Source organism: Sinohyriopsis cumingii, chromosome 18 (genome assembly GCF_028554795.1).
Source record: "Sinohyriopsis cumingii isolate HCF-2022 chromosome 18, ASM2855479v2, whole genome shotgun sequence".
Classification (NCBI taxonomy): domain Eukaryota; kingdom Metazoa; phylum Mollusca; class Bivalvia; order Unionida; family Unionidae; genus Sinohyriopsis; species Sinohyriopsis cumingii.
This window is the reverse complement of record NC_142978.1, coordinates 41,425,704-41,539,016: the sequence shown is the minus strand read 5'-3', so window position 1 is coordinate 41,539,016 and position 113,313 is coordinate 41,425,704. Positions and strand designations below refer to the sequence as shown.

General features: G+C 35.4%; 2 protein-coding genes across 4 annotated transcripts; one reads left to right on the top strand and one right to left on the bottom strand.

Moving 5' to 3' along the window:
• Nucleotides 1–12,361: 12,361 nt before the first annotated feature.
• Nucleotides 12,362–25,587, bottom strand: LOC149776480 (ORM1-like protein 2). 3 transcript variants are annotated; one of them, XM_089940910.1, is made up of 5 exons: nt 25,390–25,587; nt 22,824–22,963; nt 22,008–22,195; nt 17,718–17,869; nt 12,362–13,299 (listed from the first exon to the last, which is right to left on the bottom strand). In XM_089940910.1, the coding sequence occupies exons 2-5, from the start codon at nt 22,918–22,920 to the stop codon at nt 13,158–13,160; spliced, it is 579 nt and encodes a 192-aa protein (XP_089797036.1). In that variant the 5' UTR covers nt 22,921–22,963; nt 25,390–25,587; the 3' UTR covers nt 12,362–13,157. The 3 variants fall into 3 exon arrangements, with proteins under 3 accessions (XP_089797036.1, XP_089797037.1, XP_089797038.1); XM_089940911.1 differs by lacking the exon at nt 22,824–22,963; XM_089940912.1 differs by lacking the exons at nt 22,824–22,963; nt 25,390–25,587 and adding an exon at nt 24,715–24,854.
• A 6,444-nt stretch (nt 25,588–32,031) lies between these two features.
• LOC149776479 (PMS1 protein homolog 1-like) lies at nt 32,032–111,890 on the top strand. The gene is made up of 13 exons (XM_089940909.1): nt 32,032–32,283; nt 35,398–35,557; nt 40,071–40,196; nt 51,126–51,403; nt 56,282–56,404; nt 63,291–63,431; nt 68,780–69,928; nt 72,540–72,636; nt 83,837–84,018; nt 90,539–90,696; nt 92,896–93,090; nt 97,539–97,827; nt 105,152–111,890. The coding sequence occupies exons 1-13, from the start codon at nt 32,134–32,136 to the stop codon at nt 105,329–105,331; spliced, it is 3,228 nt and encodes a 1,075-aa protein (XP_089797035.1). The 5' UTR covers nt 32,032–32,133; the 3' UTR covers nt 105,332–111,890.
• The last annotated feature ends 1,423 nt before the right edge of the window (nt 111,891–113,313 follow it).

The following is a 113,313-nucleotide window of genomic DNA, read 5'->3' as shown; positions in this document are numbered from 1 at the left end:
CCCATGATTGTTAGAATTGATTCCTCCGAGTTTTTAATTTTACTGGTTTTAATAAATACCACTAACTTATCTTCGGTCGCCCCAGGAACTCGTAGAATAATATGTCAACGATATTGCTCGTCAAAAAGAACAACTTCATTTGTGTCAGCATCGATGAGACGCAAAAGATCAGTAAGTTCATATCGTGTTGCGGCTAGCAGATCTTCCGTTAATATCTACCCTTATAAACTATTAACTTATTTAAAACGATGTCGTTTATCTGGTGGTATAAACATGCACCACATTAAGAGGCGGCGCTGATGACCTTGGCACATCATTAAGTACAGCAAGTACTTCTTGACCACATATAAGTGGATCTGTTAATGTCTGTGTTGCCTCTGATGCTTCTTTCCTCTTTTCCTTCTTTTTGTTTTAGAATTAACACTTTTCTTTTTTTTCCTCCCAATTCTTTAAGTTGATGATCAATCTTTTCTTGTCTTAGTCTCCTTTCTTGATTTTTCTTGTTCAATTTGCTCATCTACCATCTGGCTAAAAAGTCTAAAACTGTCATCACCTTTGACCTGGCGAGCACCGGGAAAAATAATGCGATATGTGCATCTACGCCAATCATCGAGATTTTTCACGCCATTAATATCTGATTTCATATATTTTTCTCTTTCCATCCACACAAACGCATCAATACGAAGTATTTTGGTTTTATCCATGATAGCGGCAATATCTTCCTCTGTAAATTTTTGCATCAAGCTAGTTTTAACTTTTGGTGGTGGTGGCTGAACTTGGGGGTGGGTGGGCTGAAGACGGTCAGCAATATCAGCATGTACTGTCTCAAGAATTTTTAGTGTTGCCTCAGTTGGAGAAGCAATTTTTTTTTTGTTCTGCATTTGGTTTAAATAACTGCTCTGTACCCTCTGTAAATTCCACATGAGAAGACTGGCCTTGTTGAAGCTGCTGTTTTACAGAATTGTGGACTGGAATATACTTCGTAATTGCCTTGTTGAGCTGTTTTAGCTTCCATAGTAAGTGCAGAATTAACCATTATTATACTACTACAACAATTTAATTACAAATCACAAGTCAGATGACATAAAAGATTTCAGTCTATCAGTAACATATTTTTTCAGCTACAGCAAATTGCCAGAATCTCAATTCTACTCAGTTTATACATGTGCTATTAATGATAACACACAGGATTTCCCCACGAGGTCATATGTCTATGCACTGTTAATAACTCGCTGGGATTTACATGTCAGCCTAAAATCGATAATTGTACACTCGTTAGAGAAATCTTTACCTGTTACATTAAACATAAATTCTGAAATACTACAATACTTGCCAAATAAATTATACGATCTAATGCGTATGTTTAATGTCTGTTTGATATAGTTATATATTTAATTTCAGCTGTATGTATGTAAGAGTCCGGTGGCCAAGTGGTTAAGGCATACAAACTTTCGATCGATCAGTGGAAACTATTTCATGGGTTTGAGTCCAAAAAACGCAATAGACATATTGTCAGCATCAGCAATAACTGCTACTATAGTGGGTGGGGTACCCATGATGCAATGAAAAAAGATGAAATATCGTTGGATTGGTAATTGTACACTTATAAAAATAAAACTAACCTAGTGCACTTACCTGGGCCCCACTCAGAACACAAATAAGGGTGTTATTTCTAAAACACCCAGGGTTTACTTAAGGGGCGTGTGTGCTTGATTACAAATTAACAAACATAAAACCCTCTGAATCTCTAAACATTTGCACTTAGCAATCCAACAATTGCAATGGAAAAAGAAAAATACAACAATTAACCAAGATTCAACAGATATCCAACATCATTCAACCTGGTTGCAGGCACTTCATTTTGCTACTTTTTTTTAATAGGTCAGATTACTATATGATGTCTTCAGTTCATAAAAGTGTATGATTCCAGACTGACTTTATTTGTTAGGTAACAAAAATTGGTCAGCACCCCACCCCCAATCGGTAGCATATTTTTTTTTTTTGCCTCTCATACAAGCCAAAAATTGTCCTTTGTAGAGTTTAATGAGTCAACACTGCTTGGCTAAAACAGCATTTTTAAAGTCCCCATTCTGTAAAAACGGGGCTCAGATAAAACCTCCCCCCCAAAATCGGTTGCCACTTTTTTCAGTTGGCCCCACCCCCTCTTGCTTGTACAGTACATGAAAGTAACATGGAGGTATACCAACAGTTTCTAAATTGTGCATGTTGCAAATGAAAAAACAACTTCACCTTACACCTGCCACTCACTCAGAATTCTGTAATATCTGTAGAGTGCCCCCACCCAATGTGCCACAATCAGAGATCCCATGATACTAAATGTGCCATGATCACAGATTGCATGCACATGATACTGAATGTGTCACAGTTGGAGATCTCATGCTCATGCTACCAAATGTGCCAGTCAGAGATTCAAAGCACCACACTGAATATTCCACTGTCAAAGATCCCATGAACATGATTCTGAATGTGCCATAGAGATCCCATTCACATGATACTGAATGTGCCATGGTCCAAGAACCCATGCACATGATTCTGAATGTGTCACAGTCAGAGATCCCAGAGATACACGACACTGAATATGCCATGGTTAGAGATACCATGCACATAATACTAAATGTTCCAGTCAAAGATGATTCAGAATGTGGCACAAACTGAATGTGCCATGGTCAAATATACCATGCACATGAAAATGAATGTACCATAGTCAGAGATCCCTAGCACATGCTATCGAATGTGCCATTGTCAGAGATCCCTAACACATACTTAATGTGCCATGGTCACAGATACTATGCACATGATACTGAATGTACCACAATCAGAAATCCAATTTCCTGAACTGATCTATTTATAATGTATGTCATGGGTGATGTAGGTTATGGTTCTTGGCTGTAAATAATTTTCCAAGTGTCACCATATAGATATCTTTGCAATTTGCAGACAGGATAAGTGTCACCTTATAGTTAACTTCGCAATTTATATGCCATAATCCCTGATAAATTTTAAGCATGATTTCTTTATGAATGCAGGTAATGTATTAACAAGAACTATGAATAAAGAACAAACTATATGCACCATAATGACAGGTATTTTTCCTTTATAAATCTGTTTGAATTTATACTTTAAAAATAGCCCTTCTGTGCATACCTGTTATACCATTTGCCTCAAGACGGGTTTTACTGTAGTACATATATTTTGTTACATTGTTCTGGGAAGTTAAGAATGATTTTAGTCATATAAAAAGGCCAAGGATATGGTACTAAGGAATTAAATGTAGAACTCTAAAGTGATTTTAATCATACAAAAAGGCCAAGGATATGGTATCAATGAATTAAATGTAGCACTCTAGAGTGATTTTAGTCATATAAAAAGGCCAAGGATATGGTACCAAGGAATTAAATGTAGCACTCAAGAGTGATTTTAGTCATACAAAAAGGCCAAGGAATTAAATGTAGCACTCTATAGTGATTTTAGTTACACAAAAAGGCCAAGGATATGGAACCAAGGAATTAAATGTAGCACTCTAGTGATTTTAATCATACAAAAAGGCCAAGTAATTAAATGTAGCACTCTAGAGTGAATTTAGTCATATAAAAAGGCCAAGGATATGGTTCCAAGGAATTAAATGTAGCACTTTAGAGTGATTTTAGTCATATCAAAAGGCCAAGGATATGGTACCAAGAAATTAAGTGTAGCACTCTAGAGTGATTTTAATCATACAGAAAGGCCAAGGATATGGTACCAAGAGATCAAATGTAGCACTCTAGAGTGATTTTAATCATACAAAAAGACCAAGGATATGGTACCAAGAAATTAAATGTAGCACTCTAGAGTGATTTTAGTCATACAAAAAGGCCAAGCATATGGTACCAAGAAATTAAATGTAGCACTCTAGAGTGATTTTAATCATACAGAAAGGCCAAGGAAATGGTACCAATGAATTAAATGTAGCACTCTAGAGTGATTTTAGTCATATAAAAAGGCCAAGAATATTGTACCAATTAATTTAATGTAGCACTCTAGAGTGATTTTAATCATATAAAAAGGCCAAGGATATGGTACCAAGGAATTTAATGTAGCACTCTAGAGTGATTTTAATCATACAAAAAGGACAAAGATAAGGTACTGAGGAATTAAATGTAACACTCTAGAGTGACTTTAATCATACAAAAAGGCCAAGGATATGGTACCAAGAAATTAAATGTAGCACTCTAGAGTGATTTTAGTCACACAAAAAAGCCAAGGATATAGTACCAAAGAATTTAATGTAGCGCTCTAGAGTGATTTTAGTCATATAAAAAGGCCAAGGATATGTTACCAATGAATTTAATGTAGCACTCTAGAGTGATTTTAATCATATAAAAAGGCCAAGGATATGGTACCAAGGAATTAAATGTAGCACTCTAGAATGATTTTAAGTTATACAAAAAGGCCAAAGATAAGGTACCAAGGAATTAAATGTAGCACTCTATAGTGATTTTAGTCATATAAAAAGGCCAAGGATATGGTACCAAGGAATTAAATGTAGCACTCTAGTGATTTAAATCATACAAAAAGACCAAGGAATTAAATGTAGCACTTTATAGTGAATTTAGTCATATAAAAAGGCCAAGGATATGGTACCAAGGAATTAAATGTAGCACTTCAGAGTGATTTTAGTCATACAAAAAGGCCAAGGATATGGTACTAAGGAATTAAATGTAGCACTCTAAAGTGATTTTAATCATATAAAAAGGCCAATGATATGGTACCAATAAATCAAATGTAGCACTCTAGCGTGATTTTAGTCATATAAAAAGGCCAAGGATATGGTACCAAGGAATTTAATGTAGCACTCTAGAGTGATTTTAATCATACAAAAAGGACAAAGATAAGGTACCAAGGAATTAAATGTAGCACTCTAGAGTGACTTTAATCATACAAAAAGGCCAAGGATATGGTACCAATGAATTAAATGTAGCACTCTAGAGTGACTTTAATCATACAAAAAGGCCAAGGATATGGTACCAATGAATTAAATGTAGTACTCTAGAGTGATTCTAGTCATATAAAAAAGCCAAGGAAAAGGTACCAAAGAATTAAATGAAGAACTCTAAAGTGATATTTTTATGTGTACAATATTTAAATAGATTTTAACAAAATGATTGCGTTTTCAAAAATTAATGCATGACAATGAGCTACTGTGGCAATGGGCAGAGAAAGTGTATATTGCCACTTATTCCCATGATAACACTGATGGTTGTCATATTCTTGACTTGACATACACCATGAAATGATATCATATAAGATGTCACATGACATCAATGACAGTATTTTAATCTTGTCATATTCATGATCTGACACACCTTATTTGGCATCACACTACATATCACATGATATCACTGACAGTGTTTTAATCTTGTCTGAATCATGATTTGAAATACCTTTTTTGAGACACCATGACATTGTAGATATCACATATCACTGAGAGTGCGTTCTAACAAAGCCAAGTCATATTCTTAATATGATGCGCATGTAACACAATGTGATCACGACAGATATCACTGGACATGTAACACAATGTGATCACGACAGATATCATTGGACATTATGGATTACATTACCAAGCATCATATTTTATGACATGACACTATATATCACATGATCTCACTGACATTGCATGTGTATTACACTACCAAGCCATCATATTTTATGACATCACACTATATATCACATGATCTCACTGACATTGCATGTGTATTACACTACCAAGCCATCATATTTTATGACATCACACTAAATATCACATGATATCACTGACATTGCATGTGTATTACACTACCAAACCATCATATTTTATGACATCACACTATATATCACATGATATCACTGACATTGCATGTGTATTACACTACCAAGCCATCATATTATTGATATGATGCATGAATTATTTCATGTCATGACATCACACTATAAATCACATGATATCACTGACATTGCATGTGTATTACACTACCAAGCCATCACATTCTTGAGATGATGCATGAATTACATCATGTCATGACATCACACTGTAAATCACATGATATCACTGACATTGCAAGTGTATTACACTACCAAGCCATCATATTATTGATATGATGCATGAATTATTTCATCACATGCCACTAGATACCACATATCACTGTCATTGCAAGTGTATTACACTACCAAGCCATCATATTCTTGATATGATGCATGAATTACATCATGTCATGACATCCCACTAGATACCACATGATATCACTGACACTGCATGTGTATTATAATATCAAGCCTTCATAATATAATACATGAATGACATCATGTAAAGATATCACACTAGATATCATGTGATATCACTGACATTGTGTATTATCCTGTCATGTTCAGGATTTGACATGCTTCATTTTGGACACCATGACATGATATCACTCTAAATATCACATAACCAAGTCAACATATTCTTGATATAATATGTGACAATTTGTCTTGATATTACACTCGACATCACATGATATGACTGACATCAAATGATGTGACTGACATCCTATTTTGTAAAGCCATGTCATATTTTTTATGACGTTTTATAATATGCCATAAAATCACAATACATAAGTATAACATCTGAAACAACTGAACTAATCAAATAGAACCAATCATTTTATTTATTTCTTAAATTCATGTATTACAAATTACCTTTTTTTTACAACATGATAAAATATATTTGCACCAAAATTAACAAATTATTGTCATTATTTCAATCATTTCATACTAAATTATCATCAATCCATAACTGACTCCTTTTATATTTTCAGTTAAGTTTTCTATGATAGAGCTCAAAACAAACTAAAAGAATTCATCCAAAAGCATTAAAGCAGATGTTGGAAACTGTGATGTGATTTCAGATGTGATATCTCACATGAAAATATATCACTATTGCATGATTTCAGATGTGATATCTCACATGAAAATATATCACTATTGCATGATTTCAGAGTAAATGTATTATTCCATTTATCTCACATGAAAATATATCCACTGCAGGAAGGTGTCAAAATTTTTTATACTGAGATTGTTGTGGTCTAAATGCCATTTTTCAGTAAAAGATAGAGTATAAATAGCAGAACTTGGTGGGGGAAAAACACCAGGAATAATCACCAACTCACATGAAGCTACCGGCAAGCTTTCTCATATACTTAAGTTGGCCAAGCCTGAGCACTGAACCCACACTAATAGAAGTGAGATGTAAGTACTCTGTAAAGGCAAGTGCCTTAAACTGCTTGGCTACCTGGGGCTCCTAGTTAAAATCACATTGCAACACTTTTATCTAAAGAACAAAGAGAACACCATTTAACATTTGTAAGGGGATACCTGTGCACATAATCATAGTTACAGAATGGTGGAAGGCAAATAATAATGCCTAACTTAAAAACAAACAAACAGCAAAAATAATCAATCCATGAAATCAATCCATGAAATTACAATTACAATCCAAATGAGAAAAATCTACACAAAGGATAAAAAGTATAAACATAAAATCTGAAGGAGAAAAAAAAACAGGACATGAAAACAACATGTGGATGTATGTTACCAGCGTTACATTTTAAAAATATTCAATATGCTTCAAAGAATATAAATTTATCTTTCATGGTATCTGCAAACATAACACACATCGATTATATATACCTAAGTATGCAGACAGTAACAATCATTTAAGTTAGGTTTGAAGTTAGGTGTTTTACTCCTTTAGTTTTTAAATTAAAAAATTATCAAGCACAAAGGTGAGGAAACGTCTAAGTTATGCTAACAAATTAACATATGGCAAGATAAAACAGATCGTACTGCAAGATTTGGGAGATTATTTCCTCCTCTCTTGTCATTGTGACACATAGTAAACATAAAAGCACCATTAAATTATGGAAACCAATATAAAGTTCCACATCTCCCAATAACGAGTCAAAACCAATTCTTTATGACCATAGTGTATTAGATTAACATTAATTGCCCAAAATTAAGGAAGGTGACTAGAGCAAGGAGATACTAGAAATGTGTTCATAGAGCAAAAACGCCCCCATCACAGTATCTGAAATTTTGTAAACTTGAACTTTAAAAAAGGTGTGACAGAATGTTGAAAAGACAGGGGTAAAACATTGTGGTAGGGCATAAAATAATACTACACAAAATATGTACTGTACAATAAAACTGTGCTGATTTTCAGGTGAGCTACCTGTTATGATTAAGCCACCTGACTGATGATATACATTGTCCTAAACAAAATAACATTAGCCATGTATAGTCTGACTCTACATCCCCCATTTGTTTGTAACCCTCCTACCGATTTCAAAAACAAAAACGTTTAATGTGATAAAAAGTGCACAACTAAGTCAACTGAATAATTGATTTATAATTTCTAACCTGACTGTGACCAGAATGGCACTAATACTGGCATCCACTGCACCTTTCATGCTTAACGAACTTTCCATACTAACACAGCGCCATATTGCGTACAGTATGGGCTAGTTTATTTCCATCAGACAACATAATGACATATTTCATCCTGGTCGGTAACTGCCAGATAATTCTGTAAATTATATCACATTGCAGACATGAACACTTTAATTAAACCGCATGTTAAAACCATGGAAAATGCAAATTTGTTGTCATTCTTTTCTTTTGCTTGATTTGACATTGTAAATATCAGAAGCAAACAACATATGTATGTACATCTGTAGTCGTGCACACACACCCCTTTGCTGAAAATGGACTTGTCCAGGAACTGGAAATGGATATCGAGCATAGTCATCTACTGTATTGAAAACTTCTGCTAAGTATGAAACTCGCACACAATGATGGTATTATTGACACCCTGGTGGCAATTAGGTTAGAAATTATATATCAATGAATGAACTGAGTAAGTTCTGTGGATTTCTGATCTTGTTCATGCTTTTCGTTAATGGAATCGGCAGGGAGGTACAAACAAATGGGCATGTATATTCTGACTATAGAAGTACACATGCAACACTGGTACTATAACAGATGATTGACTACAAGCCTGATACAATGCATTAATAAACAAAGCTAACCATTCTGATTCTGCAATATACATAGCAATAACAAGAAATCCCTTTTGTGTCAACCCCACCCTTTATTTTGCAACAAAGCATAAAACTAACATTTACCTCACTCTGACAATGGATGGACTTATAGATGCAAATGTGGTCAGTTGGACATACAGACATGCACATGGATACCCAAGTGATCGCTATGTCAAACTACTGCCAAGATGTGCTAAACAAAACATGAAATAAAGGATAGTTCCACATGTAACTATGAAGTTCTTAACATATAACAATTACAAAATTATTTAGAGACATGTAATTCAATATACTGCCTTACAATGTAAGAATCAACTTCTAATTTGAAAGCTGGGTTCCATGCCAAATAAATGGAATTCTTTTTATTAACAATACTGTTACATTGCTGTGTGCCATTTTCCAAATGAAGGGAAACTGTCTCATTAAAAAATACTGTTACAATGATGTGTGCCATTTGCCGCATAACAGGAAAATTTCTCATTGAATATACTATTACTGCAGCAAAATCAACAGATGTAAGAAAATGTTTCTTAAATCAGACAATCCCAGAAATGACAATACCCTAAGCTGCTTGAATGATGGTGCTATTTCATCATACAAGGTCAATTTTTCATCATACAATGGCACCAGAGCTCTATTCTGTCACAAGGAAATTAGTTTGCTGGGATAAACTGGCTGGAACCAAGTCTAATTTTACCAAAAATCACATTGTATAAATTTAGTGGCTCAGATGAAGCACCGTATCTGGTAAAGCCCATGGGAGATAAATCTGCAAAATCAAATGCAATAGGTCTAATCCATCTAACACGTAACAGGGAACTTACTGATTATAAACAAAATAATGAATTTCAGACAATTACCAAGAACTTTATCCCCAATGTTGAGCATTGACTGAAACAAGTGGGATGTCTCGAGTTTTACAAGTATAACAATAAAAAATTCCTGGTGTATCTGTTACTTTGAGTAAATCAACAGAACCAGCTTTCTGTAAAGCTGGAACATACCATCTTGCGTGTACAATATTTACATAAGCACATGCAGAAAGAAACCATTTTCATAAAACATATCAATCAAATTCTGAATGCCCACATGAGATCATTATCATCTACATATAACAGTTCAGGTAAACAATATTTTCTAAATAAGACTAGACTTACTCAGCATGCGATAATTCAGCTTTTACTATAAATGGGACCACCTGACAGACTTTGGTCACATTTAGTGTCAAAATACATTTCTTGATATGCAATATCAATACAATAATTACAGCAAGTTTAAACTTCACTACTTGATGACTTTACTAACATGCACATTGTATGATGAATGATGAAAGTAATTAGGGATGGATGGGTACCTGGCTCGGCCACCTACACCTGGCTGGGTTTTAAACTACCTGGAAATACACGGTCTGGAGTGGTCTTAAGATAAAAATTTGATCTTAACAGATCAGTCACACAGATTGTCTTTCTGGGTGTCAATAAAAACAAAAAAAACAAAAATTGTATGGTTGACAAAAATGAGGGTAAGAGTTGTGAAGAAACAGATTAAATGGGAGTCAAGAAAACCCGGCCCTGCTGGGTATCTGGATCTGGTAACATTCCCCTACCTGTCCATCCCTAAAAATGATATTTACTAAAGTGTAAGTTACTGCACCTTTTAATGAGCCTTTCCAGCATTCTGTAAAAAATATAAACTCATTAAAAAATGATCATTATCTACCTTAAACAAAACTCTTGTTCACAAACAAAAATATCTGAATTATTACCAATTAGATAATTAAGGAAGTGAAAATCAAATATACAAGATACCAACATGGTCATTTCTGCCTTGTCAATGTATTATAACATTTGTCTTCCTTTTGTGAGATCAATCTCAGTAAAAAGATAGAAAACATCTGATTAAAGCCAGTAACTGTTTGACTAAAATTAACTGAATACCATATACATGTGTGGCTTGGAACAAAATACAATCAGTGCTTTACAATTCTTTTATGAGTCAGAGGAGTTGAGTCATCAAAATGGGTAAAATAATGAAAACATATGTATGGAATAGATAACATTTTCCATACAATAATCAAGATGAATTTACAAACAGCTGAGCTTCTTTGATCACTTGAAACATATCAGTATGAACGGGGGGATGGGTGTTCTTTACCACACGTTCCTTGTACTTTATTCGGTCTTTAAATTCAGTTTATAGAAATCATGAATGCCACAAAATTAATATGCCATGATAAACGTCAGGACACCATTTTCAAAATTCTCAATCTGCAGAAGAAATGTTGAGATATTAACTGAAATTGGTGCCAGATAACCTACTGAAAGAATGCAGGGATCATCCTGGGCTTCGCCAATGTCGCAAATTGCGATTTTTTTTCCTTATTGGCGACAAAAATATCCCATCTGGCGATTTTTTTGGCGACATACTTTTTGGTTATTTAATTTGTACATACAATCGTGGATTTGGACTGGATAAATTAAAAGGCAGAACGAAAGGAAGCCACAAACTTGACTAAGCAATGCATTGGTATCAATCTGTTACACAAACAATCCTTTGTTCTTATTGACAACCCCATCTTTATAGTGCATTGTTACATCATAATCTGCTTATGCTGACATCTGGGCTGAGTACTGTATGCTGCAATACAGTCAATCATGCTACCGCACTATACCTACAACTGACCGACTTCTGAAGACGCGAATAGAACAGATACAATTAATTGTATGGCTAATCCTTCTGTTTTTTTTATACATATACCAATACAATAGTTTTGCTGAACCTTCATAGAAAACTGATAAGCTTTGAAGTACCCACAACTGTGTATAAATACAAAGCAAATGGAAACAATCTAAATCACAATTACATCTGTCGCCAGTGCAGCATTTTACTCATTGATCTTTTCCTTTTGCCATCAGTCCTGTGTTACGGCTGCAGAGACTTAAACTCCGCAACAAGAAATAGCTAAAAAAAAAAAAAAAAAAAAAAAAAAAACAGTTTTGCATAATTAATAATAATTATTTATTTCTCAAAATACAGGAGTGAAAGAATCCCTAAGTTGGGTGTGAATTTATGCTTATATATACGGTCCAATATTGCCAGGTGTTGACTCGTGTAAGTTTCATTCGTGGGAATGGAGATCCTATTTTTCTTGTCGAGAAAATTTATACAGCATTCAGTGATCATTCTTGGGATTTAGGAAGCAATTCGCTACAAGCTTTGTGAAGCTAGCCATAAAGGGGGGGGCTGCTGAGAGACTACTGGTGTCACCTGTCAGCACTGTACACTGTGAACGTGGATTCAGTAAGATGAACTTCATAAAAACTGACATCAGAAATAAGCTCTGCATCTCATCTCTCGAGAATTTAATGAGAATCAGCATGTACAGATGTGAAAAATTAGACTTTGAAACTGCATTCAACAAGTGGGCAGCCCTAAAATCGCGACGGATCTTCATGTAACACTTTGTAACATTTTGTTAATGCTTCTTGTAATTAAAGTATTAACTAATCCATCTTCTGTAATTTTCATTGCCTGTTACATTAATAGACTAAATTAACACTTGGAAAAATGTACACTACTTTTTTTGGCGACACTTTTTGAAAATTGGCGACAAAATACTGAGGTTGGCGATTTTTTTGGCGACAGCTTTTTAAAAGCCAGGACCATCCCTGAGAATGACAATGACATCTTATTTATTTCCATTTTTGCCTACTAATTTATCAGATCATTAATATATCAGAGGTACCATAGAGCTATTAAAATGCTGCTACATCAAAATTTGAAATTTTCCTCTGTGAATATATTCAACGGGAACTTTATTTAAGGTATGTAATGATCATTTTACTATCAGTTGATAAACTGTATAGACAATGATGGAAAGGATTAATAGTAATGCAGTGGCTTAAATTCATTCACTGATGGTATTTGATAACAACTAAGCACAGGAGAAAAATTGCAGGAACCTTGAATGTGTCCATGTTTCAATCAAAGTGTAAAGAAATCAATAATAATTATTGGATAACCAGTCCATAATGCTCCTGAAATCTATCTGCACCACTGATTGATTCCAAAGAATCGGACGCCATGAAACTGTGGTAGTTTGGGAATAATACTGAGGGCACAAAAACCAGCGTTGATCACAAAATGCACTGTGTCATACTTTGTGTAAAAACTGGCCAGGAAAAATCTGAAATACAAAGAATGAGAAAATAAGTTACAGTATGCACAAAGAATACTGATTATATTTCACTAGGTGTAAATTTCACTCAACTTCACTTCAGAAATGGATTCTATTAAGTCAGTTTATGAATTGCAGTTAAAACCCTAAAGGATTTAATACAGGTGGCAATATCATGTTTTTTTTTAAATGAATCAAATCTACAACCAAACAGAATGATGTACCTCAGACTTGACTTTGCCTAAAAAGCCTAGAGATTTAACAGTGATGTGGGTTCTATATCACTGGATACTTCACAGTGTAGTGGGGTGTACATTACTGGATACTACACTCGCTTAAGTGGAAAATGGTCAGTACACTCTGTGCATATTGTTGAGAAAAGAATTAAATATTGGCACAATTCTCCTTTTAATAAAAAAGTTATCCTTAAAGTTTAAAGGAGCATAAGCAGCAGTTTTTAATTTTACTCAAGTGATGCTTAAAAAATTATTTATTCTTTTCCATTTTTCAGGCCAAATACATCTCAATGACAGAAGGAATTCTAACCAGTAAAAAAAAAAAGGTACTTTTTGCAATCTTTTTGTTAGTATTAAGTTGCATTCAACTTGTAATTATATGCAAGTTGGAAAAACAAAGAAGTCAACCAATAATAAACTTTCAGGGGAATGTTCATAAAGAGCCTAATACACTAACATAATAATAATATTAATAATAATAATAATAATAATAATAATAATAATAATAATAATAATAATAATAATAAAAATAAATACTTTAAACAAACATAAAACAAAAAATAATAAAAGCATATTTGAATACATTTAGTATAATAGTAACAATTGTATATAAAATGCATTATGAGAATAAACTGGATTACAGGTATTTCAATATATACCTTGAAAAATGCCCTGTAATATAATAGTCTTTTGTTCTGAACCCATTTAGATTTGTTTCTAATCTAATTGGTTTTGAGAGAGTTCATTCCATATAATAGCACCGGAGTAAGCAAATGACTTTTATAAATATTTGTTTTTGGAAATGATGTTCTGCAATGATCATCAGTAGTCCAAATGAGGAAGAATGAATGTACTATAAAATAGCTTTTGATTATGGAGCAGTAGATAAGTTTTTAGCCTCAGTAAAAGATAAATTATTGAGCTTATTCCAAAAGCAAACATCTTTCACTTGCTTTCACCAGTCTAGATTCTTATCAACATGAACTCCCAAAAGTGTTTACATTGTCAGGCTATCTTCCATATACAGTTCAAGATTTGGACAATCATTGCCTAGTTCCAATAAACACTGCCTTTGTGTTTGGTTGATTGATAAATATGTTATTCATCTGACACCAGTATTCTTCAACCAATTGTTTTGTTCAAAGTTCAACATCAGAATCAGACTTATGCAAAGTAGTAACATCTGAATATAGATCTGCTTTTGAATGTGTACATACAAGGGCAAGTCATTGATAAACAACACAAATAGTATAGGCTCTAAAACAAATCCTTGTGGAACTCCTATGTTGATGGACATTGGCTCTGATTTAATGTTACCACTAAATTGTTTGGTGGCTTCTTTCCAAGAGGTATATGATATGATCCAAGAGTGGTAAGTGTGACCATTAATTTTGTAGTTTTCATGTAAGTATATTATGGTTAACCAAGTTAAAAGCCTTCTTAAAATCAAGGTATATAGTTCCAGCCAATTCTCCAATGACCACAGCAAGCAACCATTCATCAATGAGTTTTGTTAGCACATAATAACAAAGTTCTGTCTAAATCAAGAGTGGGATTAGTGAATCAAACAGTACACAGAAAAATAACCAGAAAATGTTTTGGAGTCATGTTTTTCAAACAGTTTAGATATGGTTGATACAGTATATGTTGGTCTAAGATTATCTGGAATTGATAACAAACCCATTTTATAAAAAGGCATAAACCTTGACAGATGAGATGACTGTATATGATTTAGGCTTCTAACATAGCTTTAACAACTTTAGTCATACAGCTATGATGTCTGCAGAGTTGTAGTTTATAGTCATGTCTAGCACTGGAGCATCATGATGCAGACATATAGTATCATGTCCCACACAGTCACATTATCCTGACACCAGGCCGACCAGTCCTAACACTAACCTCTTAATGCTGAGTAACAAACGAGGAAGCTGCTTGTACCATTATTATAAGTTTATAGTATGACTCAGCCAGGGTTTGAACAAGCAACCTCCTACATCCAAGGCAGTTCTCTATCCACTTAGGCCACTGGAGCAGTCCAGATTAGATTAGAAGATTCCCTTATGCTTTTTGTGTGTGTGTACATGTGTGTGTGTGTGTGATTTGGATTTTTTAACATAGATTTAACAATTTTTCATTCATATCGCTACGATGTCTGCAATGAGGCAGTTTATAGTGATGTCTAGCACTGGGGCATCATGCCACAGACATGTAGCATGATGCCCCGCCCAGTCACATTATTCTGACACCAGGATGACTTGTCCTAACACTAACCTCTTAATGCTGAGCACCAAGCGAGGCAGCTGTTAGTACCATTTTTGTAAGTCTTTGGTATGACTCGGCTGGGGATCGAACCCACAGCCTCCCACATCCCTATGCCTATTTGTTGGGTAGGCAAAGCATGTTTACCACCAATATGCCTATATGTTGGGTAGACAATGCCTAATTAATGCATACCACTATGCCTATATGTTGGGTAGACCAAGCCTAATGCTATTAGTAATGTTCACAATGCTATGAGTAGTGAATACTGTTCACAATGCTATGGTGGCGCTATACAGTTTCGCATTTTGCATAGGGTTAGGATTTTAAAGAAAAAGAATTTCCCCGGCTCTCCTCACTGGTTATACTGGCTATTTAAAAAAGATCTTGTATATCTTAGGTATAATGCAAAGAACCTTTAATTCCCTTTATTTTGGTGTATGATTGATGGGTGTACTAAGGGTTATAGAGTATACAGCTTGGCCTTACTTCAAATGTGCACCTTTCAAAAAAGTGCTAGCTCTACTTGGTCATTTTCACTTCCTGAACTTCAGAGGTTAATTGTAGAAAAAAGAGCTGATAACTTTTTTTACATTTTATATATTTGGTAATTCATTCATTGCGCTTTCAGAAGCTGGTATTGTCTAGTCTGGCAAAATTCATTTTCCCTATTTTAATAGCTGCTATGTATAGTGCACTTTAGACTAATTCAGACTGATTTTTTAACACAAGGGAGCAGTCATTTTAGTTAGCAGTGTACTTAAATCATGTAAAATTTCCAAAAGTACAATATCCAAAAGAAATATCATCCACATTACATTAATGTAGCATAGAGATATGCCAACATTCTCTCCACTGTGCATGTTTTAAATGCGAACTACTTCACCTTACATACGTCACTCTCTCAAAAGTAGATATTATCTGGTGAGCGCCACCTATGAGTAGTGAGTCATGTTTACATTGCTATGAGTAGTGAGTCATGTTTACAATGCTATGAGTAGTGAGTCATGTTTACATTGCTATGAGTAGTGAGTCATGTTTACATTGCTATGAGTAGTGAGTCATGTTTACAATGCTATGAGTAGTGAGTCATGTTTACAATGCTATGAGTAGTGAGTCATGTTTACAATGCTATGAGTAGTGAGTCATATTTACAATGCTGTGAGTGTTATCTGAACATATTTGGACCTACACATTTTCTATACATGGATTTTTAAGCTCTCAAAGATTCTCACTCAGCTGCTTTTGACGAGCCTTGATTTCCTCTACTTTATCCCTTGCACACTTTCTATATGTATTAAGCACAAAAATCCACTCTGTGTTTGTGTGTGTGTGTGTGTGTGTGTGTAAAAAACACAAAATTTGGTTTCTACACAATTAATTAAGAACAAGAACATGCATTTCCTGTATTTTAGATAGTCTTACCCATAACCAGTGTAATTGATAATAATAATGAACAATAACCTAATGCACAGGAGTGGGATGCAGCATGGAAACCTAAGAAGCCACTACCAAATTCAACATATATCCATTAATATGGCATTATTGAAAATGAGGACTGTTCTGTGCATGGGCATGGAAAGTGCACAAGTGTCTTACTGACAATTCTTCACTCTGTGGAAGCATGTATTTACATCAAAAGGACAAGTTTTTGGACACAAAAAAGTAAAAAGCGATGGATAAGTTATTGCTGCCAGGCCACAACACATTATCCATGAACAACCCCATCCCACCCCCTGACTGTGAACTTAAGGCCACAAGCCAAAATCCATCAACCACCCCATTGTGAACTAAAGACCAAAACACATAATCCATTATCCACCCATCTGACCTCAAGACTGAACTAAAGGTCACAAACAATCCATCCCACCCTATACTGTGAACTAAAGGCCACAACCCATAATCCATAATCCATCCCACTAGCCTGCTTACAGTGCCATGGGAACTATTGTTAGGAACTTCTTGGTGGGTGTGAACTGGTCTCCGTTATCAATCTGTTCCCACTGTGTCTCTGTCCTGGCTTTTCCCGCATCAAGTGTCAACCACGGAGTTCCCTTTGTCACATGCAGGATCATGAACATTGCCTAGTAACATAATAACAGCATGTTCAGTTAGCTAATTTGTGTCTAAGTACTGAGAATATGTATGATTTGGAGGATTTTGATAATACAGGATATAAGAATGAACATAAATTACAACATATTGATATATTTGTCCTTTTTTATTATCATAAGCTAATACCAATACAGCCTAGGTCACCCCACACTCTTTGGCTCTAATTGTTATGCAATGGAAAGCAAAACCAGAGCCTTGTAAAACAAAAATGATGTATCCCTAACTGTGGGATGCTAGACAATGCTGAAAGTGTCGACTAACATTAAATAAAATTAAGAACTAAGACAATGGGTCCCAATTCACACTTTTTAGGCAAGGAAAAGTAAATTTTATATCAGTCAGGAAGAATGTTGTAAGAACAATTTAGTTACGCATAGCGTAGCATCGTTTTGTTCTCATTTAAATTATTATGTCATAATATCAATGACGTAAACAAACTACATGGGGGTATAGTTCTTACCATTTTGTCCCTTGACTTATATCTGGAAATTATCAATTCAGATACTGCATCAACAGGACAAGGCTATACCCAGTATCCCTCTAAATGCATACAATCATAAATGTTTAAAATCTTTTCTCCTCTTTTTAGTAGAAATTGATTTTCAAAATTATTTTGAGCAAAAATATTTCATTAACTACTTATCATGAGCAAATCCTACTATCATGATGCACTGTCTGAAGAAATACATAGCTGTCAAATTACAGCAAGGGAACAAATCAGTTAAATTATTTCTTCTTCATAATAGAACTTAAGTTATCTCCCCTTCATAGGCTGATTGATTTTTATGGCAAAAAGAAAGTACCACCTATAGTATGAGGACTGTGAAATTACCACTACTTTGCTGCATTATCTTTATCCTGAGAGAGTCAGAGATACAAATTTTGATTTGAACAATGTTCTTCTCATGGTCTTTTAAACCAAGATATGTGTACTGCTGACTTTAATGCCACTCGAATTTCTATCAAAAAAGTTTATTTATTTCTTGACCAGGTGAAAAGAGGGAAGCCTAAAAAAAAATTATGTTTGAGAGTATTACTTTGACTAATCTGGGCAATTTTCTGTGAAAAGATCATCAAGTTCATGAATTACAAGATGTCTAACTAAAACATAAGTCTCATATATAAATCAAACATTCACATTAGACAATGTAACCAGTCTAACCAAACCATCTGTCTCATAAATAAATCAAACATTTACATTAGGCAATGTAACCAGTCTAACTAAATAATGAGTCTCTGCAAATCAAACATTCACGTAAGGCAACATAACCAGTCTAACTAAACCACGAGTCTCTGTAAATCAAACACCCATCTACATAATGTACAGATCAAGGACTGAATCCACAAAGATGAACATGACAGTCACTGATTATTACGAGTCTTATATTTCTGCCTTCAGCTAATGTGGTTATGTGAGAAAGCTTGCCAGTAGCTTCTTGTGGCTCAGTGGTTCTTCCCAGGTTTTCCAGTTCTTCCTCCACCAATAATACTGGCCGCCATGCATTGCCTATCGTGTGCTGAAAAATCGCATTAAAACCCACAGCAACAATATTTCTGCCACTGGTGCAAAACGAAGCTGTGTCTTATCTCTGCTAAACACCTAAATATGGCTACTACACAGTGTAGTGGTGTGTAGGTTAATGACACTTATGCTTGCAAAAGTGGAATGGTATGTACCCTTTGTGTTCTTTATAAAATAAAGTAGAATTTTCACCTATTGAGTTATCTCACTCAGTTTCATATGCTGATCAAAAAAAAATCTTGTAGATTTCAATTTTTGAGAAGTTGGTGGTTCACTGAACTTTAGATGGCAAACTTTTTCCACAACCACTTCCAACTACCTTCTCTCCCGTTGACCTTCCAGACATGTTTGCAAATTTCTTCCATGACAAAGTACAAACCATTAGAGATAAGCTTGACACCACAATTTCAATTGACCCGTCGTCACCATACAGTTGGGATACAAAATTTAAGCGGCAACCATTTGCAGCATTTGAACCTGTCTTGGTGGATTTCGTATGTACAATCCTAATGAAGAGTGTACCAAAATCATGTGAACTTTATCCAATTCCAACATCACTGCTGCTTGAGTGCTTAGATCCAGTATTGCCTTCACTAACTGATGTTATTAATACCTCTCTCTCATCAGGGGAATTCCCATCATTTTTCAAAACTGCCATTGTAAAGCCTCTGCTGAAGAAACCAACACTAGACCATAACGATTTAAAGAACTACCGCCCAGTTTCTAATCTCCCATTCATATAAAAAATCTTAGAAAAGGTTGTTCTATCCCAGCTTATATCTCATCTGAATTCAAAGTCTTTTTAGCAATGTACAATCTGCATATCGCCCTTGCCACAGTACTGAAACTACTCTTCTAAAAGTAGTTAATGACATTCTCCCTGCTTTGGATAGTGGAAAGATTACAGTCCTCACCCTCCTTGATTTGTCTGCAGCATTTGACACAACAGACCATGACATATTACTTCACTGTCTCCAGCATGTATTTGGCATTCATGATACAGCCTTACTGTGGTTCAAGTCCTACTTGGTCAACAGGACACAAATTGTGTCTGCAAATGGAATACACTCCAGCCCCGTTGAGCTATGTTGTGGTGTTCCACAGGGGTATGTTCTTGGACCAGTTCTCTTCATTCTGTACACTCAGCCGCTCTCAAGTGTCATAGATCATCATCCAGTGTCTCACCAATTGTACACTGATGACACCCAAATATACAAATCTAGCCACCCAACTGAAGTTGATGCTACCACCTAAGGTGTAGAGAGGTGCATTTCTGATGTGAAATCATGAATGACATGTAACAAGCTGCAGATGAATGATGACAAAACTGAGGCCATTCTGATCACAACACAAAGACTTTCTCATTCACATCCTTTACCTCAAACAATAAATATCAGCAACATCAACATTAAATTCACACAATCAGTACAAAACCTAGGTGTTACTCTGGACAGTACTCTCACATTGGACCAACATGTCATGAACATATGCAAGGCTGCATATCTTGAGCCGAGACACATCAGCTCCATTTGCAAATATCTTTCAGCTGATGCCACTAAAACACTTGTGTGTTCATTAGTACTTTCAAGACTGGACTATTGTAACTCAATTCTGTCTGGTTCATCTCAATATCTACTCCAGAAACTTCAAAAAGTTCAAAACACAGCCGCTCGGATCATACTTAGAGTACCACGATCATAGCACACCTCCCTGCTGCTCTGTACCCTACACTGGCTATCCATTCGATCCAGAATCAAACACAAAATTTGTTCTCTGTGCTATGTTTCACTGATGGACTCTAGTCCAACATACCTATCCGACCTCACCCATGTGTACACACCAGCAAGATACTTACACTCTTCTTCTGACAATCGTATACTCATTATTCCCACTATGAAAACAAAGACATATGGACAGTGTTCTTTTGAATACCAGGGCCCAGCAACGTGGAATGAATTGCCCACTGAACTTAGACAAAAAGACACAGTGATCCCATTCAAGAGTGCTCTGAAAACTCACTTATTCTGACTGCAAGAACAAACTTAAAGACCTAATAATGTTTTCTACCTTAAATATTCTCAGCATGTTTTTTATGTTTTCTAATTTCATGGTGTTTGTTTTTGTAATCATATCATTATATATGTTTTTTATCTTATAGGTGTTGTCTAATGTTGTAAAGCACTTAGAGCTCTAAAGATTAGGCGCTATACAAAGTCCTCATCATTATTATATATATATAAGTCTTTACACAACAACTGAATATGCATGTAGTAAATTTACACAACGACTGAATATGCATGTAGTAAATTTACACAACAACTGAATATGCATGTAGTAAATTTACACAACAACTGAATATGCATGTAGTAAATTTACACAACTGAATATGCATGTAGTAAATTTACACAACAACTGAATATGCATGTAGTAAATTTACACAACAACTGAATATGCATGTAGTAAATTTATACAACAACTGAATATGCATGTAGTAAATTTGCAAAAGAACTGAATATGCATGTAGCAAATTTTTACACAAATGTCCTGCTTATGAAAATTCAATAACTGCTGGTATCCATACTTACAATATCGTGGAGAACATTTGTCAGTGTCCAGGCCACAGGTGTCGAGAAGAAAGGCATGCTGAGTATCAGCAAGTGGGCCATGAAGATAATAAGAATATAGGATACCCACATACCACGCTGACTAAAGTAGTAGTGGGTTGGATTGTCATCACTTCGGGCCACGCCCACGTTCATTCTTATAGGTTCATCTGAAAATGGGGAAGAAATCTTTTCCATTTTATATATATATATATATATATATATATATATATATATATATATATATATATATATATTAATTAAGACCAATGGGAAACAAGCCAATTTTGCTAAAACTTTTGGTAAGTGTTAATTTGTATGTCTGTTCTGGAAGACTGAATGCCCTGATTGGACTCTGGATCAAAGAATGGTTGAATAGTAGAACCTAGAAACTTGTCACTGATTTTGTGGAATCTTCACACTGCAGTACTGACAAATGTAATTTGTGTTGGGTTGGGTACAGTTCTTTTCAATATTTTCATCAATGTCACTGACAATATAGCATGCAGCAGATGATAAAAAAATAGTTTCTCAAACTGAAGAGCCAGGCTTACTAAGGATGAAGATATTCAAAATTTGTGTCAACAGAGAATTAACTGGCAAACACTGTTTGTTGTGTGCGAACGTGTTTTTGGATTTTAACATAGCTATAACAATTTTAGTCACAATGCAATGATGTCTGCAGTGTTGCAGTTTATCATGATATCTTGCACTTGAGCATCATGCTGCGGACATGTGGCATTATGTCCCACCCAGTCACATTATCCAGACACCAGGCCGACCAGTCCTAACACTAACCTGTTAATGCTGAGCACCCAGTGAGGCAGCTGTTAGTATCACTTTCACAAGTTTTTGGTATGACTTGGCCAGGGTTCAAACCTGCAACCCCCTGCATCCAAGGCAGACACTCTAACCACTTAAGCCATCGGAGCAGTCTACTGTTTAGTGTAAGAAAAATTTAGTCTTCAATTGTGAAAACAAGAATTAAAATAATCTATACAGCACAACATGCATGGGGAAGAATTATGGAGGGTGGACAGTGACTTTAATATCCCTGTAATATTTGACTTGAAACTGTTCAATGTTGTTGAAAAGGTCAATCAAGTCTTTCGGATCATGAAAAGACATTTTTTTGGCAAGACACAGAAAAATCATATTACATCTTTATAAGTCTTGTCTGACCACATCTGGAATATTGCATTCATGCACGCAACCTCTATTATAAAATATTTATACAGCTCCTGTGGAGCTATATCAAGATGAGTCACAAGACTAACAGATTTCAATGTCTTCCATATTTATTGAGTCATAAGACGGACAGATTTCAATGTCTTCCGTATATTTTGCATTGAAAGACTGAAAGATAGATTTCAATGTCTATCACATCATTTTAGCCACAAGACTGATGGTATTTAATGTCTTCTTTATATCTGGAGTCACAAGACGTATAAATTTCAAAGTCTTCCACATCTTTTGAGACAAAATATTGATGGATGGATATCAATGCATTTCAATGCTTTGACTCACAAGAGTGATAGATTTCAGTGTCTTCCATATCTTTTGAGTCTCAAAACTGCTGGATGAATTTCTGGGTCTAACATACCTTGCGAGTCATGAGACTGATGGATTTCAATGTCTTTGTATTTTCTGAGTCATGAGACTGGTGGAATCCATATCATTTGAGAGATGAGACTGATATCTCTGAAGTCACATGACTAATGGATTTCAGTGTCTTCATATCTTGCGAGTAATGAGACTGATGGATTTCAGTGTCTTCCATATCTTTGAAGTCACATGACTAATGGGTTTCAATATCTTCCATATCTTGTTTGTTGTGCAGCTGATGGATTTAAAAATGTCTTCCATATCTTGTGAGTCATGAGACTGATGGATTTCAGTGTCTTCCATATCTTATGAGTCATGATGGATTTCAATGTCTTACATGTCTTATGTGACGTAAGACATGGATTTCAATGTCTTAAATGTACTTGAGTTGTGATACTGAAGGATTTCAATCTCTTCCATGTCTTTTGAGTCATGAGACTGAAGGATTTCAATGTCTTCCATAGCTTGTAAGTCATGAGACTGATGGATTTCAATGTATTCCATGTCCTGTGAGTCATCAGACTGATGGATTTCAATGTCTTACATGTCTTGTGTCATGAGACATGGATTTCAATGTCTTAAATGTACTGTGAGTTGTGATACTGAAGGATTTCAATCTCTTCCATGTCTTTTGAGTCATGAGACTGAAGGATTTCAATGTCTTCCATAGCTTGTAAGTCATGAGACTGATGGATTTCAATGTATTCCATGTCCTGTGAGTCATCAGACTGATGGATTTCAATGTCTTACATGTCTTGTGTGTCATGAGACATGGATTTCAATATCTTGTATGTCTTGTGTATCATGAGACATGGATTTCAATGTCTTACATGTCTTGTGTGTCATGAGACTGATGGATTTCAATGTCTTACATCATCATATAGTTCCTTCATCCGAACAACCTCAAGTCTGTAGTTCAACAATAAGTATGTTTCAGGAGTTAACATTGCACTGTGCAACAATGTAATCAGCAATCAGTACCAAATTTACCAAAATCAATATCTGTTTTTGCCACCAAAATTAAAATGCATCACAATGTACATTAACGATATTTACTGCAGACTCGAGGTTGTTCGGATCTTACCTTTCAGTCAATGGTGAAATCCAAGACTATCCAAATGCAAAACGGCACTTCTAGAAAATATCTGTCCCAACATCCAAATCGGCGAACAATTATTGCATTTTCTCCATTATGTCACAAACTGAACTGTGCCGAGCTGTTTTGAAAATTGAACTATTCTTGATTACAACTGGCTTAAGTTAGAAATTAGCAGACGCAGTTAGGATAAACTAGCAGTGTTGGAACTACCGGGTTGTGCGGATTGGTGTCTTCCCTTGTGTTATACTGTTACAGGTTAGAAACCCCATCCCTCGATTCAAGGACGGATACTCCAATTTTTCTTTTTAATGAGCTCCTGTGGTTCCACTGACACTTAACTCAATACAATTATTTCCTCCGTTTATGAAGTCCTAATTCTCAATTGCTAGGGTGTAAGAGTAACATATTTATAATTTTTTTTATCTTTACATCAGTCAACAACGAAAGAAATCTCTTAACATTTTGTGACATTATTATGAATTAAATGTGTTTTAAGTGCCATTAATGACTTTAAATCTACGTAGGCAGAAAAGTAATATATATATATATATATATATATATATATATATATATATATATATATATATATGAGAGAGAGAGAGAGAGAGAGAGAGAGGGGGTTTGTGTGTTACAAAGTGTAACGGTACTTTGAGCACGTACGCAATAGAGTCGGTATCAGGAGAAGTACGTTATGATTCAACCTTGCTAGATAGGTTGGAAGTTTCCAGGTATCTGACAAGTCAGCTTTCTCTGGAATACTTCAAGTAAATTTGTTAGAATATACACTTCAAAAATAAATGCTTCGTACTGACTACGTAAAACGATCTGCCAATTAACCGGAAATTACCCTGGCGCTAGCGCCACTTCCGTTCAACTTGGGTCAAACAAAATACGTGAGCGAATCCACGCTCCGGAACCATACAAGGATTTGCAGTTCTTTGTAGGATCAAATTATAATAAAGAATAAAACAAACAAACAAAAAATGACACGTACCAATAATCTTTATAAAAACATTTGGAAAATCATCTTAAGAAAGGTTCTTGAATTGTCATACTGAAAATTGAAAGACAAGAGTAAAATATGTTAGCTATTTCACGTCCTACATCCTACTCCTCACAGTGCGTTACAATCAGGACATAAAAATTGTTCGTAAGCTTCATTATTATCAAGAATGTAGTGACTAACCAACTTAAAAACGAAAATCCCAAACAATAAAGCTACCAAATTTAAAACGGTCTCTATATGAAAAGACTTCAGATGGATAGAAAGAAAAAAACTTCCGTATTCCTTTGGAATCTTTAAATCTGTCTCATAAGGAGCAAGGGAAACTTTCTACCTTTTAAGCTTTCGGTTACCAGCTATGCCTTTACGATTGAGCAGGCTCTAATTGAAACCCTAAACTAACATTTTGTTAATGTTTTTGAGCCTATTGTGACTGAGCGGTTAAGTCAATATTTTTTAGTCTATTTGGACAAGCTCATAAGTCACGTTTCTCAGTCTGTCCAGACTAAGCAGTTAAGTCATGAAGATCATATTTTAATTGCAAAACGTATACAAGATAAATAATGCAAAAATCACTTCAATGTACTGCTAATGACCATATATGATGTAAAAGATTAACCATTTAAAGAAAGTCACTTCAGTATACCACTAATAACCATATATGATGTAATAGATTAACCATTTAAAGAAAGTCACTTCCGTATACCACTAATAACCATATAAATGTAAAAGAAAGTCACTTCCTTATACCACTAATAACCATATATGATGTAATAGATTAACTATTTAAATAAAGTCCCTTTAGTATACAAATAATACCCATATATGATGTAATTGACCAACCATGTAAAGAAAGTCACTTCAGTATACCGCTAAGAACCATATATGATGTAACAGATTAACCATGTAAAGAAAGCAACTTCAGTATACCGCTAAGAACCGTACATGATGCAGTAAAGTATAAAAGGAAGAGATGGTATCGGACCAAAGACAAACTCTATAAAGTAAAGGATAAAGGAAGAGATGGTATCGGACCAAAGACAAACTCTATAAAGTAAAGGATAAAGGAAGAGATGGTGTCGGACCAAAGACAAACTCTATAAAGTAAAGGATAAAGGAAGAGATGGTGTCGGACCAAAGACAAACTCTATAAAGTAAAGGATAAAGGAAGAGATGGTGTCGGACCAAAGACAAACTCTATAAAGTAAAGGATAAAGGAAGAGATGGTGTCGGACCAAAGACAAACTCTATAAAGTAAAGGATAAAGGAAGAGATGGTGTCGGACCAAAGACAAACTCTATAAAGTAAAGGATAAAGGAAGAGATGGTGTCGGACCAAAGACAAACTCTATAAAGTAAAGGATAAAGGAAGAGATGGTGTCGGACCAAAGACAAACTCTATAAAGTAAAGGATAAAGGAAGAGATGGTGTCGGACCAAAGACAAACTCTATCAAGTAAAGGATAAAGGAAGAGATGGAATTATCTGGAAAATTCTTCAATCATGCATCAGCACAACACAACACGCCATCAAATATTAAATCTCAGGCAACTTATCACTGAAACAGCAATGTTGTCGCCACAGGGGTGACAAGGACTTTCAGAATGGGTCTCCTCTTATAAACCTATCAGAAAACGGTTTCAATGTGCTACTTTTCGTGCAGTTTCTTTCCATATCCCACACTGTAGTGTCCTGAATCCGTATTACACTCGACTGAGACGTGCACAAAGAAATATTTTCTTTTTTTTCGTGAATTACTCGTATTCTTGAGCGCAACTGATGTTACATGGTAAATTTTAAAGAACGATGAAAGCTTTTAAATTTAACTGAGTTGTTATCTTGGCGACGCTGGACATAATGCCATTTTCCCGCTGTTAAGTGATGATAAAAAATATATAATTAATCATGAATGCAGTAACTTGATCAGAACAGTACGGTTCTCGTTGACGGGGACAGCACATCAGATCAAACTCGGCTCTTCGACTTTCGTTTCAAATGGTGATCTCGTGCCCTCAGCTCGATGTTATCCAGCTCTCTAAATCAAGTTGCTGTATTAACAATCTATAGTTGACATTCAGTCACCACACGAATAACTATTAATAGATCTGCATAAAATAAATGTTACGCACATTTAGCATTTAAGTTAATACCAGACTAGTCTTTACTCACAGAATAACAGCTTACAGTGACAAAAGTAGGCCAGACTAGGTCATGATGTCTGACATTTTGTTTGAATGCGTGGTGCCAATCAGTAAGTAAATACTTATCAAGTGTAACCACTAATGATGCCTAAGTAAGAAATCTAAATAAACAAACGTTTACCAGAATTAATAAAGTGTAAAACGTAAGCGAAGTTAGGTCATTGTGTCCCTATTTTTGTTAAAATAAGTGGTGCTCATCAAAATGGGCCAATATTGTCTTAGAAATAGAGCTAACGTTAACCGGAGACAAGAGCCAAATGTCGCCAAAATGACCTAAGTATAGCAAAAGGTCAAGATAGGTCATGGTAACATAGCTGCTTAAGTGTCTACCATACTAAAGTAGGCAACACAAAAAGTTAAACAAAGGTACATTTGACGTCAGAACATTAACTTTACGTCATTATCCCATCCACACCTTCTATTTATCGTTGTTTAATGGTATGATGAAAGCAGATTCCCGCTCTAATTCTTTTCCCCTAATATGGAACTATCTCATATTTTTCATATTTTTGTGGGATCTGTAATTTACAACAAATCATACAGTTTGTTCTCCGTAAATGTCTTGCAAAAAAGACCCAATATATTCAGCCTATTTTGTTATTTCTGCAATTGCACTGACAGTTAGACTGGCTAGAAGGTTACGAATGAAAACAGTTCGACCAGCCATAACTTCTCAGTTGATAACTGCTTGGTAAATGGCCGAAGTAGTCCGAATGGGAGCACATGACACGCTTTAAGGTGGCGCTTTATAGTTTCATATTTTTCATAGGTTAGATGTTTAAAGAAAAATAATTACGTCACGTTCTATACTGGCTATATAAAAAAGACATTGTATATTTTAGGTATTGTTGCAAGATCTTTAATTCCATTTATTTTGGTATAGATTGATATGTATAACATAGGTTATAGAAAATACAGTTTCGCCTTATTTCAGTTACGCATCTTTCAAACTGTTATGTATATTTGATTTAATTTATATCTGATTTATTTGTTTCTAAGTTTTAAAATCGTTTTATTTTTTAATTTCATTATATGTCAAAATAATGTAGTTCTTTTAACTAGGAACTCGATACTTTTTCCAGAAAATAGTTTGACCTTGACTGTTCATTTCTGTAAACACATAAGGCTGACCTGGTTCCCGACCTTAATTCAATAATAGTAACAGTCACGTCAACAAGTTTTTCTAAATTCATTTTTATTGTGGGAATAATAAGAATGAGATTCAGGCTGTACTGTATACGTGACCCTAGGCTTGTAAATAGTTTTAGTGAAGTAAACAACCTTTTTTATATTATTCTTTGAGTAAAACGATTGGTTCTTGTCAGGGCCATGCTGATGTACGTGATGTCAATATGATCACCTGACCCTATCCTGGCATATGTTGAACGCAATATTTAAGTTTTAAGCCATCGTTTAGAGAAATAATCTCAGCTGGGCTTCTAAACACTGGTACTTAAAGGTCTTTTTTAGTTGTGTCATTTTGGGAATTACATTTTACTGATTATTCGAATTATTTAGATTCTTAAAGATTAATTCGTTTCTCTGAAAATATTTTGAGTGCTCATGCAGAATTCTTGAACAAAGAAATTTCATTAATTCAAACACAGGATTATTTTTTTGTGTTTCTACAAAGAACTGTAGACTTCAACACAGTACGGAATACAACATACGCCATAGCCTTCGATCTTGGATTCTTCGTCGGAACTGAAACTTGAATTCATTAGAACATTTCAATATTAGGACTTTTAAAATTGTATTCGTGGATTATTCTTGGATTATTTTTGGATTTGATTCTTAAAACCATAAGTTTTTATTTTTTCTCTCACTTTTACAGTATTTTTCCAGGGAATTAAATAATTTGTTAAAGTTTTCAAAGCTTGTTGTTTTCACTCTTTCTTGTGTTACTGTTTATTTGAGCCTAAACACGCAACATAAGAAAACAAGCTGCTAGTTCCGCTTGGTCATTTTTTCTTTCTGGACTACAGAGGCAAATTGTAAGAAAAAGAGCCGATAATTTTTTTTATGTTTTAAATATTTGGTAATTCATTCATTGCACCTTTTGGAGCCGGTATTTGTCAAATCTGGCAAAATTCCGTTTCCCTATCTTAACAACTGTTAAAAACAGCGTATTATGGACAAATTCAGGCTGATTTTTGTATAGCACAAAGGAGCAGTCATTTTAATTCATTGTGAGCTTAGATCATGTACAATTACCAAAAGTACAATATCCAAAGAAATTTGAGCCACAGTATATGAATGTTGCATAGAGGTATACCAACGTTCTATACATTGTGCATGTTGCAAATGTAAACAACTTCATCTTGCTCCCGCCACTCTCTCAGAAGTTCATAGTATCTGTGGAGCGCCTCCTATCTGTAGGATTGACTTCTAAGTCTTCCCCAGTTTATCGCACTAGAAAAAGTAAGTGCTAAATCATATGATCATTCGGAACTTCTAGTAATTATAAAAACGCAGGACGTGGAGAAGCTGTAAACAATTCTTACAATATAAAACTGATTAAATTTCTGATTTAGTTGAAAAGAATGTTGAACAAAGGTCACATTAACCTAATATATAAGCAAATCATTCCAACTTTGTGATACGAGTATATAGTCATTTCACGGCGAACCATATCCATCTGTCGTGTGCCTATTTTATTTTATTTTTACAAATTGGTTATATACACGACTGTCGCATCTATGGTTATTTTGATAAGTAAATGACTACAAATCCGACTGTCGAGTATATAGTTACTAAAATTTGAATATTCCATACTAGTCCCTTTGGATAGAACCATTTTTGTTTAACATAGAAATCCAGACTAGAAATCAATTGTACAAGCCTTAATCTGAGTACTTTCCAGAGCATTACAAATAGTAAAACAGATCGTAACCATAATTAAGATATTCCCATTTTGAAGAGCAATTTCCTATTGCACGGAATTGTCCCGGAATTGTTGACGAGGCCAAGAATAATTACAGCATACATTTTGCTTTATCGATTTGTCCTAAATGGATCAGACTCATCGTATAGTTTTACTCGCTGACTGTGGCCATGGTGTCCGAAATGGTCTAAAGCGCTCTCCTTGTCGGATCACTGCCATCTCATCTCTCTCCGCGTGGGATCGAGTCTGGCTCTCGGCTAATGTGGGTATGTAAGCTTGCCAGTATCTTCCTATAGGTCGGTAGTTCTTACTGGGGTTTTCCAGGGTTCCTCCTCAATGAGTTACACTGGCCGCCATGTATAGCCTATCTTGCCCCGAGAAATGGCGTTAATCCATAAACAACAACTCGATGACTATCGAATCTTGATGTAGTCATATGAAACCTTGCATTGTCGTACTATTTATTTTATAAAATGACTGCAGTTTTATTCAGACGTGACGTGTTTATTACCCAAAACAAATAAACAAAGAAAAAATGAAAACAAAAACAAAAGTAATTAAATAAATAAAGTAGTTTATAAATATAAATGTGGCGGAAAATCCCCACCGATTTTTGAATTATTTACCATTACTTTTACGACATTGAGAAACGAAAAAAATATTTGCTATGAATATTCTATTTCAGTTTGAACTAATTTATTCATTGAATTTAAATTGAGAATTGACTTAAGTTAGATCGATGTATTATATACATTACAGACAGCTTCGGTGGTCTAGTAGTAGAGCGTCCGCATCGGATGCTGGAGGTCGCAGGTTCGAACCCCGGCCGAGTCACACCAAAGACTTTTAAAAATGGTACTAACAGCTGCCTCGCTTGGCGCTCAGCCTTAAGAGGTTAGTGTTAGGACTGGTCAGCCTGGTGTCAGGATAATGTGACTAGGTGGGACATCATGCTACATGTCTGCGGCATGTTGCCCAGTGCTAAAAATCACTATAAACTGTCACACTGCATACATCGTAGCTATATGACTGCATTTTGTTTTAAAGCAACGTTAAAAATCTAAATCACACACACACACACACACATACACACACACACACGTAGTATAGATAACGGGTGCGTAATTATAGTCAATTGATAACGGGTGCGCAAGTAGACTTTCTAATTAACTGTTCCGATGTTGTTCCGAATGATATAAAGTAAACAAAAATGGCGGGAAGTTGATTAGATTAATTTCAAGCTGATGAAGTAGTGTCTTACATGAAATTCATATTTAACTGCCGCAATATTGATTAGTTGCTTTGATTCTTGTTAGTCATGATGGCAGAGCCGTCATTAAAAGCGCTGCCATCGGCAACTGTTCGCCTGATTGGTAGTTCCCAAGTGATCACATCAGTGTATAGTGTTGTCAAGGAACTCGTAGAGAATTCCCTGGATGCTGGGGCAACATCTTTGGAAGTTAAATTGGTAACATAACTTTGGAAAATGTGAAAACTTAAAATCAGAAGTTACAGATAATTCCACTTTTTACAATAATTGCACGACTTGCGCAGAAAACTGGAATTCTGATGGGGTGGGTTGGGGGGCAAGACATGAGCATATACGTGTCAATGGAGCAAGCCGTGCGTGATTCACACCCGGTGCTCTTTTAGCCCAATAATAACAGTTTGAACATATTCCTTGAATATAATCCAATAAATTGAGTAGTCCTCTTATTTAATACGGGAAATATGGAAAATCATTTTAGAAATAGTTTTAAAATCTCGTTTACCTTTTCTATCCGATATTTTCGTTTAAATCGTCTGCCATATTAGTTCAAATAATGATTACTTCCGTTCTCAGCCTCGTTTGTTTATGTCCCATATAAGGACATTGAGGCCTTATTTGGAAACGTAAACAAATCGTAGTAAAAAATTGTTTTCATCCTGGAACTTCTAGAACACATATATCCCCTACTCACCATGATGAGCAATACAGGATATAGCACATTCCTTGGAATGACATAGTGATGACCAGCTGCTCTTGGGTTCGGAATATTTTAGATGAGGCATTATTTATCCTCATCAACTCCAATGAGTTAGAGGTAGAAACAGCTCATTTGACTTATATCATTCCACCAACACCTCTTAGTTGTAGCAAAAAGGTCTTTTTTCTTTTGATAAGGCAGTATATAAAGTTTACCACTTTCTATATGCAGACTTATGCCCAAAATCTTCCGGTACACAATACATGAAGGTCCTTTCCATTTCTGAAAAAAATGTCCATGACTCAACCACACACAGATCTCCTGCTTCTTCCTCACTCCTCAACAGTGTTGATAGTTGTCTGTTGCTCCCTCAGCCTTAAGACCTCTGGCCCATTAAACCTGTCCATTTGGATGCAGGTGCTTCCTAAGTGGATATTACAGTTGGTGCGTTGGCACTCCTTCCCATTAAAACAACTGAAGCCATTGATCAGAAAGTCTGGCTTTTGATCAACAAAGCTTTCCATGCTTTGTTATTGATGATTGCCCTCATTCAGCCCTCTCTGATGTCAAAGTATAATGTCATCTAAGAAAAAGATGACTGTTCTGTGCCTGGCTGTGCGAGGTGCATGTAACAGTTTTGCAATCCCACCAAAAAGCCAACATATTGAAACATGTTAACATTAATTATTTGGGCATTTGACAAAACATTTATTACAGTAATGTAATTGTCCAGGGAAAAGATGACAGTATAGTACAGGTAATAAAGTTAAAGTGACAAAACAAAGCATTTAAACTTATCTCATTTTTAATGTGCATTAAGTAACATCTATTTTTATTTGCCCCTTTAAGAAGTTTTATGTCCACCAAATTTTGAGGACGGGAGACAGTGTCCTTTGCCCTTATGATTCCAGGGATACCATGGATTTTACTTAAACTATTGATGTGTCAATATACTTTATTATTATTTGTTATAAAGTGGATAAATTTAAAGTTTTGCTCAAACCCCAAGGATGGATGTCAAGTTTAGCTCAGACACCATGGAAACCAGACAGATTTTTTTGGAGACGTTTCAAATTTTGTTTGGTAATTAAAATGTGAACAGTAAATTAAATACTTATAATAGCATTTACTTAAATATGTTTGTCCTGCATTGTCAGTGTTTCAGTGGTAATTAGCAGTTTACCCAGCCACAAAGCATGTGGTCAGGATAAAACAGGTTAAGAAATGCTTAAATGAACCATCACATCTGATGGTAAACCACTCTGTAACATTATTATTGCATAAGGTTAAGCTGGTTTTTCCTATCTCGAAATTCAAAAGCAAAATCCTCTTTTTTGTTGAGTTCCATAAAAATCTTGGCATATCTTTTAGTAGTCTAAGCAACTGGACCAAACATACTGATAACATATTTCTGTTGACATTAAAAATGATAACTGCCTAGAAAATACTTAAATATAAATGTAGCCGAAAGACGAAAAAAGAGATGTATTTTCATACATCCATCCCTTACTATAATATGCTGATTTTAAATGGGATGGTTGTTGGCTGAAATCTTTCTTAAATTAGCAAAACTACGATTGGATGCAGGGAGAATTGTGCCTGGTCTTACTAGAAGTGAAACCCTGTAACATCTAACTCAGTAAACATTTTTTTTTTTTAATTTTGTTTTGATACATTTTCTGGGTCTTCTGTTGTCATAAATTCCTTGTTGTTTACTATATAATACATGTAGCTCATAGGGAAAAAAATTGAAATAAAAATGCTTTAAAATCTATTAGTGTTGATGGAAATACCATGGTAGGCTACATGAAAATTAAAATGATTTAAAATCTATTAGTGTTGATGGAAATACCATGCTAGGTTACATGAAAATTCAAATTTCTTGAGCTACTTACCTTGTTTCTACAGTATATTATATACTTTAAAAGGCTTAGAATACAAAAGTGTCTAAAGAGGGTCTAGAAAAGGCAATTTCAACTTTAGGTGAAAGATTTTTGTTTTTGATAGATTTTAAGTTTGCTTCTAGTATCCATATCATCACTGAGGATTTACATGTAATCAAGTTGTTGTTTTATTTGATTGGTGGTCATTAGGTGTAGAATGTCTCAGATCACTGTTGCAGAAATAGGATTTCTCATTGATCCCTCTGACTCAGAGATGTGTGAAAATCGGTTTAGGACTCCCCTTTCTTTAATAGGACTACATCAATAGCATTGGGACTATTCATAGTACTTCACAGAGCTGGTGTGGCTTAGTGGTTACCATGAAGGAATGGTAACCGAAAGGGTACAAGTTCAGGTCTTACCATCCAGTCAGTCCAGGTCACCATTTGTGTGAGTCCTTGGTCAAGGTCATTTATTAAAGTGCCTAAATAACTAACTTGTATTGCTTTGCCATAAAACAAGAAACAAACTTAATTCTGGTGCTTAAGTATGGAGATAAAGCCTGATGATAACATAACAGTATTCCTATTTTTATCAATATTAATATTATTATTATCTTTATTTCTAATGAAGTTTTTTCCCCTTTTATTATTAATTCTAATGCATTTTTGCCTTTTTATTATATATATATAATGACAAACGTTCACTGACTTTAAATTTTTATAATTTCAGGAGAACTTTGGTTTAAATAAGATTGAGGTGCGTGACAATGGCTGTGGAATCAATCATACTGACATGCACCTTGTGGCTAAAAGACACCATACATCAAAGATAATGGCCTTCACTGACCTGGAGAAACTGCAGACCTATGGATTTAGAGGGGAAGCCTTAGGTTGGCTTAAAATGAAACCTTTATTTTCAAAAGGACAGTTGTCTTTTGCAATTATATATGATTGGATGTTTTTCGTTCATTTGGTTTGGAGTTTTAACTATTTTTCAGTCATATCGCTACAATGTCTGCAGTGTGGCTGTTCATGGTGGTCTAGAACTGGGGCATCATGTCCCACCCAGTCATATTATCCTGACACCAGGCCGACCAGTCCTGACACTAACCTCTTGATACTGAGCACCACTGAAGGCAGCTGTTAGTGCCATTTTTATGTCTTTGGTATGACTTGGCCGGGGTTCGAACACTTCGACCTCCTGCATCTAAAGCAGATGCCCTAATCACTTTGGCCACTATTGTTACATTATGGTCTTTTGTTCTGCAGCAGAAGTAAACCTATGCAGTTAAACCTGTCTATAGCAGCCACCCATGGGAAAAAACAAATGTGGCCTTTATAGACAGGTGAGCTGTGAAGGCAGGTAACAGCTCTCAAGCTTGGTTCCAGAAAAATTTATATAAACCAAATAGCATTGGCATTATTAGTAGCAGAGTTATCATTATTTTTTTTAACAGTAGTAGTTTGGTACTAAGAGGCATGTGTTTAGTTTTGCTTTTGAGCAACAATCAAGAGAATTACAACTGTATATGCACCTCTCTCTCTCTCTCTCTCTCTCTCGTACACATGCAAACACTTTTATCTCATTATCAGTAGAAATGGCTCTAGGTAAAATTACTAGTTGACAGCTTACCTGTAGTTGTGAAACACACAACTGGCATTTTGTTAGGTATGAAAACATGTTCACACTTTATACAGTTTTGGATTAAGCTGTGGCTGAAATTCAGAGACTAAAAGACAGTATGTTTTTTTTGCGACCTTTGATGATTAATTAATGCCTTAAAAGAAACTTCCTAGGGCTATTATTTATAGCACCTAAAATGTTAATCCAAGGTTTCTCTGACCTATCTCACCCAGTTCTTGATATTTGGACATTTCTGTTGGGGTGTAGAGTCCGAATCAGTTTCCTTTCAAACAGTTGGAATTCATCACCACAAAGCCAGATTCATCAGGAAGATGTCAGCTCTTTGGTCACTTGATACAACAAAACCACCATTGACATGTGTTTCATCCTTTCTCCAAGTTGCTGTGACAGTGACAGGTTCCAGTCGTTGTTCTTGGAATAAATATGTTGAGAATTTTGTGTCCTTTTGCTCATTTACAAACAATGTGACTTTCATTTAATATTTGGTAATTTGTATATAACAATATTGGAAAGAGGTTTATTGTTGATATCATGTGACTAGATGGACATGTACATTTTAAGACTTGTGTAGTCTTGTGACAAGCAAAGCAAATGGCAAGTACCAAAATTTCATCAGTGCTGTAGTCTTGTTTTCTCTATAAGCAGATTAAAGACATAATGATTATAATACTTGCAATTTCTCAGCAATTAAATCATTTTCCTATTGATTTTATATAACTTCTTGTAATATCATTTAAGTAATCTGCTACCCCCCCACACCAACGTAAATGTCAGAATATCACAGAAGGGTTGGGAAAGGTAAGAGGAGACTCGGGTTAATAAACCATAAAAGATATCACTGGCATATTTTATCTCTTGTAAAGGATATCACTGGCATAGTTTATCTCTTGTAAAGGATATCACTGGCATAGTTTATCTCTTGTAAAGGATATCACTGGCATAGTTTATCTCTTGTAAAGTTAAAAACTGCTTTGCTTTAGAAGCTGTCATGTTGACACCTTTGAATTTAACTGGATTACAAAATACATTCGAAGATGAAACATTTAACATTGATTCACGTAATATACCTTTATATATACCATACCTTGCTCATCAAACAAAAATATTTACATTTGCATACTTGGAATGGTTACTGCTGATACTCTTCAGTGACCTGAGGGGCCCCGAGTGGCTGAGTGGTCTAAAGCACTCTCCATTATGGATCACTGCCATCTCACCATGTATAGCCTATCGTGTGCTGAAAAATGGCATTATACCCTACAACAACAACTTCAGTGACCCCTGAAGGCAGGGTGTAACCACTGCTTGGTTAAGAAACATATGGTCGCCTATAGCAGAAGACAGGTGACCACTGATTCCATGACACTTATGTAAGAAATTTGCAGGTGAGCTCAGAATGGCCATTGTAATCAGGTGACCGTTAGGACAGGTTTGAATTAGTTATATTATGGTCCTTTGTTCTGCAGCATAAGCAAACACTATAGTTACATTATCATTATGGTCTTTTGTTCTGCAGTATCAGTGTAAATGTTAACAAAATTTCCAAGACCTTTGGTACATAAGTCAGTCAGATATTATGCATGTTCCACTTTCAAGAATTTACTGATATTTGAACATTGTATTCCAAGTTAATGTTACAATGGCTGGCTTGACCATAGCAATGAATTTAAAAGGGAACACATAATGCAAATATAAACATGATACTTTGAAGAGGAACATTTAATGCAAATACAAACATTAATAATTTGAAAGGGAACACATAATGCAAATATAAACATTAATAATTTGAAAGGGAATACATTATGCAAATACAAACATTAATAATTTGAAAGGGAAAACATACTACAAATATAAATAATAATTTATCTATTTGCAATAACCAGGATATAATGTTTGAGTGACCAACATAACATGAACATTTCACAAGTCCACTAGGCACCTGGATGGTAGTGTGAACATTCCACTAGCCTGCTTGATGCCTGGATGGTAGTGTGAGCATTCCACTAGCCCGCTTGGTGCCTGGATGGTAGTGTGAACATTCCACTAGCCTGCTTGGTGCCTGGATGGTAGTGTTGACCTTTCACAGATCCATTAGGTGCCTGAATGGTAGTGTGAACATTCCACAAGCCTGCTAGGTGCCTGGATGATAGTGTAGGGATTCCACAAGTCCACTAGGTGCCTGGATGATAGTGTAAGGATTCCACAAGTCCACTAGGTGCCTGGATGATAGTGTAAGGATTCCACAAGTCCACTAGGTGCCTGGATGATAGTGTAAGGATTCCACAAGTCCACTAGGTGTCTGGATGATAGTGTAAGGATTCCACAAGTCCACTAGGTGCCTGGATGATAGTGTAAGGATTCCACATGTCCACTAGGTGCCTGGATGATAGTGTAGGGATTCCACAAGTCCACTAGGTGCCTGCATGTGAGCATGAACAGTCCATATGTCCATTAGGTGCCTGGATGGTAGTGTGAACATTCCACAAGCCTACTAGTTGCCTGGATTGTATTGTGAATATTCCAAAGCCTGTTAGTTGCCTGGATGGTAATGTGAACATTCCACAAGCCAGCTAGGTGCCTGGATTGTAGTGTGAACATTCCACAAGCCAGCTAGGTGCCTTGATGGTAGTTTAGATATTCCACAAGTCCACTAGGTGCCTAGATAGTAGTGTGAATATTCCACAAGTTCACTAGATGTCTTGATGGTAGTGTGAACATTCCACAAGTTCACTAGGTGCCTTGATGGTAGTGTGAACATTTCACAAGTTCACTAGGTGCCTGGATGGTAGTGTGAACATTCCACAAATTCACTAGGTGCCTTGATGGTAGTGTGAACATTTCACAAGTTCACTAGGTGCTTTGATGGTAGTGTGAACATTCCACAAGTTCACTAGGTGCCTTGATGGTAGTGTGAACATTCAACAAGTTCACTAGGTGTCTTGATGGTAGTGTGAACATTCCACAAGTCCACTAGGTGCCTGCATTGTAGACTTTTATACACTTGCTTTACACTGTTACAACTCTTATGGTCTTAAACATAGTGACAGAAAAGAGCAAAAACCAACCAGTTTTGTAAAAGTCAACAAATAATTTAATTCCCTAGTATACAAGAGAGAAAATTTAAAATGAACTTGTATTATTGCAAATCAAATCCCAGTCAGAATTAGTAACTTCTCATGTAAGCGTACAAACAAAAACTGATCTGAATATTTAATCCACAATCATAGAAAAGTGTTATGTGTCTAGTATGTTGTTTGCAAGATAAATGTCACTGGTCAGGTACACCATTAATATGATTTTGGACAGAGGTCAAGTACAAATACAAATATAATATAGAATCATGGAGAAAAGCCAACAAACAATATAAAATTAAATATGCTTAGTACCTCTTTGGTCCATTGTTCTTGGATCAAACTTTTGCAAGGGTCCAGGTCACTCTATTTTAATCACTTGTTTGCTCTTATTTCTTCAGTGTCTTCCAGCTTTATACCACTACTTGTGACTTGAAAAATAGTTGATATTTACATGTTTTACAGCATATTATGAGAACATTCAGTGACGAAAACATGCAAAATGTTCAAGAAAGCATCTACAACTCTTTGATCCATTTGTCACTACTGGATATTATTTAGTTGTTTATTTTAAATGGGTTTCACTATGTTCCAATAATTGTATGACTTTAATAGTTTTAAAAAGTTTCTAAACTACTTTGTATGGTTAATGATATTAATCATGTCCATATTTTTTCTGCCCTACAGGTTCTCTGTGCAGTGTATCCAGTCTCCAGATCACAACCAAAACTGTAGTTGATGATGTCAGCATAACATATTCCTTCGACAACCAGGGGAAGATAACTTCAAGCCAGCCTTCCCATCTAGGCCAGGGTTGTGTTTTTAATCCCGTTATTTTTATTAAGCTATATGTCTTGCCTGTGAGATGAAAGCTTATGGTGTATATAGACATGTGTCCAAATTTGGCAAAATGTTTTGCTGTGTTTCTCAGAACCTTGGTTTTAGCCCCAAGACCCTAAACTTTGAGAGCTTAATGGTTCAGGGAAATCTTGTATTCTGTACATCAGGGGAAAATCATATTTCTCAGAAAGTTTAACATAACAATTAGCTTAGTGTGATGCTAATGATGTTTATACCCATTGCTTATAAGAAAGGGATCCCTGTCTTTTGCTTACTCTTGTCAGACTTGACCACATACCAAGAGGTTCCAAGAACATTAGAATTTTAATACCATAAGCCTCACAGGGTCCAACATATTCACTTGACAAGGGTAGCTGATCCACTTTGTTCCACAGTGGCCCTTGGCAAATGTAATTAGTCAAAACAGTATTGACTGCTCTTCAGTTCGATTGGATGCTGTGGAAAGAAACTGAGCCAATTAAATTGCTTGTTACATTTACCTAGAGAGATATAGTCACAGCAGCCTCTGTAGACAATAACACATGTCACATTTAAATTCTAGCATTTAAACTGTTTACAAACAAGTTTGTTTTTAAGTCAATGCATGTAGATAATATGGAATTCACCTTACTGAATGTTTTACAGGTCACATAATGAGCTCCCTCATTGCTCAATTGGTATTGCTTGTTATAGGCCATGACTCCTTGATTCATGACAGAGCAATTGTTCAAATCATTGTTTTAGCTAGTTACACATGCCTAGGGTTGAAACAGAATGAAGTGAGCCATTGAAGCAATTTGAGAGAGCAGTAGTTGCTATATTCTGAGTTTTTGTTGTTGTGGTTATGTGGTTTAATGCCATTTTTTAGCACAAGATAGGCTATACATGGCAGCCAATATAACCGGTGGAGGAAGAACCAGGGAAAATCCTGGGAAGAACCACTGACCCACTGGAAGTTATTGGCAAACTTTCTCATGTACACATTGGTTGGGCCTGAGGTGACAGGTGAGATGGCAGTGATCCATAATGGTGAGCAATTGAGACCACTCAGCAACTTGGCGCCCCCTTGGAGTTTTTGCTAGCGAAGCAGTTATAGAATGGTAATTTGAATCTGAGGTTTTATACTAGTGAAGCAGTCTGAGAGTGATACTTTAAATGTTGAGGTTTTGCATTGCAGAATTTATATTAAATTTTGGTGAAAATTTCACATTCTGAATTATATTGATAAAATTCTGGAATATCAACAGTTTATATGATGAAGTTTTCAATAGGAGTTTTCCATGAGGTCACACATAGGAATAAAAGTGCTTCATAACCAATATGATAGACTGGTATATAGAATATAGTTCTCAGCATGAAAGACAGAATGAACATAACAAGAAAAGGATCAGTCTGATTCAGAATGGTGGCAGAAAGGAACAGTAAATGAAGACAGATAATTCAAATTAAAAAGGAAAATTAATGTTTCTAGTTACTGTTTTGGCTAAAAATGTATAAGGAATCCAAGGTTCTGGAATTGAAAGAATGAATTCACCATTTATTTTTACTGGACCTTAATTGTCAATGTGTACAGTTATGCATAGGCTTATAAGAAGATGCAGTATGACTGTGTAGATGTTTGTTGTTTTTAATAAACATGTTACTCATTCCTGACAGGCTGTCTAAATCCTGGTTAATGTACTTTAGGATTCCAGATGAGCATACTTGTAGGTTGGCATCTCTGAGATTGTAGACATCTATGCTAGGCCTTCAAAATCAGTTTGAACTATTATCAATGATCAAGCCATTTGTGTTTTAATACAAGATTACTTTTTATATAAGAAGTTATCAGATTAAAAAAATTACATGTGACAAATATTGCAAATACATAAGCCTTGATAGTCACAATTCAATGCCAGCATCAGCTAAAGAAAGTCACAACTTTATGTCTGCATTGACCTAGGATCAGCTTTTGGCTGCATTTTTATTCTTTTTAAATGGCTCCTTTTGGTAGTGGAAGATTTGTAGTGTTGTCTTCACATTTTTTCATTCTGATAACCATGATTAATAGTTTTAAAAGAAGTACTTGTAGTAACAAAGCATCGTTCTGACAAAGTATTAACTAAAAACATTTTGTCTTTGTATGTCTAAATTTCGAATTAATTATAAAAAAGAATTTGTAATAATGAAGTTCATTGAGACCACTGTTTACAGGGGTTGACAGTTCTGATTTTGACCTACTGGCAAGGGCCAAGATTTGGGAAAAATGGCCCCAAATTAAGATTTTTTGTTCTTTTTGTTAAACATTTGGCTGCTTGAATGATAAGTTTTCTGGCTCAACAGTGATTTTTACTTGTCCTGGCTAGTGGGATAAAAAAAATTGTCATATTCTGAATATACCATCTAAATAACATTCTTGTAATTTTTAATTCAAGTAACAAATTGAGTTCTTAAAATGTGAGAAAACAAGTTATCTAGTCGACGAGTAAATTTATTGTTGGTGTCCTACCATCATTGGGCAAGAGAGGTTAAACTCCTGTGGAAAATTTGCCTCTATCTAGTAAATGGTACAATTTTAATTAGATGTTATATTTTATTTTTGAAGGTTGATTTTATGTCCTAATTGATGGATTACACAGATATTAGGTTGAATTAATATGAAATCAATGTACAGTGGCTCATTTTAAGAAATTATAATTTTGTTTAACATGATTAAATACGCTGTCTTGAGTTTTAAGAGCTGTTCCAGTAAAACATATATCCCCCCCAGGGACGGCACTTCAAAAAAAATTCTGTAGGAGGTTGTGTTTCAAACTGTCTTGATTCTGACAGTGGAAGTTTGGTTAGGAAAATCATTTCTGTTGTGGGTTGTGTTACCAAAATGAGAAATCGCTGGTGGGGTTGTCAGAAGAAAAAAACGAATATATATTTTAAATCAGCTCTAACCCCCTCCTAGTGGTCTAACGTGAATAAAAACATTGGGTTAGAAAATGATGCCAGTACACGTAATTTGTACGAATTCACATACTTTTAAAGCAGTGATACGTGTTTCGCAAATTACGTCAATGTCGCTGATATAAAACCTGTGCTTTGCGCAGTATGCAATTTTTTATTAAACTTTTAACTTTACAAGTGCAGTTTGCAATGTAATTCGCGCTGCCAGTAGTGGTTTGGTAGCGCTTGATGCGACATCCAGATATCTGGATACTTCGGTTTGACATGAATGGCTGTTAAACTAATTTGATTAGTTCATTGGGCCCTGGAACAGGCATTTTACGGTAGTTTCAAGTTGGCTGAATCACAACAGGGTTTGTCTTCAGACAACGTTTTCAGTTGGCAAATACTGGCTGGTGATAGCTATGATGACAATGAATTTCATGTATATCGGTCTGTTGGACAGTGGGAAAATGTCACTGGAAATGCCAGTGTGATTTTGAGCCCAGAAGTGATGTTGAGTGCGAGTCCGATGTACAAGTTGTATGGACAATATGACATTTATATTTATTCAAGATACCCATGTCCACAGGGCTTCGTTACAAAGAAAATTTGGAGTGTCCATACTTGAATCAATGGATGGGGGTTCTAACCTGTTTGATGCCCAAAAAATTTATTGGGGATGCAGAAAATCACTTAGGCGAGTGTCCTCTGTACACATTTAATAGGTGGGCAGCAAAATTTAAAGACTTGCCAGTCCAGCTTCAGCCACCTGCTTAGTGGGAAAATGTGTTGATCAATTAGCTGTGCTGATATTTACAATGACAGAATTTAGTGGCTGAAAGCCCCCCTCCCATGTACATGTCACCAATATAAGAGTACATTTTAGGAACATGCTGCAATAGCTGGGTGGCAAGATCAAAGGCTTTGCCTGGCAGCTGGGTGGGAAAATCTGATATTTACAGTGCTTGAATTCAGAGGCAGAAAGACCCAGAGATGTACATGTGGTCATTTATAACAGAACATCAAATAAACAACTTTAGCTTAAATTATTATGTTCATTTCCGAGTGTAGTGGAATAAGCAGTGCTCGTGACCTCGGAATCACGACATGTTGAGACTTAGACTTGAATGAGTATTTTGGGGTTCAATGGCAAACTGATAAAGATTGTAACGAGATTCAGGAGTGTTAAAGTTGCTAGAACTGATAGTTTGGATGGGACAGTAGTCAACTATAAGAAAGTGTGTGCTGTCTAGCTTAGTGCTTTGAATAAGACCTTTTTGGATTGACAAAATTCAGACTCGCTCTGATGGACAAACAAGAGCTATGTCATTGTTATAAAGAATGTAGAATTAAACTCAATGGCAACCAGTAGTTCTTATAATTTGCATAGTTTTCTGGGAGGGGACTGCAACTTTTGCTGGTGGGAGTCCTGGATTCCTGGTTTTAAAATCCAAGCAAGACCTCTGGAAAACTTTTCTTTTTGGAACAGAGATATCCAAGAGAGAATACCCGTGGGGCCATACCTGTGAGATGTTGAAAATTGTACAACCATAGGGATCAGTAACTTGTTCAAGTTAGTTATGTGTATGTGTTTCAGACAGCAGGCAGTGAAAGAAGTTCTCAGTACAGAATACTATTCATACACAGAGGAGGAGGATCATATTAAATTCAGAAACAACAGATTAATTCTCATAGGGAACATCAGAGAATCCCCATACAACATAATTATGTGTGTATAGATCTCTAGTTGGCAGAACCACTATGGCAACAAAAGAATAAAGAGACAAATTCATAACATCTAGATGTATTACCAAATGAAGTACGTGCTGTCTTGTGCAAAAATTAAATTACATTAAGCATAAGAGACTGACTGATCCATGTAAACTCAAAGCAAGATGGATAAAATTCCTGTTTGTGTTCGGTTCCTCCTATGTATATTTTGATCATGGTGATATTTTCTACAGACCTTTTGGCACTTAGTTCCAAGCCATCATTTGGTATCTGTATTAAAATTGGATTACTGTTATCTAGTACACTACATTTTGAAGCAGTGTCACTAACTAATGATGAAATTGATGAAAAAATACTTGATGTCATTCTGATATATGGATTCTTTACTACACTACTGATTTGTTCATCCTGATTCTTTCTTGCCATCTCCTTTAGTTTTACTGGTACCAGTACTTTTTAATAAAATTGTAATTTCTTTTTTCTTGCAATCTAAATATTTGTTATCATGTATTATGTCCAAAGGTATTATGTGTTTAGTTTTGTTGTAAAATCTAAAACTATTAATTAGCAAGGGACTAAAGTAAAAAAGTGGGTCAACTTCATGTGTGCAGAAATTATTGCCATATTACATTGTTGTTAGAAACAACAGAATAGTTGTACAAGATGTATTTTGCAAAGCTGTAGAACCAGCACTCATATTGTCACCACATATAACACTTAAATAATAATATCATTATTTCTGCATATTCCTATCAGTATTTTCCCAGTGGTATTAATTTTCTGATCTGATGTTGTTCGTTTCTTGTGCAATTTTTACACATCAAGAATTCTCACAGTATCATTAAAAAACGATGTAATCTGTACCAAATTGAGTTGTTTGAGAAGAAATTCATTTTTTTAAACCCAAAAATCACTGAAGCTATGAGTTCTGGCATTAAAGTCTCACATTAAATAACATTTGAAGTAGCCACGATAGTAATTTAGGATGCAACTGTACTAATTTCATCTTTGGTATATTCAGATCTTGAATGTGATGGAGGAACATGGCTCCAAAATAAATACATCAATTTTTGAACATGTTCATTGACTATGAATCAAGCATCCAAGTCCAACTGAATTGTTAGAATTTTTTAAATTCTTTTGGCAACATCCTAATTAGCTGTCAAATATGGAGTAAGCCTATGGTCTTTCTGCCATCCCAACCAAGACCCCAGCACAACCACGTGACCATGCTCAATGAGATCACAGTAATATAATTGCTATACAACTAGAGATGACATCTCTTTGAGTATTTTGACTTAAGTATAGCCTTAACAGAGTGGAACAGTAAGAAAGAGTGACAGATATTTAAGTGTTAGGGAGATATTTAACACTGGGTATTCCTCCCACCACCACTTCCTCATTGGAGATCACACACACACAAAACTTAGAGTAAATCCTGAAATCCTGGCAGCATCCCTGAAGGGGAGATAACTTGACTATTTTATTTGATTTTATTGGTCTTTGGTTATCCCATAGTATTTCTGTTACTTGATCATTATCTTACAGTGTGTCCAGTCAGCATGGTCAGAAAAGGCTTACAACCATTGAGAGTTGTTGACGGACTCGCATTACTACAGATATAAAAGAATGAGAACCATACTATAAATCAATGAAGATAAAATAGAGTAAATATGGGTTTGACTGTCCCTGATTGGTTGATAATGAAAGTAAGATTTCAGTAAGCATAATCTTTTGAGAACTTGTCCTACTTGTAACTGAAAAAGGTGAGGGACATTGTTTTATTAACATAATTTCCATTCCTTTACAGACCTGAGTTTGGAAGACTTGTTACTGAAATCAACAGCTGACTCTTTGGTGTAGTATTGAAAGCACACATTTCAAATTTGTGTAGGTCCAGAAAATGGTGCAGCTGTTATGGTTTTCTTTTCACAAAAGCTGTTGTCATAGATGTGTCTATACTGATACAAATTTGATCATGAACACTCAAAATTTTAAGTTAATGAATTTTAATATCATGGTGTTCGTACAGGTTTACAGTGGGAACTGAATTAGTACAGCAAGTCCTGAATTCTTGAGTTTTGTGTAGAAACTTGGAATCCAAGCAGAATACATCAAGAAATATAGAGGTTTTCAATCTTGGATTTAGTCTCCCCATTGCCTTTCACAAACATTTAGTATAGTAGGAGGAAAAGTAAGTGAGAAATTTAGATACATATTATAAACAAGGCAAACAGTATGATGGGGGGACAAGATCATAAGAACAGGCTGGAATGAAGAAGTAGAATAAAAACAATAATGAGTAGAAGTGTGCCTCATTTTGATGTGTGCAATATTATTTTCTAAGCTTCAGTAAGAAATTACATCAAAGGGAAGACAATAAAGGGTGTACAGTTAACTAAACCAATGTGAATTTAGCTACTTAAAAGATGTATCAAATCAATTTTAACCTTCTGGTAATATCTGTTCTGGTCTGTTTCTGTCCGTTCTGGTGATTATGTCCACTGAATCAGTATGGTTGGAAAAACATGTGGCAGATTATGATTACCGGTATACACTGTACTTCTGCCTGAGAGATGTGAATAATTTGATTTCTTGGTTTGTTGACTCTGTTTGTTGCTCAGTTCAAATGCATCATTGAAAAACAGAGATGCATTCTCATACTTTGTTACAAATATTTATTACAGATGCGTATCTCCAGATATCGGTGAATATAGCTTGAGTAAGTTACAACAGTTCTAGTTAGAATAATGGACATTGTTAGAGAAACTTTAAGTGAGCTAAAATGTAAACTTTTTGGCAGTGCGTGATGAAGGATTGCTTAAGACTTCTCCATCTCATATGCTCACCATGAAAAATCCATTTGTACAAACTGATGAGGACTTTTTGTTAACTGTCAGAAAGGCATAATTGACAATATTCAAAGGTCTACAAAAATTACTAGTCAAAATTTATAAACTCATACAGCTGTAGCAAAAATGATGGACTAGTATCTTTGCTGCTGTTGCTACAGTTGATTAGCTGGTTGATTTAGTTAGTTTTTTGTAGGGGGGGTAACAATATATTTGTTGCATGGAAGAAACCCGAAAGACCACCAACCCAAATTGGTTGATCTGTGACAAAAACTCACTCTGTGAGATGTGCAGGTGATGTAAAAGCAAGCACCTTATTACACTTGGGAACGTGGAGGCTCTGTTGATTTGATGTTAATCTCCAACAGCCAAAGTCATTTAGACATGAGATCTTGGGTTTCGGTAGATCATTATGGCCATTACACCATTTTCAGATGAAGAGAATCTATATGGCAGCCAGTTTTACTGCTGAAGAAAATCGAAGACTTTTGATACACCAAACACCAATTATGTAGAACCACTGACCTTCCACAAGTAACTGGCAACATTCTCATTTACACATTGGAGCAAGTAATTACATAACAAGCATCTTGTACCACTCAGCCATGGAAGCCCCTCAGATCTGTATCACAAGACAAGCATCTTATACCACTCTGCCATGAAAACCCCTCAGGCTAACGGCATAAGTCTCATATGAAAGACCAGAAGTGGGAGATAGAACCTGTGACAACTGGATTGAAAGTGCAGCATATTACTGCTAGGCCATCAGTGATGATGATGATGCTGTTGACAATACAGTTAACTGCAATGACATTGATTTTACGAGCACTCTAGGAAAAATGATTCCTTGACTTTCATCCATTTTTTAAAATCTAATTAATGATATAAAAATGTTTGACTTGCTATGTTTCTTTTTTTTTTAACTTTAAATTAGTCTTGCAACAAGCATAAAAATAAGACCTCGGTAAGTGAAATATATGTTCTTACAAGAAATGATATTGTGTAAAAGTAGGCAGAAATAATGCAACATCACTTCCACAGACATTAATGTTTTTTTTTCTGACAAATTGTGTATTATAAGTTTACCAAAACATTTATTGAAAAAAAATAATAACAAGGAATCTTAGCATCTGACCACACATTTTAAGCAATACAAGATTTAACTATTATTCTGATCAAAAGCAGCTTGTCTGAGAACAAAGAAAAATAGCGAAACAGAGTGATCACTTTAGTAAACACACAGCTTAGTAAGGATACAAATTAATTATTTCTGTATTAGAATAGAAATCCCTATTATAAAATCTGTATTCATGGACGTTAAGGAACTGATCAGTAACATGTACAAATAATAAACCACCATGAAAATTTGTGATTTCACAGAATGAGAGACATACATGGCTGAAAACAAGCAAAAGGACAAAAGATTGATTATAGTGAATGAATACAAATAAAAATATGCAATAGATTATATGATCTACAGTCAAACCCACTTATCTCGACCTCGGTTATCTCGACAACCCGCTTATGTCGAGCGTTTTGGTCCGGTCCCGAAAAAATTCTTCTTTGTTATGCTATTTTTTACCCGCTTATCTCGACCTTGTTAAGTCGATAACCCGGTTATGTCGGGCATAAGTTTCGGTCCGAAGTAACATGTGGACCCGCTTAATTCGACGAAATGCAACTTTTTAACGTCAATCTCACAGAAATTGTACAAGAAATAGTCAGCAAAAGCGATCGATTTTCAGGCACAATTTTGGTCCGTTACGGCAGTAGTCACATGTTTATTTCATATTCTTTCTATTTTTGGTTCGTAAGAGTAGCTTAATCGATTAGTTTATCAAGAATATATCATGTTCACTACATAAAATATTCAAGGATTCACAAAGACAAGAGTGTGTACAAATTACAATGTAACAGAAAAGAAAATAAGAATCGGCACACTTGAAAGAATCAAAAGTCAGTTTCCAGGGTCGGTTGGCTTTGCAATAAAATAACCTTTGTATTTGATATCCTGCCGGTAAGTTCAAAGAATTAGTTTACTGCTCGCTACCGGATGTGTTTATTCACCACCCGCGCATCTATTTATTTGCCATCTGGAATCATAATTGATACAAACTCGCATTGATGCCTGCGGGGTAAGTAGTCTACTCAACATTAACTTGCTTTAATAAATACTCTTTGTAACCCATGCTAGCGAAAGGAGTGTCATTTGCACTCACAGTCAATGTACATGTACATGTATTTTCAAAAACATTTATTGATCTTTATCTGCGAGATACTGTCATATATTAACCTGGATATAATACAATCTTGGTTATTTTGCACCTAACAACGCGTTATGCGTGAATGGCGGGTGCCTGAAAGCAATCGGTGGATGTTTCTCTCTCACTCTCTCGTTTGTGATTTTCTTTGATCCATTTTTCAATCTGATAACATATTCAAACCTCTGAGTACAACCAAACATGATTTGTTTTTCAATATTCACATCAATTATAAAAATGCGTCGTGTGTTATCTGACATAAGTGATGCACACTACAGTAATGGATGCATACGCCACATGTGATATAAGGAGTTCATAGATATATTTTTTCTTTAATAAATTACTTATGATGATAAAAAAGGAATAAATGATAACAACGCCAGGTTAGTTCATTTCATTTTATTATCAATTAAGCGTTTTGTTTATTTTATTGTAACATGCAGTGGGAGGGGATTCCAGTAAACACCAGCAAGAGACAGGAGTAATGCTCAAGGACATATTTAAAATTACCGGTTTTTATGAACCCGGATATCTCGGGACCCGGTTATGTCGACGATTTTTTTACACCCCCGACGTAATCGAGATAACCGGGTTTGACTGTATAAGAATTCAGTAGATTACCTCCAGCCAGGTGTCATTTAAATCACTTCTGTCCCCAACCTAATATTAAAATCACTTCTACTGCCCACTGACCAATAGCCTGAAATTATGTTAAAAAAGTATGTTTCTGTAGGGGGCATTGTTTTTCAATTAAAACATATCTGATGGTGGATCTTAATTTTTTTAAATTGCTTCTGTTGTAGATTGGTTGAGTTTGAAAGTGCCTTCCCCGGGGGGGGGGGGTATATGTTTTACTGGAACAGCTCTAATGACAATCATATCTGTATTGACATTCCTTAATAAAAGGCTTTCTCATTTTTAACATGGGTCATTTTTGTGGCTTCCATGAACAGTGTTGTAAAGAGGGAGTACTGTTAAGGAATAAATTGTATTAATAAAAAATAGAAAAGTACTAGCATTTTAACTGCAGTGTCAAAAATATATTTTTATATTAATCAGGGAAGGTAATTGTTCAGGATATTTATTTCCCTTTGAATAATAACAAGTATATATGACAATCTGTACTTGTACTTCTCTTTTAGGAACTACAGTTTGTGCTACAAATCTGTTCAAAAACTTGCCCGTCAGACGACAGTTTTACAATACCTCCAAAAAGAAAAAAGAAGAATTGAAGAAAGTAGAAGATTTATTGATGTCATTTGGGGCCATTTGTCCAAATATTCGTTTGTATTTTCGCCATGACAAGGATATTGTCTGGCAGAAAACTGTGATGGCAGACACCAAGACTGTGTTGCAGAGTATTCTGGGAAGGAATGTAGTTGAACAGATGGAACATCTTAAGACTCCCGTTGATTCTGAGGTTAGCTAAAGCTCATTTCATTTAACATAACTCATACACACCTTGAAATGGGTAGTGTTACAAGTGAAATGAAAAGTTAATGCAGAACACAAAGGAAATGTACAATGTTTCATATTATTCCAAATGAGTGAAAAGAAAGAAAAAAGATAAATGGAACAGATATACAAAAAGTCAAATTCAAAGTATATTCTGAATTTTTTATGAAAACTGACAATATGAAATGCAGACTTGAATGGAATGCAGATGAAATGTAAATAAAATGAATTACAAATACATATCAGAGAAATTCATATTTGATAAACTTACCCATTTCAGCTTATATCATGTGATATCACCTTTTGGTCAAATACAGCTCAGCACTCAAAGTTTCAACTAAAATAGTTGCATGCAGCTAGACATTTAGAATTAACAGTTGAAAATTATCAGCTGGTCAGTCACGACTATCAGGATCATGTTTCTAGGAAATAATATCATCACATTTTGGTTTCAAGTACATGTATGTACCATTTTTTACACTAAAAAATACAAACATGCAGTAGATGCAATTTGAGTGACAGTCTTTTTTTATTACGATACTGCCATTCCTTCATTAGGTCACCTTCTTTACATGTGAGTCGTACAGTCTATAAGTGACCGTCATAATACATGACTCACACAGTCAAACTCAGCTTATTATGGGGGTCATGAGGACATGGAAACAAATAAAATTTACTTGGGGATAAAATTGCTGTCAGTTGAACTACCATCAACAAAGGTACGGCTAACTTGGCTTTTTTAATACAAATTATCATTAAAATAATTTGAAGGTTGAGACCCTTTGTCTGTGAATTTGTGTTTATAACTGTAGTCTGAATTTTAATGGACACAAACATGAATATACCAAACATTTGTCGTGCATTCAGCCATCAAATACTGATATACATCATGCTTTTTGCACAGTGTGCTACAAATTTTAGCATTGGGCATGGTGGCAGGGATGATGTGAAGAAGCACATTGGTAGCAAAAAGCACATAGAGGTTGGAAAACTACATAAGGACAACTTTTTTGAGTCTTAGAATTTTTGAGATTGAAAGATTAGCAAATATCGTAATTAGCTTGAGTTCAGTTTTCTGTGCATGCACCTACACCACTCATCGTTCACCATTCGACGTTTCATCTTTGGATTAATACCATTTTGTAATTAAGCTACACTGCAGTTAAAATGTTTTCACCTCCAAGGAAAAAGATATGTATTCAACAAAAAGTGAAGTATAGATTGGAGTACACCAAAATTTGGCCTTGCATTCAGCCATCAAACATCGATGTACATTATGCTTTTTGCACAGTTTTACAGTTGGGAATGTGTCATACATGTACCATGTAGTACTATTATTATATAGTACGTGTATGACAGATAAATTGTAAGCAACAATACGAGCCCCTGTGGGCATGTGGAAGAATGATGTGATAAAGCACACTGCTATAGCGCCCCCGACAGATTTCAGTTTTGGAGTACTTTAAACCACCTACTCAAGTCCTGAATGCTACTAAGGCTGAAGCATTGTTTGTGAGTTTTCTTGTTGAACATAACCTGTCTTTCTCAGTTGGAGATTAGCAGCATTGACAGGGAAAGATTATTTCCTATTGTGAGAAAAACAAGAGAAACTTTCGTGCCTCCTAAGGTGCTGAAAATTTGCAACAAGTTTAGTCACCAAAATTAACCAGCAGGCAAGAAGCCTGAACTGTTTTGAAAACAAATTTATCATTGCCTGATTGAGGAAGTCCAAGTTCATATTGAGGAAGTTCAAGACTGCCACAGCATCATGTTGTAACAAATAGTGTGAAGTTTGTGTATATCAGTAAATTTGGCTGCAAATATAGTAGTTTATGTTTCATTTTTATTTTGGGATTTTCATATAATGCAGAACTGACCATTGAAGTGGATGGAGTTAGTCATGATATAATTTTTCACCATTTGTATTCAAAATTCACTCATTTTTATCCCACTTTTCACTAATTGTGAGTCTGGAGGGTTGGCAGCTCTGCATCCCACATATTACATTACAAACTTGATAAAATCTAAAAGCATGTAACCGGATTGGTTAAATTCGGTTATGACTGAACACCAGGATGTTGGACCTTGGTATTAGATAAATCCTAATGACAGTAAAAATACCAGAATTGATTGGAAAACAGATTAATAATGTTTTACAGAGGATTAAAACACTGCAAAAATCCCCTGTGACAATTTGACCTAATCAAATAGAACTAGTTGAAAATAACATGAATAGACCAACAACTGAACATACTCATTGCTTGAACAGATAGTTATAATTTAGTTCTGACTCTAGGACTATCCGAACTGGATTTTTGTACCTAAATGTTTTAATGACAGCCGTTAAATCTTCATAAAATCAAACTATTGCATTTTCAGATTAATACAGTCAGAGAATTTTTTTAACTTTTAGTTACTTTTTGTAGGAGAGCGATTATCAGGGGAGCACATGAAGCAGTAAGCCAGATTAATATAGTCTTGCCATTTCATATTTAGGGGATGGTTAGGATAATATGTGATACAAATATCAGACTTCCAATGGAAAATACTAGAAGAGCCATCATGAGAGGAGATATGGTAAAAGATTTTACCTAAATGAAGATAATATCAGAGAAATATATCCATATTTGAGAATAAAATGTATGCCGCAAAATAGATATCCATCTTTCCCTTGAAAATATATCAGTTGTGACCTAATTAACTGTATATCATTGATATAAGTTGTGAACTAGTTAACTGTACATCATCCATATAAGTTGTGACCTACTTAACTGTACATTATGGTATACAGTGTGACCTACTACTGTACATTATTGTTAGGTACATTTATGGCTATGGTATTTAAGGCTACATGACTACAGCCCATGGTAAAGGAATTGGTGCCAAAATAAACAGTTTTACATTTTGGAATTATGTGTGTGTATGGTTTTTTTTGTTGTTCTTTAAGTAGTTTCACTGTGTATAACTTGAAAGTTTAGCACCCTCAAAATGATGAAAGAGTTTGAAATCTCAACTCGCATATTTAACAAATTTACTTGCATTTTCAAGTGTATACAATGAATTTTAACTAGACATTGCATCCCAGTTAACAAGTTGATAATCAGTCTTCTGATATCAGGGTAAATGTTCCTGTCTCCAGTTTTTAGCTGTACTGGCTTTTGAACTATATCAGGCCACATGAGTCTCCTGTTTTTATACCTTACCATGACAGTTTTGGGGATTGTATTGTTAACTTTGTCTTTTCATCACACTATTAGTACGTTTTGTGCCTTTATACCCTATCATGAAAATTTTGGGGAATGTATTGTTAACTTTGTCTTTTCATCACACTATTAGTACGTTTTGTGCCTTTATATCCCACCATGACAGTTTTGGGGAATGTAGTGTTAACTTTATCTTTTCATCACACTATTAGTACTTTTTGTGCCTTTATACCCTACCATGTCAGTTTTGGGGAATGTAGTGTTAACTATGTTTATTCATCTCATTATTAGTAAGTTATGTGTTTAGGTTAGCTTCGGTCAGTGTGGTGGGGCATACATGTTATTTTAATACATTTTTAGTTTTTATGTCCACTGGCTGCATCAGAAAATTGTAGTGAGACTTTGCATAAAGATCAAAGAAGACATGATTTTGTTTAAAAAGTAGCAACTCAGTCATTGAATGGCAGATTCATTTAAAAAGTAGCAACTCAGTCATTGAATGGCAGATTCATTTAAAAAGTTGAAACTTGGTCATTGAATGGCAGATTTTGTTTAACAAGTAGCAAGTCAGTCATTGAATGACAGATTCATTTAAAAAGTAGCAACTCGGTCATTGAATGGCAGATTTTGTTTAAAAAGTAGCAAGTCAGTCATTGAATGACAGATTCATTTAAAAAGTAGCAACTCGGTCATTGAATGGCAGATTTTGTTTAACAAGTAGCATCTCAGTCATTGAATGGCAGATTTGTTTAACAAGTAGCAAGTCAGTCATTGAATGGCCGATTTGTTTAACAAGTAGCATCTCAGTCATTGAATGGCAGATTTGTTTAACAAGTAGCAAGTCAGTCATTGAATGGCAGATTTGTTTAAAAAGTAGCAAGTCAGTCATTGAATGGCAGATTTGTTTAACAAGCAGCAAGTCAGTCATTGAATGGCAGATTTGTTTAACAAGTAGCAAGTCAGTCATTGAATGGCAGATTTGTTTAACAAGTAGCAAGTCAGTCATTGAATGGCAGATTCACTTAAAAAGTAGCAACTCGGTCATTTAATGGCAGATTTGTTTAACAAGTAGCATCTCAGTCATTGAATGGCAGATTTGTTTAACAAGTAGCAAGTCAGTCATTGAATGGCAGATTTGTTTAACAAGTAGCAAGTCAGTCATTGAATGGCAGATTTGTTTAACAAGTAGCAAGTCAGTCATTGAATGGCAGATTTGTTTAACAAGTAGCAAGTCAGTCATTGAATGGCAGATTTGTTTAACAAGTAGCAAGTCAGTCATTGAATGGCAGATTTGTTTAAAAAGTAGCAGGTCAGTCATTGAATGGCAGATTTATTTAACAAGTAGCATCTCAGTCATTGAATGGCAGATTTGTTTAACAAATAGCATCTCAGAGCCATTGACAATGAGAGGCATTAAGTTTTTATCATGAAAACGATCGGTATGTATTTATTTGTTCCTGTGTCTATGCATGTATGTCTGTGCTCTAACAACTAAGTGCTTGATTTTCTACTGTGAATCAAAATTACAGTGTTGACAGCAAAATAAATGAACTGAAGTCATAAAATTCCTTCTGCATGCATCCATAAGGTTTATATTGGTTTTTGCATGATTACACCTGAGCATTTCTTTTTCTTGACAGATAATTTTGAGTGCTTTTCTACCCAAACCAAACTCAGATGTCCAGATAACCAGTCGTTCAACCAATGATAGAGGATTCATCTTTGTAAACAGAAGACCAGTACAACTAAAAGAGGTGGAAAAGGTATGGACATGTAAGAAATATAAGTAATAACTAGTAATGATCCATTTACAGAACTAGAAATATCCCTAGCTTGACAGCATTGTACAAGCTGAACATATTCCTGGGCAACAGTGTTTTGTTGATTTGGCAGAATTTCAAATAAAATCTAATGGAAATATTTTGATTTTTGTGCATTTGTTATGAAAATCTGTTAATATCAAGCAAGTAGAAAATTGTCAGATTTCTTCAACCCTGATGCGATAATATATGTTGAGGAATGAGATAAGGCAGTAGTCAAACCTTGTTATATTTGGGGTCTATTAGTCTTTGGCTAGTTTTAATTTTTGGGTCTAATGGACTTAGGCCGGTTTTATTTTTGTGTTCTATGTTGTCTTTGGCCAGAAGGGTTCATGTTTTGACATTTTATCTCTCCATCCATTGTCCATCTATTAGCACAAGTTTGTTATCACAGTTCCTCCTAAACTACTTTACAGTGTAGTTGGATATAACTGAAAACCATTGCCATCTTGAAATTCTTGTAATCACTACTTCTCCTCGTGTCAACATGAGTTTTTCGCTAAAACATATATAATGTTGTCTGGTTTGAAAATGTCTATATTTAGAACAAAGATCCACTAAGATGTCTATTTTTGGACAAACGTCCAACCATATGTCTATTCTTGGGACAAAGTTCACTCATATGCATATTCTTGAGACAGATCCACTCATATGTCTATTTTTGGAACGAAGGTCCACTCAGATGTTTATTTTTGGGATAAAGATCCACTCAAAGGTCTATTTTTGGAACAAAGATCCACTCAAAGGTCTATTTTTGGAACAAAGATCCACTCAAATGTCTATTTTTGGAACAAAGGTCCACTCAAATGTCTATTTTTGGAACAAATGTCCACTCAAATGTCTATTTTTGGAGCAAAGGTTCACTCATATGTCTATTCTTGGGACAAAGTTCCACTTAGGTGTATATTTCTTAAACAAAGGTGCACTCATATGTCTATTCTTGGGACAAAGTTCCACTCAAATGTCTGTACTTGGAAAAATGATCCACTGAAATGTCTGTACTGGGAACCGAAGTCCACTCAAATAGTGACATCAGTAATTATCTCAATTTTAGGGTCATACTATTCTACTTCCAGCAAATCCATGCCTTGGGACCATAGTGAATTTACAGTAAAGTGTAGTCTTATTCAAAATGGCAGAAACACAAAACACAGGTTTTCAGGATTAAATGTTCAAAGGGCACTTTAAATAAAAAAGACATTTAACAAAGGGAAACATAAATATATAAAGTGTATTTCTTCAAAATCAGCTTCAGAAAGGTCAGCTGCTACTACATGAGGCCAATTACCTATATTACAGAAAGGTAACATCAAAGGTTGAACCAAATGTCATTTCTTGCTTAAACTGGTTGTCTGTCATTACTTTCACACAGTGTGAATCATTGTAGCTTCTTTTTGTCCTAAAGCTGATTCAGAATCATACATCGACCTATTTATTACAAGTCTCAAATTGTATTTCTAGTTCTGCATATTACTTGAATGTAAAAAGAAACTTCTCTATCTTGTGTTATAAAACAGTTATTAAGTAATTCTATAGGACAACAGTTGCTGCAGGTGCTATGAGCATTATTGCCACTTCTGTAACAGCATCTGCCTCTACCATTACTAAAATTGTTATTGTTGTTGTTGTTGTTGTATACTTAATTGTCTTGGCATTGTTGTTATGCTTTATTAACTCATTATGATATCAGACTTCTCACTGAAGGAAGAACTTTCTTCTCTCAATTTCGGAGACATAGGATCACCTCTGATATAATAAATTTTGACCAAATTTTATAGTTAGTTGCATTCCAGGAAATAGCTTGATAATATACTAGCATCAGTTTTAATGCCATAGGTCTTTCTGGTTGGTTTATATATTTTCAAGGTCATAAGTTTTGTTGGTTGGTAGATATAGTTTCAAGGTCACATGTCTTGTTGGTTGGTTGATTTAGATTTACGGCCATAGGTCTTGTTGGTTGTAGGGGTGAAACGATTTATCGATATATCAGTGCATTGATGCTTTTGCTGAAATGATACACATATCGATAAAAAAGACAGAGAATCAATACAAAACAATACTTACCAAATGTATGTTATTTTAGTTTTCAGCAATCATGAATAATTATTATTAGTTGCCTTGTTATTCTGTAAAATTATAATCCATCTGTAACAGCGTTTTCAGTCATAGGCACTCATGTTTATTAGTAAAAACGAGAAAGATTATTTGAGAATACCCACTCGCTGTCTGCAAGTTAACAAAGTGTCATGGTTCATAATCTGATCCCCCCCCATTTCATGCTAATTATCTTAACCCAGAAGTATGTTCAGCATATACTATACATTCCAAACATGTTCCACATGTATAATGAAGTACTTTACTCATCATTTAATAATCACTTTCATGCGAAGTTCTACTTTGAATCGTATCTTGACCCCTTTGGTCGATTTGAAAACTATGCTACCGTTGTGTTGCATGTTGAAATATGTTACATTGAATTCTTGTTTGTTATTATTGCTTGTTTTGCTTTAGGTTAAACAATAACCACTAATCAGAAATCAATATAGCTTATTCTCTGCATGACAAACAGGAAGTCTTGGCAAAGCAACATCGAGACTTCTCAGGAAAGTCATTACATATTGTCAAGTACTTAAGTGAAGATGCTGCCAGGGTGTGCTATTGCACAAATGGTGCAAAATTTGTACAAACGCCTGGAGAACAGTGAAATGCGAAACTACTTCAAACACACTTATACAGCATTATGGAACAGACAAGAAATTTGGCGTAGTAATCAGTAAACTACTGATCTAATAAAGAAAGTTTATATTAGTTAAAAATCCTATTTTGGAGCAGATGTATGCAAAAGATAATATCTGTGATCTCTGGAAAATTTTACATAACAGTCACAAAGATCAGTTTCCCAACATATTCAAGCTGACAAAGCTAGCCATGTGTATGTCCCTTAAGAAAGAAGCACAGAACAATATTGATACAAAGAAAAGGAGCAGAGTATGCTCAGAATTAATTAACAGATTAATGCTTATACAACTAGAGGTGACATCTGTCAAAGATATTGATTTCATTAGAGCTGTAAGGAAGTGGAGCAGGAAGAAAGAAAGACATATTGAAGTTTAGATATTGACCTATGACCATTTATTCCTTCCTTCCTCTTTTCTTTGATAAGGTGGGGGGGGTCTCCCTTAAGATAAAATCCTGTCATCATCATCTCTACTTAAATTGTACATCGGAAATAGATTTGGAATTTCTCTTTTTTGTGCAGAGATATTTAACCAGTGAATGAAGGTGTTGATGGAATAGATGAAATTAGCATGGAGTGAGCAGTGGGGCAGATTTCAAACTGCTCAAGTTTATCACCTTGTGTAAGTTAAAAGAAAATTGTAGAATAGGACTTGGTGTAGTCAGTAGTTTTTCTTCTTCACTCTCAAATACAAGTACCTGTGGCTGCAGTAATCTTTTGCATCTGCAGGAAATAAAATTTGATAGATTTTGTTTTGTATTCAACCTTATTCCCAATGCTTGAATTTGTTCTAGATGAGATTTTCTTTGCACGAGGAAATTGCTTTATTTCTTCTGTTTTGAAGATAACATCATAATGTCTTCAAATTGTAACTGAAACACAAAATTGGTAATGTTTTCAAATCATTCATGTTGTACAAAACAAAGGGAGTTAAATGGATCCACCATTAAATGGCCAAAACATTGGATAAAACTCACTGCAACCAACAGGTAGTCTGTTTGAAAGTATTGTTGATATCTTCTCATCAATGAGAATTGCATAGAAATATATGATAACTATATGTCTGTCTCTAGTATGCATACTGGAAATAAACCAAGAATGTCAACATACATGAAAGATCATCACCTACCTTCCAAAAACGGAAAGACCATCAAGTTCATATGTGTATCAATAGGTATCATATCGCAGGCTGTGTATCGTGAATCATAACTATATGTGGCACAGATGTATAATTTCACCCATGGTTGGTTGATATAGTTTCAAGGTCATTGGTCTTGTTGGTTGGGTGATTCAGTTTCAAGGTCATAGGTCTTGTTGGTTGATATAATTTCAAGGTCATAGGTCTTGTTGGCTAATATAATTTCAAGGTCATAGGTCTTGTTGGTTGATATAATTTCAAGGTCATAGGTCTTGTTGGTTGGTATAATTTCAAGGTCACAGGTCTTGTTGGTTGGTTGTTACAGTTTTAAGGCCATAGATCTCATTGGTTGGTTGATTGGCCTTTAACAGCACTTTCAGTATGTTATTATGCATATCTTGTCATAGAAATGGATGTTATGTGTCTTTCTCAAAACCATGGCTCTTGGATTACAAGTCTGACATTAAACCAAATGAGAACATCTTGGTTCAAGTTTTTAGTTATGGTGGCTTATAGTCATGAGAAACAAATATAAATGGATTTTTATCAACACATTTTGGGGATATAGCTTAAGAATCCCATCAGTGATTTCAATTCAGTAACATGGGCCTTTGTCTGAACAATAATAATTATAAATTTAACCAAATGTAGCATTTGGGTATATTTGACATTTCTGAGACAATTAAGTGTGTCAACAAAAGACTGTTGGTTCAACAACACAATACAGGCTGCCACAGGCACATAACACCTTCAGCAATGGATTTAATTTGAATTTCTACTAAAGTTTATTCAGAACTTTGAATTCTGTAATTCTGTGATTATTTTGGGATTTAATTTGCAATACCATAAGTTCTTTGTGTTTCATTTTCACTTTGTATTCCAGGGAAATAAATTATATGTTGAATTTTAAAATGCTTGTTGCTTTTCACTCTTTTATGTTGCTTATTTAAGAGCATAAACTTGTAACATTTTCAGACATATTCAAGTATTGGACATGTATACTGTTAAATAATAAATTATTTAAAATTTATCTTCCATATTTATTTCCATGGCAACATACAGTTAACAACAGCTGCACTCCATTGTTGTCAAAAATATAGAGCTCATTACATCAGTCTATGTAATTTTTATCAAGTTAGAAAAAAAACCTATGTGAATTATATTTTCCTGAATTCAGTAGCATTTAGATCACCAATTTTAGGGACTCTGCCTGCAATCTTGAAGAAATCAGGTTTAAAATGGCTGTGAAGACTGTAACTTGAACATTTAAGAAAATATTTCTTTTACCATGTTTGGTACATTGGAGTTTCTCACAAACATCAGAGATTGTTTAAGTACTAATAAAAAAGACAGAAGAAAGAGACTTACTGTGCATTCAGATAAATTATTTTCAGCTAGTAGCATGTCAGTTCTTTTTTGAGGGTCTCTTTTCTTGTAGTGAAGAGAACTTTTGGCAGTTATTTTTGCGGCAGTTAAGAATGTTTTAGTGGCCATTTCATTGTCAAATGAAAACATTTAGTGCCTGAATCAACAAGATTTAATTGGTATGCATAAAGTACCATATGTACACGCTTATAAGTTTAGACCAAATGCAAACAACATAGACCCTGATTTGCCATTGCATATTGCACCTGCAGATCAGGGTCTATGTTGTGTGTTCTACTGATTACTCCTAACAAACTGAATAGACCCAGATCTTCCAGCTTATGATGTGATGGCAGATCAGGAATTTTAGTTTTCATTTGGACTTATAAGCAAGTATAACCAATAAATGTAATAGTGATACAATAAAACCTGTCTTGAATGACTACTGTTATGTGAGACCATCTGTCTTGAGAGACCAGATTCTCAATGCACAGATTTATTGATTATATAGTGTTATAACCTGTTATGAGAGACTACCTGTCTTGAGAGACCATACTTTTTTGGCAGAAGGGGTGGTCTTTCAAGACAGGTTCTACAATATCACACTCATATTGAATGTGATGAATCCTATAAACATTTTTAAATATTTGCAATGAAAACACTAAAATTTGAAATGTGACTGGGTGGGACATCATGCTACATGTCTGCGGCATGATGCCCCAGTGCTAGACATCACTTTAAACTGCCACACTGCAGGCATCATAGTGATATGTCATGAAAATTGTTAAAGCTACATTAAAAATCTAAATCACACACACACACACATACACACACTCCTTTCGACCTGTCATTGTGTCTGTCAGATGCTCTTTCTATTTGATGCAAATAAATTCTCAATATCTGGTAATTGAAGATATTAGTTCGTGGATTTATTTATCTATTTTCAGTGTGTACATCCGTATTACGTGGGTTGTCATGGATTTATTTATCTATTTTCAGTGTGTACGTCAGTATTACATGGGTTGTCATGGATTTATTTATCTATTTTCAGTGTGTATGTCAGTATTAAATGGGTTGTCATGGATTTATTTATCTCTTTTCAGTGTGTATGTCAGTATTACATGGGTTGTCCATAGCTGCCAACCCTCAAGAATTTGCCATGAATTTCACTTTTTCAGTTATTCCCAGATTCACGCTGCAAGCCAAAAATTCATGAATTCTCCAATTCTCAGTTATTTTAAATTTTTAATAAAATAACCAATTTCCCGTTAAGTGCTAGTCATGATATTCGCAGTTGCTGAAACGGTCCGGTACTGCTGGTTGGGATATTAGTAGATCTACAGCCGATTAGTATAGTTGGCCCAGTAGCAAGCATTTTAGCCTATTTTAAACTATATGTATAAGAGTAGTTTTACAAATGCTTTTGAAAGAAAGTGGGGCCTAACCGGAATTTTGCTCCGCACATGCGTCACCAACACTGATTTGAGTTTCTGTTCAGCATCGCATGTAAGATCTTGAAAATGTTTTTGCCAACAAGGAAATACATCGGTATTAAATGGGTTGTCATGGATTTATTTATCTATTTTCAGTGTGTACGTCAGTATTACATGGGTTGTCATGCCTGTGACAGCCTCAGATATCCAATATTCTTCCTGTCAATCACAGTACCATCCAACGAATTGGATGTCAACCTGGATCCCAACAAAATCAGTGTGCTGCTTCATCAACAGGTACAAAAGTTGATCACACTTTTTGTTTCATGTACATATACAGTGTTACGTGTTTAGGCTGTAATAAAGAGTAACAAGAAAAGAATGAAGATAACAAGCTTTGTAAAAATTTAACAAATTTATTCCCCTAGAAAAACAAGGTAAAAATGGAAAAAAGAACTTACGGTTTTTAGAATCAAATCCAAAAATAATCCAAGAATTAAAAATTAGAAGTCCTAGTAATAAAATGTTCAAATGAATTTGAGTCCTGATGAAAATCCAAAATGGAAGGTGATGGCATGTACTATAACCAGTATAGTACTGATGTGTCTACAGTTCCTTGTTGTGCCACAGAAAATAATCCAGTGTTTGAATTCCAAATAAAATTTCAATAAATCTCTCTGTCCAAGAATTCCATATGAGCACTTAAAAATTCTCCAGGGAAAAGATTTAAACTCTTGGAATCCAAATAATTTGAAGAAAAATCAAAATGTAACTCAAACTGTTCACAACAAAACAAACAACTTGACATCAAGTGTTTAAACACCCAACTGAGAATTATTTCTCAAACATTGGTATTAAACCTAACTACTGTGCAATTCCGGTAAAACCAGAATTTCGAAATAAAGGCTATTACATGTAATAAAAAAAAATGTCACGTACACCTAGTACAGCGTTGATTCCACCCTAAAATCACACAGTAAGAATGAATAATAAAAAAAGTTGTTTACTCAAACTGTTACTAATTTTGATTCAAGGTCAGGAACTAGGTCAGCATTAAGATACAAAGTTCATTTTTAGGTGTTGACAACTGAACAGTCAGGTCAAACTACTTTCTGGAAAATGTCAAATTCCAGTAAACAAAAATTACATTACTATAGCATGTAATGAATTGTAAAAAATTTGAAACTAACAATCAAACAATTAAATTCAATCAAATATAAATTAAATCAAATATCCATAACAACAGTAAAATTGTTTATTGTGTTCTCAGATATGTTTCCTGTTAGAACATTTGTTTTTAGTGTCCCTGATTAAATTTCTAATTACAATTTATTCCATAGGTTTTTGTTACAAGATTACTTTGTTACTGTGTTTAATTGGTTATAGTGCTTGATTTATGGGGTCCACTTAAAAAAATAGCTCAATTATAACCTTACCTGACACACTGAAACCAGATCAACAATGGTTGTAGTTTATATAACATTATCTAACCTGAAGTTACTTTTTGAGTGGATTTCTTTTTGTTATGTATTTTTTGTTGTTGGATTTTATGACATCTCTATTAGGCACAGCAGAAGACATCAAAGGTTTCTTTTTAAAAGTAGTTAGTAGCACATGGACACCATAACTGAGATGACTTATCAGAAATAACCAGACTGAGATAGAAAAGGTAAGGTTAGCAAATCAGATGTCTCTGTCGCCTACCTCTCAAATAGATGGACCTGTGTGTGACTGTATGACATGTGGTTGAAGAACCCATTTGTTACCCTGTCAGTGACCACTGGATCCAGAGGACACAGGTTTCCACATAAGTCTCATAAAGGTGAAAGCTATATCAAAGCCAATCAATTTTTAAGCTGCCATCTTCAGAACAAGATTGTGCTCATTGTGTCAGACAACTCGGCAGTGATATGTACACTCTCAAACAGGGTGGTACCAAATCATCCTAACTCTACTTTCTTATCTGGGCATTCCGCAACATTGACATCCAGATCGGACATATTCCAGGCATATTCAGTGTCATGGCCAATTCTCAGTCAAGGATGGGACAGATTTTTGTATCTGTCAATCTTCCATCAGATTTGCCAGATATAAGGGCATCTGATGATTGATCTTTTTATAACCAGGTTGAACTACAAACTGTTGTCTTTTGATTGGATCCCTAGGTTTGGTCTGTCAACATTCTTTCTTTCAGGTGGGAGGGTCCATGGCCCATTGCCTACCCTATATGATCTAAGCTCCTATGATTATACAAAAAAATGAGAGGCCTGAATTGCAAAAAATATTGTGCATGTGTCTGCTGAGACAAATCCTGGATCAGTGATCTTCTCGATCATGCAGTCGATTTACCCAAGAAGATCCCAGCCTGGCCCGTCTTCTCAAACAGACCCATGTGTTCCATCCTTACCTGGACCATCTTCTCTGTCTTGCTTTGATCCTGTCTGGAGAACCATGCAATAATTCAACCTTTATGTTGTGGAAAGAATTGCATGAGCTGGAAGGCCCTCCACTTTTAAGGGTTTGTGTAGGGAAGTGGCATGTTTTCAAGGATAAAAGTCCAAAACATTGTCCCTTTGAGTGCTTCTGTCCCACAGATAGCCAGCTTTTTTCTTTTTCTGCTCAGAGAGAAAAAGTTTTCTCCGATTAAGGGCACATTCTGTCATCTTGGTCATAACAAAGACCTTCTCCGACTTGTTATCTAACTTTCATAGGCCAAACTCACTTGCATTGTTTTCCGAAATGGAATCTTTCCTGGGTTCTGACTTGGATGAATTCAGGCCAATCCAAGCCTTTAGCGAGGCCCTCACTGAAGCGTCTTTCGTACAAAACTTGTTTCCTGATAGTGTCTCCTTGGCATGCAGAGTCAGTGAATTACACACTCTCTTTTCACCCAGCCTACCTTTTGTTTTGATCAGATGGCTCGGCGGTCCTTATGATACAACCTGATTTCATTACCAGGAATTGGTGCCATTGATGGTCAGTCAAAAAGTCATATGACCTCTCTTTGTTATTGACACAACCCAAGGAGTTTTCAAACAGGACCCAGTACATTTGCTCAGACTGAAGCAGACAGACAGTTTGTGGAGCTCCAAGATGCCTTTTTCTTCCCATTAAACCTTGGACAGAGGACTTAAACCCCTCAAGCCTTTTCATCATGGTTAAAGTTTATAATATGCATGGCATACTCTGACAGATCATAAAAACAGAGTAGCCTTATGAAGATCTCTGCTCTTGAGAAAGGACCAATCTCTGAGATCCTTAATTTGATGGTCATATCTCTATCAAAGATGTAATTGAGGCCATCAGTTGATATGCACAGTCAGCCGTCTCGAGTTTTATCTAAGAGGCTTGGCTTCACAGCTATGAACTCTGGATCTGGTAGTACCAGTCATAGCTGCACTAGTGGATCCCAGATCCATTTGACTTCAGCTCAACCTCCAGATGGGCACCCTGCACTGCTTTCACTGGACTATCCTTGAAATGTTATGTGGTAAGAAGATCTCATTATTTCTTCTTCCCAGTTGTGCTGCTCACAAGTTAGGTGGGTGGGTTAGCCTTCATATAGAGAATCCACTCTGCTTTCCTCAAGGGTTAACTGAGGTATGTGTTGGATTCTCAGCATCCTCTCCTTCTTTTACCTATTCTCCTTATGTTAATGTAATTGATATTTGAAGGAGAAAGCAGATTTTTCAATAAACTATGTTTCACCTTGAATATTTAATCAATAACATTACTTTAATATCCTCACATCCACCCTGCAATGTGAATATCTCATTACTCGAGGTTGCGCTCAGCTTAAACTAGCACCTTCTATAAATGGCTTGGGGAGGTAATGAGAAAGAGTTTTTGCCCATTTCTATAAAATATGGACAGGAAAGACTTGTTTTCATTTTTGGGACAGCTGGATTTGGGAGGTAGTAGTGCTTATTTTTATATCATTAATGTGATCAGGCAAGTATTCTAGAAGAAAGATAATTTACTGAAAAGTTTGCTTTTTTTATTGTTATAAAGTTTCATGTGCATATTTCAGTGTGCTATATGCCTCTTTTGGGGGTTTATATGGGTTGGTATTATATTTGTATTGTTGGTTGATATGGTTGATACTGTAGTTATGTGGGGCCCCGAGTGGTCTAAAGCGCTCTCCATTACGGATCACTGCCATCTCACCTCTGTCTGTGTGGGTTCGAGTCTAGGATTCGGCCAATGTGGGTATGTGAGAAAGCTTGCCAGTAGCTTCTCATGAGTCGGTGGTTCTTCCTGGGGTTTTCCCGGGTTCTTCCTCCACCATTAATACTGACCGCCATGCATAGCCTATTGTGTGCTGAAAAATGGCGTTAAACCCCACAACAACAACAACAACAACTGTAGTTATGTTGTTGTTTGATATTTTTATTACTGTGGTTATGTTGTTGGTGGATATGGTTGATATTGTAGTCATGTTGGTTGATTTGGTTGATACTATAGTTATTTAGTTGGTTGATATGGTTGGTACTGTAATTATGTTATTGGTTGATATGGTTCATACTGTAGTTATATTAGTTGATATGGCTGATACTATGGTATGATGGTGGATACTGTAATATTGTTGGTTATAATCGAGACCGTAGTTGTTAATTTATATGGTGGATACTATAGTTCTGTAGTTGGTTGATATGGTTGGTACTGTGGTTATGTTGTTGCTGATTAAGGAGAAGGATTGGTTTTAAAAATTGTAATCACACATAGAAATTGTAACACAAACAACATTTTGATTGTATATTTATATTTCTTTTACTTTTTTAATTTGTTTTCTAATCCAGACAGATTTAAAATTAACAATCAGTATTCATTAATGACATTGTAATAAATTAAATATTCTATTTTAAATTGTTTAATAATTGAGAGAAAGGAAAGAAAATTCATCTGTCATGTAAAACGTTTGCTATTATCTCTATTAGTCCTTGCTGTATTGCCAGAGTTGACCATTTGTAGTATAACACTTTACAACAATCATTCATCTTTTGGAGGGATTATCTAATTAAGCAAGCATTTTATAGAAGTATTTATAGATTTATTTATTGTTGATGTTATTTGTTGTTGTCATTGTTGTTGCTTCTTAGTCCATACTATACTTTATTTGAGAACATCAGTTATAGCAAGATAAGAAAGTAGGACAAATCAGCTACTGAATTATACTCATTAATAAGTTATTTCCAGCTGCAAAAAACTCAGTTCTGCCTTCACATAATGCAGATCTGGGTTTCATACAGGTTGATTGTAATCAGCGGTACAAGCAACATAGAGCCTGATCTGCCACCGCATTATGCAAAGCAAATCACTATGTTTGTTGCAGTTGGGTTTGACTTAGAAGCAAGTCTGTATAGGTAATTTGTATATGTATTTTATAGGTAATTTGTACATGTATTGTATAGGTAATTTGTACATGAATTTTATAGGTAATTTGTATATGTATTTTATAGGTAATTTGTACATGTATTGTATAGGTAGTTTGTACATGAATTTTATAGGTAATTTGTGCATGTATTTTATAGGTAATTTGTACATGTATTTTATAGGTAATTTGTTCATGTATTTTATAGGTAATTTGTACATGTATTTTATAGGTAATTTGTACATATATTTTATATTGTTATTTTCCATGACAGAATGAAGTACTTTCACACATCAGACAGATGCTAAAGGACTTCTATGGGCCACTGAAGGAAGATATGCCTTCGTCATCAATGAGCAGTATAAATGATGGAGGAAAAAATGACAGTGTGAAACCATTCACTGCTAACAAAAATGGATGTCACAATTTAGAAAGTCGACCCTGCATCACTGTATCTCAAGATATTTTGAATGAAACTTGTAGGAATATATCATCAAATACAAAAAGTAAACAAAAAGACATTAGTGATTTACAAGATAGCTTTGATTATAATTTGATTTTTCAGTCCGATTCATCACAAAACAAAAATGTAGCCAATGAATGCTCAGGGTTTGAGAATGAGGTGAGAGGTGGACACATAAAAAATAATAGTACTGAAAATTCTCCACTCGTACTGAGGAGAGATGATGTGGATCAATGTCAATCACAAGTTGATAAAGGATGCTTCAGTTTACTTGAGACTGAAAATGGTCTACTAACAGATATATTGCATGAAGAAATTGGAGATAACATTTTGAACACTGGTTTGAAATCAGGTGATGGTAACTGTAAGAATCAGGGTAATAATAGTTTCATGGGAAAACAGGGAGATGATTTACTGATTCTTACTAGGGGTAAACTTTCAGATGAGAATCGAGAAAGAATGTCCAATCTACATGAAAATGGAAACAGTACAGACAAAACAGAAGTTGCCACAAACGATCTGAATTCTTGTTCATCAAAGAATGTTTGTCATTCCAACAGCAGCATTGCAAAACCAGGCACATTGTCAGGTAACAATGCTGAAGTGAATCTGATATCAGTGAAAGAAAAAGAGATGGATAAGATTACAGTGAAAATAAGCCCATTAACAGCAGACTGGAGTAGAGGGCATGGCATCATACATACAGCTGTTGATCCTGTGAAACTATTGGTACCAACTGGAGGTCAAAATTATCAAACATTGGGACAGACAACATTGGGTCAGGACCGTGTTACAGCTGAACAAGCAGCGGGAGAGCAAGGTTCTGGGACACTTGGACAGGCAGCTGGAGTGCATGGCAATGGGGCATTAGGACTGGCATCAGGAAAAAGGGCACTGTTGTCACCAGAGGGATCGCAGATTGCTGGATCATCTGCCAAAAAGAGAATTCTCAGTGTACAGGTACACAGAAGTTGCCAGTATAGTTAGGCGCAAACCGTTTGCTAAGCTTAAATGTGCCAGTGCACATGGTCTTTAGAATTCATAATACACAGGGATTTTTATCTTTCTCTGAGAACAAATTTTATTCTGCTTTTAGTTTGTAAGATGCAATCTTTCGGTATACCCCTTGAAATTTTATCAGTGATGCAAACAAATGTCCCATACAATGGTGTTTAAAGCACACTTTATGGAATCAAGTAATGACACTTTTATCAGAATAAGTGGTCATCTGGTCCCATAGTTCTAAAACTGAGTCTGGCCCCATAGTCAAAAAACTGTCAGAATCTGGTCCCATAGTCATGAAACTGTCCAAATCTGGCCAATAGTCATGAAACTGTCTGAATCTGGCCATTAGTCATGAAACTGTCTGAATCTGGCCAATAGTCATGAAACTGTCTGAATATGGTCCCATAGTCATGAAACTGTCTGAATCTGGCCATTAGTCTTGAAACTGTATGAATCTGGCCAATAGTCATGAAACTCTCTGAATATGGTCCCATAGTCATGAAACTGTCTGAATCTGGCCATTAGTCATGAAACTGTCTGAATCTGGCCAATAGTCATGAAACTCTCTGAATCTGGCCATTAGTCATGAAACTGTCTGAATCTGGCCAATAGTCATGAAACTGTCTGAATCTGGCCAATAGTCATGAAACTCTCTAAATCTGGCCATTAGTCATGAAACTCTCTGAATCTGGCCATTAGTCATGAAACTCTCTGAATCTGGCCAATAGTCATGAAACTCTCTGAATCTGGCCATTAGTCATGAAACTGTCTGAATCTGGCCATTAGTCATGAAACTGTCTGAATCTGGCAAATAGTCATGAAACTGTCTGAATCTGGCCAATAGTCATGAAAGTCTCTGAATCTGGCCATTAGTCATGAAACTGTCTGAATCTGGCCAATAGTCATGAAACTCTCTGAATCTGGCCATTAGTCATGAAACTCTCTGAATCTGGCCAATAGTCATGAAACTGTCTGAATCTGGCCATTAGTCATGAAAGTCTCTGAATCAGGCCATTAGTCATGAAAGTCTCTGAATCTGGCCATTAGTCATGAAAGTCTCTGAATCTGGTCAATAGTCATGAAACTCTCTGAATCTGGCCATTAGTCATGAAACTCTCTGAATCTGGCCAATAGTCATGAAACTCTCTGAATCTGAATCTGGCCATTAGTCATGAAACTCTCTGAATCTGGTCATTAGTCATGAAACTGTCTGAATCTGGCCGATAGTCATGAAACTCTCTGAATCTGGCCAATAGTCATGAAACTCTCTGAATCTGGCCATTAGTCATGAAACTGTCTGAATCTGGCCAATAGTCATGAAACTGTCTGAATCTGGCCAATAGTCATGAAAGTCTCTGAATCTAGCCATTAGTCATGAAACTCTCTGAATCTGAATCTGGCCTCATAATCATGAAACTATCTGAATATGGTCTCATAGTCATGAAACTGTCTGAATCAGACCAATAGTCCTGAAAATGTCTCAATCAGACCAGTAGTCATGAAACGGACTGAATCAGACCCCATAGCCATGAAGCTGTCTGAATCTGGCCTTGCAGTCCTAAAACTATCTGAATCTGATAATATAGTCAGAAAATTGAATCTGGACCCATAATCATCAAACTGTCATTGGAATCTTCCAGCAAAACATACCTTTGACCAAACCAATCAATAACCCTGTAATTTGGCATGTATATAGTCATACAACCATTAGATAACCCTGTAATTTGACATGTATGTAGACCTACAAACTATTAAATAACTCTGTAATTTGTTATATGTGTAGACCTACAAACCATTAGATAACCCTGTAATTTAACTTGTATGTAGACATACAAACAATTAGATAACCCTGTAATTTGGCATGTATGTAGACATACAAACCATTAGATAACCCTGTAATTCAACATGTATGTAGACATACAAACCATTAGATAACCCTGTAATTCAACATGTATGTAGACATACAAACCATTAGATAACCCTGTAATTTGGCATGTATGTAGACATACAAACAATTAGATAACCCTGTAATTCAACATGTATGTAGACACACAAACAATTAGATAACCCTGTAATTTGGCATGTATGTAGACATACAAACCATTAGATAACCCTGTAATTCAACATGTATGTAGACATATAAACAATTAGATAACCCTGTAATTCAACATGTATGTAGACATACAAACCATCAGATAATCCTCTAATTTGGTATGTTTGTAGAGATATTGATGGTGCTGATTTTTGTGTGATTGTAACTACTTATAGAGTGAAATTAAAGAAGATAGAAAATGTCTGAAATGTTAACATGTTGAGCAAGTTTAGATTTTGTGCTCAGACAATTTTATGACTACTGGTCCAGATTATATTTCTTGCCTAAGAGTTTATAATCTTACGAACTGTGGTATACTGAGTTTTATTTTTCATATATGATTATGTTTGAACCATTCCTGATGGGGCACAAACCATCATCAACACAATTTCCAGTAATGTTCTCTCATTCACTCTCTTTCTCTGTCCAAATTTTATAATTCCTGAAGGTATTATGAAGGCTTTTTTTTTGCAGCCTGACCAGCCTCGTCTCTATGACTTGATTGGAAAGCTGCCAGTTCCGAGGTCTTTGACAGGATTTGTTGCTTTCTCAAAAGAGATCAGGCCAAAAGGTATATGAGTATCACATAATTAACTTTTATGACCATTGAGCACTTTGGCTTTATTTCAGCAACTTTTATGGACCAGCTAACCACTGAGATCTTTTCTTTTGTTCAGGAACTTTTGTTATGTTTCTGAAATATTTTTACATGGGGTAAATGGATAAATATTGATCTTTTTCAAACAAGTTTTGCATGGAATTGGAAATGCAGTATCTACTCTGAAATCTTATTCATCAAGATACTAACAGCAATACACTGGTATCTGCAGCAGACTAACAGGTATGCATTGGTCTCTGAGTGACTAACCAGTATATTCTGGTCTCTCTGACAGAGTAACAGGTCTGTCCTGATTTCTGCAAAAGACTAACAGGTATGCATTGGTCTCTGAAAGACTAACCAGTATATTCTGGTCTCTCTGACAGAGTAACAGGTCTGTCCTGATTTCTGCAAAAGACTAACAGGTATGCCAGGCATGTTCAACCTACTTCCCACGGGCTACATTTGGGCTCCAACTTGGTTCATCATATTACATTTACACCATATGGGTCAAATTATAAAAATGTACAGCAGTTATTAAAATGAGAATGTCTAAACTACACTGAAGCCAAAATCCAGATTGTACAGATTTTTCTCTCTCTCTCATGTTTTGCAGCACATTTTTGCACCAGAGTTTTAGAAAAATGTTATGTTCTATATCAAAACAAAAAAATGAAGCTGCACAAGGACAGAAGAGGTCGCGTGGACTTTTTCTTATGACACAAGAGTGTTGTACTGTTCAGTAATTATGGTGGTTACTGTTTAGAGATAATGAAGACAAACCAAGTGGTTAATGTGTGTCATAGTAATTTTTTATCTGATATGATGATGCTGTATTTCTCAGGACATGCTTATGTTTATTTTTATGACTGCAAAAGCAACAGGATTTGAAACATTCAACTAAGAATCAAAGTTGACATAGTGTAGTGTGAAAAATAAGGTGACTTTTGATATCAGAGTGTAGAAATCTTCATAATGTATACACATATCAGATGTCATAGCTGTACAAGTAATGGTGCCCAGAAACTCACCTAAACATGAAATGTTTCATGATTGCTGGAGTGTGAAAAGTAGATTACATTTTGGTTTGGTTTTCTAGTACTTCACAGGATCTATGCACAGATGTTCTTTACAATGACTGAATAATTTTCATTGTTTCAGAAACTGACATAAACATATAAAGTAAGTGATCACAGGAGCACAAAAAGTAGGTCGCAGTGATCTGCTTTTGGTATGGTGATGTAGTACTCCTCAAGGTGGTTATACAGATTTATTTTCACTACTGTTGAAGCAGCAGTGTCCAGGAAACTAACCACGGCAGACTACATTTGATATGATGGTGTAGTAGTCGTCATGATTCATGGAGTTATTTTGGATAATGAATACAACCAATAGTGTTATAAACTAATTCAAACAAAAAGTGTATATGTAAGTGACGCATCATTTAGTAGGTGGCAGTATCATTTTGGTATGATGGTGTACTCCTTATTGGTTGTATGCACAAATTAACTTACATGACTGTAGAGACAATATTGGAGATATTGGCTTTAACATAAACGGTGTACATTTGCTAATGCCCATATAATAATTTATGCCAATAACAACAATCAGGACATGATTTATGCCAATAACAACTAGGACACCAGGGTTATGCTAGTAACAACAACTAGTATTATGACGACAAAGTTCTGCCTTTACAATTAAATATCTGTCTTCACCTGATGTTATTTACATACTTGCACAGGTAGTCTCTGTGACTTCACAATAGTTGTAGTTACATTTTAATTTATATGTGGGTGCAAGTCTGCAGGCTTTATTGAATTCACCTGTACAGGCCATCATTGAGCCTTTTTAGAGGTGGTGTTGTGAATTGATATTATATATTGACACTTCATTGCCTTCATTATGCCATCTGTTAACACTAATTTATAGTCGTATACATGACATTTTATAATTTTACCTTTCTAGAAAGTCAGTGGGCCTTTCCTAAAGTTGAAATTGTCTCATAATGGATATTGTAGCACCTACTTTGTACATATCAATATTGTTGGTTCATTTCCTTTTCTATGAGTAGGTTTCTGTGTGTAATATAGAAAACATGTTTATATTACTATATAGCTTCCGCTCTTGTGGAATAACATATTCAGAATTAAACAGCAAAAAAAAAATGTTGCAAAAAAATAGCCAGATGTTATATTTTTCCTAAATAAGTAAAAATAATTTTGCAGTTTGTAACATTGATGAAACCCAGTGTCATATCTTGTGTCCTGATGCCATCCGTTGTGGAGGCAATGCAATCTCCTTGTCAGCAAGAGCGTTTCTGACCTTGTACCATTTCAAGATTTGGTCAACTAGGTCTGGAATCAATGTTCAAGTTAAGAATCTATCTCCCAGGAATGAGAATTGAATTCATGCAATGGTAGGTTCCATGCCTATTTCGTGCAATCCATTTGCTAGAGAATTCCTTTGCCTGTTGAGTTTTGCTCAATAAGGTTGTGGATATCTCAGTCCTTGGTTGCTTTATTGAGCTCCCATAACAATGTTTATGTGGTACAATTGTAGACTGAACCTGTGACCATTGAGCCAACTTTCACAATATGCAACTATACGAGGTTGCATATTTAAGGTAGGAAAACCTCTTTGAGCTTGTGTCGGCAATACCTCCATAAGTACAACATCTGGCAATCACGATTGCTATGGATGTGAACACAGAGGGCTGAGGGAGCAACTCTCCTGCCATATCATACTGCCAAAGGCACATGGTCCCCTTAGGGTTGTTTTTTACATGTCATCATCGAGATGGAATTGTTTTGAAAGCTTTTCATTGGTGGCTGGAGAACTTATGCAGGAATAGACTTCTCTTTCTGTCCAATAGCTTCATCATGGGGACTCATCTCAAACAGCAAAGCAGAACAAGTACTCTGACCGTCGTATTCATGTTTGGGACTTTCTAAAGTGGCATATTCAATGACACTCTAGGCTTAAGTTCAACAATTTACTAAGCTTGCTAATGTATTGATAGACTCATTGTTCTGCAAGGAACTAATACAAATGGAATGGTCTCTTTATCCTTCAGTTTTCACTCAATAGACACTCGATGGGATCGACCTGTGATGGACATACAACAGTTAAACCTTATGTTCCACAATCACTGGTACACTGTGCTATCATGGAACAGAGGACACATCAAAGACCTATCTGATCTGCTATTAATTTGGATTTTATGTGGACAATGGCACTGGACCCTTGTCAAAGTGGAATTTGTCATGGGTATTAACAAGATACCATTTGATGTGCTCTCAAGATCTTAACTAATTCACCTATAATACCTATCATATGGACAACATTATTTTGCATACCAGGGCCCAGCAACATGGAATGAATTGCCCACTGAACTTAGACACAAAGACACAGTAATCCCATTCAAGAGTGCTCTTAAAACTCACATATTTCGACTGCAAGAACAAACTTATAGACTTAATGTTCCCTACCTTAAATATTTTCAGCATGTTGTTTATGTTCTTTAATTTCATGGTGTTTATTATGTTTTTTTATGTTATAGGTCTTATCAAATGTTGTAAATCGCCTAGAGCTTCTAAAGATTAGGTGCTATACAAAGTCCTCATTATTATTGTTATTATTATAAAAACTGCTTCCTCTGGCAGTCAGTGGGTTATATCAGCAATACATTTCTTATTGGTGGACCCATCTATTTGCAATTCCTACATGATGGATCAGTATCTCTAATGAAGCCCTCTACATGATGGATCAGTATCTCTAATGAAGCCCCCTACATGATGGATCAATATCTTTAATGAAGCCCCCTGCTTTTATTACCAGGAACGGGCTTCTGTTCATTAAAAATCAGATATTGGTAATAATTCCTGTCTATCCTGGACACTTCATCTCAAGCTCATCGACAGGACACAGTGCAAGCTCTGAAGTGATATTTGCATCGAGGGAGATCACATCTCAATTTACCTTTAAGAGGGGAAGGATGATATATCAACGTAGACATTTTCATTTTGAATAAAGTGGGCTATCTATCCTAAATATCAGACTAAACCCACATAATGAATTTGCTCTGCATATTGGCTTGCAAAGTTAGGACTGTCACCACAGTCTTTGCACGTCATTGAAAATGTTCCCTATCTTTATCCATGCCATGTGATGGAGATCCAAGTGCACTTCTCCAGTTCTTATCAGAGATCTTTAATCCCAAAGGGTTCAACTTGATCTGGATGAACCTTTACCCCTGAGACAAAAGGTTATCCTTCCAGATTTTTCGTCAGCTTCATATAGATGCTGCTTTACGACTTCCATATTATTTGTGAGAGGGAATTTTTTTCCCTTTTGAAGCCACACAGATGGAGACCTTTCCAGTCAGATTATCTAGAATCTGTCTCACATACCTTAGAAGAGCAAAGGAGGCATCTCTGGGGTAAGGGGATGTATCTCCCTCCACCTCTTACCTATTATACTAAGGTATTATGATTGGATAATGTATCTAAACAAGAAAACAATTTTTTTTATAGTAAAATATGTTTCTTCAAGAATACTTACCCAATCATAATACAGATGCACTCTCCCTGCATAGAGAGTGTGCCTTCCACTTCAGTAGTAATTGAGATACTCATGGGATTTGGTGCTAATCCCGGCACCCATGGGATATCACTTTGCCTAACTGCCACCTGGGTAGGCAGATAACTTTTTACTTCTTAGCTACAAGTTATTCGGTGACACTCTTCAGTTTAATATTTGGCATAGGGTGATTTTTGGAGAAAGGAATTTCCCTGGTTTTTATCATTGGTTATACTGGCTATTTAAAAAAGACTATATATCTTAGGTATATCAAGGAACCTTTAATTCTCTTTATTTTGGTGTATGATTGACGAGTGTAATATGGGTTATAAGAGCATACAGCTTGAGCTTACTTGTACCTTTTAAAAAAACTGCTAGCTCTGCTTGGTCATTTTCACTTTCTGGACTTCAGTAAATTGTATAAAAAAGAGCTGATAATTATTTTTCCTTTATATATCTTTGGTAATTCATTCATTGCATGTTTGGAAGCTAGTATTGTCTAGTCTGATGAAATTCCTTTTCCTATTTTAATAACTGCTAAAGATAGAGTATTTCAGACTAAATCAGGCTGATCTGTTGAGCATAAGGGCAGTCATTTTAGATAGCTATGCACTTAGATCATGTACATTTTCCACAAGTACAATATCCAATGAAATTTCAGCCACAGTACATGAAAGTAACATAGAGGTATACCAATATTTTCTCCATTTTGCATGTTGCCAGTGTAAACAGCTTTACCTGACACCCACCATTCTCTCAGAAGTTAATAACATCTATAGAGCACCCCTTAGCGTGAGAGAGCTGGATTTGCAAGGTAGTAGTAGTTTTCCTAAGGTATTATGATTGGGAAAGTATTCTTGAAGAAACATATTTTACTATAAAAAATTGGTTTTCATTTACAAGGCTAGATCTTTTAAACCAGTGTTGTTGTTTTTTTTTAAATGTCCTGGTGATTTAACAAGAATTAAAAGTATACTTTGAATGCGTATATTAAATTTTTTCTATTTGCCTTACTTAGTTGCACACCTTTCAACCTTCGAGTTAGCATTTGGGTTTTTTTTACTTGAAAAGTGTATCTTGTAGTCCCACGGGTGGGATCAGTGTACATGACCTTAATAAGGGACACGTTACAACTGAGGTTAAGATGGTTTAAAAAAAGTTGTTTGTCTTTAGCTTGTACTTGCTGCCTTTGCTGCAGTTGTTCACTGAATGTGATGCAGATGGCATTGGTGTTCATCTGTGCACTCATTAGAGACTGGATATTGTTGTTCAAACTCCCCTGAAGATTTCTTGTTGAAGTTATTTTAGCATTGACAATGATCTGTCAGCGTCTACCACGATGCAGGTTGATGTTACTATGTTGATGGATGTTGTACATACCAAATTGAAATAAGGTTATTATGGTGTTCGTTCTAAGTGTAAAATATAAGATGCTGCCCTTGCTTCTCAATGTCAAATTTCATGAATAAGGAATTCTTACATTTTAGTATTGCTAGCTTTTGCTCATTTTGTATATTACTCAGTCTTCCCTGAATCACTGTTGTTTTGACCATTTGCCTTAAAATGTGAATCACAATCCCACAGTGACACTGCTTTTTACTTTCTCATTCCAACTACCAAAATAAGCATTAATTTTCATGTTGAGAGAAACTTTTCTACTGATCTTGAACTAGCAAATAATGATTACTTTCTGACTGAAGGCAGCATAGTGTAAAATACATTGTTGTTCATAACCCATTTGTGATTTATATAACTTCAGACCATTTGGATTGTTCCATTTGTTGTTGGCATCCGTTAATCTCGAGAGACGATGGAACTGCGCCCATGAGAGATGTCCCCGTTGGTGGTTGTGCAGCATCTGATGTGCTATGTAGTCCAACGCAGGAGTGGCAGTCCTTGCTACACTTGAAGGTTGCCTCTGGTGTAGGTTGGAGCTGCTTCTTCTTCCTCTGCGATCATCTTTCATCAGCTAGCAAGCATAGCTTGTCCTGTCTGGCTTTCAGACCAGTGATCAGGGCATGTCGCCAGCTTGATCTGTCTAGAGCGAGCTCTTCCCAGGTGTTGACATTGATGTCAAGGGCTTTCATGTCGTACTTGCAGACAGCCTTGAAGCAGAGATGTGGCCGTCCAATCGACCTTTTGCCAGAAGCGAGTTCCGAATAAAGAATGTCTTTGAGGATACGTTCGTCATCCATCCAACGTACATGGCCCAGCCATCTGATGTGACGTTGGCGAAGGAGTGTGACCATGCTGGGAATCTTGGCACGCTCGAGCACCTCGTTGTTTGTTACTCGATCGCTCCAGGTGATCCCAAGTATGCGTCGGAGGCATCGCATGTGAAAGGCACTCAGTCTTTTCTCTTGTGAGGCATACAGAGTCCAGGTTTCACTGGCGTACATGAGAGTGCTTAGCACGCAGGCACAGTACACGGTGATCTTAGTGTTCAGGGTCAGCATGCTGTTGTTCCACACTCTCTGCGACAACCTGGAGAGAGTTGTTGATGCCTTTCCAATCCGCTTGTTGAGCTCAGCATCGAGCGAGAGGTTGTTGGTGATGGTAGAGCCAAGGTACATGAACTGACTGACCACCTCAAGTTTGTAGTTGTTGATGATGATGCTTGGGGGGTCCGCATCCTGAGCCATCACATTTGTTTTCTTTAGGCTTATGGTTAACCCAAACTCATCGCATGCTTTAGCAAAACAGTCCATCAGGCGTTGAAGCTCAGCTTCTGTGTAGGTGGCTAGAGCAGCATCGTCTGCGAAGAGCATGTCCCTGATGGTGACTTCACTCACTTTGCTCTTTGCCTTCAGTCGTACCAGGTTGAACAGTCTGCCGTCTGATCGCTTGTGCAGGTAAATCCCTTCTGTGGACGTCCCCCTGTTCCATTTGTATACATTAGATAATCCTGATTAGTATAATGGGCTCTCCCACTGCAGTGAAGAAAGGACTAGTCTAATGGACTTTCCCACAGCAGTGCTGTAATGACTAGTATAATGGACTTTCTCACAACAACAATGAAAGGACTGTCAAAGACATGTTCACCCTGTCTGTTGCCAGTCAGCTTAGTAATTAGCATCACTGACTGCCTTTAATTTGTTAATCACCTCTTTGACAATTAACTGTATGAACTGCCCAGTGGTGATATTTTTCCATGTGTATGAAACATGAAAGTATGCAGATCACTGCTGCTGTGTACTGTTCAATATGCAAATCACTGCTGTGTACTGTTTAATATGCAAATCACTGCTGTGTACTGTTTAATATGCAAATCACTGCTGTGTACTGTTCAATATGCAAATCACTGATGTGTACTGTTTAATATGCAAATCACTGATGTGTACTGTTTAATATGCAGATCACTGCTGTGTACGTTTAATATGCAAATCATTGCTGTGTACTGTTTAATATGCAAATCACTGTTGTGTACTGTTTAATATGCAAATCACTGCTGTGTACTGTTTAATACATTTCCAGTTACAGATATATATTGTGGTGTTGAGAAAGTTGTCGGAAAACATGTTTTTATAAACACAATTGTTTTGCGGAAGCTTCAGGAGTCAAAGATGTTTTTTTTTTTAGGAGTACATCTTGTTATTGCAGGTAAACAGTTGGGCAAGCTATCATCTAGCCAAATGATCATGTAATGATTCCTGCCTCTGTCTTGATCATATTGATTATCAACCCATTGGAATATCTGTAATGTGGTAGTTGATTGATAGATGTAACACATGGCTGTGTGTGGGGTTACTTTGTGGAGCATCTCTTGAGGAAGAGAAAAGCTGTAGTTTATCGTTAGTGACAAGGTCAAAGGACAAATACCACACAAGGTTATATGTTATACCTTATGCTTTACAGCATACCTAAGTATAACCTGCAAATTTACAACTCTGGTCACCTAGTGGCTAGAGCATCTGCCTTGGATGTGGGAGTTTGTGGGTTTGAACCCTGGGCCAAGTCATACCAGAGACTTGTAAAAATGGGAATAACAGCTGCATCACTAGGCGCTCAGCATTAAGAGGATAGTGTTAGGACTGGTTGGCCTGGTGTCAGGATAATGTGTCAGGGTGGGACATCATGCTGTATGTCTGCGGTTTGATGTCCCCGTGCTAGACATCACTATAAACTGCCACACTGCAGACATCATAGTGATATTACGGAAAAATTGTTAAAGCTTTGTTAAAAATCCAGATCACAAACACACACCCTATGTAAATTTACCATTGTAAGATTGTACATAGTTTTTATTTTCTCCATGTGGATAGAGCACAAGAAATAACTTTTGACCGAATATCATGCATGTTGTAAATAGTCATCACGTTTTTTATGAAACCATTGAACAGATTTCCTTTTAAGTTCTCTTACTGACTGTCTGGACACCTAGTTTAATGGGGCCAGCTTCATTTAGTCCTGTCCATTTGTCTACATGTCCATCAGTACATACAAAAAACCTGTCCATCCAAAGAAGCCCATTAGCATGATTGCAGAAAAACCAATTATGTCCGAAAGAAATTTAGCAGTCATATATGTATTCCTATGTAAATCATGTTATTCAATTTCAAGCCAATGCAACAATTTTCATTTTTTTAAATCCATTTTTGAACATGTTGCATTTTTTGACAAAACTTTGATTATTAGCATTATTTAACTAAACACACCTAATGTCGACAAATTAAATTTGGTAGACATATTTTTATTCATATGCAGACAACCCGATTTTATTTCATGGTTGCTAATTTTTAAAATATTTTTATATGCATGCTGTAAAGCAGAGGGTATTGTATTAGTATGTGTCCGTCTGTCTCTTACCAGAGGGTATTGTATTAGTATGTGTCCGTCTGTCTCTTACCAGAGGGTATTGTATTAGTATGTGTCTGTCTGTCTCTTACCAGAGGGTATTGTATTAGTATGTGTCCATCTGTCTCTTACCAGTTTCATTTCTGCAGAATAACTCAAATTGGTTTGCTCTTGAGGTAAGGAAAAAATATAATGATTTTAAGGTCAAAGGATCCATGTTCAGAGTCATTGACTCTTTAAGAAAAATGAGTTTTGTACAAGAACATTTCTTCTAGAGCAAGAACTTTGTGGATAGCTTTCACAAAGGGTAATACACATACCCCCGGCAGATTCTGGGATCTAGAAATCAGAGGTCAAAGTCATATTAAGTCAGATTAGAAGTTAATGTTTTTCTCCACAGTAAGTTAAGTTTTGTACCACATACCTTGACCAAAGGTCAGTAATATATCTTACTAGTGCCTGTATAGAAGTCTACATGAATTAAACACAGTGCAGGCATGTGGTATGTCAAGATCAACTTGAATGTTGTGCTTGAATTTGCACAAGTTTGACATGGCAACCACTTTGGCATCTACACTGGATGTGTATGTCTGTCAGTGTGTTCATCCATCCAATCCATCAAAACCCCAGATTAACTTCCATCCATCCAGTCCAATCATTGATCAAAATCCCAGATTAACTTCAGTGCTTTACTTCAGCATCTATGTGTATGTCTGTCTATGTGTCCATCCATCCAGTCCAATCATCGATCAGAACCCTAATGTTTAAGGAAATGCAGCAGCACAGATAGTTGAGCACTGGAATCCAATTTAAGGGTTTCAGATTTGATACACACACAGGACAGCCCAGGTTGACTACATCAATATCCTCAGGAAGGGTGCTTAACTCACATTTCCTTCATATCATATCGAAAATAATGTGTTAGAAGTGTTGTTAAAATAAGAATAAAGTTTTTTCTTTCCTTTTATTTCAACACAACTTTATTCCACCCACATTAGATTTAAAACAAAGCTCAGAGTTTTGTTCAGCCAGAATGATCTCATGGGTCGTCATGACTGAAATGATCTCACCGATTGTCGGAATGATATCACTAGTTGCCATATAAGCTTGGAATATTGTCAGTGATTGTCAATCTTGAAATCAATATACATGTACACCTACATGAGGAAAATATAATTTTTTTAATGTAATTTTTCTTATGCTAATGTCTTAGATGTCATGAAGCAATTAAATAATATCTGTATTTATGCTGTAATTCAGGTTAAACAAAATACAGTACTAATTCATACTGTACAAAATAGAGTACTTTTTCACTGCCTTGTATGTTCAAATGTTTATTTTAAAAGGCACTAATTAAACCGGTAATTATCCAGTTATGGTATGGTGTACACTTTATTGTATGTGTCAACTTGTTCATTGTCTGTCCAACATTAGACTTCAAATGTATTGGATTAACACCACTGTATTTGTCACTGAATGACTTTAATGCTTCTCAGTAACAATGCATACATAATGGGAATATTTCTCTAAATACAATGTAAAAATGCAATTTTTCACATGGGTACTTTGTTTTTTCTTGAGTTTCGTTTTATCACTTGAGTACTTGATTCTTTCACATGTGTATTTGATTCTTTCACAACAATATTGGGTTTTCTTTCCCACCATACAATGGCATCCAATCCTTTTTTTGATGTAGTGAAGTGCTAGAAATGAGATCATAACAGAATGTGGCATTTTATTTTCATAATACTCAGTTTGTATTGTCTTTATTTCTGATATGGATATAATTGTTCTTTAGTTTTTGAGGAAAATCCAGAAGCAAGTTATGATGAGATCACCCGCATTGTGAAAGAGAGATGGGAGAAATTGTCAGAAGATGACAAAGTGACTTACGGAGAAGAAGGACTGGCAGATTTGAGAAAACTCAAGCAGGATAAGCCAGGAAGTTTGCCAAAGAAGATTACAAGAAAGGTTACACTGGTAAATATGTCAAACCTTTTTAGTGGAACGCAAATACTTTTATATCCAGGTATTATATTTTACAACCAAAGCTGGCATTTTCTGTTGTACTAGGTTACGACAAAGTACTTTTTTAACATCATGTAGTGGTTTATCAAATGACTGCTGTGTTAGTTATGTTCATATATTTCATGTTAATTTTAAGATCTGTAATGTGTAATAACACCTAACAACATCACAAATTGTTAAGCAAAGGAATAGTTTAATGTTGAGGCATACACTGTTCTGAGTCATTCAGATGTAATTAAAAGTCATCCAGATGTAATTAAAAGTCATTTCACTACAGTTCTGAGTCATCCAGGTATATTTAAAAGTCGTTTCACTACACTGTTCTGAGTCATCCATATGTATTTAAACGTCATTTCATTACTGTTTTGAGTCATCCAGATGTATTTAAAAGTCATTTCACTACAGTTCTGAGTCATCCAGATGTATTTAAAAGTCATTTCACTACACTGTTCTGAGTCATCCAGATGTATTTTGAAAGTCATTTCACTACACTGTTCTGAGTCATCCAGATGTATTTGAAAGTCATTTCACTACACTGTTCTGAGTCATCCAGATGTATTTAAAAGTCATTTCACTACAGTTCTGAGTCATCCAGATATATTTAAAAGTCGTTTCACTACACTGTTCTGAGTCATCCATATGTATTTAAACGTCATTTCACTACTGTTTTGAGTCATCCAGATGTATTTAAAAGTCATTTCACTACAGTTCTGAGTCATCCAGATGTATTTAAAAGTCATTTCACTACACTGTTCTGAGTCATCCAGATGTATTTGAAAGTCATTTCACTACACTGTTCTGAGTCATCCAGATGTATTTGAAAGTCATTTCACTACACTGTTCTGAGTCATCCAGATGTATTTAAAAGTCATTTCACTACACAGTTCTGAGTCATCCAGATGTATTTAAAAGTCATTTCACTACACTGTTCTGAGTCATCCAGATGTATTTGAAAGTCATTTCACTACACTCTTCTGAGGTATCCAGATGTATTTCAGAGTCATTTCACTTCACTATTCTGAATAATCCATATGTATTTCAGTCATTTCACTACACTATTCTGAATCATCCATATGTATTTCAGTCATTTCACTACACAGTTCTGAGGCATCTAGAGTTATTTGAAAGTCATTTATCTACATTGTTCTGCAGTTTGGTCAAGTAAAATTATTTTCATCATGCAGTATATAAAATCTAAGATTTGTGCTCATTTCAAATGAAATTTATTAAATGTTATAGAATAATTTCAGTTTTGTTTTATAAATTATCACCCATGTCATGTAAGACCCTTGATATACCATAGCTGTCTTGTACAAATGTTAATATCTAGTTTTAATACAGATTATTAACATTTTTAATTTGATAAAAGCTGCTTTTTTTTCTTTCTTTTTAAATTAAAAGGTCATAGTGTTCAGAAATGTAATGGAATTTTGTGTGAAAAAAAACAAAAATTGAAATGCTTTTACAAAGAGTAAGCTCATAAAGGAACAGTGAGCCATGGTAGACAATGGTTGTTAAGTAATGTTATAATGGTACCATTTGTTCAACCCCAAGTTGGCAGAGCTTAAGGTGTAGGAACATTGTATTCAGAAATAAACAACAGTACTAGTTGTGATTGGTGCATTATGTAAGAGTTGTACTTTCTGTTAAGCTTTAGAAAAGTTGTGCCTCTTGGCAACATGTGAGATGATGTTAATTCATATCTAGATCATATTTTGTATATGTTATGATTTTTCAAAATGGGGTACACATGGCTGTAAATATGACTGTTGTTACTAGATAACTCTTACCACTGTCTAGTTCCAGCAGAGCTGTCTCTCTTAAATGCAATGGATTACCTGGTTTTGTCCTTGTCAAATTGACAATCTAGCATTGTTCTGTATGTGTGATATGCATGCTGAGGTAGGATATAAAGTATATTTATTTCACAAAGCATTAGCACTGAGGTCTATGAAAAAACAATTGGTACCGTGATACCAAATGTAAATTAAAGTAGGGTTAAAGAGTCTGTTGTGTGTAATGGCATGAGATAGGATGAGGAAGTTGTAATTTGTTTCCAGAAACCGGGTTTGCTGTGTTCCAGCCAGTGAGTTCTGGATGATAAGGTTGAATTATCTTTTTGTTTTTCAATATACTTGGTTTATTACTTGTCCTCAGGTTTCCAGGTTTAAAAAAAGGGTCCTAAAGACAAAGGTGAAGCATTGGTATAGATGAAATTCAAAGAACAAATATTGATGGAAAACATTTTCATTGAAAAATCTTTATCATTGAAATTACCAAGAGCAAATAAGATGTGGTATTCACTAAAGTATATGTGCAAACGTTGAATATGTTTAATAAAATTACTTTGGTTTTAACTTTGGGGGGGGGGGGGTATGCATTTGTATGGATTGTGTAATTGCTTGAAACCATGTATTTAAAGATTCAACAAAGAAAGAGCAACATGTGATGCAGACACATTTAAAGGCTCAATTAAGAATGAGTCTCATGCGATGTAGACAAGAATGTAAAGACTTAGTTAAGGAATGAGTCTCATATGATGTAGACAAGAATGTAAAGATTTAGTGAAGAATGAGTCTCATACAAAAATGTAGACAAGAATTTAAAGACTTAGTGAAGAATGAGTCTTGTACGATGTAGACAGGAATTTAAAGACTTAGTAAAGAATGAATTTAAAGACTTAGTGAAGAATGAGTCTCGTATGACATAGACAGGAATTTAAAGACTTAGTGAAGAATGAGTCTTGTACGATGTAGACAGGAATTTAAAGACTTAGTGAAGAATGAGTCTCATACGATGTAGACTGGAATTTAAAGACTTAGTGAAGAATGAGTCTCGTATGACGTAGACAGGAATTTAAAGACTTAGTAAAGAATGAATTTAAAGACTTAGTGAAGAATAAGTCTCATACAATGTAGACATGAATTTAAAGACTTAGTGAAGAATGAGTCTCATATAGTGTAGACATGAATTTAAAGACTTAGTGAAGAATGAGTCTTGTACGATGTAGACAGGAATTTAAAGACTTAGTGAAGAATGAGTCTCATATGATGTAGACTGGAATTTAAAGACTTAGTGAAGAATGAGTCTCGTATGATGTAGACAGGAATTTAAAGACTTAGTAAAGAATGAATTTAAAGACTTAGTGAAGAATAAGTCTCATACAATGTAGACATGAATTTAAAGACTTAGTGAAGAATGAGTCTCATATAGTGTAGACATGAATTCGAAGACTTAGTGAAGAATGAGTCATACAGTGTAAACAGGAATTTAAAGACTTAGTGAAGAATGAATTTAAAGACTTAGTGAAGAATGAGTCTTGTACGATGTAGACAGGAATTTAAAGACTTAGTGAAGAATGAGTCTCATATGATGTAGACAGGAATTTAAAGACTTAGTGAACAATGAGTCACATACGATGTTGACGGGAAATTAAAGAATTAGTGAAGAATGAATTTAAAGACTTAGTGAAGAATGAGTCTTGTATGATGTAGACAGGAAATCAGAGACTTAGTGAAGAATGAGTCTCGTACAATGTAGACAGGAAATTAAATAATTAGTGAAGAATGAATTTAAAGACTTAGTAAAGAATGAGTCTTGTACGATGTAGACATGAATTTAAAGACTTAGTGAAGAATGAGTCTCGTACGATGTGGACAGGAATTTAAAGACTTTGTGAAGAATGAGTCTCATACAATGTAGACAAGAATTTAAAGACCTAGTGAAGAATGAGCCACGTGTGTTGCAGAACCTACCCCTACTTATGTTCTTAAAGATATATTCCTAGCGATCAACACAGCTCAGTTATTTTATAATGAACTTTATTATGGTAATGGAAATGTCATTTATATGTTGTTTTTTTTCAACCATTTAAAAAAAATGAAATCATTTACAAAGCATTTTTTTTTGGTGGCTATGCAATATCTGGTGTCTTTGTTCCACTCACTACCAAAATCAATATATGACATCAGTAAGGGTAGAGAGAAAAGAAAAAAAAAAAAGAGTGTAGACTTAGATTTACTCACAGCTGTAATCCAGCTGAATATATATACTATATAAAGCACAGATAAATGCAAGCATTTATACTTCAGATTATTTATTGGAAACTCTCCTGTAAAAAATAAATCCTGATTAGAGCAGAATTATCAACACATTTTTAATCCAGAGGAAAGCAAATAATAATGCTGAAATTATTGATTACACAATATGTTTATATGCATTAATTTCAGTCCAGTATCAGTCTGATTAAAATCAGATCTCCACTGTAGTCATGTTATGGTGACATATGTTATTACCATAATTGTTAATTTTATCAGCCAATCAGATGAAGTCTTATATGCTTGCATTTTGGGAGACTGAGTGACACCTCCCAGCCCTTTTTTTTTCTTCAGTTTTTTATGGAAGAAAAAAATCATGTCTGGGTATTTGATTTGTGCTTGTACTGAAAGTAGTATTGTTTCAAGGATTCAAGTTACCACTGTTACGGAAGGGTCCAAGAGAAATTAGCTTTTTGCAGACATAAATGGGGAGGATAGAATCAATTTACAGTCAAGTTGTCTGATAAGCTAGTTAATTTATTAGGACAGAAGAATCCTTCACAAGTGCTCCACAATGCAAATAACCATTCTACACATTAAGAAAAGTGAGAATACATCATTTTACCTTTTTTTGTTTGGTAGACTTAAGATTATCCCTAGCATCTAACAGATCTTGGTGCTGTATTACAGATGACTTTTAACACTGTTATGGTGTCTATAAGCTACAGAGGTCTTGCTAGGATTTTAAAACTAGGAGTCCAGGACTCCCATTTTGGTAGAAGTTTTAGTCCCACCATCAAAAGTTGCAGTCCCTTCTTTCCTAGAGAATCAACACAGACATGAGTGCATCTAATTTTAGATGGAGAGGTTTTCGTAAGGAAATCACTCACTTTAATATAGCTTCATTACAACAGTCCATTGACAGGATTGCAAATTTATGGTTTATTTTTTTGTCTACGTCCTTGTAGTAATTTTAGGCAATGATTAAATAGTATCTGATTTGCTGTTTTTTCCTTGTATTTTTGTAAATACGTGTTAAGTCAGAAAATACTTTGACCTTAAAGCGCATCTCACGAATTCCACAACATAGCATTGTCCCAAACATTTCCCACGTAAATAATTTGCTTTTTAAAATTAAATCTTTAATAAAATAATACCTAGGCTTTGCTATCAATGATTTGTATATTTTTTTTGAATATATTTACCCAATGATTTACAAAAGCAGACAATTTAATAAACTGGTACGTCCCAGAGTTAGCAAAATCCTTCATTATTTCTCGTTCGGCCTACTGGTTCATTTACAGTTTCAAACTAATTTTATGACAAAATAGTGTACAAGAGGCAGTTAATATATATCCAGATCACTGAGTCTGATCTTAAAACACATTTTTTTTGTTTTATCATCAAAGGATATCATGCAGGAAATTCATAGTTGCTACCTTACTCGGAAAAGGGTTAATGGTTAATCAGCTATCAAAACATATGCTTGTGAATGCGCAAGTGTTTGTTTCAATGTAATTGATATAAAAACTAGGCCTGTCTACTGATGTCTTAATGATCACATATCACTAAAACTTTTTAAAGGTGACTAAAGCTAAGGTGAGGGGCATTTTAAAAAACGTATGGTCAGTCAATGTACCTCTTAAATAGGTCTTATTTACCCATCAGAGTAAGACTGAATTTTGTCAATCCAAGTAAGGCTTATTCCAAACATGAAGCTAGGCATCACACACTTTCTTACACTTAGCTACTGTCCCGACCGAGCTATCAATTCTAGCAGCTTTAGCACTCTTCTGAACCTTGTTACAATCTTAATAAGTTTGCCGTTTAACCCCAAAATACTTATCCAAATTTACATATGGCATTTTGTCTAAGTCTCAACATGTCTTGATTCTTAGGTCACGTGCACTACTTATTCCGATACATTCGGAAATGAACACAATAATGAAAGCTAAAGTTGTTTATTTGATGTACTCTTATAAATGACCACATCTACGTCTCTGGGTCATTCTGACTCTGAATTCAATCACTGTAAATATCGGTACATTTTCCCACCCGGCTGCCAGTCAAAGCCTTTGAACTTGCCACCCAGCTATTGCATCATGTTTCTTTTATGTACTTTTATAATGGCAACATGTATGTACATCAAGGGGTCTTTCAGTCATTGAATTCTGTCATTGTAAATATCAGCACAGCTAATTGATCAACACATTTTCCCACAAAGCAGGTGGCTGAAGCAGGACTGGCAAGTCTTTGAATTTTGCCGCACACCTATTACATGCGTATGGAGGACTCCCACCTCAGTGATTTTCTGCATCCCAGATCAAAAATTTGGTGTCCAAATATGCGTAATTAAGCATTTCCGAGACCTCTGAGCTACAAATCTTTTGCTCAAGTATATGCTAAATAGTTTAAAGATTTCTGCTCTGTTTCAGACTGCTGGTATGACTTCTATTAAAGACCAGCTCCTGTCAGCCTGTACACCACCACATCAAGGCAGGAGAGCATCAGCCATTGTTCCCCTTAAGACGGTCCAGATAAAGTTCAACCTTGAGCAGCTGAAACTAAAGTACTCCAGGGGGATTAGACTAACGTATGTATCTCCCGCTGAGTACTGTACACCAAACACAAGTACTCCAGGGGGATTAGACTAACGTATGTATCTCCCGCTGAGTACTGTACACCAAACACAAGTACTCCAGGGGGATTAGACTAACGTATGTATCTCCTGCTGAGTACTGTACACCAAACACAAGTACTCCAGGGGGATTAGACTAATGTATGTATCTCCTGCTGAGTACCAAACACAAACACTCCATGCTAATGTAAACATCTACTCCTGAGTACTGTAAACTGATGATTTTCCTGTATGTTCCTTGTCTTTTACAAAAGAACTTACCCAGCTCTCTTGTCACTTTATGGTATAATTGTTGCAATGGTTTGCTACACTGTTTCACTTTTTCAGGTAGGTTTGCAAATGCCTAAAAGTTCCAAAACTGGGTACCAAACTTTTTTCAGTATACAGACCCTGCAACGGGTAATTTTACCCGTGAAACAAACACAGAATGTAAACAGAATGCAGGATCAGTGCAGATGGAATGCAGAATAAATGCAAACAAAATGGAATGCAGAATAGATGTAAAAATATGATGAATGCATTTTGAGAAAAATGAGTACACAAATTTAAAACTCAGAAAAGTGAATGATAAACAAAAACAGAAAGAAACTCAAATGTATTTGATAAAAGGATTTAAAAATCAAATTTTTTTCAAGTGCCACCAAGTTTGCAGTCAAGACCCCTTTGCATGATAATGCAGGATCAGATTCTTTATACTGAATGACATATTTGTACCCATTACAAGCCAAGATATATTTTTGTCGAAGGAGGCAAAAGAAAACAACAACATTGATGTGATGACGACATTATTTCTGATGGTATCTGTACAGTCTTTAATTTGCCAAATAAAAACTAAAGTTTGTTACAAATACTCTACATTTTTATTTTTTTAACTTTTATAAGTGTGGTTATATATTTATTCATCTATTGTCAGTGCTGTCTTTGGCATTTCATACAAAAGCTATTTCGTTAAAGCACAAAAAAGCTACAGTTCTCTCCCTTTAAAATATCAATACATAAATGGAAAACCCTAAATGCATTTCTGCCTCGTCCCATGTAAGTAAAAATGAAAGGTATTTGTGAATGAATGTGAGGAATGCAAAATTCTGCATGTACTTTTGTGACCATAAAATTAATGAGAAATGATGATAGACGAAATTCAAATGTGAATGGATTATAAATGGAATGCAAAGAGAATGCAAAAGAAACACAAATAAATGGTTTCAGGGGATGTACATATATTATCTAGGGGAGTAAAATTTGGATGTTTCTGCAAGGAAAATCAGACATACAGCAAAATTGCTTCAACAGTTCTAACAGTATGATTTTAGAGTTTTGATTTTCTCCAGGTTTCAAGACAATTCACTTTTATTGGGGTTTACTTTACCAATTTTGAATAAAAAGTGTATTTATGTAATGATAATAATCCTGTATTTGCAGAGTTCAAGTAATTCTCATAATAGAAAAGAGTCATTTGCTTTTATGATTGAAAATATCCTCTGTTATGTTCCAGAAAATGTGAAATCCTGAACTACTTATTACTGCCATATTTTGGACAGCATAAAGACCTGATCTCATGCACTGGCCTTGATCTTTGTCCTCATTGGTTTCGTGCTGTATCATAATGACGTTGATGCACCATAAAGCATTAACCTTAACAAAAACCTTTTTTGGAAAAATTGTGACCGTACTGATTTGAAAGTTATCAGTTTGGTCTTCTTAAGGTTCATCAGTAACTGTTGATAATCTGTGGTAAAGAATTATAATCTTTGCTTGTTTTGGTGGAAACATTTGTTTAACTATTTACTTGTTTACTTTGGATTTATTCATTTTTGTAAACTCTGGAGATGGAAGTCCCAAACTCTTAAGCATATTGTAAAATGACCATACATTCTTCAACACTTCAAATTATCATTACCTAAAGTGCTGCCATGTGAAATAAAATCCCATAAGCACGTAAGTTATTGTGCAGTTTCTCACCAAAAAGTAATGGAATGAAGTTCGATAGGGAATTCTGCAAAAGGTTTTAGCCCATTGCATTACCCTGCAGTACATGATCGTGGCATTGTGACTTTAGTTTTATGCTTCTGTTAAACATTGATTATCGGTGCATTTTATCTTCAGATTTCATCAGTGACCTCTGCAGTTTGTAGTTTATGTATTTTTTTTTTTCAGTCAAAGCCAGATGCCCTCTGAGATGCAGTTGATTGGTCCCTTAAAGTATTATGGTTCATGGGTGTGTTACCATGACTACCAACTACTAGTACTTAATCCGCATAGAGTTGAGGAGACACTATTACACAGAGAACTTCTTGAGAACTATGGGCTTCCCACCAAGCCTCTAGAAAATCCTATTGAACTGGGAGAAAGGTATCTTGTCTGGGTTGCATATAACTATATGATGCATACACAAAACTGCATATGTGTTTTGTTCTAAGTTGGTGGAAAGACAAATTTGATATGACATAGGGATAAATTGTGTCTGTGAGGCATAGATGTATTCATTTTCCCTACTAAACTAGTGCTTTCCCCTGACTCAGTACAAAACAAGAATGCGGTTTTGTTTTTATTACGCACACCCTTTTTTTTACATTGTCTGGATATATTTAGCTTTACTGTAAGAATCAAATTCAAAGCTGGGGTTTGTACAAGTTTGATTCGCTGTGTCATAAAATATATATGTCAAGGAAGGCAACTAAGCAGTTCAAATCTGGGTGTGTGATGATGGAAAAACAGACTGTATTGAATGCCAGATCTAGCATATAAGATTTATGGGTATGTAAGAATGCAATGATAGTAAATGTTGCATAGATTTGGGCTTGAATGTGAAGGCAGTGTCTATTTTTTCCTTTTAAAAAATTGAAGCTGACCATCAGGAATCATTCACTTACTTAATCATAACCAAAGAGGATGATCTTTGGAGGTATTTTTTATGTTTATTTCCGAGAATGCAAACAGTAAAGGTTTCGCATCTCATATCCCTAGTTTGCATAAATATTTGTTGACTAGTGTCAACCGACACACAGTAAGGATTTTAGCAAGTTTAAACTAAGGTCAAACTTTGAGTCTCCTTGCAGTAATGATGAAATTTCCTAAGCACCCACCTACATCAGCCAGACACCTAAATTTGATGTTGCACAGAATATTCTAATTTTTCGTATTAGGATGCATGCACCCTTTACTTTAGTCGGAGTACGATCACGTGTAATACATTGAAGCATCTTCAAAGAATAAACCTTGAAACTAAAAGTATCTAATTAAGGAGCTGGTCAGACTTAGAGATCTGCTGGATATTTACATTACTTATGTAAACATAAGGAGGTACGTTGACAGTAATGGCCATTCACAACAGTGACCAGACTGTATAGGTGGATGTTGTTGTTGTAGGGTTTAACGCCATTTTTCAGCGCAAGATAGGCTATACATGGTGGCCAGTATATATGGTAGAGGAAGAATCCAGGAAAACCCCAGAAAGAACCACCAACCCATGAGAAGCTACTGGCAAGCTTTCTCACATACCCACATTGGCCGAATTGGAGACTCAAACCCACGCAGAGGTGAGATGGCAGTGATCCGTAACGGTGAGCGCTTTAGACCACTTGTCCACATGGGCACCCTATAGATGGATGTGAATGAAAACTCAGTAGAATATCAAAATTGATCTTGATTATGCCTTATATTATTCAACAGAAACATGATCATATTTTGTACTGAAATTGAACTTTAATTGGTTTAACATTATAAATACAGAGTTAGATGCAACTGGATTAAAATTTTATTTCTAAAGTCCTAAACTATGTTTTGGTTAGTACTGGGATTCCCATGCCAAGTGTTTTTAATAGTTTCATAGAGTGCCTCAAAGTCATCTTAGGGAGACTGTTGATAGTGATGATATTTTCTGAATGACATTTATCACTTAAAGAAATTTGAAAGTTGTGGTTTCATTGGTGAACCACTTAGTCAACTCATTTACCATTAGTACCGTGTCAAGGTAGTGTATGATACACGAAAGTGGGTGGTATTATAGAAAGGTAGACAGATGAAGCTCTACAAGGATATCAAATAAGCTGGATGTTTTAGTTGCACTACAAAATAAAGAGGGAAAAACCGGGAGGTTTTTGTCATTTTTGCCTGAAATGCAAGTAGGAAACACATTTTGGGGGTTATTCCTGAATACATCCAAATACATCGACTTCCAAAAGATTTTCCATTAGCCTAATGCCTAGTTGTGTTAGAAACATCGTTTTCCATTGGTTATTTTGCTTGCGCATGAGCAGAAGGGTAAAAGTTGGAAGTTTTTTCTTCTTTTTTTTCTTAATGGACCTATCATTTTTGTATCGAGACCACTCTTTATTCCAGATGCCAACCTTATCCTACTTTTTGCAAAGGTTCACTTGTCTGTGTGCAGTTCAGACTGGTCTGCCTTATATCTGAGGCCAAAGAATATCAAATCTGGACATAAAATCAGATTCCAACCACGGGCAAATTTTGAATGGAAAAAAAAACATGTCAACAAAAGTAGGGGTTAATGAGTTAACAGTAGATGACTTTGTATTGGGGTCCATCAGATCCCCACATGATTTTAATCAGATTGGAGTTATACATTGGCCACTTTAACTCAGCTCTGAACAACCCAAAAATGCTTCCTCACTGTTTAGTTTGTTGTGGTTTCCTTTCCATTTAGTCCCATAATGCATTTCATCTGTAGAGTTTGAATATATGCATGACATCATATACAGACATTAAGATTTACATCATCACTGGAGAAATGTACACTAGCAAATGGTCAAGACTGAATTAATATTTTTTATATAAATGTCAAAATTAGATTTTAAAAATCATTTTGTTTTTAATTGTTTGTAACCATTTCTTTTTCATGAAGAGTTATAGGGAATTAAGATGTAAAAAATATGGATGCAGTTAGTCATATTGTCGCATCTCAGTTGCAGTTTTTGCATCATATAGATGCAAAACAAGATTTTTTTCTGCTGGGATAGATTATTTTATTTTTCAAAAAATTATTTGAGTATTAAGACAACCTGTGACAGTAATACTTTTAACCTTTTTTGGCAAGAGTTGATACTTTGCATTTATATTTTGTATTGTTTTTTGTATTATGAAAACCTGTTTGCCAGTATTATTTGAAACATAAAATTTGAGGTATAGATAACCTCAAAGCATGTTTTACACGTCAGTAATCGGTTATATTGCCTTACATGCAATAAGATGAGAAAGGTAGGCAATACTTGTTATAGTATTATGCTGGCCATAGAAGTATTTTGAGGTTCAGCCAGAAAGAATTAAATATTTAATTATGCAAAATTTGTTGTTTTCAAATGCTCAGATAATCAACTTGGATTGAATGAAAACAATAAAATATGCAGAGAATCATGTGGTATTGAATTAAAGTGAACAAAATGTAGAGAATCATGCTGAATCGAATCTAAAGATACATTTACACAATATAAAATAAATGGAATGGTGGACAGGTGGACCATATGCACCTCTAGCTGGACTGACAGATAGGTGAACTGCATATATGATATTAAGCATACAAAGAACTAATAGAGAGGTAGTGTCAACTCTTTAATCAACTATTTATCATTATAAAACGGTACATAAGTATACATCTTTGGCATTCCTTGGGTCTCACCCTCCACTGCATAAGGTTGGTAGTGGTAAGATGGTAGAGAAGCATGAAGTAACTATGAGGCGGAATCGCCAGTCTGACTGATGTCAGGGCCAAATGGCCAACATGCCCCATCTATGAGGCAGAATTGCCTGTATGACTGATGTCCAGGCAGAATTGCCAATGTTTTGAGGCAGACTCACCAGTATGACTGACTGACATAACTGTTAAGGCAGAATTGCCACTGTATTTAGACAGAGTCCCCACAACTTGTTATGTCTGTAAGTCGAGTGGATTGGGGACAGAATGCCCAATGATGTAATAGTGGCGAATACCACTGGAGAAGATACGGCAAGAGCAGCCTATTAGTATGAGGGGTCATAAGATAGTGCAATTAGTATGCTGGTGGGAGATTAATCATAAGACCTGCAGGCGAAATGTGAGCCAGATATAACAGAACTGCAGGCAGTGGTTGGGGCGGTGGAGGATACAAAACAAAACAGACCACTCTCGATGCTGATCACTTGTAAAGTGAATGACTGCTGTCAGCTACCTCAGCACAGCAGACCCTTGTCTCTGATTGGCTGATTGCTAATCCAACTTAGTGTGTGTGTCCACTGACCTGACCTTGAACTGACCCATATCATGGGCCCTGGTTGGACTCCATTCTTTGTGTAAACATCCTTTAATTACGTTAAACACCTAATTACACAAAGAATTGTACTGTATGGAATCAAAGCATATAAAAACAAAGAGAATCACACTGTATTGAATCAAAACATACAAATACAAAGAGAATCATACTGTATTGAATAAAAACAACAAATGCACAGAGAATCATATTGAATCAAAACATAAATGCATAGAGAATCACACTGTATTAAATCAAAACATAAATGCATAGAGAATCACACTGTATTGAATCAAAACATACAAACAAAAAGAGAATCATACTGTATTCAACAAAACCATACAAATGCACAGAGAATTATACTGTATTGAATCAAAACATACAAATGCAGATAGAATCATGCTGGATTGATTCAAATCATGCAAATACAAAGAGAATTGTACTATGGAATAAAAATATACAAATACACAAAGAATCATTCTGTATTGACTCAAAACATTCAAATACACAGAGAATCATAATGAACTGAACTAAACTAGAGAACATTTTTCATCACAGAAATGTTGGAGGTGCTGCACTCTGGAGAACACTAATTTCCATGGCAACCCTAAGCAAGAAAGAGCAGACATATTTTGAAATCCAAGATCCCCGAATTGTCTCCAATGGAATGAAGATTCGGTGCCACATAAATGAGGAAGGCGCGTTTAAATTGAGGCTTGTAGAACTGTCAAAGTCTGTTTCAACATATGGGCTAAAAGATCTGGAGGAAATTCTAGAGCTAATTTCCAGTACCAATGCAACCTCCCTGTATCAAGCAAGACCAAATAAAGTTGTATATTATCTTCAGGTAAGAGCTGTTTTGATCTGCTTTCATTTTTACATCATGGCTGTTGTAAAGTCTTTTAAGGTAGTACTTCCACAATAGAGCCATTCAATACAAAAGAGAAAACAGACCCAGATAGAAAATGAGGTCGTTATTGGGATTTCTAGACATTAGTTTATAAAATTGACTATATGGAAATGATAGACTAATTAAAGGAGCACAATGGAATTCTTATGTTACCTGGTATTAAAAAGTGGTGTGTGTGTGTGTGTGTGTTATTAATCATTAATAGGTGGGGTCCAAGGACATTGGTGTTACAATGAAGATGGAATAAAATAACATAGGACATAATCTCCAATATCAGGAAATCTAAATGTTTCTTAGAGCAGTTAAAGAAATAGACCTGCTTATTTAAAAAAAGACCTTGGATGTCTTCAGTATTATTAAAAGAACTTTTAATTCTCTTTATTTTTTATACGTGCTTGATGGATGTAATATGGTTTGGAGATTATACAGTTTGCCTTACTTCAGATGTTCATATCTCAAAACTGCATGGTCATTTTCACTTTATGGACTTAAGAGGATAAACTGATAAAACTTCAAGATTTTTAATACTGTATAATTCATTTCTTGCTCTTTCAGAAGCTAGTATATTTAACTCCTGAAAAATTCATTTTCCATATTTTAATAACTGCTAAATTTAATTGACTTTGGGACTGATTCATTTCTTGAGCACATGGGAGTAGCTGTGTCGATGAACTGTTTGCTTTAGGCCTCATGTTGTTTCACATATGAAGAAACTTCAGTTACAGTACATGAAAGTAACAAGAGTTATTCCAACATTCACTCCATTGTGCTTGATGCAAATGCATACAACTTTACCGTATTCCTGCCTTTAGAGGTACTCATTGATTGTAGAGCAGAACCTCTGATGAACATTTAGTACAGGATTGATTGTTAGGTGATGTTTGTGATCGAATATTCCAGGGCATGTTTGGGATTCAGATTACACACAATACGGAATGTTGTAAGATGCACCTAATGGAGGCAGCTTGTTTTCCATAGGTTGCATCTCATACAGTTTGAGGTGAAGATCTCAGTCTTTTAGCAGTGGAGTTGCCGTTTTATTGTAAATCCATCGTAAACACACTAATTTTGGCCACAACTTTCGGCAAGATAGGCAGTTAGAAGGTCTTGGCCCTGGTCAGTCGATTGATCACACAAAGCTTTACAGACTGTATCATTGGCAACATAAACATCCATATGTGTTCTGGCTTTTAAGGTCACCATTATGTGTTCAGGAAACCTGCACTGTTATAATTGGAACCTTACAGAAGTCATAGCCTTTGTGGGTGTTGGCAAGGGTCATTTGAGTATAAGATTCTGCTTTTCTAAAGTATCACCCTGTATAGCCCTAATAGAAGAAACAAACACACAAAAAAAACCCCATAAATCTGTCCCATCATGGGCTCTGTGGTGGGTGTGGAGTATGGATGATGATATAATGTATTTCCAATATAGAAAAACATAACATATAGTCAAAACATTCGTGGGAGACCTAGTCTAAAAGGGATCTGCAACAATTTGACAGGTGATTCAGATGTAGAACCTGTTCTGTGCTTTTTCATCATAATATCGACTGATGAAAACCAAGAAGTAACGAAGCTTTCACATTTTATCGTTGCAAAAGTCCAGCATGGATTGGATGGAGTGCCAGAGAGTGTAAAGAAAATTAGGTCAGGCAAATTACTTGCTAATTGTAGCTGTAGAGTGTACTTTAATAATCTGCTTCAGTCAAGGTGGTTTTTGGAGATACCCATCTGTATCCTGACATAAATCAATAATTTTGTGTAAATGTGTTATGCAACCTTGGGATGATTGATGTTAGTCTGAGGTGATTATAATTAAGATACCATAAGGAAATGAATACATTTTTGCTGAAATAGTAACTTGATTTCTATTAACACTTGCATTCAGATGTTAGACATGGTAACAACACTTGTATTCAGATGTTAGACATGATTCCAACCAACACTTGTATTCAGATGTTAGACATGATAACAACACTTACATTCAGATGTTAGACATGATTCCAACACTTACATTCAGATGTTAGACATGATTCCAACACTTACATTCAGATGTTAGACGTGATTCCAACCAACACTTGCATTCAGATGTTAGACATGATAACAACACTTACATTCAGATGTTAGACATGATAACAACACTTACATTCAGATGTTAGACATGATTCCAACACCTACATTCAGATGTTAGACATGATTCCAACCAACACTTGCATTCAGATGTTAGACATAATTCCAACCAACACTTGCATTCAGATGTTAGACATAAATTCCAACCAACACTTGCATTCAGATGTTTGGCATGATTCCAACCAACACTTGCATTCAGATGTTAGACATGATTCCAACCAACACTTGCATTCAGATGCTTGACTTGGATACTTTATTTGCAGCGACCAAAGCTGGGTTAATAAACATTCCAGTAGACACTTTTTATACATAATCCATCTTTAAATACCAGAAATATGGTCACCACAAAGATGGCTGCAAGTTAAGATGAGTCTGGCCTAGATAGTTCCCCGAAGGCTACGATTGACTGCTCTGAGTGGAAGCACAATAAGGGATATGATAGTTAAAATATGAAAAAGCCTTGTGCTTTCCAGTGACCACAAAGTTTGTGCAAACCTTAACTCCCCTTAACACTGCTGTTAAATTTTATATGAACAGTGATTAAGTTCAGATGAAGTCTTCCACAAATTCCATTAGTACCCATACATGACCTCATCTAGAGAGCTGCCACCCAAACTATAAATAAAGTAGAAAATGCAAGTAATCAATGAATCATTGTGACACATATAAAACACTTCTAGTGCAATTTATTTAGATCCTGTCCACAAAATGGGCAGATTACCATTGATCCCAGTGGTCAGTGAAACAATATGACAAAAAGGAATCAAGCACAACTAGCAAGAAAACAGACCTGCCCAACAAAAAGAGCACTAGAGACTCCATTGATACCACACCAAGGGAATCTCACAAAAGTCCCATGCTTCCACCATTTCCATAAATATGTCAGATATTTTAATATAATTAAATTGCCAAGTTTTAAGGGCAAAAAATAAAATAAAAATTGGTCATAAAGAAAACATGATCCAATAGATGACTGCCTACCGGAGACCTTTCTAATAAAATGAAGATAAAGGTGAATCTTAAACATTTCATAAGCTACAACAACTATTCAACAAATGCTGATATGGCTGCTGTAGGAATGTCTGACATTGTAAATTAAACTCCTTACAGCTAAATTAATCTGAATACTCGTACACTTTCCCCAAGCATACTAATCGATGAATCTGATTATGGCCATCATGTTGAACAATTACCGGCATGTTACGTGTTTAGGCTCAAATAAACAGTAACAAAAGAAAGAGTTAAAACAACATGCTTTGAAAAATTTAACAAATAATTTATTTCCCTGGAAAAACACTTAAAAATGTAAAATTAAGGACTTACAGTTTTAAGAATCAAAACCAAACATAATCCAAAAATAATCACAAATTAAATTTTAGAAGTACTAGTAATGAAATGTTCTAATGAATTCAAGTCTGAGTCCTGGTAAATAATCCAAAACAGAAGGCGATGATGTATACTGTAGTCAGTATAGAGCTAATGTGTTTACAGTTTTTTGTGAGCCACAGACAAAAATATTCCAGTGTTTGCATTTCCAAATAACATTTGAATAAATATCTTTGTCCAAGAATTATGTATGAGTGCTCAAATATTTCCAGGAAAAGAATTATCTTTTAGAATCAAATACCCTGACCCATGAAGGGTGAGTCTCAACCAGATTGCATATGTATACCTGAACCCATACGTTCCTCCTGAAGGGTGAACCTCAACCAGAGTGCATATACATGCCTGACCATGTATGCTTCATGAAGGGTGAGATTCAACCAGATTGTATATACACACCTGACCCATACATACCTCATGATGGGTGAGCCTCAACCAGAGTGCATGCACATACCTGACCCATGCATACCTCATGATGGGTGAGCCTCAACCAGATTGCATATGCATACCTGAACCCATATGTTCCTCCTGAAGGGTGAACCTCAACCAGAGTGCATACACATACCTGACCCATGTATACTTCATGAAGGGTGAGATTCAACCAGAGTGTATACACATACCCTGACCCATGTATACTTCATGAAGGGTGAGATTCAACCAGAGTGTATACACATACCCTGGCTCATGTATACTTCATGAAGGGTGAGATTCAACCAGAGTGTATACACATACCCTGACCCATGTATACTTCATGAAGGGTGAGCCTCAACCAGAGTGCATACACATATTGAACCCATGTTACTTCATGAAGGGTGAGATTTGGCCAGAGTGTATACACATACCTGACCCATGAATATCTCATGAAGGGTGAGATTCAACCAGAGTGCATTAACAGTAGAACACATTCTTTTAGAGTATTGTCTTCCATTTCATTTTTTTCGTGTCAACTTGGTTGAGAAGTTATATCTTTGCTGGTCATGAACTAGGAGAGTTTATGGGATGATCTAATTTCCTTAACTACTTGGAGGATTGGCATGAAACCTTACACACACATTTATCCCATGGTCTAGTTGGCCTTAAATGAAAATGGTGTTACTCAGACATCCAAAATGGCCACCACACAGACCAGCTTGAAAATCTTATTACTACAATGCCTCCTGAACTGAAGTCAGATTGACATGTCTACTCCGAAAGACTTCTTATCATGTTTAGTTGGTCCTAAATAAAAATGGTGCTATCTCATAGCCAATATGGCCACCATAGTGGCCATCCTGAAATTTTTTTAGTTGCTACTTCAGAATGGATGATCATTTCAGCATGGGTTTTTCACTAAAAGTCTTATAATGTCGAGTTGGTTCTAAATAAAAAATTTGTCACTTGATGTCTAATATGGATGTCATCTTGAAAGTCTTGTTATCGCTGTCTTTATGAACAAAACCCCAGACTAATGGGGTTTTATCAAAAGATTTCTTACGATGTAAGGTTGATACATATTTCCCCCATTTTAATGTGGTGGTCAGTATCCATAACTGCCAAGCGTGTTATGTACCGAAAAGTGGTATAGCAAAAATGATAAATAATGTTGAGTGTACTTGTGTGTTGGTAACAGGTAAACAAAATCCAGTCAAATGTATAGTAATACCGTTAATTTATGTAAATTAGGTATTTGCATTTTAACGGCATGGTATTTATACATTTCGTTATGTCTGATAATATTTTAAAAAGTAAATATACCAAGCTTTTGATTGCTTTCTTTCAACCACTATTTTTGTACACTGATACAGCAGAACGGGAGTATCATTACAGACAATGGTAAAATTAGCTCTTTTTGATAAATGTACTTGCCAGTTATAATATCTGCATTAAGTTTAAAGTGATTACTATTTTTGTAATCACTTGAAGAAATGTTTTTATTCAATTTAGATGCTAATGCAGCCTGATGTTAAAAGCTTTATTCTTTGCTAATTACAAGTTCACAAGCACACATTTACAACTTCCACACCTGTTTTGCAATTAAATAAATGAACATCTTACTGTAACAATTGTACTGAGTAACGTCGTTGTTCATTATAAAATATTTCTTTTTCAGTTCAAAATATACGTTACATAATGATGATTTAGCGACTGACTGACGTCGCATTAAGTTCAGTACACTTTTAGCAATTCCACAACCTATGGAATAGCACAGAAAAAAGGACAAATATACATACATGCATATAATCCATTTAAAATCCAATTATCTCCTAAACAAACACATTGGTTCACAAAAAGTACTAATCCAAATAGAATAAACACTATTCACTCACATGAATTCATGGCTTTCTGGCTACATCAGTCCTCTCTCAAATGCAAATATGGCTTCCAAAACAGCATGACTCTCTTTCTGGCAGGTTCTCCCGGTTACTGTCATAAGCAGATCCAGTTGAGCAGGGAGTAAATTTTCTTTTCTTCTGCCTAAAAAGAATTGGACGCTGTCAGCATCAGTTTTACATTTGACAATTGGCAGTCTTCATCAGTTTTAATCCAGTGCTGAACATTGTTGTTGTTGTGTGGTTTAATGCCATTTTTCAACACACAATAGTCTATACATGGCGGCCAGCATTAATGGTGGAGGAATGTTTCTTTTTTCTCTTGCTTAGAACATGTTTCCTTACAGTTGACAGGTCACCCCATTGCCCTCATTAACATGTTTGTATAAATGTGCAGTACTGTATTTTGAACAACAGTACTGTAGCACATGGCTCGAGATGCTCATTGTGCAATACTTCCAACACCTAACAATTATGACTTTTTTCTAGATTTTTCCTCTTTTCTAAGAGTGGCATATATACATGTAGTTAGATTTTACTTAGATAATTATGCAGATTTTCGTGAGAGTACAAAACCATAATTATAGTACCTGATGAATAATACTGTGTTTTGAATCTGTTAACAAAATTACAAAAGTGCAGGGTTATTTTAATTTAATTTTTAAAAACATTTGGGGGAGAATAAAATCTACTTATGTGTTTGTACCAAGACAAGGAAATCCCAGTCACAGGGTTATATTATTTGTCACCCCACAAGGCTATGTACAGTGGGGAGACAAATAATGCAGCCCTTTGACTGGGATTTCCTTGTCTTGGTGCAAACCCCGAACATTCTCTTAGTCTCTTCTTAAATGGATGGCGATATTAACAATGGAGTTTTTAGCAGTAGACTTCTCATGATACCTAGTTTGTCCTCAATGAAAATGGTGCCTGTTGTACATCCAATATGGCTGCTATCACTGCTGTCTTAAACTACCTCTGAATGGATGATCATTATGAGATGGCATTTTCACCAAAAGACTGCTAACGACATCTGCTTTTCCCTAAATGAAAATTTTGTGAATCAGAGTTCCACTATGTCCAATGCAGCAGATAATTTGAAAATCTTGTTATAAATGAAAAATATCTACACTCAGAAGTTCAGAGGAAGTAATGGTTTTATCTTGAATGGTTTTCACCTAGTACAGCATCAGTCTGTATTCATAATACTGATGAATCATTCCAAGGCCAAGACATTTCTGCAACAAGCTTGCTTGCCTCTTTTGACCTTGGGGTCAGGGTCACAGCAATACACAGCTTTACTATAGTCTCAACATGAAGGCTCTAGCCTTGTTGTGTTTAACAACGAAGACACTACACAAACTGAAATCCTGGTATTATTATTTTATTGGTCTTAAATATTAAAGCACATTACATGCAGAAGTTTCTCTTTTCTAGGGTGAGGCAGTACGCATGGCACGACAGCGCCCTCTACAGAGATTGAAAGAAGATGTGTTAGACCTTATAGATAGGATGTCAACCAAACTTCCTGCTGATTGTCAACACTGTCTTCATAACAAGCCATTTCTACACAAAATATTCAACCTGGGAGATATTCCCCTGTCCCAGACTGAATAGAAACTCACCCTTGGACTATTACTGATACAAACATGTCTTGGCTATCCCTAGTCCCAGTATGAGAAATTTCTCTTAAACTGACATATTACTGATTTTGGATTCAAAATTGACTAGGGAGATATTCCAGTGTCGCAGTCCACATGAACAATGCCTGAAGGTAACATTAGTAAAACTGATACAGGTAGTTTTGACTGAAAAACAACATATAGGGGTGGAATTTCTATATGCTGTGGAGTCCTGAATCTAAAAGTAGACAGTCTACTATACAAGTGTGTATGGTACCATTATTATTATTGTTATGTAAAAATTCATTACTGTTACCTCATGATTATTGTTGATTAGTGGACTAGATGAAAAGACATTCAATTTGTTTAGTTACATTTTTCTTATCAATATTACAGTTCTGAATAAAATGTCATCATGGTTTGTTATCTTCCCCAAGTTTAATACTATCTAAACAGTGCTCTGGATTTATTGTAGTGGAAACTCCCTTGGCTACACTACCGCAAATCTCGCTATCTCTGGTCTTTGTATTTGGAGTGATACCAGGCTGTATCTGTCTGAGGACTGGCACTCCACAACAGATGTCTTCCACAGTGGGGTACCATCTTATTCCTGGCTTCTTATTGCCAACTGTGTCATCAACTGAGTCGCTGAGTCATCCTTATGAGTCACTTACATGGTTGCTGAGTCATCAACTGGGTTGCCAACTGGGTCGCTGACTGTCATCCTCTGGGTCGCTGATTGTGTTGTTGACTGAGTCACTGACTTGGTCATCCTCTGGGTCACTGACTGTGTCATTGACTGAGTGGCTGAGTTGTTGATTAGGTCATCTCTCTGGGTCACCGACTGTCTTGTTGACAATGTCGTGGTCATGCGTTGTTACTTGCTTAAGATCAATAGAGAGAGATGAACAGTGTGAAATGATGAGAAAATTGATATCTTTCATTAAAAATGTGTATTGCTGCAAGATCATGATTCAATATTTTTGCTCTTCTTGGACAAGCCTTGTAGTGCCTTTATTCTGGTCAATAAAAGACCTTGTCCCTACCTATTTAGGTTTCCCTGCCTGGCCCTTTCCTGGCCATCTAACTACAACCATATGTGTTTGCTCTGGCGGGGTGGTTTTACTGCTTCACTTGCAAGGGGCTGTCTTCACACAATACCACGTCATAACACACCACCATTGCAGCCACAGTTGGAATGTATATATAGAAAGGCAGAATCACATGAACCCAAAATTAAGATGCTAGTTGGAGATAAAAAGCCCTCTAACATTTAGAATCAAACTTAAACTTTAACAAAATGAAAATTAGCTGATACGAAATGAAAATTACACCATGGGATTTCTCATTATGTTATCCTTACTCCAGACTGGCACTATAATTTGTCAAGTAATTGTCTAAAGAAAGTACTGCATTATGATATCAGCCATTTCCCATCTTGTTCTCATATTTTGTCTTTACTAATTATAAAAATGTGGGTTTTCCACACACAAAAAATCATCCTTTCTCCAAATGATTTTTATTGTTAAACTTATAATTCATTGATTTAATGCTACATCACAATTGAGACGTAATAAACTGTATGTATTGAACTGAAGTTTTTATTCCATGAGTTGCCCTATGAAATAGCCATTCACAAATTCTGTGACAAAATGATGTTGTGTTTTTATTGGAGTGGTTGGAAGAAGATGACTGTTTGGATGTGGAGGCAAACCCTCCCATCTGCTGGGGTATCCTAGTCACCCCCTGACTAGTTTCATTGCTATTGTAACTCATCAGAGAGAATAATATGGGTTGATTCGTTTGTTTACTTTCTTGTTCTGTATATTGATGTGTGATCCAGACAATTGTTGGAGATGAGATGTCTTCAGCTACCATGCAGTTTGAAGAATTTTTTTCAAGTTTTATTTAGCTGTTGTCCTGTATTAAATTGTTCATTTGTCAGTAATATCCAGTGTATTGATTGCATCAAGGGTCCTTGGTAACATATTGCTCCTGCATAAATAATGCAGGGATATTTATTCCTGTCAGTACAGACGGGCAGTGTTTATTAATTAGATTTTTTCAAATGTTACCTTTCTTGTGGAGTTAGACAAAATGCATTTTGATATACGATGAGATCGATCTTTTTTTCTTTTAAAGATCTTTCTGCATTTACTGCAAGTCTTTCTGATGCAGACATGTGTGATCATGTGAGATTGGTAATGTTTTATTTTGGAATCACAGTTCACACATTGATAATTCATTTTGCTGTGTAGCAGCAGCGTAACAGAGAGATTGCATCATAATCTGTGACGTAATCCAAAACTTGGGCAGTATTTTGAGGGTAGTGATTCCTCAAAAATGGAATATTCCAGCATGATGACTATGGGGCCGAAACATCTTAGTTCGCATGGGAGGGAAAATAATAATAAATTGAATTGAAGTTGCCTGAACTCCCATTCAGACCAAGATATTATTCCCTACCGGATGTAGAGTATGCAATTTGTATATCCAATAAAGTTCTCTATCTTTCCTAAAGATGGTGCTACTAGAGAGCTCTGGATCACGTTTAATAATTTCTGTTATCTGATATTTAACACAATCTATGTTGTGGTCAGATTGAGTAAAATGCTCTGACACCGGGGAATCTTTATAATTGCTGAGATCCCTCAAGTGCTGTTTTATTCTCACTTGGAATTCCCTTTTTGTTTTACCTACATATTGTTTACCACATTTCAAGCCGATGAGTAAATAGATGACATTACGTGTAGTACAGTGTCCTCTAAGTTTTGATTTATATTTGATGTTAATAAATTAACTTTTAAAGATGATAGATTTATCCATTCTATCTCTGGGAGACTTTGATAACATGCCAGAGGTTTTTTTATTGTGTGTTTGAGAAAATAATTATGTTTATCATATGTAAAGATAGCTGATACCGTGTTGCAAAGCACTGAACATTTTTAAATCAATTTTAGTAATTGTGAATAATCTAGCCAGCTTGCTTATTGAAAAGTCTCAGTAAGAATAGTAGTTGGATAGCATCTTCTTTCATAAAATTGAAGTAAATGGTAAGCTTGTTTTCAAAGTCGGGCTAGATTACAATGTTTATTTGTAGGTTTACAGTATAAATCAAATGTTATTGTGATATTTTCATGAATAACTGTTGTATCTAGGAATGTGATTTTGTCCTTCGAATATTCCGTTGTAAATTTAATAGTTTTATAGCAACTGTCATAGTATGAGTGGAATTTATTTAATTCCATTTCAGAGCCAATCCATATAATAAATATATCATCAATTAACTTGAGAGAGATGTACGGTTTATAGTGTGCTGATTTTAGCATTTTCCATTCTAGCTCACCCATACAAATATTATTTATTTATTTGAGTGTGTGTCTGTGAGGAAGATTACTTAAAGAGGAGCAAGACATTTGGAACTCCAGGTAAAGTGATGCCATTTGGTATGAGACATTCTCAATCATCATTCCAGCATTTAATGAACATGATAACATCTCTAGATAATTGCGATGCTTACATCAATAACATCATCTGCAACAATACCTGGAAAGATCATTTGGAAACCATTCAGAATTTGTTTGACTCAGTGATGCAAATTTTTAACTAATTTAGGTAAAAGTGAGTTTTGCCATGCTAGTGTTAGATTTTTAGGACATATTGTGGGACACGGTCAAGATAAAAATGCTGAAGTTAAGATCAAGTCTATCTCTGAATTCCATGTGCCTCTTAGTATAAGGAACTTGCATAATTTTGGGGTGTGGCTGAATAATGTAAATTTTACACTTGATCTTTTAGCTCCCAATTTCCATCAGTTATCTAAAATGTCTATCGATGCAAAGTATGTAGGGGTTGGTGGAATGTTCATTCAAGAAGACAAAAATGGTATGGATCATCCATTGTGCTATTTTTCTACAATAAAGCACCACAGAAACTATTTGACAATTGAGAAGGAATATTTGGCTTTAATATTGGCTTTTCAACACTTTGAAGTTTGTATTAGTTAGCTACTTCTCCAATAATAGTATTTTGTACGCTTAAATCTCTTACTTTCATTAATAAAATGAAAACAAAAATCTGAGATTGTTTAGATAGATTATGTTGTTGCAGGTATACAACATTGACATTAGGCACATCAAGTGAAAAGGTAATTTGATTGCAGATGAACTTTACTGCTGTTATGACCTAGGTACTTAAAGCATGTAAGAAGAAAGGGTGACAACCAGCAAGTTTTGTATAATTTACAATATAAATCTATGCCACTAAAATACAACATGAAAGAATTAAAAATACAGTTTCATAGTTTGCATATGGTTACAGTTTTTAAGAAAAAGAATTTCCCTGGGTATTCCCACTGGTTATACTGGCTGTTTAAAAAAGACAAGGTATATCTTAGGTATTGTTCAAAGAACCTTTAATTCCCTTTATTATAGTGTATGATTGATGGGTGTTATATGAATTATAGAGTATACAGCTTGGCCTTATTCCAGATGTGCACATTTAAGAAAACTGCTAGCTCCACTTGGTCATTTTCACTTCCTGAACTTCATATGTAGATTGTTTAAAAAAGAGCTGATAACTTTTTTTACCTTTTATATATTTGGTAATTCATTCATTGCACTTTCAGAAGCTGGTATTGTCTGGTCTGGCAAAATTCATTTTGCCTTATTTTGGTAGTTGCTAAAGATAGTGTACCTTAGTCTAATTCAGGCTGATTTTTTTTTTTTTAGCTCAAGGGAGCAGTAATTTTAGTTAGCAGTGTGCTTAGATCATGTACAATTTCCACATGTACAATATCAAAAGAAATATCAGCCGCATTACTTAAAAAAGTAGCATAGAGGTATTCCAATATTCTCAGCACTGTGCCTGTTTGAAATACAAACAACTTCACCTTACATACGTCGCTCTCAAAAGTACATAATAACTGGTGAGCACCCTTTTATCATGTTATAGAAGTACTGCTGTTATGACTAAGGGGCTTAAAGCATGAAACAAGAAAGTGACAACGAACAAGGTTTGTATAATTTACAATATAAATATATGTCCCTAAAATACAAAATGAAAGAATTAGAAATAACTTACAATAATTAATGGATTCCTTAAATCCTAAAATTTATATGAATTCCAATAGATCCAATTAATCCAATTACATTCCAAAGGTATTCCAAATGAAAACTCTGATGTCCATATGTACCAACAACACTGAAAACTCAGTTTTTAAAACCAAATGCCCTTGAATGTTTCAAGATAAATTCTTAGTTATTAATATTTTTGTTACAGCTTTATGAACTAAATGAATTATATTAAAATTAAATAAATCAAACTACTCAATGTAGCTCTTCCAAGTTCGGTAATGTCAAGAATGAGAAATTCTACATAAAAATCCTTTTTTATAGGAAGATAATTCACTGTCGTAAATACAACATAACACAAATCTTTAAAATGAATCACTATTATTTCAAAATACTCAAATTTATTGTGTAATTATTTGGTTTCTTTATGAGGGGAGGTGTTATGTGTATCTAAATTGTGTGCTTTACTCTTGTTCATCATTGTGTAAATATATATTGCATGTTTAACTTTTTTCCACTGTGGTAGGTGATACTTTAAAATAATGTAAACATTTTGAAATGGCCATTTGACCTCAGAAAGTGTACCTGCTTTTTATCTTGTTTGTGAGTTATAAATAGGCTGTTTATTAATGTTTGAATTCAAGGTATATTTTTTAAAAGAAATTTTGATAGTTTTTTAATTGAGCTTTTGACTTGCATCTTGGTCATTTTATTTGGACTTGGATTTTCATAGAAGATTGCTGGCATAAACCTTGTTCATTCCTATTTTAAGTTGAGTTTCTAAAATCAATGTTAGTTTTATTCAGATCTAATGTGAAAACTATCATTTATTTAAAACTTATTCACTGAAATAACAAAGTACTCATTTATATTTGCACTAAATCACTATTTTGTGGTTATTGCGAATTCATTCAAGACATTTTGGATTATATCATTGTGATACATCAAAACTGTTGGCGCATCAGCTCATCCAAGATTATTGATACATGAGCACATTCAGTACTGGAATTCATTTGGAACATTCTGTACTTTTGGACTTGTGGTCGAACTTTTACTGTATGTTCCTTTACAATTCTCACTTTGTATTCTTAGGAAATAAACCATTTGTTGAATTTTACTTCCTTTTTTTATGCTACTTTGTTTAAAAGCATAGAGTCTTAACACTGTTCGTTTCTTGTTCTCTTAGAAATTCAGCACATTTTTGTTGTTGTTGCATATGTGCACTTTGTTTTATCCGTGTGGATGCAAGTGGTTGGCTTCAGGTAAAGTTTTGCCTGTGGATGTAAATATTTCCATCTCGACAAGTGTGGAAGGTTCGTATGATGGTCTGAGTTGAGGTTCGAGTGATGGTCGACGTGCACGAGTTCATTTCCAGTCAGTCCCTATCTCTTGAATAAACTGTACAAACATTGTGTTGCTTTTGTTAATGTCTCCATCTTTAACTGTTTTACGTAATCTGTTATTAAAATCAATTATCAATACCATGGCTTGTTGAAACCTAGTAATTTCCCTGCATACCCACTTGGTACGTACATCTCTTATTCGATTTTTATATTTTTGTGATGATCTTATCTCTTCAATAACTGGTTTTGACGGGTCTTGAGTGACCTCTGCAACATATTTCTAAACTTATCCCACAAGTGGTCAGCAGCACACCAGGTCCAATGAATATTTGCATGGTCATGTGCATCAGTGCCACAGAAATATTATTAACATGTTACAGTTCATCCGGATAACTTTAGGCATGTGTACATTTCATTGTGTTATATAGATCACGTGTGGTCTTTTTGTGTCGTCATGGGGAAAATATCACGGGGTTGCCTTGATACTCAAGCATCACATCACATCGTACACGACACGATTATTCATGCTCCGGTCGAGATCATAAATGGTAGGAGCTTCATCAGTTGTGGAAAAGAAATGAATGGTGGATGACGATGACGTATTTGACGACTGAAGCGTTTTTCTAAAATCTTTTCATAATATGGTTGATTACGCAACCATGACATGTGATCCCACGTTAACCATCTCTTAATACGATTCAACAACAATTGGATTTCCTCATTTACGTCTGTCCAGTAATAAACGCGAAAATTGAGTTTCGAAACATGTCACCATGTTTAGGTGGTTTGGGCTTTGCCTGCGTAGAGAAGTCGGTGATGATGAATTGTATTGTTCATTATGCCACGTTAAATAAGTATTGTATCACACAATCAAGCCTTCATATTGTGTGCGATATCGCTTGAAAACCCATTCTAACGTGGGTTCAAGCGCATAATGGTCACACTTCGGTCATTGGAATTTGTGGTCGATGTGGAGCGAAAAAGTTTACTTTTGTGGGAACCTCTAGCCGTGGTTGCAAATGCCTGCAGCGATGTCACTGCTGCGTTAGCGAAGCTACCAAGAACACAGTGGAACAAATACCCAGGTGAAAAACATTTCCCAGGATACAATCACTGAGGGCGTGGGGCATGGGTGGGTATAAGATTCAATTCTAACAATAGACCGAAGCCTGGAGAAGAACTTATTAACCGCGTAGATGCTGTATGTTACTGACATGATCTCCTGCTTATAAAGCATCAAACAATATTCATGCAGATATAAATCTCAACCATGACTTCAACACGATAAATCCTACATTCGAGGAAAAAGTAGCCAGATTCATCTATAAAGGATGCAAGAAGGCTAAGATTCAAACTAGTGGGCAAGGTTCATTCATTGGAGATGCAACGCATTAATATAATGATCCTATTTGCAATTTGATACCGTTCGCTCCATTATTGGACTAGTGAAGTTGCTGTTGAAAAGTCAGTGAGCGCGGTAAAAGTCATCCACGTTGTTGACAAACCATGGTTGGCTAAACAACTTAACCTACCCGCAAGAAGGACAATTTATAGTGGATGGT

Excerpts from the sequence above, each read along its gene's own strand:
- LOC149776479 (XM_089940909.1), top strand. The coding sequence starts at position 32,134 with ATGATGGCAGAGCCGTCATTAAAAGCGCTGCCATCGGCAACTGTTCGC. Across the intron at positions 32,284-35,397 it reads CATCTTTGGAAGTTAAATTG|GAGAACTTTGGTTTAAATAA; the intron begins GTAACATAACTT and ends TTATAATTTCAG. Across the intron at positions 69,929-72,539 it reads AGAGAATTCTCAGTGTACAG|CCTGACCAGCCTCGTCTCTA; the intron begins GTACACAGAAGT and ends TTTTTTTTGCAG.
- LOC149776480 (XM_089940910.1), bottom strand. The coding sequence starts at position 22,920 with ATGCAGGGGGTTGCAGGTTTGAACCCTGGCCAAGTCATACCAAAAACT. Across the intron at positions 17,870-22,007 it reads CAAATGTTCTCCACGATATT|GCAATGTTCATGATCCTGCA; the intron begins GTAAGTATGGAT and ends TTATGTTACTAG. Across the intron at positions 13,300-17,717 it reads ACAATAGTTCCCATGGCACT|ATTTTTCCTGGCCAGTTTTT; the intron begins GTAAGCAGGCTA and ends TTTGTATTTCAG.